This window comes from Syngnathus scovelli, chromosome 4, assembly GCF_024217435.2.
Source record: "Syngnathus scovelli strain Florida chromosome 4, RoL_Ssco_1.2, whole genome shotgun sequence".
Classification (NCBI taxonomy): domain Eukaryota; kingdom Metazoa; phylum Chordata; class Actinopteri; order Syngnathiformes; family Syngnathidae; genus Syngnathus; species Syngnathus scovelli.
Window position 1 is genome coordinate 6,812,148 of NC_090850.1, and position 119,884 is coordinate 6,932,031.

General features: G+C 43.1%; 5 protein-coding genes and 3 long non-coding RNA genes across 16 annotated transcripts in view; 3 read left to right on the plus strand and 5 right to left on the minus strand.

Moving 5' to 3' along the window:
- The window catches only part of LOC137840257 (uncharacterized), a 4,295-nt gene extending 3,298 nt beyond the window's left edge, over nt 1-997 (minus strand). The window contains exon 1 of the long non-coding RNA XR_011086784.1: nt 654-997. This is a non-coding gene — a long non-coding RNA (uncharacterized lncRNA). The remainder of the gene's footprint in view (nt 1-653) is intronic.
- A 14,783-nt stretch (nt 998-15,780) lies between these two features.
- On the minus strand, nt 15,781-65,760 carry LOC125967222 (uncharacterized). Of its 3 annotated transcripts, none has more exons than XM_068650485.1 (14): nt 65,664-65,760; nt 57,524-57,720; nt 55,659-55,796; nt 55,470-55,584; nt 55,117-55,303; nt 45,007-45,148; nt 37,474-37,629; nt 37,345-37,400; nt 36,838-36,888; nt 35,085-35,260; nt 34,560-34,960; nt 34,345-34,441; nt 19,904-20,198; nt 15,781-19,820 (listed from the first exon to the last, which is right to left on the minus strand). In XM_068650485.1, exons 1-14 carry the CDS (start codon nt 65,694-65,696, stop codon nt 19,651-19,653), a joined length of 2,214 nt encoding a protein of 737 aa, XP_068506586.1. In that variant the 5' UTR covers nt 65,697-65,760; the 3' UTR covers nt 15,781-19,650. The 3 variants fall into 3 exon arrangements, with proteins under 3 accessions (XP_068506586.1, XP_068506585.1, XP_068506587.1); XM_068650484.1 differs by having other exon boundaries at nt 65,574-65,740; XM_068650486.1 differs by lacking the exon at nt 57,524-57,720 and having other exon boundaries at nt 65,574-65,736.
- On the plus strand, nt 46,660-47,780 carry LOC137840236 (uncharacterized). Its single transcript, XR_011086746.1, has 3 exons — nt 46,660-46,786; nt 46,861-47,112; nt 47,192-47,780. It is a non-coding gene; the product is annotated as an uncharacterized lncRNA (long non-coding RNA).
- Nucleotides 51,227-55,110, minus strand: LOC125967219 (uncharacterized). 2 transcript variants are annotated; one of them, XR_011086745.1, is made up of 4 exons: nt 53,263-55,110; nt 53,089-53,166; nt 52,770-53,014; nt 51,227-52,691 (listed from the first exon to the last, which is right to left on the minus strand). It is a non-coding gene; the product is annotated as an uncharacterized lncRNA (long non-coding RNA). The 2 variants fall into 2 exon arrangements; XR_011086744.1 differs by having other exon boundaries at nt 51,227-53,014.
- An 828-nt stretch (nt 65,761-66,588) lies between the features above and the next one.
- arfgap2 (ADP-ribosylation factor GTPase activating protein 2) lies at nt 66,589-77,898 on the plus strand. Of its 3 annotated transcripts, XM_049718057.1 has the most exons (17): nt 66,589-66,738; nt 67,614-67,732; nt 67,964-68,036; nt 68,165-68,296; nt 69,049-69,129; nt 72,053-72,155; nt 72,414-72,470; nt 73,346-73,384; nt 73,890-73,942; nt 74,068-74,204; nt 74,316-74,447; nt 75,080-75,208; nt 75,294-75,446; nt 75,523-75,649; nt 75,730-75,817; nt 75,916-76,040; nt 76,114-77,898. In XM_049718057.1, the coding sequence occupies exons 1-17, from the start codon at nt 66,619-66,621 to the stop codon at nt 76,132-76,134; spliced, it is 1,689 nt and encodes a 562-aa protein (XP_049574014.1). In that variant the 5' UTR covers nt 66,589-66,618; the 3' UTR covers nt 76,135-77,898. The 3 variants fall into 3 exon arrangements, with proteins under 3 accessions (XP_049574014.1, XP_049574016.1, XP_068506588.1); XM_049718059.1 differs by lacking the exon at nt 73,346-73,384; XM_068650487.1 differs by lacking the exons at nt 67,614-67,732; nt 67,964-68,036; nt 68,165-68,296 and having other exon boundaries at nt 66,637-66,738.
- A 411-nt stretch (nt 77,899-78,309) lies between these two features.
- pex16 (peroxisomal biogenesis factor 16) lies at nt 78,310-100,067 on the minus strand. 2 transcript variants are annotated; one of them, XM_049718091.2, is made up of 11 exons: nt 99,996-100,067; nt 87,741-87,776; nt 85,762-85,838; nt 85,103-85,236; nt 84,883-84,983; nt 81,419-81,499; nt 80,489-80,644; nt 79,770-79,842; nt 79,444-79,563; nt 78,843-78,907; nt 78,310-78,480 (listed from the first exon to the last, which is right to left on the minus strand). In XM_049718091.2, the coding sequence occupies exons 1-11, from the start codon at nt 100,009-100,011 to the stop codon at nt 78,422-78,424; spliced, it is 918 nt and encodes a 305-aa protein (XP_049574048.1). In that variant the 5' UTR covers nt 100,012-100,067; the 3' UTR covers nt 78,310-78,421. The 2 variants fall into 2 exon arrangements, with proteins under 2 accessions (XP_049574048.1, XP_049574027.1); XM_049718070.2 differs by lacking the exon at nt 99,996-100,067 and adding an exon at nt 87,896-88,042.
- On the plus strand, nt 88,209-99,902 carry LOC137839528 (cysteine--tRNA ligase, cytoplasmic-like). 3 transcript variants are annotated; one of them, XM_049718045.1, is made up of 23 exons: nt 88,297-88,333; nt 89,948-90,175; nt 90,965-91,056; nt 91,545-91,633; nt 91,718-91,814; nt 92,472-92,570; nt 92,718-92,867; nt 93,065-93,205; nt 93,994-94,082; nt 94,152-94,273; nt 94,455-94,567; nt 94,675-94,803; nt 94,908-95,037; nt 96,107-96,210; nt 96,315-96,412; nt 97,328-97,517; nt 97,653-97,721; nt 97,909-97,990; nt 98,125-98,205; nt 98,872-98,939; nt 99,185-99,244; nt 99,336-99,419; nt 99,732-99,902. In XM_049718045.1, exons 1-23 carry the CDS (start codon nt 88,312-88,314, stop codon nt 99,876-99,878), a joined length of 2,484 nt encoding a protein of 827 aa, XP_049574002.1. In that variant the 5' UTR covers nt 88,297-88,311; the 3' UTR covers nt 99,879-99,902. The 3 variants fall into 3 exon arrangements, with proteins under 3 accessions (XP_049574010.1, XP_049574002.1, XP_068506584.1); XM_049718053.2 differs by lacking the exon at nt 89,948-90,175 and having other exon boundaries at nt 88,209-88,333; XM_068650483.1 differs by lacking the exons at nt 98,872-98,939; nt 99,185-99,244; nt 99,336-99,419; nt 99,732-99,902 and adding an exon at nt 98,555-98,631.
- Nucleotides 98,893-104,938, minus strand: LOC125967225 (peroxisomal membrane protein PEX16). The gene is made up of 7 exons (XM_068650490.1): nt 104,805-104,938; nt 104,650-104,685; nt 102,822-102,898; nt 102,149-102,282; nt 101,929-102,029; nt 101,686-101,765; nt 98,893-100,072 (listed from the first exon to the last, which is right to left on the minus strand). Exons 1-7 carry the CDS (start codon nt 104,935-104,937, stop codon nt 100,013-100,015), a joined length of 621 nt encoding a protein of 206 aa, XP_068506591.1. The 5' UTR covers nt 104,938; the 3' UTR covers nt 98,893-100,012.
- Nucleotides 104,939-119,884: the final 14,946 nt, after the last annotated feature.

Genomic DNA, 119,884 nt, shown 5'->3' on the forward strand with positions numbered 1-119,884 from the left:
GGAATTGACCCCAAATGAACCGGAAGTGACCTCAGGTAAACCGGAAGTGACCCCAAATCAAACCGGAAGTGACCCCAAATCAAACCGGAAGTGACCTTTTTAAACCGGAAGTGACCCCAAATAAACCGGAAGTGACCTCAGCTAGACCGGAAGTGCCTCTAATCAAACCGGAAGTGACCTAAATAGACCGGAAGTGCCTCTAATCAAACCGGAAGTGACCTTAATAGACCGGAAGTGACCCAAATCAAACCGGAAGTGACCCCAAATGAACCGGAAGTGACCTCAGGTAAACCGGAAGTGACCCCAAATCAAACCGGAAGTGACCTTTTTAAACCGGAAGTGACCTTTTTCAACCGGGAGTGACCCCAAATAAACCGGAAGTGACCTCAGCTGGACCGGAAGTGCCTCTAATCAAACCGGAAGTGACCCAAATCAAACCGGAAATGACCATATTTCAACATTAAGTGCCCTAAATACCTACATTTGCGCTAACTTTTGCAAATTTTGCCCGATTAAACCCATTTCAACATTTTAACCCCAAAAGTGAACCTCCTGAAGCCGTTTTTTTCCTTTTGTTCCAAATTTCAGAAACTTTTGATGCATTTTTTTTCCTTTAATTCCCATTCATTCTCTATTAGGATTCAAGATTTGACCTAACTTCTACATTTTTTAACCGATTCAACTCGTTCCAACTTTCAACTGTTCCTCTTTTGCCTTCCTATTCCACAACTTCCCACTTACCAAAAATTCTCTACAATTTTGTTTTTCTACTCTAATTTCTACATTTTCAACTTATTCAACCCATTCCACCTTTCAAATGTTCATCATTTTCCTACCTATTCCACAACTTCCCACTTACCCAAAATTCCAAATTTTCAATTTTGAAATTCACACCCAATTTTCCCAAATTTCCTTTTTCCCTTGTAATTTCTACATTTTTCAACCGATTCAACTCTTTTCAACATCATTCTGCAACATTCCCCAAGTATTTATTCAACCTCTTCACCTTCACACGTAATTTCTTCAGGAATTGCAAATTCTAGTTAGTGTGAAGGTGAAGACCTTCACACTATTGTTATTGCTGTCCTTTATTATTATTATTATTATTATTATTCTACTTATTCCGCTCACTTTTTTGACGCTTAACTCCTTCCACATACTTCAACCGATTCACTCCGTTCCACTTTTCACTTATTCCAAATATTCATGACACGGCTGCTTACATTTTTTTTGTTCGAAAAATTTTCCGTTTTCACAAAATTCACGATTTTGTGGCATTTTTTTCCCCATTCATTCTTAATGGCAGATTCAACATTTCACATTTTTGTTGTTCCAGTTTGAAATTCACTTATTTCAACACATTCAAATCACATTGGGGACATTCCCAAACTTGCCAAATTCAAAAATTTCACGTTTTCACTTTTAAAATTTGCACAAAATTTCACAAAATTTCACAAAATTTAGTTTTTCACTTCTAGTTTCTACATTTTTCCACCGATTCAACTCGTTCCAACTTTCAACTGTTCATCTTTTGCCTACCTATTCCACACCTTCCCACTTAGCAAAATTTCCAAATTTTCAATTTTGAAATTCACACCAAATTTTCCCAAAATTTAGTTTTTCCCTTCTAATTTCTACATTTTTCAACCGATTCAACCCATTCCAACTTTATTCACTTTGTTCACCTTATGCTTACCATATTCACCCCCTTCACCCCCACTTCCACAATTCAACCCTTGACCCCCACTTCCAGAGTGGCGGCCATCTTGGATTGACCCTGAAGTGCCCCAATGAACCCGGAATGAACTGGAAGTGCCCCAAATCAAACCGGAATTGACCCCAAATGAACCGGAAGTGACCTCAGGTAAACCGGAAGTGACCCCAAATCAAAACGGAAGTGACCCCAAATCAAACCGGAAGTGACCTTTTTAAACCGGAAGTGACCCCAAATAAACCGGAAGTGACCTCAGCTAGACCGGAAGTGCCTCTAATCAAACCGGAAGTGACCCAAATAGACCGGAAGTGACCAAATCAAACCGGAAGTGACCATATTTCAACATTAAGTGCCCTAAATACCTACATTTGCGCTAACTTTTGCAAATTTTGCCCGATTAAACCCATTTCAACATTTTAACCCCAAAAGTGAACTTCCTGAAGCCGTTTTTTTTTCCTTTTGTTCCAAATTTCAAAAAATTTTGGCGCAATTTTTTTTCTTTTAATTCCCATTCATTCTCTATTAGGATTCAAGATTTGCTCTAACTTCTACATTTTTTAACCGATCCAACTCGTTCCAACTTTCAACTGTTCCTCTTTTGCCTTCCTATTCCACAACTTCACACTTACCAAAAATTCTCTACAATTTTGTTTTTCTACTCTAATTTCTACATTTTCAACTTATTCAACCCATTCCACCTTTCAACTGTTCATCATTTTCCTACCTATTCCACAACTTCCCACTTACCCAAAATTCCAAATTTTCAATTTTGAAATTCACACCCAATTTTCCCAAATTTCCTTTTTCCCTTGTAATTTCTACATTTTTCAACCGATTCAACTCTTTTCAACATCATTCTGCAGCATTCCCCAAGTATTTATTCAACCTCTTCACCTTCACACGCAATTTCTTCAGGAATTGCAAATTCTAGTTATTATTATTCTACTTATTCCGCTCACTTTTTTGTCCGTTAACTACTTCCACATACTTCAACCGATTCACTCCATTCCACTTTTCACTGATTCCAAATATTCATGACACGGGTGCTTACATTTTTTTCGTTCAAAAAATTTTCCGTTTTCGCAAAATTCACAAAATTCCGGCAAATTCTTCCCCATTCATTCTTAATGGCAGATTCAACATTTCACATTTGTGTTGTTCCAGTTTGAAATTCACTTATTTCAACACATTCAAATCACATTGGGGACATTCCCAAACTTGCCAAATTCAAAAATTTCACGTTTTCACTTTTAAAATTTGCACAAAATTTTGCAAAATTTCACTAAATTTGGTTTTTCACTTCTAATTTCTACATTTTTCCACCGATTCTGCTCGTTCCAACTTTCAACTGTTCATCTTTTGCCTACCTATTCCACACCTTCCCACTTAGCAAAATTTCCAAATTTTCAATTTTGAAATTCACACCAAATTTTCCAAAAATTTAGTTTTTCCCTTCTAATTTCTATATTTTTCAACCGATTCAACCCATTCCAACTTTATTCACTTTGTTCACCTTATGCTTACCATATTCACCCCCTTCACCCCCACTTCCACAATTCAACCCTTGACCCCCACTTCCAGAGTGGCGGCCATCTTGGATTGACCCTGAAGTGCCCCAATGTACGCGGAATGAACTGGAAGTGCCCCAAATCAAACCGGAATTGACCCCAAATGAACCGGAAGTGACCTCAGGTAAACCGGAAGTGACCCCAAATCAAACCGGAAGTGACCCCAAATCAAACCGGAAGTGACCCTTTTCAACCGGAAGTGACCTTTTTAAACCGGAAGTGACCCCAAATAAACCGGAAGTGACCTCAGCTAGACCGTAAGTGCCTCTAATCAAACCGGAAGTGACCCAAATCAAACCGGAAGTGACCATATTTCAACATTAAGTGCCCTAAATACCTACATTTGCGCTAACTTTTGCAAATTTTGCCCGATTAAACCCATTTCAACATTTTAACCCCAAAAGTGAACCTCCTGAAGCCGTTTTTTTTCCTTTTGTTCCAAATTTCAAAAAATTTTGGTGCATTTTTTTTTTCTTTTAATTCCCATTCATTCTCTATTAGGATTCAAGATTTGCTCTAACTTCTACATTTTTTAACCGATTCAACTCGTTCCAACTTTCAACTGTTCCTCTTTTGCCTTCCTATTCCACAACTTCCCACTTACCAAAAATTCTCTACAATTTTGTTTTTCTACTCTAATTTCTACATTTTTCAACTTATTCAACCCATTCCACCTTTTTAACTGTTCATCATTTTCCTACCTATTCCACAACTTCCCACTTACCCAAAATTCCAAATTTTCAATTTTGAAATTCACACCCAATTTTCCCAAATTTCCTTTTTCCCTTGTAATTTCTACATTTTTCAACCGATTCAACTCTTTTCAACATCATTCTGCAACATTCCCCAAGTATTTATTCAACCTCTTCACCTTCACACGCAATTTCTTCAGGAATTGCAAATTCTAGTTATTATTATTCTACTTATTCCGCTCACTTTTTTGTCCGTTAACTACTTCCACATACTTCAACCGATTCACTCCGTTCCACTTTTCACTTATTGCAAATATTCACGACACGGGTGATTACATTTTTTTTCGTTCAAAAAATTTTCCGTTTTCACAAAATTCACGATTTTATGGCAAATTTTTCCTCATTCATTCTTAATGGCAGATTCAACATTTCACATTTTTGTTGTTCCAGTTTGAAATTCACTTATTTAAACACATTCAAATCACATTGGGGACATTCCCAAACTTGCCAAATTCTAAAATTTCACGTTTTCACTTTTAAAATTTGCACAAAATTTTGCAAAATTTCACTAAATTTAGTTTTTCACTTCTAATTTCTACATTTTTCCACCGATTCAACTCGTTCCTACTTTCATTTGTTCATCTTTTGCCTACCTATTCCACACCTTCCCACTTACCAAAATTTCCAAATTTTCAGTTTTGAAATTCACACCAAATTTTCCTAAAATTGAGTTTTTCCCTTCTAATTTCTACATTTTTCAACCGATTCAATCCATTCCAACTTTATTCACTTTGTTCACCTTATGCTTACCATATTCAGCCCCTTCACCCTCACTTTCATTATGCTTTCACAATTCAACCCTTGACCCCCACTTCCAGAGTGGCGGCCATCTTGGATTGACCCTGAAGTGGCCCAATGAACCCGGAATGAACTGGAAGTGCCCCAAATCAAACCGGAAGTGACCTTAGGTAAATAGGAAGTGACCTTAGTTAAACCGGAAGTGACCCCAAATCAAACCGGAAGCGACCCCAAATCAAACCGGAAGTGACCTTTTTAAACCGGAAGTGACCCCAGATAAACCGGAAGTGACCCCAAATAAACCGGAATTGACCTCAGCTAGACCGGAAGTGCCTCTATTCAAACCGGAAGTGACCCAAATGGACCGGAAGTGGGGGTTGTTCGGCAGTGGAGCGAACGCTGCCATCCGATGTGCCTGAAGGCGGCCACCAGCCTACTCGGCGGAGCCCCGCCTAGGTACAGTCCCGACATCTCCAATGTCCCAGCAATTTATCACAAACTCGAGGTTTTTAATAAAGCCAGGGCCACTTCTCTTCCTCCACACCGGTCCTACGATTGCGCCATCGATCTGTTGCCCGGCACCTTCCCTAACAAGGGACGCGTCTACTCCCTGTCCGCTCCTGAGCGCCGGGCTATGGAGGAATATATCCGGGAGTCCCTGGCAGCCGGTATCATATGGCCGTCCTCTTCACCTGCGGGAGCGGGGTTTTTCTTCGTGAAGAAGAAGGAGGGCACGCTCCGCCCGTGTATCAACTACCGGGAATAAACGAGATCACTGTAAAGAACCAATACCCTCTGCCTCTTCTTTCTTCCGCCTTCGAGAGCCTTCAGGGTGACACCATCTTCACAAAGCTGGATCTTCCCAACGCCTACCACCTGGTCCGCATCCGGGAGGGAGACGAGGGAAGACGGCTTTCAACACCCTGAGCGGACACTACGAGTACTTGGTGGTTCCGTTTGGGCTCACCAACGTCCCAGCGGTTTTCCAGTCCCTGATAAACAACGTGTTACGAGACATGCTGGACAAATACGTGTTCGTTTATTTGGACGACATCCTCATCTTCTCCCGCTCGCTCCCTGAGCACATCAAGCATGTTCGGGCGGTGCTGCGCCGCCTCCTGGAGAATTCGCTCTACGTGAAGGCAGAGAAGTGCGAGTTCCACGCCTCCTCTGTCAAATTCCTCGGCTACGTGGTGCGTGAGAGATCCATCGAAATGGACCCTGGGAAGGTGCAAGCGGTCACGTCATGGCCTGTTCCCGAAACACGCAAGCGGCTGCAACAGTTCTTAGGATTCGCGAACTTTTATCGCCATTTTATCCGTGGATACAGCACGGTTGCCGCGCCCCTCACCGCCCTTACCAGCCCCACCTCCCCGTACAAATGGACAGAACGGGCAGAACAGGCATTTCAGGAGCTTAAGAGGAGGTTCACATCCGCTCCCATCCTCAGGGTTCCCGATCCTGACAGACAGTTCATGGTCGAGGTGGACGCCTCGAACGTGGGTGTCAGGGCGGTGTTGTCTCAACATAGCCGCCAAGACGATCGTCTCCACCCGTGCGGCCCATCCATGAGAGCGCGTTGGCGCCGGCACCCGTTCCGCCGCCTCCGCCCCAGCTCGTCGATGGGGGTCTGGTTTACGCTGTCTGCTCCTTGGTCCGATCGCGGCGGCACGGTCGTGGCCTCCAATACCTCGTGGATTGGGAGGGTTATGACGACGCGCACCGCTCCTGGGTTCCGAGCCGCTGGATACTCAACCGTTCGCTCATCACGGAGTTCCATCGCTGTCATCTGGACCAACCGGGTCCTCGGCGTGGGCGCTCGAGGAGGGACGAGGGGACCAGGGGTGAGTGTCCGGGGAGGTCTTGTCCGCCGGTACCGGGGTCTTCCGCTCCCGCGTCCGTCGATCCTGCGTCTGGCGAGGTGTCGGACGTTTTGGCGGTGTGCTGACCCCCCCACCTGGTTGCCCGGGGTATTGCCTTCCCTTTCTTTTTTTTAGTTTTGTTTTTTGGTTCCTGTGGACGTCGGGAGCCGTCCCTTGCAGGGGGGGGGGTGTTCTGTCACGTGCTGGACCACGCCCCCCTCAGTTGAATCGCCGTCACCTGCCACAGGCTCATGGACAGCGCTATATCAGCGCCACCAGCGCAGACCCGAGTGTCAGTCTGTCCCGTGATGCTTCGCTCATCTGTCCCTGAGAAACTGACTTTACAATTCGAATCCACAGAACTGCTTGTCCACCCCAGCCAGATCGCCGCTCCAGCGCCAGCTATTCCCATCATCCCCTTCCACAATAAAGTCTGTCGCTACGCACTTGGCTGTACTGTCCGATCCCTTACAGTACAGACTGACCAACGCTATGCAGCAAGCGAACGACGAGACGGCATTGAGCCGACTGGAGCAAACCGAGACCGCCATCAGCAGCCTGTCCGCCAACATCCGGAATCTGATCGAGGTTGGTCAACAACAACAGCTACAGCAGCAGGAGATGGCCCAAGCCCTCCAGAGACTGTCGGTGGCTGCGTCCCCGGCTGTCACGGTACCTCCGCACCGCCCGTCTGCCGAGGCCAGGAGGCTCGTGGACGTCCCGGAGCCCCGCCTTGGCAACATTGAGAAGTTTAACGGAGATCCCAAGCACGTGAGGGCATTCGTGACTAACCGCCGTATAATGTTCAGCCTCCAGCCCGTCAAGTTTGCGTCAGAATCTGCCAAGGTCGGGTTCGTCCTAACCCACCTCATGGGCGAGGCGCGGCTGTGGGGTCTGGCCAAATACGAAAGGATGGCCCCAGCTTGCGATTCATTCAACGCCTTTGCGGAGGAATTTCTCTGCCTGTTCGACCTGGGCTCCGCCGCCGAAGATGCCGCCGAGGAACTGGCGACGCTGCGTCAAGGTAGCCAATCGGTCGCGGAGTACGCACTTAAGTTCCAGACGATGGCCGGCAGCAGTGGATGGAACACGCCGGCGCTCGTTAGCACATTCCTCAACGGCCTCGCCGAGTACATGAAAGACGAACTAGTTTCTTACGATTGCCCGCGAACCCTGAAGGGCGCGATGGACTTGGCGGCTCGAGTAGACCGGCGGATCAGGACGCGGCGGCGCGATCGGGAGAGGAGGTCCCCGCGTAACCCGCGTGGTCACCTTCCTCCGTCTGCTGGGGACCCGCCAACCACACCACCCGCCGAGCCCATGGATCGGGGAGGGGCTCGGGTTCCCTCGGAGGATCACCGTCGACGCCTCTCACTGGGCTTGTGTTTTTACTGTGGGGAGGGGGGTCATCGGGTGGCGGTGTTCCTGTTAAAACGCCGGAGCTCACACGGCGTCGGGGGAGCCGCGTGAGCTCGACCAGCACCGGCTCTCCCAGTCCCAGTACGCTCACGCTACAGGCACGTGTCCAGCTTGCGGCGGGCGACCAGAACGTGGCGGCCTTGGTAAGTGTTAAATCCTTGTTTATCAGTTTTCAGTGGGGTGTCGGCTTCCTCCCTCTGAGCCCGTCCATTCCTGCACGTGCCATTGATGGCCGTCTGATCGGCGAGGTGGCTTTCGTGACAGAACCAGTTAAGTTACTGCTCTCCGGCAATCACCACGATTTTTTCTTCTTTCCCTCCCAGGACAGCAGCTCATACTGGGGCACCCTTGGTTGCGGCAGCACAACCCGGTGCTGGACTGGGAAGTGGGGGTTGTTCGGCAGTGGAGCGAACGCTGCCATCGGGTGTGCCTGAAGGCGGCCACCAGCCCACTCGGCAGAGCCCCGCCCAGGTACGTCCCGACATCTCCAATGTCCCAGCATTTGAAGAAGAAGGAGGGCACGCCCCGCCCGTGTATCGACTACCGGGGAATAAACGAGATCACCGTAAAGAAACGATACCCTCTGCCTCTTCTTTCTTCCGCCTTCGAGAGCCTTCAGGGTGCCACCATCTTCACAAAGCTGGATCTTCGCAACGCCTACCTTTAGGTGATCCTAAACAGTGAAATACGGCCAGTATTTGCACCATCAAGCCGCTGCTCATGTAGAACTCCGTGACCCTTACTCAGTTTTGCAGTTCCTTCGTTTTTGTAACATTCTGAGTCAATCCTTTATTTAGTGTGAAGGGAGAAGTCATTTATAGAGAAAAAAGACTTGAGGTCTGGTCTTTGTGCTTTAGTGGCTTTTGAGAACTCTTAAGGAATATTTTCCAGCAATATATACTGAGTGCTTGTGCAGTTTTGAATGCGCTTTATTTAAACCAAGTGTCATGCGGTCACGTTTATTTTTCCGGATTCTGTCTTGTCGGTGTCGTAACTTCACTTCCTGTTTTATTTTGTCATCCCTTCCGTTTCAGTTCGTGGTTCCTTCCTCTGTTTTCGGTTGTCTTGTATTCCCTGATCCCGATTGTGTGCACCTGCGTGGTTGGCGCTAATTGTCAGCACCTGCGTCCCAGCCCTTTTGTGTGTATTTAGTCCGTGTCTTCCCCTTGTCTTGTGCCAGTGTGTCTTGCCTCGTCCCGACCACCAGCGATTCCTTGACGTCCGAACTCCCAGTAAGATTCCTCCTTTTTGTCTCGCCACAGAGCGACGCCTTTTGTTAGTGCCTTGTTCCCCATAGCCCTTTTTGTCTCGCCCGAGTGCGACGCTTTTTGTTTGGACTTTTTGCCGAGTGTTTCCCTCGCAAGAGGCGCCTTGAGTTGTATTTTTTGATCATCGTGTGTTGGAATAAATCAGAGAAAAGAAAGACTCTGCATCCGAGTCCTCCGCCTTGTTCCCTGCCTGACACCAAGAGCTATCAGAGCAACATTATAACTGATCAGATTTACTTTTCTGTTCACCCCACAATTTCTGCTTCCTTTTCCCATTTATAGCTCACTAATCTCTTCCATGCCCTGACCTCACAATGTCCGTAGAGAAAAGGAAATGAATGATTCGGTATTTTGCTCTTGGGGCAAAACAAACTTCCATAGAAATATGGCAGGCTGATGGTTTATTTGCTCTGCTAATGCCAGGCCTCTGTGGAATGCAGAGGGGAGGGAGTGCTGCCCCCATTCAAGGCAGACAATGGAAAGAGTTGACTTCTCAGGCATGTACATCTGTAAGAAGCCTTTGGCCATGTGTAATATCATGTATAGCAGCCTTCTAGCCATCCATTTCTTAAATGTATTTTATCTTATTAGTTTTTAAGTATGTGAAAGTTTAATCCACCAAATATTGTTTGTCTGATAGGCATTTGAGCTTGGCTGCACCTATCTAATTGGTTTGACTCTCTGCAACTCCCAGCTTGGTTGTTTGCTGGGTTGCTATTCTTTACTCACTTGTGTTGTGTGCTTGACCGCTCCAAGAACTTGTGACTTTACAATTTATAATATCAGTCATTGACTGTCCACTTTACATGTGTTTGACTTTGTCAACAAAAGAAGTTACTGCTACCAATATGTTCCTCTTGGTTTGTTTGTGCATGGCTCGATTCCACTGGCGTTCGGTCTTGCTTCTCACTAACTGCTCTCCTGTCTCTCTCTCTCTTTTTTTTACCATGCTTCAGCCTAGTGACCTGCGCAAGCACCGCAGGAAGGTAAACTAGAGGCCTGCTTCACTGAATGTGTCAGCTTTCAGTACCTTCACTCACCTCTTGTCCCAAATGCGTTTAGCTTTTGTTTCTCCCATTCTTCTGCAGTGATGTACAGTGGACCCCACATATTTGTTTTTTTGGGCATTTTCTTTTCAAGCGAATCTAAAGCAATCATCGTAATTTTTACTTACTTTCCAACATATTACGAACCAAAACAGTAACTTTACTGAATCGTAATTATTTCTAATTGTTAGTGCAGAAAGTATAACTTACCGTATTCTCCGGACTATAAGTCGCTCCTGAGTACAAGTCGCACCAGCCATAAAATCCATAATAAAGAAGAAAAAAACACAAGTCGCACCGGAGTACAAGTCGTATTTTGGGGGGTCTTTATTTGACAAAATCCAACACCAATAACAGACATGAAAAGGCAATAACAGGCTAAACGATACGGTATGCTAACGATACATAAACAAACGAGGAACTGAGAACGTGCCTGTGAATTTGCGATTGGGCTTTCATCACTTGTAGATGAGTTATTTAGATAGATACTAGATCTAGGGGTTCGGTGAGTCGGTCTCAGGGGTTCGACAGAGCCCCCACTTAGGAGGTCCGAACAAACCTGTTTTATCGTGTAGCTTCTGATTTGCCAGTATGTAATTTGTTGCGAGTTCATGCATTGTGTTGGCTTTGTTCTTTGAACAGGGTGATGTTCATGCACAGCTCATTTTGTGCATTAGTAAAGAACGTCTATGTCTTGAATTAAAAAAAAAAGTTTCACTAACGAGGGGTTCAGTGAATGCGCATATGAAACTAGTGGGGTTCGGTATCTCCAACAAGGTTAGGAACCACTGATCTAGGGCATGGGTGTCAAACTCATTTTCTTCGCGGGCCGCATTGTAGTCATAACTTCTTTCGGAGTGCCATTATGACTGTCAACCCAAATAAATGTATGAGCACCTCATATTATATACAGTAAAAGCTACAAAACAAACTGACAAATAACTCGTTTTCAAATCAGACAAGTAAAAACTGGTCAAATATTAAAAAAAAAGATATGATTAAAAGTGAAGACAACTTGCAATTCTAGTAATGACACACGAATGAGTGAGGATGTATGGCTCTCTACCGTGGCACCATTGAGAGCGTCCTCACCAGTTGCATCGCTGTCTGGGGTGGTAGCTGCACTGAACAGAACTTGAAGGCCCTGCAGCGCATAGTGAATACGGCTGGTAAGATTATTGGTGCTTCGCTCCCCTCCCTGAAGGACATTTACACCTCCCATCTCGCCCGCAAGGCAACCACGATTGCGAGTGATGTGAGTCACCCAGCTCACTCTTTGTTTGACCTTCTGCCCTCTGGGAAGAGGTACAGGAGCCTGCGCTCCCACACCACCAGACTCGCCAACAGCTTCTTTCTCCAGGCTGTTAGGACCCTGAACTCGCTACCCCCTTCTGCGTAGCGTGCGGCGCTGTTGCGCTATTTTCTGGAATGTCTGCTGTACGCTCACTTGCTCCTTTTTTGCTCCTCTTATTGATTTATTTGTTGTGTTATTTATTCATTATTTATTCAGCACGCTGTTGTTTACTTGTTTGTCTATTATGGGCCATGTCTTGTCACCGTGGGATAGTGGGGAACGAAATTTCGGTTTCTTTGTGTGTCTTTGGCATGTGGAGAAATTGACAATAAAGCTGACTTTGACTTTTTTTTACTTTGAATTTGATGCACAATTTGTCTTCGCGGGCCACATAGAATGATGTGGCGGGCCGTATCTGGCCCCCGGGCCTTGAGTTTGACACCTGTGCTCTAAACCCTTTCTCTTACTCTGCCATATCACTCAGAGATTACACAAAGCAGTGGCGCTGTTTGGACCATCTGCATTGTATTAAAACCCAATCAATCAGCATTTAAATTCAATTCTTCTGACATTTTGCTCACCAAAAACAAGTTGTAATGAATGTGAACTTTTAATGCATTTTATTCAGAAGGTTACTTTGAATCTTAAACGGCGGCGCGGCGTGCTTATGAATTTTTACGGCCTCCGGCCTCCAGGGGGCGCTCTAGCAGGAAGCAAGAGCGAGACAGGCGAAGAAGAGATAATGCGCCAAAGAAGACGCGCTAGTTTGTGTTTACATTTCGCGCAACACGCAGAACGCGATCAAGTCGGACATTACTGAAAGGAAGCCTTTATACACAAACCGTCATCATGGGGGTCAAAAGAAATGCATATGATGCCGCTTTTAAAGGGACATCCCTTTTTTTTCAATTAGAACGGAATTTGATAGAATGTATAAAGTGAACACATTTGCCGCATTGGAAATTAAAAATAGACACCGATTACTAAGAATAAAGCTGAAATGAAATGCCAGTTTATCGATCGGGTCCCGCATGAAGCCAAACTGGGGGCGCCATTACTGTGACGTCACAAGTTGTACATCTGGATGTCAACAAACCCAAACAACATGGCAGATGATAGCGACAGCTCCGTTTCTAGCGGCAATATTAGCATCATTTTATCCGATTCAGAAACCTCTTTTGACGCAGAATATGATGAATCTAGCAGTTCACTTGGGCTGAGCTGAGCACATTTTCTGAATTGTGCCCCTCCCGTCACTCTGGTTAGGTTGGCATAGTAAAAAGTGCTCTTGGGGGCTTTAGAGTGCCGAGTTGATCTCGGCACATGAAGACATGACCACCTGCAACGTTTGGTTTAGGTTTTATAAGCATTTTTAATTTTATTGCTTAAATCGCATTTTTTTTGTCGAGCTGAGCACGTTTTCTGAATTGTGCCCCTTCCGTCACGCTTCGACATACTTTTCAAAGTCAAAGTCTCAAAGTCTCCTTTATTGTCAATTCCTCCGCATGTCAAGACACACAAAGAGATCGAAACTACATTTCTCACTATCCCACGGTGACAAGACAGCGTTCACAACGCACATACAAGTAAACAACACAGGAAAAATAAAACAAGAAGATGAACAATAAGAGTGATAGCACGCTAGCCGCTCCCGATGCACAGCAGAGTCCGGAAAGATAAGATAGAGTTCACAACGCACATACAAGTAAACAACACAGGAAAAATAAAACAATTAGATGAACAATAAGAGTGATAGCACGCTAGCCGCTCCCGATGCACAGCAGAGTCCGGAAAGATAAGACAGAGTTCACAACGCACATACAAGTAAACAACACAGGAAAATTAAAACAAGAAGATGAACAATAAGAGTGATAGCACGCTAGCCGCTCCCGATGCACAGCAGAGTCCGGAAAGATGACAGTCAACCAGGCCACTGTGAACACGAGCACACAGCAGGCACGCACTGTCCGGTTCGTGGATCCTATCAGGCGAACTCAACCCATCTTGTCGTCCCGCGAACGAACGTACGCCAGGATAATGGAAGGCACGGCTAGGCGAGCTGGGTTGGCCGCAAACCTGGCCCGACGTCTCCGCGCTGGCCCCTCTTCTCTTTTTGTTTACATTCACTGAAGCTAAACGCGTACAACTTGAGACGTCATGAGACGTCACTTCCGGCTGGCGGCTCGGTGCAGTCAAACTCGTCTGTGCTGCAAATTTAAATTATATTTTTCAGAGCAACACCCTTTTCGTTGTTTCGAGCGTCAATTTATATTTATAAGCCCATAAGCTAACTAAAACCGATTTATACATATACCGGTGTCTCTAGCCCTTTAAGCCAAAGGCAGTCGATGTTGATGACATTATCTTGTGTCTACTCTGGAGCGTACTTATGGATTTTTACGGCCTCCGGTCTCCAGGGGCCGCTCTAGCAGGAAGCAAGAGCAAGACAGACGAAGAAGAGAAATGCGCCGAAGAAGAGTGATCGTCACGCACACACCCGTATTCACACAAAGACAGGAAGCTTTTATACACAAACCGTCTGCCGCTTTTAAGCTATACGTGTCGCTCGCTAGTTTAATGTAATTTAGCGCTACGTGCATGAATAAGATTAGCATGAACAGACCCTCTTCACACTCGAAGAACTGCATAAAACCGACGACGAAAGAGAGACTGAGAAAGTGTGAGGCGAAGGATATCTAATGCTATTCCAATCGGACACTAAGGAGGAAGACTTCGATGGTTTCAGTGCACAGGAGGAAGATGAAGACGGCTCTTTTTTTACTTTTACTGGTATGTTTTTTTTAACCAGCCCTGTTAGTGCTGTGCTACCGTGTTGCTGCTGTGTTGCTGCTGTGTTACGCCGTGTCTCAGTGACTTTGCTGTGTTACTTCCGTGTTGCTGCGGTATTACTGCCGCGTCACAGGCGGTGTTTGGAAAGAAATGTTAAGGTATGTTATTAAAGCTTTAGAAAAACTTTCTGTGTCCAGTCTTTCTTTGCTAATAACTCGCGTGCACACTTCCGCGTTGCTGCGGTACTACTGCTGCGTCACAGGCAATGTTTAGAAAGGCATGTTCAAGTATGTTATTAAAACGTTAAAAAGGCTTTCTATGTACTCTCTTTCTTTGTAAAAAACTCGTGTGCACGTACGGCCTATAGTCCGGTGCGGTTTATGTAAGAAAAAAACTGAAATATCCCTGAATTTTAGCTGGTGCGGTTTATAATCCGGTGTGATTTATAGTCCGGCAATCGCGGTACTCATTTTTGTTCTCTTCACTATCATAGCTTAAGCTGTAGGTTTTTTTCTCCTATAGGTCTTGTCTGCTTTCACAACAATGGTTTCACATTAATCTCCATGACAAATTGAAAGAAACCAGCTTTCTTTAACACTTAGTGTAGTCTCTCAATTCCAAATTCTGTTTTCATTTTTGTAATTTCTCTCATGCCCTGTGGAAATCATGTTGCTATTATTAGTCCTGTTATTTGAATTGTCTGATGATGTAACAATGTACAGTCTGAGTGCCGTAATTTTCGGTCTATAAATCGCACCGGAGTATAAGTCGCACCAGCCATAAAATGCACAATACAGTGAAAAAAAACATAAATCGCACCGGAGTAATTTGGGGCAAATTTATCTGTCAAAATCCAACACCAAGAACAGACATGAACCAGCAACAACAGGCTAAACGATACGGTATGCTAACGTGACATATACACAAAACGAGGAGCTGAGAACGGGCCTGAGTGACATTCAGAGTTATTCAAATAAGTATTACATAAATAACACGTTTATCAAACCATCTGTGTCACTCCAATTCATTAAATCCATCGATCGTCCTTTATGTAAACAATGCCGCGTATGCGCCACATATGCACCGCTGACGTCGGACTCGTAAGTTGCATTTCTAATTATTCCACAGACCCATATAACGATATATAAAGTATATTTCAAATAACTATCATATAACAACAATATTATCAAACCATCTGTGTTACTCCTAATCATTAAATCCATCGATCAAATTCCCCGTCCTCTTATGTCAACAACGCTGAGTGCGCGCCGCACAGATCTTGTATACAACTATATTGTAGCGTTAACAAAGTACCAGGGAACACGTGGGTTTGGTAAACGGCTCTTTATTTAACAAAACAAGAGTTCAACGAGCCAACAACTACTGAACTGTAACGATAAAAACATATACAAGTTGCTACACGAAATAAAATATATCAAATAACTATAACATAAATACGTTTTTCAAACCTTGTGTCACTCCAAATCATTAAATCCTTCAAACGTGGGGCCCTTCGACATCTTCGTCATCCCGTGATAGAATCCTTTGTCCTTATGTAAACAACCGCCGCGCTGCTGACATCACTTGCAGGTCAAATGACATTAATCCCTTGCTACATCGCGGTTAGTTTATCGCGGTTTCACTACATCACAGATTTTTGAATTTTGAAAATGTGCGAAAAAATTCACATATAAGTCGCTCCTGAGTATAAGTCGCCCCCCCACCCAAACTATGAATAAAACCGTGACTTAAAGTCCGAAAATTACGGTACTTATAAACTATTTTTATCACAGTATTATTTATTGCTTACTTTCAATAAAATACTGAAACAGATTTTCTTTTTCAGATAGACAAAAACCTTAATTTGAAACTTGTATTTCATCTTGGCATTGACATGAGCAAAAACTTAAGGGTTTATCTGTAAGACCTTAGCCCCAATCCCCTCTCTTGTTCTCAAGAAAACAGTGGGGGTTACATTTTGTTTATCGAGTAGAACACCATAGTATTTTATGTCTCACAACCAAGTTTCATTCTTCATTGGTCCATGCAATGCTTTGTGACAAATGAACGAACTGCAATCAACACAAACCTTTTCATACTATATACTGTCACGTCTTGTCCCCAACTGCTCCACTATGTGTCTGTTGTCTTGGTTTCTGTCTGTGTACTCGCCCCTCCCCTCCTGTGTGCCCATGATCAGTATGATTATTCCCACCTGCCTCTCGTTACCTGTCGCGTATATAAGTCCTGTCTGCCCCTCACTCCCGGTCGGATCATTGGTTGTGGTTGTTCGGTGTTGGATTTATGTTGTGTGTTCATGTCTTGATGTCTTTTTGGTTCCTGTTCCTGTCATTGGTAATGTCACCCTGTCTTTTTCTTGAGACGAGTTGCAAGCCGCACCCTCTCTGCCTGGGTGTGTCTCAGCCACACCCAAGGAGGCAGGCTGTTGAGAGCACCAGGTGGGGTTAATTAAGAGGGAGAGTGTTGGAGCTCACGGTAACCTGCCATGATTTAGACAAGGCAGCATTTCCAAAGGGCAGGACTGCAGCGGAAAGCTTGGAAAACGAAACAAAAGAAGGAGCCGGTGAGCCTTTGGACATTTGAATATGGGGCTACAGCTCACATCTGGGTGGCTTAGGAAATTAATATGTAAAATTGATGGGTTATGGTTATGCTCAACATTATAGTGAAATTGTGGTAAATTATGTGGTGTATTCTAAAAAGTAAAAGCTAAAAAAAAAATCGGGAAAAATGTTTGTATGTACTTACCAGGGTTGAAAGCTGTTTGGCTAAGTCGTCCTGACTTAGTATTTAAAACCTAAGTATTTGATTTTGGATTGTATTGCTTAATTATGGTTTAGAGTTTGACCATCTGTGTTTATTTTAAGGTTTTTCACCTGTGTTGGCTGTGTTCGGCTGTGTTTGGCTGAAGATGAAAATAAACCAAAGACAAGGAAAAAAAAACAGTCATGATCACTGAGTGAAGTCCAGTTCAAATCCTTTTGTCCAAGCGCCTTTCAAGTGGGGAGCTGCAATTTAACCCCACAAAAGTGTGGGCCACTTGACAGTGAAAAACCGGTGTGAAGACCGGAGTATCATGAACAGCAACTGACCAGGCCTGGAAATCCAGAGGCCTGGTAACACGCTGAGTATCAGCTCACGGCAATTGAATCCTGGTGGGAAGGAAAGATGGCCGACTCACAGTCATTGGAGCAGCTCAAAGCCAAGAGGACGTCTGCAAAGCGGCAATTCTCCAGGCTGGCCAACAACATTGTCCGGATGCATGCCATAACGTCTGAAGAGGAGCTCAGAGACAGTTTCAAGATCCTTATAATTGAGTCCAGCAAAGTCATGGAAGCAAATGAGGATGTGGAGACCCAGTACCTAATTATCAATCGGCAACCGAAATGAGTTTTTTTTCCCGAGCACATAAAAGACAGCAAATACCTGACTGCATATATTTTTGCTAAGTTAAAAAAAAAAGACAATATCTAAACTTAGTTTAAATGACCCCACAGATAGATTAAAGATAGATTAGCTTGTTAGCGCGGCTCGGTGGCGCACTGGGTAGCACGTCCGCCTCACAGTTAGGAGGGTGCGGATTCGATTCCACCTCCGGCCCTCCCTGTGTGGAGTTTGCATGTTCTCCCCGGGCCCGCGTGGGTTTTCTCCGGGCACTCCGGTTTCCTCCCACATTCCAAAAACATGCTTGGTAGGCCGATTGAAGACTCCAAATTGTCCCTAGGTGTGAGTGTGAGTGAGATTGGTTGTCTGTCTCTGTGTGCCCTGCGATTGGCTGGCAACCAGTTCAGGGTGTCCCCCGCCTACTGCCCGATGACGGCTGGGATAGGCTCCAGCATGCCCGCGACCCCCGTGGGGACTAAGCGGTTCAGAAAATGGATGGATGGATAGCTTGTTAGCTGCTACAATCCAATTTTTGAAAATTAGAAGCAATATATGCATTACATCTGCCATTGCCAAGATATGTTTCAGCTCCAATCAGAACCACTTTGTTTTCCTTCTGCACCATACAATCAGGGCTGGCACTTAATATAGGCAAATCTGGCGTCACCTGGGGCATCAACTGCTGGAGAGGGCGCCAAATTGTTTAAAAAAACCCGCTTGTTATTGACACACATTTTTTTATTAGATGCATCACGATTCAAACATGGATGAATCAGAATCAATCCATAAATGTCCAGTTTTATGATTTAAATAATATGCAATATTTGTGTACGCTTGATTGCGTGAACATGACCTCACAAAGCAAGCAAACGCTTCATGTTAGCAACTGAGAACTCCTCACATGGTTGACGTGAATAGTGGTATTAAAAAAAAAAAAAGGAAAAGCACACTGAAATAAAATTTTGTTTTTGTGTATCATTGTCAGTTTTAATCTGTATGCAGTCAAGATGATTTAGTTTATGTTCACATGCAGCTTTGATTAGTGCTTCATCTTTTACAGACAAAAATAATCAATTTTCTAAACCTAATCATTAATACTCATATCGCAGGTCTACTGGAGCCTATCCCAGCGGCCTTTGGACGGTAGGCAGGGTACACCCTGAACTAGTCGCCAGCCAATCACAGGGAACACAGACAAAACAATCATCCTCACTCACACCTACGGGCAATTTGGAGTGGTCAGTCAGCCTATGCATGTTTTTGGAATGTGGGAGGTAACCAGAGCACCCGGAGAAAACCCACGTAGGCATGGGGAGAACATGCAAACTCCACAATGGAAAGCCGGAATCAAACCCGCACCTCTGAACTGTGAGACGGACGTGCTAACCAGTGCCCCACCATCTGTTCGGCATTAGTACTGCATTAGGCTCCACTTTTTGCCATGCCTAATTCTTACATGGTGTCCACGATTTACATCTGCTTTTTTTTTTTTTAATGCATACACCTGACGTTTGACTTCTACAACATATTTGGCAGCAGTAAGCAAGCAGAATTAAGTTGCTGATGTATGACGTTTGACATCTTTCTTTTCCACACAGAAATAATCAAATGAACTCTTTAAATCCTTTCACTGTGTTCTATATTTACATTTTTTTCATTTGGCTTTTTTTAATATTTTTAAATACAAAGCAGGCATAAAGTTAAGCAACAGCATCTATTAAAAATAGAGGTATTTGATTTGAGTTATAGCCCACTTATAAAGATTTGTATAAATTTAAAAAGTTGGTTAGTACATTAAGAAACCAGAAGAAGCTTCTGGTCCTCTCTATTGCGCTTTTCTATGTAATAGGCAACCACCACAGCCGACACTACCACAGACAAGTACGCACTACCAAGTACCAGAGTGCTGATGTTGGTGCTGATGATTTCCATCCATACTCTGCATAATTTGGTCCTGCCAGAAACTGGTAGAAGACATGAATGCAAATGTTAGATCGTTCTGTAATAAGCTAGGAAGAAAAGTGGGTTGTACAATATATGTTGGCACCTGGCATAGGAACATCACTCTTTTTCATATTATCTACAAAGTCCATGTCGTCATTCTTTCTCACATCCACTTGAATAATCTCAGCTTTCTTCATCTCACTGTTATTGTGATGTACAGTTCCACTGGGAACCGCCTTACTGACAAACTGAAAAGGACCCTGAGTCAGGGACTGGGTGGAGGTCTGCATGCCCACTGCTCGCCTGCGCCTGCGAAACTGCTCGTTTAGACAACCCATGGTACATCTGGAGAGGGGATCGTTCACATCGCACATGAGGACCTTGCAGGTGATGTAGACCTGTAAGAAGGTGGGTGGGTGGGGGGGGGGGTTATTTGAGGATATTTGGGCATAAGAGGTTTCCGCTGGACAGTGACAATATCATTGACTCATGTAATGAATTAAGGTAACCTAAATATTAGACACAGAACTCTTTAATGCAGTACACTTTGACTCATGTAATGAATTAAGGCAACCTAAATATTAGACACAGAACTCTTTAATGCAGTACACTTAAGTTCTCTGCTAGGGTTGACAAAGTATGTCCCACAGATCGCATACAGTCTGCTCAAATTTTCAATCCAACACACTGTGCTTTTACATTGTCAAAAGTCCTGGAATGTGTGTTGCATTAATTCAGTTGTTTTCCCTGAAACTGGTTGGTTACTATGTGTTTTTATCCAGTTCTCAGTTATATTAGTTGATTGATATCATAAATATTGTTATAAAAACAATCAGTGAAACATACACATTTATCATTTTAAATGTATTTTTTTAACAACTACCATATTGGCCCGAATATAAGACGAGCCTGATTATAAGCCGACACCCTCTTTTTCAAGACTCAAGTTTGAAAAAATACTTTTTGAACACCAAATTAAATTTTTATACAGAAAATAATTACAGTACATCTTAAACAAATGATTATAACAATATATTTGAGTGAAAAAGCATGTTATTTTGCCTCATTCAAATCATGCAAAAACTGTCCATCACATCTTAATATCTGAACATTTAAATATGTAAACTAAAGTGCAATCACATTTGTAAATGAATGGCTTCTGGTTTTTGAAATGTAAATAAACCAAATGTAAACGAATGGCTTCTGGTTTTTGAAATGTAAATAAACCAATCTACTGTGATAAAACAACAAAATTGCAATAAATGCATTAACCATGAACGTGAAGTCTAACAAATAAAGGGAAATGTGCTTTTGGGAGTTTGCAAACATATTTTTTAAGGTTGTGTTAAACTTATAATCATATTAATATCTAGTATTAGAGTGCACGTGTGGATTGGTGGGGGGCGAAGAATGTGCAGGCAAACTGCATGAACTTGTTTTCTTGGAAGTGTTGTGTATAGGCCCAGACAGGGAGTACCGGTACGAGAGAACACCTCAAGGTCGGGAATGAGAACAACAGCACGTCTATGTGTCTTGGACTTCGCGGGAAATTCCAACCACCTGACCTCCGCGATAGCACCGACACGGGGAGGAGATGGCCATCCACCAATCATCTCACAATATTTTGCATGCTTTAATATTCATATTGTGTTTCTTTAAAACTGGGCAACCCGGAAGAATGTGTCGTCTTTTGGTGGTCACAAAAACGCACGAGTTTTAGTGTGAGGGACCCGGGACCCAGGCCTGTATTAGTGCGCTTTGTCAGGAATAAAGAATTGGTAAATTTGGTCTGATTGATCCACTGGTCTTCTCTTTGACAGAACGAACTCGCAAAATTGTTAGGTGCGCCAGTGTGTGGATTAGGACATAGCAATTTATGTGTTAAGTGTTGATCGCAATTTGGAGTCAGATCAATAACTAAAATCCGTAACCTAACAATTTCTTGGTGACCGCGGACGTGATGTCAAGAGAAGGGTAATTGACAACTCGTGGTCTTTAGCCAAGACACCGGACAGTGTCAGGGACACTGTCTCCCGGTCGGCGAACCGTTTGGAATAAGCGCACAACGTTGAGCTGTTACGACGTCTCCTAAACCCTGAGCTCATCACCGATAAGGTAAGCAGAATACCTGTTACTATAAGTCGAAATGCTGCAAATTGAAAGAGGAAATTTAAGAGGAGACTGTCGTTCAGATCAAATAAGGTGTGCATGAAGTTAAGATACATACGGTGAATAAGTTTGGAACTTACGTGTGTAACGTGTACGGTAAAGTCAGGGACTTACGCGTACTACTGATAGGTCAGGGACCTAGTGCTTCGTCGTGGCGGACAAGGGTGCGGTGACGATCGTATTCAAATAGCTGGGGTTAATAAAGAGATCCCCGAGGGGAAGTGAGGCCTCCTCAAAAAATATCCGGTGGTAACAGTTCCTCCTGTGAGAGATCAGACCGCTAAAACATCCAAAATGAACCAAATTGGGGGGAGAGAGTGTGTGCGCGCAGAGGATCCTCATGAGTGGGTGTGTACATGAGTGTGTGTGAGTGATGTGTGTTCTATGGAAGAATGGTGTGTTTAAGTTAAGTTGGTTAGAGAAACTAAGATGAGCAAGGTGTGGCAGTAGAGAAAATAAGGTGTGTGACAGAAAGTTACTAGAACGGTGGCTTGATAGGATGAGAATAAGAGACAACAAATGTTGTGTAGAAGACATTGAAAGATGTCGAATGTGAACATGATGAAGGGCACAACAGCAAAGTTGGCCTGCCCTTTGAGAGGTTGAGACTGATGGGCGAGCCTGCACTCGCGCGTAGTCGCGGGTCTGGGCTGTACGCGTGGGCCTGTGCTATGCTCGTGCGGGCGGTGGGCCAGCATCATGATTGTTGCAGGAAATGGCCAGCCTGTAACCAGTCAACATTGATGCCGCGACCCTCTCGCACGGGGGGTGCTATAGCCCGGGCGGGGCAGGGACAGTGTGAGGTTCTCAGTGAATGTTTGAAGCAGTGAGATTGAAGGAATGTATATGCTGATGTGGAAGCGCAAATTGTGAGTGGTATTGACCGATAGAAAGTGGCAAAGAAGCTACATGAGAGATGGATTGTGCGTGCGTGCGTGCGTGCGTGCGTGCGTGCGTGCGTGCGTGCGTGCGTGCGTATGCGTGTGTGTGTGTGTGTGTGTGTGTACGTGCGGTTGTGTGCGCGCTCGGTGTGTGCGTTTATGTGCACACCCTGTGTGCTGCATCCACACAGTGTGAGGAGGAAGACGGCATGGATCAGAGAATGTTCAAGAAAGGGGGGCTAACTCGTAAATAATAAGGAGCTATTGGGAGTAATCTGTTTGTCCTTTCTTTAAGGTTAGGTTAGGTTAGCAACACGAGCGATTTAGAGGTTCAAAAGAAAGAGAGTTAAAAGAAAAAAACATTTTTGATTTGGACAATGGCAGGCTAACAAGAGCATGAGAAAGAAGGGTAGAGAAAGCGGTGAAAATAGACAAGGAAAGAAATGAATACAAGGGCATTTATCCATCTTTGCATGATGTGACACACCCGAGTGCCCCGAAACTCGGAGTGAGCTATGTTGGACCGCCGCCGTACGGCGACCCCGGAGTAATGGATCCGGTGGTGACGTTGGGTGGTAGGATGGTAGTGGATGTCGAGGGCGAAGGCGAAAGGGCGGATCAGAGTATTGTACAGTTGATTGAACAAGCAGTAAATAAAGAGAGGCGACGGGCCCGGGAGGGGGACACATCCCGCGTGGACACATCCCGCGTGGACACCTCCACCCCCGGTCCGAGCCCTCAACCGTCCAATGTGACAAAAGGAGAAAGCTGGCATAGACTTACTGCCGAGAATGAGGAGCTAAAAAAGAAAATTGATCAAGCCGATGAGCAGCGTAGACAGGAAGCGCAGATGTTAAAATGGGCAACAGAGAGAGAGAGAGAGAGAGAGAGAGAGAGAGAGAGACACGGAGAAAATATAATTTGCGGAGTGGTCAGGTACAGATGACACAGACCGAGGTGCAGAAAAATGAATTGATGTGTCCGCTGGTGACCACATCGAGCGGTCAGCACTACGAGCCCATGGTGCTCCGTGATGTGACCACGATAATGGAAAATATGCCCCCACTTCACAGAGGAGGCAAGGTGTGGCTGAACAAATTTTTGGCTCTGATGAGTGGGCAGAGCTGTACACTCGGTGACATGCGCCATATGTTGGCAGGAGCATGCTCCCTGGTGCAACTGCAGGCAATTGAGGAAGCAGCAGGCACAGCGAGACTGGGGAGGGAGGTGCCCTTGCCACAAGTAGCAGCGCCCCTGTTTGAAAACATTAAATTGACTTTCCCACAACCCACCGATCTGGCCCCACTATGTTTTCTTATGATGTGAAAATGTCACCTGCACAGCATTATGTAACATGTGTGGAGAGTTGGATTGAAACCACAGGTCGCTATCTGGCTCTCACGCACGAGGCAGAGGTGCTCTTCCGAACGGCGCTGCTGGATGGACTGCCGCCAGATGTGAAGAAGCAGCTAATGTCAGATCCTGACATTCTGGTTTGTGCCGAAGAACGATTTAAACGTCATCTTTTGCATCACTGCAGAATGTTCACTGAGTCACAAGCTAAAGTTGAAAACGAGACAGACGCATTATCTAAACAGTTGTTGAAATTGCAGTTGGCAAAAATGCATGGTGAAGCTAAACAGTCTAAATCACAGAAAAAGGAAATGCAAATGTCACAGGCTCTTCAGGTGGTGGGGCGCGGAAGGGGCCAGTTCCGGGGCGGATACAGAGGCCGGGGAGGGAGTGCACCTGCTTACCCGGGGAGGGCAGCATACAAACCCCATTCGCCCAACGCATGTTTCATCTGCGGCGAAACCGACCACTGGGCAAAAGAATGCCCACAGTATCGACCGCGCGGAGCCACCCGCCCACAAACGCACGGAGGTCAGTACTACCAACATGATGATCTCTGCTGTGGACAATTTGAATAGGGCTGCCCGGGGAGCCAGGAAAGCAGTGGCCCGGCGGAGCCAATGCTTCATGTGACAGTGGAAGGAAAACCTGTGAAGATGCTGGTGGACACAGGAGCAACTTATTCATCAATAAACACTGCCCTTCCTGTATCCTCACTGTCAAAGAAAACAACAACTTTAGTCGGCTTCTCGGGACAACCACGTACTCTGCCTTTTACCAAACCACTTGAAACTGTGATCACCCGGACAGGGTGTAGACTGTGGTACAAATACATCCATTCCACAGACACTCCAATCAATTTGATGGGAAGGGACTTGCTGTCAGCCGTTCAAGCCAGAATTCTGTGTGGGCCAGAGGGAGTGATTATTCAATTTCCAGATGGCGTCAGCATCCAGTGCTCACAGCAGCTACAACATGGTCGGTGGCTGATGGCGCCCCTACCGGCAGAAGCAGAAACTGCAACCATCTACTGGGCCAGGCTGGAGCCAGAGACCCCTGCTGGTGGCGGTGTGTTCTCGACCTACCTACTGTGGAAGCCTGGATCTGCTCACTGGCGCCATACCACCCACCTGTTGATCCTTTGCATTGCACTCTATATTATGACCGAGAAAGTGATGATGTATATCGGGATTTGTTTGAAGAAATTGAAGGGCACATGTGGGATTTAACTTCATCGTGCATTTTGATTGGTAAAGAGGGAGTTGCAGCGGCAACTGAATTGACATATGAACAAATGCAGTGGTTCAAAATGACAGAGAAAGGGGTGCCACACATTTCGCTGGCTCTTGCCCCAGGACACGAGGCCAGACAATTGGGCTCAATGGTCAAGCAGTTGTTGCAACAGACTGATTGGCGGAAAACTCACATTCCTAATTTGTACTGGTCTGAGTCTCAGAATGCATACCAAATGTGTTTTGTTGAGACGTGGCTTAGCGAACGAACCCCCCACCACGCCATGGAGTTAGCTGGGTTTCGGCTAACGCGTGCAGATCGCAGCGCGGAGCTCTCCGGAAAATCAAAGGGAGGTGGTCTCTGTTTCTACATTAATGAACGTTGGTGTACCGATGTCATGGTGTTGAAAGAGTTTTGCAGCCCTCTCCTAGAAACACTTTTCATAAACTGCCGGCCGTTCTATTCACCACGGGAGTTCTCCTCGATCGTCATGGTGGCTGTTTACATCCCACCACACGCACGTGCGAGTGAAGCCACGCAGATGCTGGCTGACCAGGTGACAGATATGGAGAAACCTACCAAATTCACTAATCATTGTTCTGGGTGATCTTAACAGGGCGAACCTCACACACGAACTCCCCAGATACAGACAGCACATAACGTGTCCCACCAGAGGGGCACAGACACTGGACCACTGCTACACCGTAATTAAGGATGCATACCACTCTGTGGCTCGTGCAGCTTTAGGACTCTCGGACCACTGTCTAGTTCATCTGGTCCCTGCCTACAGACAGAAACTAAAAACTTCTAAGCCTGTGGTGAGGACTGTCAGGAAGTGGACAGTGGAGTCAAGGCAGGACCTCCAAGCCTGCTTTGACTGCACCGATTGGAGTGTTTTTGATGCTGCAAATTCAGACTTGCATGAACTCACTGACACTGTCACATCATACATCAGTTTTTGTGAGGATCTGTGTGTGCAGACTAAGACCTTCTGCACGTACAACAACGACAAACCTTGGTTTACACCGAACCTTAGGAGGCTGCGCAAAGTCAAGGAGGAGGCCTACAGGAGCGGCGACCGGGACCTGTTCAAGCAGACCAGAAACACACTGAACCGAGAGGTCAGGAAAGCCAGGAGGTGTTACGGGGAGAGCCTGGAGAGACACCTCTCTGCCAATCCTGATCCCTCAACAGTGTGGAAAGGCCTGCAGAGCATCACGGGCTTCAAGAAACGAACCCCCCGTCCTGTGGAGAGCCCAAGGCTCGCTGACCAGCTAAACAGGTTCTACTGCAGGTTTGATCGGTCCTCCCACACAACGGGACCTCCTGCAGCACAATCCACACAATCCACATACTCACCTCCCCCCACAACTGCTCTGTCCGCACCTCCATCACCGTGGTCACCGACTCTCTCTCTTGCAGAGGCCGCGCCCGCACTCCAGATTCGCGAGGAGGAAGTGCGCCAGATGTTCCGGAGACAAAAGATCAGGAAGGCACCGGGCCCAGACGGCGTGTCACCTTCCTGCTTGAAAGTCTGCGCTGAGCAGCTGGCGCCCACCTTTGCACGGATTTTCAACCGTTCCCTGGAGCTGTGTGAGGTGCCCTCGTGCTTCAAGAGCTCCACCATCGTTCCAGTGGCCAAGAAGCCCGCCATCACAGGTATGAATGACTATAGACCTGTTGCACTGACATCTGTGGTCATGAAATCTTTCGAGAGGTTAGTACTGAACCACCTGAAGGATGTCACGGGCCCCCTGCTGGACCCCCTCCAGTTTGCCTACCGGGCAAACAGGTCGGTAGATGATGCGGTCAACATGGGACTGCACTACATCCTGCAACACCTGGACACCCCAGGAAAGTACGCCAGGATCCTGTTTGTGGACTTCAGCTCGGCGTTCAACACCATCGCTCCTGACATCCTCCAACAGAAGCTCATCCAGCTTGCGGTGCCTGCCTCCACCTGTCAGTGGATCACCAGCTTCCTGACCAACAGGAGACAGCGTGTGAGGCTGGGGAGCATCACATCTGACACCCTGACCACCAACACTGGAGCCCCTCAGGGATGCGTCCTCTCCCCACTGCTCTTCTCCCTCTACACCAACGATTTCTCCGCAAGTGACTCTTCCGTGAAGCTCCTGAAGTATGCAGACGACACCACACTCATCGGACTGATCCAGAACGGTGATGAGACTGCGTACAGACAGGAGGTGGAGCGGCTGGTCCACTGGTGCAGCCAAAACCACCTGGACCTGAACCCGCTCAAGACCGTGGAGATGACAGTGGACTTCAGGCGAGGCCCTTCACCACTTTCACCCCTCACTATCCGCAGTAATACTATTCTCTCCACAGACACCTTCAAGTTCCTGGGAACCACAATCTCTCGGGACCTGAAATGGACCGGCCACATAGACTCTGTCCGGAAGAAGGCCCAGCAGAGGCTGTACTTCCTGAGACAGCTCAAGAAGTTCAACCTGCCACGGGAGCTGCTGAAGACCTTCTACACTGCCATCATCCAGTCTGTCCTCTGCACCTCCATCACTGTCTGGTTTGGATCGGCCTCCAAACAAGACAAGCACAGACTGCAACGGACAATAAGGACTGCAGAAAAGATAATTGGAATCAACCTCCCATCTATCCAAGACTTGTACCTGTCCAGGACCAGGAAACGTGCAAGTAACATCTCAACAGACCCTTCGCACCCAGGTTGCAGCCTGTTTGAACTACTCCCCTCCGGACGCCGTTATAGAGCTCTGTACACTAAAACCAGCAGACACAGAGACAGCTTCTTCCCCCAGGCTGTCGCTCTGATGAACTCACACCACTCTTAGAGTCTCAGAGTCATTACTGTGCAATAACATCCCGCTTGCCACACCTTTTTTGTCTACACTGTTTGTACTATGTGTCCTCTCTGCATCCATTGCAGCCTGGTCATCCTAGAAGAGGGACCCTCCCATCTGTGGTCTCTTCTCAAGGTTTCTCATTTCCCCTAGCTGGAGTTTTGAGTTTTTCCTTGCCCTCTTGGGAGTTTAAGATCAGGGGGTGTTTGAGAATATCTTTCGTTCTTCACATGTCCTGAGTGTTGTTGTTAGTCACCTAAATGTTGAACAGAGGCTGTGATTTACCGAAGTCAAATTCCTTGTTTGGCACGCTCAAACATGGCGAATAAAAAACTCTTGAATCTTGAATCTTGAAATTAAACAACCCATGGCAGACACAGGATTGCTGGAGATGATGTTGGTGTCCCGCACACACGGTAGGGAGTTAACTGATCATGAGGACGCTGAAGTAATGCTGGCGGCCTTGCCCGACACACTGTGGTCCCAGGGTCCATTTGATGTCGGGTTTTGTCATTCGGTGGCCCCTATTGATCTCCAAATGGATGAGACGCAGCCTATCAAACGGCCTCAATATCGTTGGCCGAAAGAGGCGGACCAAGGCATGGAAGACACTCTGCGTGGCCTCTGGGACGCAGGGGTGTTGGAAGTGTCCGACGGCCAAATCGCACTCCTTGCTGTGGCGTTACCAAACTGGGTGGAGCTTGGGTCAAGGTGGACAGGAGCTTCATTGTGCACTGAGTTTGACAGAACTGAGGAGATTTGATAAAAATTGAATAATGCGTAGAGCTACAGAGAAAAGCATCATAGTCAGAGATTGAACAGATTTGGATAAAACAAATAGGCTAAAACGGTAAGAAACAAGAGCGAGGTCTGATATTTTGGCTCGTCAGGCTTGAGAAGTAGAAGTCGAGTTAGATACATTTTAGAATAGGACATTTGGACTAAAGTGGATTCGGTCAAGAGGAACAGGGGCATTTTGGCATTTTAACAGGGATTGACAGCAAGGGAGATTGAGGATAGAAGATCTGGACAGCAATGACGTAAATTACATTAAAAACTGCCCATTCTAGGGAGAGGTGCTGGATGGTGTGACAGGCAGGATTTTTAGGAAGAGAAAAAGGGGCGAGTTAGACTCGCCAAGAGGGGCAATAAAGAGAAGCAGACTGAGAAACATATTTGAGCTAGACAACAGGAAAAAGGGGGAGAGCCAAATGATGATGTAAAAATCCAGAGGGAATAGTCGGACCCATCTTTATTGAATTTAATTAGGATAATTAATAGAGATCGAGTTTGTAGGAGCAATCTGAGGTTATGGAGGCTCCCCTGACACGCGGGTCCCACAGTCGTCCCCCCCCCCCAGATAGACATATATGACAATTTGCGATGAATCTGATGGGCGAGTTTATGGAAAATTGAATTGGAGATTTTACAATAGGTCATGTTGACAAGTATGTCCAAATGTGAAGAGTTACTATTAGGAGTCAATGTTTGCCTGCACACTAACATACTAACTTTGCTTAGTGTGGGAGGAGAGCTGAGTGATAGAGACGGATGTGTGTGTCTGCGAGTGTGTGGATGGGTGTGTGCGCATGTGATCATCTATGACTGTGTGTGCGCAGTATGATTGGCCAGAGAGGTCTGAAGTTGGGGTGATGTGTTTGCAATTGAGGATAAAATTCCTCTCACCTGAAGGGGTGGTACAGACTGGAGGGTCTGGAACTGGTAAGTGATGAGTTCTGACCGGAACCATGGCTCAATGATCAAATCAGGGGCACCATCGACAACAAAACGGTGTGATGGAGAAGGCCCATTTCAGTGATATGGTCAGACAAGACAGAACTAGTATCGAACAGCAAGACTTTGGACGATTTGACGTGTGACGACTTTGAGCTCACCCGACGGGGTGACGGACTAGGTGGACAGTGACCAATTGTTTGACGCTTGAACGTGTTTGCGACAATAGCACGCTCTGCTTTGTTTTTCTGTGTGACTTGATTTTTTTGCAGCAGCATCAGCCACCAGCCAAGGAGCGGATTGCGCGTTGCTTGCGTAACTTGTTTTCTGACACGCCCGTGCCACTTCGCTCAGCCACACCCCTTTCGTTACCGTAATGTCTGTCACCTGCTTCCTCTTGTTACCCTGTGTATTTAAGCCCTGCCCGTGTGTTTCTCCCTGTCGGTGTCTACTGTTGTGTCCATTCCTGTTCGTGCCCAGTGTTCCTGTTCGTGTCATCTGGTTTTCCCTCGGTCTGTCTGAAGGCTCACGGTCAGAATTTTAATCTTGTCCAAGGGGACTTCATGTCGGTCAGTCTGTCTGTTTTGCTGGCCGTGAGTCTTCCTCCCGTCTGTATCTGCCTCCCTTCCAACTCCTTTTCCCTGCAATAAATCCTGGTTCAAGCTGCATTTGGTCGCCCTGGCTCAACTCATTCCTGACAGAAGACACCGACCATCACAGCGACCAGCGCTTGGACCAACCCTTTGCCGGCTCCCGCAACTGCTGCATGGTCGCCAAGGAGATGAGTTCAAGCGACGCAAGATGCACGGTTGCCCCCCCCCAAAAACAGATCCGACGGCGCGAATCCAGCGGCCGCCACTTGTTCCGGCGGCGCGGATCCAGCGGCTGTCACCGTCGGCCTTCAACGGTGCATGACGCACGGCCGCCCCCCGATCCAGTCCCGACGGCGCGGATGCTGTGGCCGCCACCAGTTCCGGCGGCGCAGATCCAGCGGCCGTCACCCAGTCGGCTTCAACGGCGCATGACACACGGCCGCCCCCCGATCCAGTACCGACGGCGCGGATGCTGCGGCCGCCACCAGTTCCGGCGGCGTGGATCCAGCGGCCGTCACCCAGTCGGCCTTCGGCGGTGTGTGACGTGCGGCCACCTCCCCATTTCCTCCCGGCCCATGTTGGACAGTCTTGGGTTTTTTTTCTTTTTTGGAACGTCGGGAGCCGTCCCTTGTGGGGGGGGTACTGTCACGCCCGTGCCACTTCGCTCAGCCACACCCCTTTCGTTACCGTAATGTCTGTCACCTGCTTCCTCTTGTTACCCTGTGTATTTAAGCCCTGCCCGTGTGTTTCTCCCTGTCGGTGTCTACTGTTGTGTCCATTCCTGTTCGTGCCCAGTGTTCCTGTTCGTGTCATCTGGTTTTCCCTCGGTCTGTCTGAAGGCTCACGGTCAGAATTTTAATCTTGTCCAAGGGGACTTCATGTCGGTCAGTCTGTCTGTTTTGCTGGCCGTGAGTCTTCCTCCCGTCTGTGTCTGCCTCCCTTCCAACTCCTTTTCCCTGCAATAAATCCTGGTTCAAGCTGCATTTGGTCGCCCTGGCTCAACTCATTCCTGACATTTTCATTCTTGCAGGTTGTCGATTGCATTCGTGGAAAGTTTGTGTTGGATTTACAAGAATATGTTAACCCTTGCCCTTTTGGTTTTTATGATGAACTTGTTGATGACGTGGTTTTCAGGACATGATCCGCGGGCGCCAGGATTCATTTTATGACTGTTTTAATTTTGATACTTGATGTCTGTTTTTGTGTGTACAAATGTCCGCTGTCAGCCGGGCTATAAGCTCACTGACAGGAGTGCGATGATTTTTGTTTGTGTTGCCGAGTGTGTGTGGTGGACATCCTGATCCTTTTGCTGAATCTGAACCTAACATGGACAGTCAAGTTTCAAGGACTTGTGGTGATGGTCCCGGGGCAAAGATGGTAACTAGAGGTTCCGCGGGCCTGGCTACAATGAGTGTGGTGATGAGAGGGGACGCTTTGCAGGTTCCTTTTGATACGTAATGACACATTGGGTGAATGTGTCAAAAGGGGGTAGTGGTAAAATAGAAATGGGTGAGTAGGTTTCAATTTGTAATTGTGATATACAAAGTTTTTTTCCAAATTCACTTGCTTTCAAGCTTTAACAGGACATGCCAGAATTCACCCAGCAATGATGGAAGGAGCAGAGGAAGACCAGTGACATCTGGTTGTGGTGTGCAGATGACAAATTATAGGATCGCTTGCCGAAGAATGCATCAGGTATCTGTGCCCTCGTGTCGTTGATAATGCCTGTGGTGGTTGTCCCCATTGAAATACAGAATCTCAATTGGAACCTGGAGTCCCCACTGGCGGGGCTCCTGAAGCGAGCCAAAAGAGACATTTTGCCCCCGTGGTTGAGCGACGACGATCCAACATATATTGACACTATAGGAGTGCCCCGGGGTGTGCCAGATAAGTATAAACTCGTTAATCAAGTGTCCTCAGGATTCGAAAGTATCTTCCTATGGATCACCCCCAATAAAAATGTAGACCGTATTAATTACGTTCATTACAATGTCCAACGGCTGGGTAATTATACAGCTGAATCATTCGCCGCAGTTCATGAACAATTGGCTGCAACGTCGTTAATGGCGTTCCAAAATAGAATTGCGTTGGACATGCTATTAGCTAAGGAACATGGTGTGTGTGGAATGTTTGGTGATGCATGTTGTACTTTCATCCCAAACAACACGGCACCAGGAGGCCGACTGACCAGGGCGTTGGAAGGACTGAGGACACTGAACAAAAAGATGAAAGATCATTCAGGCGTACACACCGATATTTGGTCTGATTGGATGAAAACGTTCGGAAGCTGGAAAGGCCTCATCATGCCTGTGCTTGTTGCTGTAGCTATTTTTATTACAATTATGATTTTATGCGATTGTTGTTGTATTCCATGTATTAGGTCACTCACTGTCCGGTTGATCGAGAAAACCGTTGGCCCGTTGCCACCGATGGGCCAATATGCCCTGGTGACTCAACATGAGCAGCGGGGGGAAGGAAGGATCGACAGCGCGCTGGTAGCTGTTTGCTAGGGTAACGGGTGATGACCTCATAAATGAGGTCATGAGAGGGAATAAAGGGAAATGTGCTTTTGGGAGTTTGCAAACATATTTTTTAAGGTTGTGTTAAACTTATAATCATATTAATATCTAGTATTAGAGTGCACGTGTGGATTGGTGGGGGGCGAAGAATGTGCAGGCAAACTGCATGAACTTGTTTTCTTGGAAGTGTTGTGTATAGGCCCAGACAGGGAGTACCGGTACGAGAGAACACCTCAAGGTCGGGAATGAGAACAACAGCACGTGTATGTGTCTTGGACTTCGCGGGAAATTCCAACCACCTGACCTCCGCGATAGCACCGACACGGGGAGGAGATGGCCATCCACCAATCATCTCACAATATTTTGCATGCTTTAATATTCATATTGTGTTTCTTTAAAACTGGGCAACCCGGAAGAATGTGTCGTCTTTTGGTGGTCACAAAAACGCACGGGTCTTAGTGTGAGGGACCCGGGACCCAGGCCTGTATTAGTGCGCTTTGTCAGGAATAAATAATTGGTAAATTTGGTCTGATTGATCTACTGGTCTTCTCTTTGACAGAACGAACTCGCAAAATTGTTAGGTGCGCCAGTGTGTGGATTAGGACATAGCAATTTATGTGTTAAGTGTTGATCGCAATTTGGAGTCAGATCAATAACTAAAATCCGTAACCTAACACAAATCTGTCTAACAAAACATTGCAATAAAATAATGCAAACTGGTTTAAACTTGAGAGTAGCTGAGATCTCTTTCCTCTTCGTGACCTGGGGAGTTAAGTTCAGCATTCGCTTTAAAGATATCTGGCGCCAACTAGCGTTGTAAGACGACCCACACCTTTTTCACTTCTTATTTCAATGCAAAAAACACCATCTTATATTCGGGCCAATACGGTATATGAAATAATAAAATCGCAATGTAGAATATAACAGATCTTATAAGGACGTAGCATTTAATAGATACTATAGTACTTTAGCATTCAATCAGACCCACAAACAGAGGAATATGCCACCATTAAAAAACAGACACATGCTAGTATGTCTGAATCAGAATTGCATTATGCAAATATGTGTCCAACTAACCTGTTAACAGATTTATACTGAACCAGCATGATAGCATCAAATAAAAATGCCAATGAATTATTGACATTCTGATTGTGGAAATTGCATTGTATATGTAGCAGGAAAAGCAGTTAAATGAGCGATAGGAAGAAATATATTGTTTGGTCACCTGATCATGATCGCCGTCAAATCTGAAAGCTTGAAAATCCAAGTGGTATGACAAATTATCAACCATTGTGACTCTTAATGACTGATCCTTAACACACCTGTGAGAAAACCAAATATCAAACATGTCTGATGCTGCGTTTAGAAAAATGGTCTACACTAGAATTGATTAACAACATCTGCGATTCTTTGTTTTCAGGAGCTTATGTCAGGACTCACCCGTCCTTGATGAGGTCATAGAGGTCATCATTGTCAGGGCGGTTGTCCGGCGTGGCTGTACATGAGTCCAGGAACAAACTTACATTTGCTAGTTCTGTTTCTGCCTTAAGGCCCAAATAAATGTTTTGAAGAAACTCGACCTGTACTGGATAAGCAGTAGGCTGCACCTGATTTGTGAAGTTGCCATCTGTATAAACATCAAATGAATAGCTGAAACTGTCGAATCTGGAGTCGCTGAAAATATAATCAGACTTTTCAACATTATAATTTGAGGAGATGCTAGCTCTTTTGGGGAACTGGCAAGAGAACCGAATCTTCACCGCCTTTCTTCGGAATACAATTTTCAATGGGTCATGTACGGCTTGGATCTGATTCTGGAAAAAAATATAGTTTTCTTTATCCTGTTTTAAAGAGAAAATGAACAGATGTCAAACTGACAGATGAGAAGAAACAGGCAACAATTCACATGTGCTATCATTGCAAAATAACCAATGGAAAAATATGTCGGGAAAAAAAAGTAATTACCTCAATTGTTGTGCCACAGTTGCTGAACAACACTGAGCCAATGATGTGAGTGGCATTATAAGTGACCAAGCATGACGGGTCGTTCAAAGAGAGAGAGTTCGCATCCACACCAGGCAATGTCGATCTCTCAATAGCAACCATCATTTGGTTGGCTGTGCATGTCACAACTGTTTTACCTGTTATCACATTTAATAACAAAATAAACCAATAAATAAAAGATCACTTCAAACTGTAGAGGAATATTCAAAAGTCTGTGGTACTATGTGTATTGACGGCCGGACAAACAGAAAGACAGACACTATAAATTGTCCATAGGTGTGACTGTGAATGGTTGTTGGCGACCCGTTTAGGGTATATCCCGCCTACAACCCGGAGTCAGATGGATGGACTCCAGCACACCCGCAACCCGTGAGGATTAAGTGGTTCAGAAATGGATGGTTGGATCAATTTTGGCCTAATGCTGAACCTTGGGAACACCGCACACAATGTCCAATGAAAGTGAGTTAAACACAACCAGCTACACTAACTGCTGCCTTTTTGTTAAAAAACTACAGCCAAGTACAAAGTACTTTGTATTTTTCTGTTTATCTTTCTATCAACTAATAGAACCTGTACTTTTGGTCAATCTCCACATAGCGCAATTATTTATTTATTTATTTTCACATTATTTATCCAGCTCAACCTGAGGTTCTCAAAACTCTTTATACTAAAAACCATCTAAAAAAAAAAAAGAGGCTCTGTAAGTACCACCATTATGATTCCTGACCAGCATTGAAATACAGAAGCGTGATAGTCACAAATATTCACCAAAGATGAGGCAGCTGTTTCATTTGATATTATTGTAAGTCACTGGAACAGTTTGGACGTTACCATTTTGCTCAAATATAGGAAAATAAAACATTCACTTAAATAAGGATTCAATCAAATACAAAATATATATTTTTTTACCTAAATATTTAAAAGGAAACAGTTCTACAGACTTAGCTTGCAACCATCACATGTGCTGTGATTGGTTGTTACTCAAGCCCGAGAGCAAATTATGTCATTTCCAGTAGACAGCAAGTGACAAAATATGTTTTACAGGTGTTATATAATGAAGTTATCCAATTAAATATGATCTTTTCACAGCTGAAAATCTCTAAATAAGTAAAGTATCCCATAAAGTATGCACTGTTAATGGATCAACAAATGTGCAATTTTTGGGTCCAATGCCAGTGAATTCAACCTTGCTGATATCAATGTGTTGCTGATATCAATTTGAATCATGGTAAGATGAAGTTAAATTTGTTTGACCTCCATTACAACTCCTAATGTGTCCAGGTATTGTATACTGTAACAGAAAGTAGACTATTCTTCACAACAAATATTTTTTATGAATAGGATATCAAACATCCTACCTTTACCATGTTAAAAATGGAATCCACAATGCTCGTCTTATTCAGGGTCGCATGGACTACAACCTGTTCTGGTCGCCAGTTAATCCTGGGGCCAATATAGAGATCATTCACACTCGCATTTACACCAGCACAGCGATGGACTTAAACCCACACTTTCTGCACCCAAACAAATGGGTTAACTAGTAAACTGTCAGTGATTCTTCAGTTTAAATTTTTATGTTAAAATTGTGGTGCAGCGTGCACATTTGCTTCACAATCTGCCTGCTGTGTGGAGTTTGCATATGGTCCCCATGTTTGCATTCTCGGACAACTTGAGTATTTCAAAAAACAAACGAAGGTTTAAATGAAAACTGTACCCGTGGCCGTGAATGATGCTGTCGATGCCTCATCCTTTCTGTGAGAAAAGTCTGAAAAATACACAGTATTATTAACAAATCCGACGTGCTGTAAAAAATAAGGGTGTGAGACAGACTTTAAATATGCTATTAATTGGATTATGTTGTGGGGCTTCTTTCAATCACATTTTTTGGGGATGGGGGGGCATATTTTTAGCATTATGTATGAGTGGAACAACTGGGATGCAGACTGGACTGGAACTACAACTGAAGAGAGTGAGAGAGTCATAACAAATTAAATACATTTAAAATAATCCCTAAAAGGATATTTTACCTTTAATCGTATTTAGTTTTAGCTAGTTTAACGAAAGTAAACTGTAGTTTGTAATTTTTTTTAAAGCTGTCTTGGTTTTATTTAATTTCATTAATGGTAATGATTTTCAGGTTTAGTTCGTTATTTCCTTAATTTTTGTTAAGTATAATACCACAATAAAATATTTAAAAATGCAATAATTAGGATGAACAAACCATTGAAGAACTTTGTCTTGCTCACCATGACAACAACACACCTCATCTCTGATTGGCTGAAATACGAAACAGATTCTTATGATCAACAACAACAAAATAATCAAACCTCATCAATATCCCAAAACTCACCATTCATTTGTTTCTGCAGTGAAGCAGATTGGCGAAACTCTGTACTCATCACTATACTGTGGTGTCCAGGTTAATGTCAGCTCAGCTTTTCCATATTCATCATCACTGAACTCTTTTTTCATGTCGTGGGGGCCACTGACCTGAAAGCCATTTATGCTTCAAGAAAACAGACAGGAACAAAAAAAAAAAAGAAAACGGGAATTATCTCTGAATGTGTTGGAAGCTTAGGTGTATACCGTAATTTCCGGACTATAAGTCGCGTTTTTTTTTTATAGTTTGGGTGGGGGGGCGACTTATACTCAGGAGCGACTTATATATGTTTTTTTTCACAAATTTTTACTTGATCATTAAGACATCACTTACTTACAAGTATAGTTGACCACTTCCCATGTTATTTTTAGTATAGTTGATCACTTCACATGCTTTTATATCTTTATTTTGAACATATTCAAAACATAAAAAATAGAGAAAACATCAAATAAAGCAATTAACACTTTAAAGCACCATATCCAAGTCCACTGTCTGCTGTATGTACACTTGCTCCATTTTTGCTCCTCTTATATTTATTATTATTATTTATTATTATTTGTTTATTTATCATTTATTCAACACTCTCATTTATTCATTGTTTGTGCCTTCTTGTTTTTTTGGGGGTTGCTTGTATGCATATGTGTACTATCTACGATCTCTTGGACTTCCGGTTTGATTTCCGGTTTACACCTTGAGTTCGCATAGGAGAAAGTCGTTGAAAAACGTGTTTACTTATCTCCTTTTCTTGGACTTTTATTTCCTCTCAAATGAGAAGTTCATTTGAAGTTGCTGCACGGATTTCTCAGAGCCAAGCTGATGTGAAAGTAACTGAAGCTGACGGATCGTAGCGCGACGCCAGATCCGCGGCCGCCACTGGGAATCCTCCCGGCGCAATTGGACTCGCGGTCGCATTAGTGTCCCACTCCAACGTCGCCGGATTCGCTGCCATTGCCGGACCTCGAGCCAACAACGCTGGACCCGCGGTCGGTGCCGCACTTCGTCCCAGCAACGCTGGACCTGTGACCGTTGGCAGACTGCGTGCCAGTAACGCCGGACCTGCGGTCTACACCGGACCTCCAGGAGGCTAACACCATCAGCCCCAGGAGGAGAGCTACCATCTGGCCCAGTGTGCTAGCACAACCAGCCCCTGGAAGAGAGCTAGCATCAGGCTCAGTAAGCTAGTACCACCAACCCCAAAAGGACAGCCACCACCAGGCTCAGCAGACTACCATCACCAGGCTCAGGAGGATAGCCACCACTAGCCCCAGTGAGTTGGCACCACCAGCCGCCCTAGGAGGTCATCTGACACCGGGTTGAGTGGGATAGCATCTCCAGCCCCAGGAGGAAAGCTACCATCAGGTATAGGTTGATAGTCAGGATGGCCGTGAAATTGCTCCAGAAGGACATGGAGGAGCTGAAGCTATCAATGGAAGTGATGTCTTCAACTCTTGAAACCATAATGAAGCAACAGGCCATTATTACAGAGCTGATGGGAGGGGTGAAGCAGCTCAAACAATTAAATACTGAACAAAATAAGAAAATTGTCAGCCTGGAAAATAGATTAGACAACTTGGAGCAGTATTCCAGAATGAGCGATGTCATCATCACAGGTTTAAAGATTAAACCATGAAGCTACCAGCAGGCTGTGAAAGGCCTTGCATCAGAGGACTATCCTGAACATGAGGAGACAACCGAGGAGCAGGTAAAATCTTTCCTCCACAGCAAAGACATCGTTATTGACACTATCAATATTGAGGCATGCCACACTCTGCCAACGAGGAGTCTAGATAGCAAGATACCACCTATAATTGTCCGTTTTACTAATAGGAAAAGTAAGATAAATCTACTCAAACAAGGTAGGAAACTAAAAGGCACGAACGTATACATGAATGAACACCTCACCAAGAAAAATGGTGAAATAGCTAAAAAAGCAAGAGGTCTTAAGAAAAACGGTAAAATACAGTCCACTTGGACTGCAGGTTGTAAGGTATTCATCAAACCTGTTGGAGCAACAGAGAGTTCTCATGGTTTCTGCATTAGTGCCATAGAGCATCTTAAGCGGTATGAAGGAGATCAGTAACCTGTACATCATTACGTAGAACCTCAAGTTGTGATACTTTTAGATCATGGAAGGTAAAAAAACCTGGTGAAATTATCAACCTATCATGAACAGTACTGACAAATGCCTTTCCTTTCCAACTGGTCTGTTTAACAAACAAGCACTGATAGCTGAAAATGAAGAACTTGATTTGAAAACATTTGATTACACTGATCATAAGGGATTTGACATAGAGAACAATATTGATCCTGTGAATAACTTCTTTATCAACTACAATCAAATGAACTGTAAATACTATACTGTTGAGCAATTTAGCGAGAATGTAGCAACAAATAGGGCAATGTCAATTATACATTTTAATAGTAGGAGCTTGAAAGCAAACATCTCTAAGATCAAACAATGTTTAAAAGATATGAATAATCCGTTTACTGTTATTGCAATATCTGAAACCTGGTTAAAGGAAGATCAGTCTGAAAAGATTGACATAGAGGGGTATGAGAGTTATACATTAAATAGGATGGTAAAAAGATGTGGAGGGGTTGCTCTATTCATAGACAAAAACTATAAGTGTAAGATAGTAAGAAATATGTCTCAAGCAATAGATAATCTCATGGAATGTATTACTGTTGAAATAGAAATGGAATCATCAAAAAACATTCTGGTAAGGTGTGTATACAGATGTCCAGGTTCAAGTATTGAGGCATTTAGTGAACTATTATCAAGAATGTATGAAAGAAAAATCAATACGAAAATGGTCTATGTCTGTGGTGATTATAATATAGATCTACTGAACCCACTTCAGCTGACTCCAATAACAGAATTCATTAACTTAATGTACAGTATGAGTCTTTACCCTGCAATAACTCGTCCGACTAGAATCACATCTCACAGTGCCACCATAATTGATAATATATTTATAAATGTGATTGAAAAGAAAGGAAAAACTGGACTGATAATAAATGATTCAAGCGACCACCTGCCAGTGTTTGCGGTGATCCAGAACTGTACAAAGAAAAAAAAGGATGCTATAGCTTTTAAAATGTGTAGAATGAACTCTGGTAATTCAATTAACTCATTCAAAAATGATCTTCTAAAACAAGACTGGAAAAAGGTATATGTGGGTGATGTAAATGAAGCCTACAACACATTCATGGCCATTATATCTGAACTTTATGATTAAAAACTGTCCTCTTGTAAGGAAAGCGGTCAAACACAATTCAGTGGAAAAACCATGGCTGACAAAGGGAATCTTAAACGCTTCCAAGAAAAAAAACATGTACATGTTATACAAAGATTTCCTAAAGATAAGAACAAAAGAAGCTGAATTAAAATATAAGACCTATAAAAACAAATTGATCAAAATAATGAGAAACAGTAAAAGGAACTACTATAGCAAGAAACTGGTGGAAAACAAGAGTAACACAATAATAACATGGAAAGTGTTAAATGAAATTATTAAAAACAGAACTGGAAAGCAAGGATATCCTTCTTACTTTGTAAACAGTAACAATATAACTATAAATGAACTTGCAATGATTGCAGAGGAGTTTAATGATTACTATGTTGGTATAGGGCCTACTTTGGCGGAAGAAGTACCAAAAAAAGGGAGTACAAGTGACCTAATTAAGGATGTACCCATAGCCAAAAGTATGGTTCTAAGGGGAACGGATGAGACGGAAATAATAGAAATTGTTAGAGGATTTAAAGGTAAAAAGTCAACTAATTGTAATGGGATAGATATGTCACTTGTTAAAAATATTACTGAAAGTGTGGTGAAACCCCTAACACATATTTGCAACCAATCCCTGACAAATGGTGTTTTTCCGAGTGAAATGAAAATAGCTAAAATTATTCCGATATATAAAGCTGGGGACAAACACATATTCTCAAATTACAGGCCAATATCTTTACTCCCACAATTCTCCAAAATACTACAACAAATATTTTATAAAAGGCTTGATGATTTCATCACAAAACAAAATATTCTGTGTGACCAACAGTATGGATTTCGGAAAAATAGAACCACCACAATGGCTTTGTTAGATTTCGTAGCTGAAATAACAACAGCTATTGAAAATAAACGATATGCTGTAGGTGTCTTCTTGGATCTTAAGAAAGCTTTTGATACTGTAAATTATGAAACACTGTTAACAAAACTTGAGAGATATGGCATACAAGGTATGCCACGCACTTGGTTAAACAGTTATTTATCAAACAGGAATCAATATGTGCAATTAATGGACTTCAAATCAAAATTAAAGCAGGTAAAGTGTGGGGTTCCTCAGGGCTCAATATTAGGCCCCTTGTTATTTATTTTGTAAATGATATGTGCAAGGTCTCCAGGTTACTCAAGGCCGTAGTTTTTGCAGATGACACGAATCTGTTCTGTAGTGGGGATGACCTGGACCAACTACTGGATACTGTGGGTATTGAAATGGAAAAATTACAGAGTTGGTTTGACACAAAAAAACTTACATTGAATTTAAGTAAAACAAGGTATATTATATTTGGAAACCGTCCGACAAACACAGACAAAATTCTTACAATAAATAATATAGAAATAGAAAGAGCGAATGAAGTAAAATTTCTTGGAGTGCTAATAGATAAAAAAATTAAGTTGGAAACCACATATAATGTATATCAAATCAAAGATCTCAAAATCACTGGCAGTATTGTATAAAGTAAAAGATCTTATAAACCAAACATCATTATATTCCTTGTACTGCTCCTTCATACGCCCATACATTATGTACTGTGTGGAGGTGTGGGGCAACACATACAAAACAAACACAGATCCAATCTACATTCTACAAAAAAAAGCAATACGACTTGTAAATAATGTTGATTACAGAGAACCATCTAGCCCTCTTTTTGTAAAACTGAATGCACTGAAATACAATGATCTAGTCGATTTTAAAACCATCCAACTCATCTACAAAATAAAAAATAATCAATTACCAAACAGTATCCAGAGGTTGTTTGAGTGAAGGGAAAGTACCTATTATTTAAGAGGAACACTTATGTTTAAAAGAGATTTGGTGAGAACAACTTTAAAGTTGCATTGTATAACAGCTAAAGGTGTGGAATTATGGAACACTAGCAGTGACGAACTAAAGAATTGTAGTACTTTACCTCAGTTTAAAAAAATTTATAAAGGCAAAATACTGATGGGATACCGTAACATGCTGTGAGGTGTTTAAACTGCTTTTGTATTTATCTAAAGGAGGTGCATGTATGTATAAGTGTGTGTATGTATAATATATATATATATATATATATATATGTATGTGTGTGTATATGTGGGTGTATATGTATATATGTGTAGTATGTATGTGTATATGTACGTGTGTATGTATGTATGTGTACATGCATGTATGTATGTATGTATGTATATATATATATATATATATATATATATATATATATATATATGTACGTGTATATGTGTATGTATGTATATGTATATCTTTAACATATCTGAAAATGGATAAATCTTGACGGAATCAAGCAAACATGTGGTTACAAGGGGTAGAGCTAGATAAGCCTAGGCTTCCTTCTACTCCCTTTTGAACAAATAAGATTTTATGATAAAGTGAAAATATATAACGCAATGTCTTTTTTTCTTTTCTTTCTTTTCTATTGTACTATGGAGTTATTATTTTCAGTATTTTTTACTTTCTTTTCTTGTATTTCTTTAAATGTTCAAAATAAACAAAAACAAACAAACAAACAAACAAATCTCACCGAGGGATAGTGGGAACGTAATTTCAATCTGTTTGTGTGTCTTAGTATATGAAAAAAAATCGACGATAAAGTAGACTTTGACTTTGATAAAACAACCAAATAAACAAAACAAAAAACTACATCTGAAAAAAATTATATTTTCAGACGAAACTGGACGAGGGCGCTCTAAATTTCACCGTTGGCCATGACTCATCAACTGGGTGGGCTTAAGAAAAATGGCACCAAAAAGAAACTCATATTTTGCAGGTTACAAACTTCAAGTTGTAAAATATGCAGCTGAAAACAGTAATCGAGCAGCAGAAAGAAAGTTTGGAGAACCGTGATGTACCAATGGATTACTATTTCAAGTGACGTCAGTGGCGCGGCGCGGCGGTTGTTTACATAAAGGACAAACGTACCCACGTAAGGACTACCGGCATCATTAGCGGTGATCATTTCTAAGTGACACGGAGGACAAAGTGTTTGAAGGAATTAAGGATTTGGAGTGACATAGAAGGTTTGAACAACTATTATGGCTTGTACGCACGCCCGGTCCTACTCTACTGAGTCGGGGGCCGGCGCTCGGCCGAGTGGCTGTCCGCGAACGGTGCACGGGGCTCGGACATGGGCATTACGCACGCCCGGTCCTATGCCATGGAGCTCTCGTGTCTGGAAGTCCACGCCGCCAGACGCTGGGAAGTTTGTTTTGTTTAATAAAGAGTCGTTTACCACACCACGTCTATCCTTGTACTTTGTTAACGCTACAATATAGTTATATACTAGATCTGTGGAATAAAGACAAGGCTGACGTCAGGGCGCACGCGCGGCGATGTTGACAAAGGACGAGGAATTTGATCGATGTATTTAATGGATTTAAAGTGCACGGATGGTTTGATAATATTATTGGCTTATATTATAGTTATTTGAAATATAGTTTATCGTTATGAGCCTGTGGAATATTTTGATGTGCAAGCGCCGTCAGCCGCGCGCACCGATTGTTGACAAAGGACGATCGATGGATTTAATGAATTGGAGTGACACCGATGATTTTATAAACGTGTTATTCATGTAATCGTTTTCTTTAATAACTCTATATGTTACGTCAGGCCCATTCTCAGCTCTTCGTTTGTGTTAGTCACGTTAGCATACCTATCGTTTAGCCTGTTGTTGCTATTTAATGAATTGGAGTGACACCGATGGTTTTAGAAACATGTTATTCATGTAATAGTTGTCCTTAATCACTCTATATGTTACGTCAGGCCCGTTCTCAGCTCTTTGTTTGTGTTTGTCACGTTAGCATACCTATCGTTTAGCCTGTTGTTGCTATTTAATGAATTGGAGTGACACCGATGGTTTTATAAACATGTTATTCATGTAATAGTTGTCCTTAATCACTCTATATGTTACGTCAGGTCCGTTCTCAGCTCTTTGTTTGTGTTTGTCACATTAGCATACCTATCGTTTAGCCTGTTGTTGCTATCGTTTAACCTGTTGTTGCTCGTTCATGACTGTTTTTGGTGTGGGATTTTGTCGAATAAATTGTCCCCAAAATGCGACTTGTATTCCGGAGAGACTTATGTATGGTTTTTTTCACTTTTTGGGGCATTTTATGGCTGGTGCGACTTATACTCCAGAGCGACTTATAGTCCGGAAAATACGGTATCTCAGTTATGTCAGAAATGTTTTGGAGATAATTAGTGATAAATGGAAGAAAGACCTACGTTGCACGATAGGCCTGTACTTTGGCATAAAGAATCACTTTGTCACCAACTGTGGCATGAAGCACATAACCATGTTTGGGTGTTGGGTCCAAGAACTTGGGCTGCACATGACCAAGTTCACAATTTGGCAGTGATGGGAGGACTGAAACAAAGACAGAATTGCTGAGACACAGAAAAACAATAAATTACTGGATGCTAATTTATCAATACATGACACCCGACACTTTCCAAAAATGCAGCCAGTCATTTTGGGAGAGCACCACAAGTGAACATCAAGTTAAAACTGAAAACATTGGATGTTACCAGAGGTGGGCGTTCTATCCCATGGACAGAATTCTCCATCCGTCTGGCAGTGACGGATACCCAAGAATGAGAGTTTTAGAAAAAAAAAAACAATGGACTAAGCTTAAATGCAAGTAGGCTTTTGTTCATCTGCATAATCGTAAAAGAAACATAAACGCGCTGTGTAATCTGGCAATACACATATATTCAGACACTACAATGCAGGGTGGGCTGGCTCCTAGTTACACCCGCTCGGAATCCTGGTTAAACCCATGAACCATTTTAAACTGAAAAACTTTTTTAAGTTTGTTTTAAGTTGCAAATGTGAAACTAAATGTGAATATTTTCATTATTTATTTGACGCATCAACATCAGAACAGCTGTACGTATATGAACACAAGTTGCGGAGACAGCTTTGAGAATCTGGTGTGTGTGGTTCTGCAGGCGCAGTGTGATGTCACAATGTGAGGAACTGGTACACAATAGAAGAAGGTACCAAGCTTTGATGTCTATTCATATGCAAATGAGTTAGGGGTCATAAAATTGTATGATCTATTTATGACTTGTTATGGTATCATAAATCACCCTCTTTTGAATTGTGGCGGGGTTGGGGGCATCAAGATGGCGCCAGTTGTGACGGTGCCATCTTTGACTGTCGCCATTTTGGTTTGCTGGCGCCATTTTTAAGATGTGGATATGTATGGGCATGTATTTTTATGAATCAAAACAGGTGCAGCACGTGAGCTAGCTTTGCTACCAGCCCTCTGAGCTACCTTTGCTTCCGGCCCGTACGTGTGAGATTGAAGGGACCCTTTTTTGTTGAGAACCCGAAGGGGAGGGGGTGTTTGTGTCAGAGTGGGGGGTCACGAGAGGGAGGGGGTGTTTGTGACAGAGGCGGCATTACAGGTGCCAAAAGTTGTCTGGATGAGAGTCGCATATAATTTGAGAAACAATAGCTCAACCAAAGTTATCTGAAAGCGAGAGACGCATGTAATTTGGCAAACATTACTTTAGAGGATCAAGGGGGTTTTTTGTTGAGAAAATCATTGAAGTGTCGTTAGCATGCTGCCACAGGTATCTGAAAGATAAACAAAAGCAAGGTGTTGATGCATAATTTGACAAACAATAGTGGAGTCGGCATTACTGGGGCCAAGGATATGTGGTAGACCCTTTGATACGGCCAGAGTTATCTGATTCCCCGCGACACGTGAGCCCATAGGCGTGGTCTTATCCCCGCCGAATTTAAAGTTTGGTGTGGACGAGCATCATTTTGGAGAAGACAAGACAAGCGAAGCGCGTCAAAAAGCTGTTTCGAGAATGGTTAAGGGTAAGTCATTTTAATACCTTTCTCGCGATAATAATAATAATACACTGCGGTTATTTTATAAAACAAAATGTAATGTTTATATAATATTTGCAGACAACATCGTTTTTGCCGATGTCCACGCATCGTTTGACGACGATTTTAGCGACGTTTACCTAACACAATCAGACTACGGTGAGTCAATCGCGCATCTAAGATAGTTAATAAAGAGGGTATTAGTTGCTGATTTTATTTTATGTATGCAACAGATCTCGTGGCCGCGGCCACTAGGAAAAGCGTTCGGCCGACACAAGCTGCCTTCGACCACCATATTGGAGCAGTCGAAATGTCAGAGCCAGTGCGACCAGCGGTATCAGAGTCACGTCTTACTGTTGAAACCAATCCACTCTCAACCCGCACCGCTCAGCCGGAATCAGCGACGGACTCAGAACTAGTTGAAGCTCTGTCTACTTACGAGGGTTTAAACCATCATCATCAAGAGGCGACAAACAAAGTTGGAGGTATTCCTTATATTTTTTCCCTCTTTGTATGCTATAGTCCGACATGCTATTTTCGGTATTATAAAGGATTAACTTGCAGGTGAGCGTCGTGACACGGGGGCTCAGAGAGAGAGAGAGGAAGAGGAGGAGGAGGAGGGGGCAGCCCTTCTACAACACGCACCACTCAACCAGCAGGGGGCCTGTAAACTGCCGTGGTAACTGTATCTACAAAAGACGGTTACAAGAATGTTTTAAGATTATACATGCTCTTACAGATTTAGCCGAATCAAAATAGGTTTGTGTTGTTTCTGTTGTGTTTTGTAAAAGAAAATATAATGGATCATCCAAACCTTACGTCAACGGAGTCAGATTTCTTAGCAAACATTGGTGAAATAGATTTGCCGTCATTTAGCGGGACAAGCCAAAGAAGTGACACACCAGAGCTAGATTTATCAAACGTTAACAATATGTGTACGAGTCAAATAACAGATTTGCTCAACAATGTGAGCACGGCTTTGTCAGAGGGGGAGAGACCAGACAGTCCTGCTATTCTCACCCATTTACAAGCTGTCATGGATGAATTGAACAATCAAAGTATGAATGAAGGTGGACAGAGTCCGACACAAATCCCATCACAATTGCTAAACATGATAGCAGAATTAAACAACCAAGCTAATGGCAACAACGGGCGTATCAGTCCTGACATTCCTGTCCAGTTGCTAAACATTATCCAAAATCTAAATACGCAGCCTCTGGTTGACCCGTCGACCGCTAACACTGTCGATTCATCACCGGTTGCCACTGACGACGTTCCGCCGATATTTCAGCCTAACAACTGCTCTGTTATAATTGATCACAAAATAGACGTTATTGATGACAACACACCAGCATTTCAACACACGCCCCAGCAATCTAACAACGGTTCTGTATTAGCTGACCAACGCGGCGGTTCTATTGTAATCAATAGGCCGGATTTCAATAATGTAGAGGTAAGGCGACAGTTAAATATACCATCGCAACAGAACATTAATGATTTTGCAACCTTCTACCTCCAGATTGAAGATAAAATAGATGATGTCATGCAAGAGGTAGCTGGCAGGGCGCAAACAGGTGATGTAATTCAGATAGAGCTAGTGGCTGGTAACGATAGAGCTCACATCTACCAGCAAACTAGTGATATAAACTCTATCAGAGATAATGCATCAGACATGCTTGAACGTTTAGCCCAATCAAATACAGAGCTTCTGGCTGATGAGGGCTTAGAGCTCATTGTACAAATAGTCACTCCATTGCGTGGTGGAATGCGTCGCAGGCTGTTGAACACTACCAACAGAGAGATTTTGAGGTTGAAAAAACGACACCTACACATACCTCGTAATAAAGACAATAATTTGTGTTTCGCTCTCTCACTAACCTATCTGCTAAATGACACACTCACAACAAAACAGGCCACAAGACACGCACGGCTCTTACATGAGAGTGTAGGATTGGATTGTCAAACACCTGTGAGTCTGGGCGATGTCCATAAATTTGAGAAAGTCCTCAAACGGAAAATAACTGTAATGTATCGAAAAGAGGACTGCCGCCCCATGACCTTTTTTGACACGCATTATCCCAAAACAGATAACGACACTTTATTTGTCTTACACCTTGAGGGTCATTATTACGGCGTGAAAGCGATTGAGGCATTCGTTGGCCTTGCATTCTTTTGCAGACGTTGTTACAAAGGGCATGAGAATTGGCAACAGCATCAGTGTGAAGGACACTGTAGCGTTTGTCTTGATCCATGTTGTAAACAACGGCGGATTAAACCTGTCATCTGCCCCGACTGTAACAAAACTTGTCGTAATGAAGAATGCTTTACCAAACATAAACAGTTTCGATCAATGAATCGTGTGAGCAACTGCGCTTCATACAAAAAATGCTTACAGTGTGGTCTTCGGTATTATGTGAAAGCTGATGGTACCGGTGCTAAACATCGCTGCCCCGTTAAAAAGTGCACAGTGTGTGATGAGATCATAAATCAAGATGACGCATTGCTGAACCCCCACATGTGCTACATTCAGCCCATCAGGCCTCAACCACCGTGCAAAAATGTAGTCTACTACGATTTCGAAACCTATGTAGACACAGACGGTTTGCACAAACCTTTTCTCATCTGCTGCAAATCGAATAGACCGGCGAAGCATTGGTATGGCACAGATTGTGTTGATGAATTTCTCAGATTTTTCCGAAGGCCACGGTTTAAACAAACTACGTTTGTTGCGCATAATGCGAGAGGTTTTGATTCATACATACTGATAAGGAGAATGCTTGAATTAGGTCTCAAACTTGACATTCTGATGCAAGGGAGTAAAGATCTACCATTTGTCGATTTAGACACAAAATCTCGATTCATAGACTCTCTCTCATTCTTGACGATGCCTCTAAGTGCAATGCCTAAGGCCCTGGGGTTTGAAGACAAATCAAAGGGTTACTTCCCACACAAATTCAGCTCTTTAGAGCATCTAAACTACGTCGGGTCTCACCCTGACCCCACGTACTACGGCACCGAGCGAATGTCACCCTCCCAACGATCAAAGTTTGACGAGTGGTATGCCAAAGAAGCTAACAATGTGTTTGATTTTGCTAAACAGGCAATAGCCTACTGCGAGAATGACGATCTGTTAATGCAAGGGTGTGAAAAATTCAGGAGCGAGTTTTTCGAGGCCACCGGAACAGATCCATTCACTGCGGTAACAATTGCGTCGGCGTGCATGAAAGTTTTTCTAGCTATTTTTCTGACCCCGCAAACACTTGCCATTACACCATCAGACAACTATATGCAGCACAAAGCTTTCTCGCATGACTCTATTCAGTACATGCAATGGGTCATGCACAGCCAAAATATCCAAATTAGACATGCATTGAACGGTGGTGAAGTTAGGATAGGCAACTACACTGTAGATGGTTATTGTGAAATTGCGGGCGTAAAAATAGTGTTTGAGTATTTTGGTTGTTATCACCACGGCTGCGCAGAATGCTTCGACCTCTCTAAAATATGCCCGACAACAAAACGCCCTTTTCAGGAGAGGTTTGATAAAACACAAAAGAAAATTCAGGATCTACGGCTTAGACAGGATGTGCACCTTGTAATTATGTGGGAGCATGAATGGTTGCAAATGAAAAAGATGGACGTGGAGGTGAAGGAATTCCTTAAAAAAAACAAATTTCCTGCACCGCTCAAACCGAGACAGGCTCTTTTTGGGGGCCGAACAAACGCATTCGTTTTAAAATACACGGCAGAGCCAGACGAGCGTGTGTTGTATGTTGATGTGACATCATTATATCTTTTCATCAACAGTACAGGCACCTACCCTATCGGTCATCCAACGATTATCCACGGTGATTTTAAAGACCCTAGGTCGTATTTCGGTTTCATCAGCGCCACAGTCAACCCACCCCGTGGTTTATATTTTCCCGTTCTACCCTTCAAAACAGCTAAAGGTAAACTCGTCTTCACACTATGCCGTACATGCGCCGAGTGGGCGTTTTGTTGTCGGGCATATTTTTTTGTGCAAACCGTCTGTGTCTACATAGGTTTCGAAATCGTAGTAGACTACATTTTTGCACGGTGGTTGAGGCCTGATGGGCTGAATGTAGCACATGTGGGGGTTCAGCAATGCGTCATCTTGATTTATGATCTCATCACACACTGTGCACTTTTTAACGGGGCAGCGATGTTTAGCACCGGTACCATCAGCTTTCACATAATACCGAAGACCACACTGTAAGCATTTTTTGTATGAAGCGCAGTTGCTCACACGATTCATTGATCGAAACTGTTTATGTTTGGTAAAGCATTCTTCATTACGACAAGTTTTGTTACAGTCGGGGCAGATGACAGGTTTAATCCGCCGTTGTTTACAACATGGATCAAGACAAACGCTACAGTGTCCTTCACACTGATGCTGTTGCCAATTCTCATGCCCTTTGTAACAACGTCTGCAAAAGAATGCAAGGCCAACGAATGCCTCAATCGCTTTCACGCCGTAATAATGACCCTCAAGGTGTAAGACAAATAAAGTGTCGTTATCTGTTTTGGGATAATGCGTGTCAAAAAAGGTCATGGGGCGGCAGTCCTCTTTTCGATACATTACAGTTATTTTCCGTTTGAGGACTTTCTCAAATTTATGGACATCGCCCAGACTCACAGGTGTTTGACAATCCAATCCTACACTCTCATGTAAGAGCCGTGCGTGTCTTGTGGCCTGTTTTGTTGTGAGTGTGTCATTTAGCAGATAGGTTAGTGAGAGAGCGAAACACAAATTATTGTCTTTATTACGAGGTATGTGTAGGTGTCGTTTTTTCAACCTCAAAATCTCTCTGTTGGTAGTGTTCAACAGCCTGCGACGCATTCCACCACGCAATGGAGTGACTATTTGTACAATGAGCTCTAAGCCCTCATCAGCCAGAAGCTCTGTATTTGATTGGGCTAAACGTTCAAGCATGTCTGATGCATTATCTCTGATAGAGTTTATATCACTAGTTTGCTGGTAGATGTGAGCTCTATCGTTACCAGCCACTAGCTCTATCTGAATTACATCACCTGTTTGCGCCCTGCCAGCTACCTCTTGCATGACATCATCTATTTTATCTTCAATCTGGAGGTAGAAGGTTGCAAAATCATTAATGTTCTGTTGCGATGGTATATTTAACTGTCGCCTTACCTCTACATTATTGAAATGCGGCCTATTGATTACAATAGAACCGCCGCGTTGGTCAGCTAATACAGAACCGTTGTTAGATTGCTGGGGCGTGTGTTGAAATGCTGGTGTGTTGTCATCAATAACGTCTATTTCGTGATCAATTATAACAGAGCAGTTGTTAGGCTGAAATATCGGCGGAACGTCGTCAGTAGCAACCGGTGATGAATCGACAGTGTTAGCGGTCGACGGGTCAACCAGAGGCTGCGTATTTAGATTTTGGATAATGTTTAGCAACTGGACAGGAATGTCAGGACTGATACGCCCGTTGTTGCCATTGGCTTGGTTGTTTAATTCCGCTATCATGTTTAGCAATTGTGACGGGATTTGTGTCGGACTCTGTCCACCTTCATTCATACTTTGATTGTTCAATTCATCCATGACAGCTTGTAAATGGGTGAGAATAGCAGGACTGTCTGGTCTCTCCCCCTCTGACAAAGCCGTGCTCACATTGTTGAGCAAATCTGTTATTTGACTCGTACACATATTGTTAACGTTTGATAAATCTAGCTCTGGTGTGTCACTTCTTTGGCTTGTCCCGCTAAATGACGGCAAATCTATTTCACCAATGTTTGCTAAGAAATCTGACTCCGTTGACGTAAGGTTTGGATGATCCATTATATTTTCTTTTACAAAACACAACAGAAACAACACGAACCTATTTTGATTCGGCTAAATCTGTAAGAGCATGAATAATCTTAAAACATTCTTGTAACCGTCTTTTGTAGATACAGTTACCACGGCAGTTTACAGGCCCCCTGCTGGTTGAGTGGTGCGTGTTGTAGAAGGGCTGCCCCCTCCTCCTCCTCCTCTTCCTCTCTCTCTCTCTCTGAGCCCCCGTGTCACGACGCTCACCTGCAAGTTAATCCTTTATAATACCGAAAATAGCATGTCGGACTATAGCATACAAAGAGGGAAAAAATATAAAATAACTTTGTTTGTCGCCTCTTGATGATGATGGTTTAAACCCTCGTAAGTAGACAGAGCTTCAACTAGTTCTGAGTCCGTCGCTGATTCCGGCTGAGCGGTGCGGGTTGAGAGTGGATTGGTTTCAACAGTAACACGTGACTCTGATACCGCTGGTCGCGCTGGCTCTGACATTTCGACTGCTCCAATATGGTGGTCGAAGGCAGCTTGTGTCGGCCGAACGCCTTTCCTAGTGGCCGCGGCCACGAGATCTGTTGCATACATAAAATAAAATCAGCAACTAATACCCTCTATATTAACTATCTTAGATGCGCGATTGACTCACCATAGTCTGATTGTGTTAGGTAAACGTCGCTAAAATCGTCGTCAAAAGATGCGTGGACATCGGCAAAAATGATGTTGTCTGCAAATATTATATAAACATTACATTTTGTTTTATAAAATAACCGCAGTGTATTATTATTATTATTATCGCGAGAAAGGTATTAAAATGACTTACCTTTAACCATTCTCGAAACAGCTTTTTGACGCGCTTCGACTCCGTTGCTCAGAGCTATGGCTTGTCTTGTCTTGTCTTCTCCAAAATGATGCTCGTCCACACCAAACTTTAAATTCGGCGGGGATAAGACCACGCCTATGGGCTCACATGTCGCGGGGAATCAGATAACTCTGGCCGTATCAAAGGGTCTACCACATATCCTTGGCCCCAGTAATGCCGACTCCACTATTGTTTGTCAAATTATGCATCAACACCTTGCTTTTTTTTATCTTTCAGATACCTGTGGCAGCATGCTAACGACACTTCAATGATTTTCTCAACAAAAAACCCCCTTGATCCTCTAAAGTAATGTTTGCCAAATTACATGCGTCTCTCGCTTTCAGATAACTTTGGCTGAGCTATTGTTTCTCAAATTATATGCGACTCTCATCCAGACAACTTTTGGCACCTGTAATGCCGCCTCTGTCACAAACACCCCCTCCCTCTCGTGACCCCCCACTCTGACACAAACACCCCCTCCCCTTCGGGTTCTCAACAAAAAAAGGGTCCCTTCAATCTCACACGTACGGGCCGGAAGCAAAGGTAGCTCAGAGGGCTGGTAGCAAAGCTAGCTCACGTGCTGCACCTGTTTTGATTCATAAAAATACATGCCCATACATATCCACATCTTAAAAATGGCGCCAGCAAACCAAAATGGCGACAGTCAAAGATGGCACCGTCACAACTGGCGCCATCTTGATGCCCCCAACCCCGCCACAATTCAAAAGAGGGTGATTTATGATACCATAACAAGTCATAAATAGATCATAAAATTTTATGACCCCTAACTCATTTGCATATGAATAGACATCAAAGCTTGGTACCTTCTTCTATTGTGTGTACTGGTCATTGTAGATATAGTAATCCCTTGTTTATCGCGGATAATTGGTTCCAAAAACCACTCGCGATAAATGAAATCCGCGAAGTACGGTCACCAACAAGAAGTACTGGGCAGGCTAACAAGTTAGCGGAAAGATGATAACACGCGAAAATGGACTTCTAAAGGAATGTAAACGAACACTTGGAGCAATACTACATTGTCCTAAAGGTTATACACGTTTCCTCAATTTAGAGGTTTTATTTTGACTTTTAAATGTTTTTTTTAATTTGAAAAAAAAATCTGCGATGTAGTGAAGCCACGATAAACAAAACACGAAGTAGCGAGGGCTCACTGTATATAGATGGCCTATGCGCGCTGTGAGCCAATCTGAAGCGACGTTGGATGGGCAGCCATTTCGAGACAGGGCTAGTCGATCATTCATAACATTCAATTGTGCACAAGCTTTAAAAATAACTGTAGAATGCTCAACACAACCGATTTCCGTTTTTTTCTTTTTTAATTGGGAGTTAAATATTCCGTCTGATTCATAGCCACGTTACTAAGATTTGTAATAAACCAATTTGTCAAGAATTAAGTTACGAGTCATCCAATTTACTGCCGACTACAGCAAAGCGCACCAGCGCAGTCCTCTTTTCTAAGATGGCCGGTGACCAGTAGCTACACTGACACCGCCGCCTTAAGCCATCAGATCTTTCCTTCATTTTCTTGATTAGGTCAGGGCTGTTAATTGGATAGGAGGAATGAGCAGGAAATACTCCAAGATGGGTAGCAGAAAACGGGTGTTTTGGTGAGCAATTAGAATTTTAACGTGACTAAAAGCTTCAAAAAGTCGATTTAGCATGATTATGGCTCCTTCAAGTCAGAATTTGTGTTTTAAACTGAAGAACTTCATAAAATTAGCTCTCTGTCCAGCTGTCTTTTGTGCATCATATGTTAACACTTAACAATTGTAGAATATAAAAAAAATCACTTACTTTCTAGTAAGAACTGCAGTTTTAGCTTGCAAAGAGGTGATGCGTTTTCATCTGCCTTCTCCCAGTATGTCGATGTTCCATTTGCATAGGACAAACTGATTCTTTGTGTGGGGAAATCCATAAGCATTATTTCAAATACGTAGACACCATCCCTGACATGCCCTGTCTTTTCTAGTGTGCAAGTATTCTGGGTAAAAAAAAAGTGAAACAGTAGAGATCATAACCAGCCATGTTATATAATTTTTTGTATTCTGAATTTAGAGATCTAAAGTCGACCCCCACATACTAGATAGAGGTTTGGCACACGCAGATTCATAAATTCACAGATGAGTAACACAGTATTCAGGAATTACCTCATTTAGAGAAATGTTATGAACTGCCGTATCTGCTGTCAAGTGACACTTCACATGATCTCCATCTGGATCATATGCTAAAAGATGAATATTTGAAAAACAGTTCTGGGGCACCCTGCATAAAGACAAACATAATTCATCCATCCGTCCGTCCCCTGACAACTAATGCCTTAGGAACCATGTCTTTACCTTAGTGATGACACTGTAGTAGTTACGGGACAGTTGTTAAGGGCTTCAGTGTCCGATCGTGTTCTGAGGTCCAAATGTGCATGGGCTGTCCAATTAGTTTTCATGTCATTGTTTGTTGCCCAGCAGCAACCTGTGTTACTGTAAATAAGCATTGTGATTAAACAGCACATTTTCAACATGGTGCTATTGTATTGCGAGACCGATGACGGTCAGAAGTGGCCATTGTCCGTCCGTCCATCCCTCAGTTTTCATCCCTGACCCATGTGGGACGAGCCCGTTCCTCTAACACATCACACGCAGGCGCCGCACATGCAACCACGCAGCCAAATTAAGAAAAATAATAATAAAAACAACACCCACAGTGGTGATCGGTTTTAAAACAATGTCATTGTGGATTATGGGACTAAAGTGTATACGATTTGGCTGTGTGTCCTTGTGTGACAGTAAATACGTTCTCAACTGCGTTTGGCTGACACAGACTGACTGGACGAGACTGATATAGGGAGGGAAATTCAGGAAAGGAGGACGCTGCCCACCTCTGATGACAGTGACTCAAATGAAAGAGAATGACAATCCAAAATGACCAGATATGATTTGAATGTCACCCAGCAATCAAATTAAAAGCCGCCTCAACTTTACTGTTAGCAAACCTGTTACACACAAAGTGAACAAAGTCCAATAAAGGTTGGTCCAAAATTATTTGTGCACAGCAACGCACAGCAGGTTAACATACAAATAGGTAATTGTCATTTTTGTCACGTGCTATGTTGATATAATTATGACAATTGCTTTTACAGCGAATAATTGGACAGGCTATGATATGTACTGTATATACTTTACATTGAATCAGAGGCTTTAAAATTTAATTATTGTACAATTTTCTGTATTAAAGCTGTTATATAGCACGTAATCTTACATAAAATGAATATAAACCTGGTAAGCCCCCATACAAATACAGAAAATATAAAATTGAAGTAGTATATATAGATATAGATATAAAATATAACTGAAATAGGTTTTCATTTAAGACAGGGATTTTCAACCAGTGGTCCGTGGCCCTCCAGTGGTCTGTGACGGCATTGCACGGGGTCCGCGAAATTGGAAATAAAAAATGATTGTAAATTTTTTTCTGATAAAATTGATTTATTTTATTACACTTGATTTATTTTCCAGCTAATTGTGTGACTCATTTTTCCATCCAAATTATGTCAAATGTAGCTGAGATTCCCAAAATTGACATGCAGATGCAAATAAATAGCCTGTATTCCCAAAATTGACACACAGATGCAAATAAATAGCCTGTAATAGATCTATCCGACAGCCATCCATTTTCTGTACCGCTCGTCCACACGGGGATCGCGGGCGTGCTGGAGCCAATCCCAGCAGTCATTGAGCAGTCGGCGGGGGACACCCTGAACCAGTTGCCAGCCAATCACAGGGCACACAAGAGACGAACAACCATCCCCACTCAGACTCACACCTAGGGGCAATTTGGAGTGCTCAATCGGCCTACCAAGCATGTTTTTGGGATGTGGGAGAAAACCCACACAGGAGAATATGCAAACTCCACACAGGGAGGGCCAGAGGTGGAATCGAACCCACAACCTCCAAACTGTGACTGCGGACGTGCTAACTAGTGCGCCACCGAGCCACCCCAGATCTGTTCTTCTTCGGTGCAAAATAATATTACGCCAAAGCAGTGGTCCCCGAGTGGCTTCTTGATTGTAATGGTGGTCCCTTGGACAAAACCAGTTGAAAACCCCTGATTTAAGAAATTACGTGTAATTTATGTCAATGGAAAAAGGGGGAGGGGGCTGACAGGCCATCACAAATGATCACGAATCTGAAAGCCTTGGGTCATGTACCTCAGTGAAATATGGGAAGCATTCAATAAGACGTTTGCCAATACAAGTCTGTCAGACTGACACCACCTGCCCCGGCCTGTGTTGTCCTGGTCTGTTTGCATGACAAGACTGTTGATGACGCTTGCACACTCCTCACATGTAAACGTTGATGGTTGAACACAGTTGTTTTTGCCATTCTGTCTGTGATGGAAGGCCACCTACAGTGACAGCATGAATGTTAGAACTTAAGCCTGTTGCTGTTTGTACACAATTTTTGTCAGGTTCTGTTTGACGAGCCTTAACGAAAACTTGAATATGGACTAGATTTGGTATTGATAAATTGCTCAATTCTTCCATTTATCCATCTTTAGTGCTTATCCTGGTCTGGGTAACATGAACGCTGCACACTATCCTAGCTGACTTGAGGTAAAAAGTACCGTACACACTTGATTTATTATCTCACAGTCACAGGACTGACATATGGAGTCAGCCAACCATTCACGCTCTTGTATGCAGACCTACAGTAGATATAAAATGTCTACACCCCACCACCCCAGCTTAAATGCCCCGTTCTTGTGAAATAAAAAGAGACCAAGATACATTTTTATCTCAAAAACATTTTTATCAACAATGTCGTCAGTTCAATGCAGTTGAAAAAGCATTTCTGCCACATTTTTGGCTGTGTGACGTCAGTTCCAGCGCAACTGCAAAAATCCTGGCTAATTTGGACAGGTTTAATGTGTATTTGAAACCCAATTATGATCGAGTCTCACTGGAAGTGACGCCTTGCAGACAAAAATGCAGTCAGCCTTCAGGGGACACCAACCTGTGAATTTGGACACAGGCCAAAGGATGACGTTGCAACTGTCTCGCTGTCAGGGAGGAGTGCAATTAAGAAACAGACAAAATGTGTATTTTACCTCACAAAGTGTTTTTTGCAGTCCAACAGTATGTTTCAGGCTTGATGCTGATGTCCTAAATAATTGTTTATATAATCTGTGGCTAATGTAGTAATGTATCAGAGTAATTTGTTGAAATATTTTTTTCTCTCAATGATTGTTCTTTATTTTACATTAATGTTGCAGTTGCATAATCAGAGTGATTAATGTAGTAATTAATGAATGTATCAGACTAATTCGTTCAAATAGTTTATTTTTCTCTCAATTATTGTTTTTTATTTATTTTACGAATTACATTAATGTTGTATTTACATTTATTTAAAAAAAAGCAGTGTTAGTGCTAATATTTTTGATTTGGTGTTTTTATAAACAAAAATATACCAGTAAAAATACCGTCAAGGGACTAGATCGATAAGCAGTACATTTAAAAGTAGTAGTTGTGGTAAGATTTTCCCATCTTTGATCCTTAAAGAAATGCCGATTGAAAATAGCGCTGCAGTATTAACGGTTTATTTTCTCCAATGATTGTTTTTAATTTATTTTACATTAATGTTGTAGTTGCATTCTGAGCAGTGTGAGTTCTAATATTTTTGTTTTGGTGTTTTTATAAACAAAAATATACCAGTAAAAATACCGTCAAGGCACTAGATCAATAAGCAGTACATTTAAAAGTAGTACTTGTGATAAAATTTTGACATGAAACATGAAGCTGCATTTAGTTATGTTGTACACAAATGGAATAAGCTGCATGCAAATGGAATAAGTTGCCATCAGAAGTGAAGTGTCATGCGGTCACGTTTATTTTTCCGGATTTCTGTCTTGTCTGTGTCGTAACTTCACTTCCTGTTTTATTTTGGCATCCCTTCCGTTTCAGTTCGTGGTTCCTTCCTCTGTTTTCGGTTGTCTTGTATTCCCTGATCCCGATTGTGTGCACCTGCGTGGTTGGCGCTAATTGTCAGCACCTGCGTCCCAGCCCTTTTGTGTGTATTTAGTCCGTGTCTTCCCCTTGTCTTGTGCCAGTGTGTCTTGCCTCCTCCCGACCACCAGCGATTCCTTGACGTCCGAACTCCCAGTAAGATTCCTCCTTTTTGTCTCGCCACAGAGCGACGCCTTTTGTTAGTGCCTTGTTCCCCATAGCCCTTTTTGTCTCGCCCGAGTGCGACGCCTTTTGTTTGGACTTTTTGCCGAGTGTTTCCCTCGCAAGAGGCGCCTTGAGTTGTATTTTTTGGTCATCGTTTGTTGGAATAAATCAGTGAAAAGAAAGACTCTGCATCCGAGTCCTCCGCCTTGTTCCCTGCCTGACAGTACACACTGGCCAGACATGGACTCGGCAGAGTCGGAGCACCTGTGCGCCGCAGTGCGCTCCCACGCCTCACAGCTCGCCCAGCACCAGAGGGAAGTGGGCAATTTGGGCGAGGAGATCCGAGGGCTCGCAAAGAGCCAAGAAGATTTCAGAGGGGCGGTCGCCGCCCAGGTAGGAAAGCTGGGTCAACAAATGCAGGACGTGCTCTCGCTTTTAAACGCGGGACCAGCAGCGACCTCCAGCACACCCGCTGCTTCCCCGTGACTCCCCTTGCCGTAGCTCCCATGACTGGCGGTGCCAGACTGGCTCCTCCAGAACGCTACTCCGGCGAACCCGGTCTTAGCCGGGCCTTTATTACTGAGTGCGAGATGCATTTTGAGAGGTCCCCGGCGGATTTCCCCACCGAACGCTCCAAGGTGGCCTATATGGTATCGTACCTGACGGGAAGGGCCCGCACGTGGGCCACAGCGGAATGGGCCAGGGATTCCATCTCCTGTCGCTCTCTCCCCGCTTTTGTCGGGGCTCTGCGTACGGTGTTCGACCCAATCTCCGCTGACCGAGAGAAGGCTCGGCAACTCTGTCAGATATCCCAGGGACAAGAGACCGTCGGAGATTACGCCATCCGTTTCCGCACGCTGGCCGCGGAATGCGGTTGGAATGCGACGGCGCTGTATGACATCTTCCTCCGAGGCCTTTCTGGATCCATACAGGATCAGCTAATTCCCCTGGATCTTCCCACCGATCTCGACGCACTCATCGCGCTGGCTATCCGCACCGACAACCGGCTGCAAGAGTGGAGGAAGCACCGCGGAAGCAGAAACGCCCCCGCCTTCGTGCCAGTAGCCGCTCCTTCCGTCCTAGAGGCGACCCGCCCCAGGCCGGACGGGGATCGGCAGAACCAGGAGTCGGAACCGATGCAGTTGGGTAGAGCAAAGTTGACCGAGGAGGAGAAGATACGACGACGCCGGGAAGGTAGATGCTACTACTGCAGTGAGCACGGACACCTCCTCCTCTCCTGCCCGGTAAGGAGGAGCCTGAAGGTAAGCGCCTTCTCTGCTGCTCTGTCCCCGGGGCGAGTTCTCCCCAAGGGCATGATTACACAGCTGGGAAAAGATATAGAACTTGACGTGCTAATAGACTCAGGAGCTGATGAAAGCTTGATAGACTGGGCATTTGCTCGCCGATGGGGAATAAAAACTGACCTGCTGAACACTCCCATGAACGCCAAGGCACTCAATGGACAGTCACTTTTTGAGATAACACACATAACAGAACCTGTCTCGCTGTCTTTTGGGCCCCACCATGAGAAAATACGACTACATGTTGTGACCTCCCCAATGAACCCCCTCATTCTCGGGTATCCATGGCTTCAACGCCACAACCCCGCTATAGACTGGGGATCAGGGGAAATAACGGGATGGGGGTCCTACTGTCACGATTCATGTATCAAATCTAACCCGCACTCTGTGCTTTCTGCTCCAGACTCGCAAACTCCAGACTTGACCGGGGTTCCCACGTGTTACCACCAATGGACCGAGGTATTCAGCAAAGCCAAGGCTACCTCCCTACCCCCCCACCGTCCGTATGATTGCGCCATTGAACTCCTGCCGGGCTCAACCATACCCAAGGGGAGGCTTTATTCCATTTCGGGACCCGAAAAGCAGGCCCTGAACGATTATATAGACTCCTCTCTTCAAGCAGGGCTGATTCGACCGTCATCGTCGCCTGCGGGTGCGGGGTTCTTTTTTGTGGGCAAAAAGGACGGCACCCTACGTCCCTGTATTGACTACAGCCCCCTCAATCAGCTCACAATCAAAAACCGGTATCCTCTTCCCCTGATGTCGACCGTGTTCGACCAATTACAGCAAGCCCGGGTGTTCACGAAGTTAGACCTGCGCAACGCGTACCACCTAGTGCGCATCCGGGAGGGGGACGAATGGAAGACGGGTTTTAACACACATTGAGGACACTTTGAATACTTAGTAATGCCATTTGGCCTCATCAATGCCCCTGCGGTGTTTCAGGCCATGATAAATGATGTTCTGAGGGACTGTTTGGATCGATTTGTGTACGTATACTTGGATGATATTCTGATTTATTCCCCGGATTTGGAGACCCATAGGTCTCACGTCGAGACTGTTCTGCGACGTCTCCTTGACCACCAACTGTACGTTAAGGCCGAGAAAAGCGAATTCCACACAAACACCGTATCCTTTCTCGGTTTCATCATAGCCCCGGGCAAAGTAAAGATGGACCCGGCAAAAGTGAGCGCGGTAACTGATTGGCCTACCCCTGACTCCCGCAAAAAGGTGCAGCAATTCCTGGGCTTTGCCAATTTTTATAGGCGGTTCATCAGGGGCTTCAGTGCTACAGCGGCTCCCTTGCATGCTCTAACGTCCCCTAAGGTTCCATTTTGCTGGTCGGCGGAAGCGGAGGCGGCCTTCCAGGAGCTGAAGAACCGCTTCAGCTCCGCTCCTATCCTCACGCTTCCCGACCCGTCACGACAGTTTGTGGTGGAGGTTGACGCCTCCAATCAAGGGGTAGGGGCCATTCTGTCCCAGAGAGCCAGAAGTGACAACAAGCTCCGTGCGCGTTCTTGTCCAGACGGCTGACGCCAGCCGAACAGAACTACGACGTGGGAGATCGCGAACTGTTGGCAGTAAAACTGGCTTTAGAGGAATGGAGACATTGGTTGGAGGGAGCACAGCAGCCCTTTCTGGTCTGGACAGACCATAAAAACTTGGAATACATTAAGACAGCCAAGAGATTGAATTCTCGCCAAGCCCGCTGGTCGCTCTTTTTCAACCGATTTAACTTTACTCTGTCTTACAGACCGGGATCCAAAAACACCAAGCCTGACGCGCTCTCCCGTGTCTACAGCCCAGGTCCGGAAGTCAAAAAGCCCGAACCCATTCTGCCTCCTCGTTGCGTGGTAAGAGCAGTGACCTGGCCTATCGAAGGCCTGGTGCGGCAGGCCAATGGCAACGAACCACCCACTAGTGGATGCCCTGAGAACCGACTGTTCGTTCCCGATCACTTACGGTCCCAAGTTGTCCATTGGGCTCACACCTCCAGACTCTCCTGTCATCCGGGCATGCGCAGAACCCTGTTTTTCGTCCAGCAGCGATTCTGGTGGCCCTCCATGGGGGCAGACGTCAGGGAATACGTCTCAGCCTGTCCCGTCTGCGCCCGGAATAAGAACTCCCACGGCGCCCGTATGGGTTTGCTACACCCCCTCCCCATTCCATCGCGTCCGTGGGCCGAAATCTCCATGGACTTCGTCACGGGGCTACCAGCCTCAAATGGGCGAACAACCATACTCACTGTTGTAGACAGATTCTCGAAGATGGCTCATTTTATCGCTCTGCCCAAGTTGCCGTCCGCTAAACGAACGGCAACAGTAATGATGGCCCACATATTCAGGATTCATGGTTTCCCAAAGGACATTGTCTCAGATAGGGGTCCCCAATTTATATCCAGTTTTGGAAAGAATTTTGCAGGCTCATAGGGGCAACTGCGAGTCTCACATCGGGCTACCATCCAGAGGCGAACGGGCAAACGGAACGCATCAACCAACAGTTGGAGAAGGGTCTACGCTGCCTTGTGTCCCAAAACCCCTCCTCGTGGAGCAAGAACCTCACCTGGGTGGAGTACGCCCATAATTCCCTGCCCACCACGGCTACAGGTATGTCGCCGTTCAAGTCAAAGTCAAAGTAAAAGTCCCAATGATCATCGTCACACACACATCTGGGTGTGGTGAAATTTGTCCTCTGCATTTAACCCATCCCCATTTGATTTTAATCCATCCCCTGGGGGAGAGGGGAGCAGTGAGCAGCAGCGGTGCCGCGCTCGGGAATCATTTGGTGATCTAACCCCCCAATTCCAACCCTGCGTGTATGGTTACCAGCCCCCGGTCTTCCTTGACAGTGAGCCGGAGGTGACGGTGACTTCGGCCCACGCCTTGGTGCGCCGCTGTCATCGTGTCTGGTCGGCGGCGCGGGCCACGCTGATCCGCCAGGGGGACCGTGTCAAGCGGATGGCTGACCGAAGGAGACGTCCGGCGCCCGTGTACCGGCGGGGTCAACGTGTTTGGCTGTCCGCCAAGGATCTTCCCCACTGGGGGGACTCCAGGAAGCTAGCGCCTCGCTTTGTGGGTCCATTCCCCATCGCCAAGGTCGTGCACCCGGCCGCGGTGCGTCTCCGCTTGCCCAGGTCCCTTGCAGTCCACCCCACCTTTCACGTCGGGAAGGTCAAGCCGGTTGTGGACAGTCCGTTGGTGCCAGATCCTGCGCCGCCCCCGCCTCCGCGGACGGTAGGAGGTGGGACGGCCTACACGGTGAAAGAACTGTTGGACGTGCGCAGAAGGGGCCGGGGCTGGCAGTACCTGGTGGACTGGGAGGGTTATGGGCCTGAGGAGCGGCAATGGGTGCCGCCTAGTTTTATTTTGGACCCGGGGCTGTTTGAGGACTTTTATGCAGCTCACCCTGAGGCTCCTGGGCCGTCTGGGATCCGGCCCTAGGGGGGGTATGTCATGCGGTCACGTTTATTTTTCCGGATTTCTGTCTTGTCTGTGTCGTAACTTCATTTCCTGTTTTATTTTGGCATCCCTTCCGTTTCAGTTCGTGGTTCCTTCCTCTGTTTTCGGTTGTCTTGTATTCCCTGATCCCGATTGTGTGCACCTGCGTGGTTGGCGCTAATTGTCAGCACCTGCGTCCCAGCCCTTTTGTGTGTATTTAGTCCGTGTCTTCCCCTTGTCTTGTGCCAGTGTGTCTTGCCTCGTCCCGACCACCAGCGATTCCTTGACGTCCGAACTCCCAGTAAGATTCCTCCTTTTTGTCTCACCACAGAGCGACGCGTTTTGTTAGTGCCTTGTTCCCCATAGCCCTTTTTGTCTCGCCCGAGTGCGACGCCTTTTGTTTGGACTTTTTGCCGAGTGTTTCCCTCGCAAGAGGCGCCTTGAGTTGTATTTTTTGGTCATCGTTTGTTGGAATAAATCAGTGAAAAGAAAGACTCTGCATCCGAGTCCTCCGCCTTGTTCCCTGCCTGACATGAAGTCAGCTCTGAAAGTAAATGTTTTTCAATCTAGGCTAAAAATTAAAAATTTCCCTCATACATTTGATTGCCTTTTAAACATCTTTTAATATTATTTTTTTATTTTAGAAACCTACTCTTTTTATGTTTTAAAATGTTCTTGTTAATGTATATTAATGTTGTTAATGTATGCCCTTTTAATATTTTTTGTAAGCTGCTACTTATTCTTTACTTCTGAATGTTGTTAACTGTTGTTTGTAAATGCTTGCAGCAGTGGCTGCTTGTGTGAAGCACACTGAATTGCCTTGTGTATGAAATGTGCTTTGTAACTAAAGTTGTCTCGCTTCGCCTCGCCTCGCCTTGCCTAGAATGTTTTTTTTTTTTAAAAAAGCTACCCATTTATGTTAAATGAAATCCATGTAAGATTATTCATTTTTCTAAATTAAAATACAATATAATCATGGCATGTCAAAAAGGTTTAAATAATTCATCCAGGTCTCTTTTTAAACCACATTTGAGCAGGTGTGTCAATGTCTTATTACATATATCCACTGTATGGGATATTAAGGATAGATCAACTTTACATAGGCGTTGTTGAAATCTTAGGGGGGGCAGGAATACTCGGAGAGAACCCAAAAAACACAAGGAGAAATTGCTCACTCAGACTTGCCTGTTTATTGCCCATTGTTGCCTTAAACTCACAAAGCTTAGTTTATTTTAGCAACATAACTGAACTCCTGATTTACCAAAACAGCGCTATTTATCAATTACCACATGTCACACAGCCTGAAATCAGAAGACATGAACCATAACATTAGCATAAAGTGGAGTACATTACCTTAATATTTCCATCAGGGTCCTTGTGTGGCTTAATAAAACTAATGCTATCCCCATGAAAATCTTCAGATAAAGTTAACCCCAGTCCTACCATTAGCATCAGGAGAAGGACACCCACTGCCATGATGCGAAGAATCAGTTCAAAGCTTGCTCAGTCAGTTTAAAAGCTCTGAAGTGGCGTTTCCTTTGGAATCCACCCAACAGGTTGAACCAGATACCAATTGAAATGTTTTTCCATCACACCTAACATGCCATTCTTAATCCCATTTTGGAATTCCAACCTGAACTTTGGTTCAGGTGTGCAGGAAGCAATGGTAGCATGAATTGACCTGGAGTATGAGTCTACTTAGCCAATTTATTGTTTCATTCTCTAGAAAGATGAAGGATGGATGCTGAACCCATGTTAGCACTAGCATGTGAAATACATTTTGAAGTTCAATGTTTCAGACATTTATACAAATCAGGAGCAACTGATTTTCTGTTGGCAATTACATGATAAATTTGTAAGTAATATGCATAACAAAGGTGCTCTGCAATATGACTCCAGCACTGCGATTGTGGCAGGATGATGACTTTGTTAAGCATCAAACAACCTCACGGCAGAGATCTTCACTATTATACAAAATCCCAAACAATCTGATCATATTGATATACGCATCTATTTTTAAATAATAAATGAAGTGAGAATCCTGTTGAATATGTTTGGAATGAACCTTTATATCTGAAGTCATTTGACTATCACTGAATTGTTTACAGCCTTAATTTCCTCACAGATTTAGCTAAATTAGTGTGCAATTGTAATAAGGGCTCTATGCTAATTGTGAAACACAACACATCTAATAATTGTAAACCAAATAATGACTTGACAGGTTTTACTGATATCCAAGTTTGCTCATGTCCAAAGTGTTTAATGCCGCCCCAAAGCCATGGTAGTGCTCCATCGACGTTGGCCCATTGGAAAATTGGCCGAAAATAGCCTTAGGGCTACACGTCATTGCTCTTGAGGCAGTTTTACTGTAACTATCGCTTTGTCCCGTTTGAGGCACATGATTTCCCGTAGTTACGTCATCGTGTGGAAACTGTCGAGTGGCAAGATGGCTACCGAACCAAACAAGACTGAAATTCTCACTATTTTCAAGCGACTGAGGTCTATTCCTACCAACAAGGTAATTCAGTGCGCCACATTTAGTGTATGTGTACCTCCTGGTTGATGCGTCTTTGATTGATAGTCATTGATTCGTTCTGTGTCTTATGAAGAGAGGCCCAGCTGCTCGGTCGAAGCTAGCTGTGGCTAACAGCTGCTAGCCTGCCGGTGAAGCAGCAAACATAAGGGCCACGTATACGTTTTATGTTGGCCGTTGAAAGCGAATCACATGTGGCGTACACGCAACACCGAAAATGTTCCCATGTATTAAAAACCGATCCAGACTCGCAGTAATACATCGCAGTATTATAAATCGCAAGCACAGTTTACAGTGAAGTGGTGCAGTATGAAAGTCATTTAATAGGTGTACTGTAGCGTGGTTGACTTCATATCACGTCCCACCGTAGTATTGATTGTAAGTATGCTGTACTATGACGAAGTATATTCTTTCCACTTACTGTACTCATTCACTCTAAAGTGTAAATTAGATTGAGTCTTTCGATAACGTTAAGATGGACGATTGAGTCTTTTGATTACGTTAAGATGGACACTACTGTTCTCGCTCCTGCCTCGTTACCTTCTGATTCAAAATGACAAGTAATGATAGTGATACACTACACTTATGCACCACTTCGTCCCATAGTAATAAAAACGTTTATATTGACCATCTCAATCAATGTTTAGGACATAACACAATTACAGTTTTTCTAAGGGGTCTCATAGACTGTGTGATCACGATGAACAACATTATCCAGTGTGTATACAATGCTATGGTTAATTGTCAACGGTCAACCAACCACAAGTCGATGTGAGATATGAAGAAAATGTAAAATATTTGTAGCTACTGGAGAGCTGCATATGTTTAAATTAAAATGCTTATGGACTGTTCTTCTACAGGTGTGTTTTGATTGCTCTGCAAAAAACCCTAGTTGGGCGAGCATTCCGTATGGCGTCTTCTTGTGCATTGACTGCTCTGGAATTCACCGTTCCCTCGGAGTGCACCTCAGCTTCATCAGGTGGTTCATCATTGTCAACTGTGCAAGTTCATGACAAGTGCAGTTTGACTTCCTACAGAGGGAACAGTCCTGGGCAAATATCACTCATAAGAATGTTTTTAATGAGAAATTCTGGAAAAATATGGAATTTTAAGTCTGTAGGAATCTTGTTGCTGTCGTTTACTGTTGACTGTAAATAGTTTGGATTTGTTCCTCTCACTGAGAAACCTCTACTCCTTTTGCTTATGGCAGATCCACCGAATTAGATTCCAATTGGAACTGGTTTCAGCTTAGATGTATGCAGGTTGCAGGCAATGCCAATGCAGTAAGTTCACACTGGCTTGACAAATACTATGCAAGTTTGGTGTACGAAAAGTGGAATTTAAAAAAAGAATACGACGTTGACTGGTCTTGACATGCTTAAGACAACTCAATCTCTCTTTCCGTTTTAAGACTGCATTTTTCCGCCAGCATGGCTGCATCACAAATGACACCAATGCCAAGTATAACAGCCGAGCAGCACAAATGTACAGGGAGAAGATTCGACAGCAAGCAAACGCTGCACTCTCCAAGTATGGAACAGAAGTGAGTAGAAGTCAAGCCGAACCAGTTGGGAAGGATGGCCTTTTAGACTATTTAGAAGTTGCCACTACAAAGTAGTTTGTTCTATTATGTATGCTGACAGGCTTCGTTACGAATCTGACTAGAGTACATCAGTCTGTCTAGTATAAGACGTTGGAGAGATAACAGAGTCAAGTAATTATCAGCATGTAAGCCACATCGTTGGCCTTGTTCAGAGTGCACAGGGTGTATGATAATAACCAAATGAATAGCTGCTGTTAGAGATTTGCTCACTCCAACTTATTTTGCAAGAACCACACGAGAGACAAGCAAGTCCTTTTAGACACCTGCAGGTGGAGAGTCCATTCGTCGCTGTGTGTGCAGCGATGATCGAATGGAGGTCTCAAACTCTCCCTCCTGTAAGGGCATATTTATTAGGAGAAGCAGAGTGGGGGTGAGAGTGGACAGGTTTGGTGAACCCCCAGCCTCTGGTCAAATCAGAGCAGGGGGTGTTTTACGATGTTGTGGGAAACAGAACAACTTGGATTGCTTCGTCTGCAGCTGGTCAATCAAGCAGAGGAAGCAACCACTTCATTTTACTGCGTTGTGAGAGCAAGACAAGATTGGTTAATCATTATAGTCTACATTCCAACATAATCCTACGATAAAGATAACCTGGAAAACCCTAACAGCTGCCAATATGCTGTCAATGTATGCTATCAATGTGCTATCCAATGACCATGTGTTTGTGCCCATCCTTGCTATTTGAATTGCAGCTATGGATTGACTCATCTGGGGGAATCACTGCAGCAGCTCCTGAGAAAAAAGAACAAGACTTCTTTGCAGAACACACAGAGGTGGGTTAAGAAAATTGGAAGTCTCACAAAATTTCCACACCAGGTCTGGCAGATTTGCGCAACAATAATTGGTGAAAGCACTTTTCACACTCACTCAACTGAGGTTAGAAATCACTCATTTGAAATGTGGATTTTTCGATTATGGCTGCCGCACATCCTCATAGTAATGTTTCAAATTAAAGGGACACTGTCCAAATTAACATGTATGGCTTGATTGGTAATAATTAGTTTAGATAAGCAGTTCAGATAATGGATGGAAGAAGTGCATAAAAGATGAAAAATACATTTCTTTATTTTATTGCCCTTTACAACAAAAATTTCCATCGAATGGCAGCATCCATATTTGGCCAGTAAGTGACATTATGACTATTTTGTCTTGCTGGTCAGCAATTTTTTTTAATCAGAGATATCGGTGCTGTCAAATTTATACTGGTGTTTGTTGACAATCATGGATGCACGTATCAAAAGACTAAAGCCCCAAATGAATCTGAAGGTAGGCATGGGAAGGCTACAGTCACAGTTCCGCTGCATGCGCTGTATTTATTGATTCATTTAACGTAGCAATTATGTGGCTTAATATTTTCAAGATTAACGCTAGAAGCATTTATAAGTATTCTAACTCCTATCATCCAATATATCCTATCACTGGTTCGATTAAATGTGGCAGTGCACTATTTTTGAAGTCATTACATGTGCATGAAAATCCACAACTCGATTTGAAATTCATCCCCCTAAAAGAAAATTAAAAATCATGGAAAAAGTGCCAATATTGCTTTAAACAAGAGCATTTATACCTCCAAAATCAAAGCACTATAAGATGTAATTTATGCCTTATGGATGTCTTAGCTTCGCTGATCAATTGGTAATTTTCCTACCTGAAGGTTTCGAGTCAGGAAACACGGACATGATACTGACCACAGGAGTTTTGCATTGTTGTCAGAATGAACTTTCTAACCAACCCAGACCTTGCCTATTGCCCAAAGACCAAGTTCATTCTTTTCGAAACCTTGATATGTCCTGGACTTTCTCTTGATATTCGGTGCTTATGTGCTCTCATTGTCCTTCTTTCTAAAGCCTCAAAGAGAACTTGTTCCCTCCCTAGAACCTCTGATGTTGCATCATTTTGCAACAAGTACACGTGATTTAAAAGCTTTGTGACATGGAATACATGTCATTTACAGTCATTCTTTTTTCGTGACATGTTGCTCAGAACAATTTTCATTTGGTTCTCAAAGAAGCACCAGAGGTTGTTGATTGTTGCTCATTTTATTCCTGACCCACGTACCTCACTGGAATGGAAATTCTAGAATTTGACTAATGATACTGCTATAATGTATACGTTATGATAATATTACTAATAATTAGTGTGGTTTTAACTTTGTAGCCTATAGCAATAGCTTTAAGTGTTCTTTAAGTGCGCGGTGTAGACTGTATATTCAATTTACTGTATGAATTTGCCTAAAGGCAGAAATTTGGACCCTACTATCCAATCTCAGTAATTTATTTTGATTATTGCACTGCGCAGCGTGACAGAAATGCCATAAATAAATGGCCGGTCCCAAGAGGAAGTGGGAAAAGACCTCAGTGTAATCAAGTACGATAAAATCCTGTGTATAACGCACACCAATGGAAAGCTCCAGACGTTCCGTTTTGCGCAGCTACATTACAGTGAAGTAGCGCCATTACGCTAATGACTAACAATTGGTCTTAGCCATAAAACTAGGGTTTATCCATCAACATTCTGTCCAATGTGTGAATTCACATCTCACTTTAAGTCAAAGTCAGCTTTATTGTCAATTTCTCCACATGCCAAAGACACACAAAGAAACCGAAATTTCGTTCCCCGCTATCCCACGGTGACAAGACATGGCCCACAATAGACAATCAAGTAAACAACAGCGTGCTGAATAAATAATGAATAAATAACACAACAAATAAATAAGAGGAGCAAAAAGGAGCAAGTGAGCGTACAGCAGACATTCCAGAAAATAGCGCAACAGTGCCGCACGCTACGCAGAAGGGGGTAGCGAGTTCAGGGTCCTAAGAGCCTGGAGAAAGAAGCTGTTGGCGAGTCTGGTGGTGCGGGAGCGCAGGCTCCTGTACCTCTTCCCAGAGGGCAGAAGGTCAAACAAAGAGTGAGCTGGGTGACTCACATCACTTGCAATCGTGGTTGCCTTGCGGGCGAGATGGGAGGTGTAAATGTCCTTCAGGGAGGGGAGCGAAGCACCAATAATCTTACCAGCCGTATTCACTATGCGCTGCAGGGCCTTCACGTTCTGTTCAGTGCAGCTACCACCCCAGACAGCGATGCAACTGGTGAGGACGCTCTCAATGGTGCCACGGTAGAATGTAGACAGGACTGCCTGAGGAGCACATGCACGCCTGAGCTTCCGCAGAAAGTACAGGCGGCGCTGAGCTTTCTTTGCCAGTGACGCAGTGTTTGCGGACCAGGAGAGGTCCTCACTGATGTGCACCCCCAGGAACTTGGTGCAGCTCACCCTCTCCACCACAGCACCGTCGATGATCAGCGGCAGGTGTTTTGTGTGACCCTTCCGGAAGTCAACAACGATTTCCTTGGTCTTGTTTACGTTCAGCAGTTTAATAATGGAAAGTCTCCATCACTCACATCTCCCAGTGATGGGCAAACGGGACGTAGTTTAGACACCACTGATCTAAGCGAGAACATTGTGATAAGATCTTACAAATCACAAACATTTACAATCTGATGAATTTAGACAAAGATACAAGCTTCTGAACAAAATGTAAATTTGTATTCTCAATTATAAGTTGATAGTTTGCACAAATGCACAATCCCAGTAAAACTTAGTTTGACATGATGTCACAGATGGCAAAGTTAGACATATTTACACTGAGTGTTTTAAAAAAAAAATTGTTTTATTTTTAATTGTTTGAACGTTTTCAGTCTTGTAATGACTGGAGCATGAAGCCAGCCTCAGAATCAGAGCAGAATGGAGCCACTGTTGTGCAGCTGAGGGAGACCATGGCCAAAAGCCAAGATGACAACCGTGAGTAGAACTCGCAGTGGCAGAATCATTTGGCAGGTTTTATACGTAACGTAGCCAGTTCAGCGCAGCAATCAACATGTACATGGTACATGTAAAAAAAAAAAAAAAGAATATCAAGAATAAATTCAATGCTTTTTTTTCATTCAAAAATCGTTAGAATAACTCCTAATTTCAATAATCTGCAGCAAGTCATTGATAATACTGTGAAACGTCCAGTGATTTGATGGCTGTTTATTTTTAAAACCTTTCTTTATCCAGAGCCAGAGGAAGGACCAAGCATCGATGGTTTGAGCACATCACCGAAAGTTACTCTGGGTGAGCATATTACACTGTGGAACTGATACAATGTGGCCTCTGTGTGGACTAAAATATTGTGAGTCTGCGTGTCAAATGAGACCTGATGCGGTGTGTTGCAGCATATGCGGACGGTAGTATGCGTAAGGTTTCTAGTTTCTCTGGATGCCACATGCGTATTTTCATGAAGAAATGACACGAGTCAGACAGGAAGTCGGATCGGCATATGAGGTAGATCTGGTATATTTCAAACCAAAACCGTTATGCCAATTTTTATTTTATTTTTTTAATTCATAAATATCAGACCTCCCATTTCAGGTAACTACTTGACATGAGTCAGACATTTAAAAGACCAAAAAAAAAGGGGTTGAAATAAATTAAACAAAATTATACATGGTAAAAGTGTATAATTTTTTCCAAAAAGCCTATCAAAGAGAACGAAAGGCAAGCGTGGCTATCATTTAAAAAGTAACTATACTGTTATCGCAGCCCAAGCATCCTGCAAATTCCCACAGGAACCGAACACCACGTGACATATTCTCGATTATGGCTACAACATTCTCTTAGGTTCCTTAACCATGACATGTGTTTGATTTCTCAGTTCAGACACAGCCACACATGCCCTTTTTTTCCCCCCAGAACTTCTAAAGCCACACAAACAACCTAAATTTAGTTCTCAGTCAGTCCATGTAATAACACAGCATTGATGGCTTTACTGCTGTCTTTACATTTCAGTCCGTCAAGTAAGAACTCATCACCTAATAATTATACAGCTAAAGCCTTTAAACGTAGGTGTCATGTTATGCTACACATTTTATTTGCGTAAAAATGACCTGTAGCTCCTTCTCATGGCATTTTGCAAGCTGATTGTGGGTTTGTCCTATCCCATTCACTAGATTCCATGCTATTGTCACGAGAGCAATGGAAATCCAGAGGTGATTCAATTGTGGCTCTTGATTTTGTCTAACTTCTCTTGGGTGCTTCACTTGTCATCTCACCAGATTGCTGTTTGTAAATATGCGGCAAATGTTAAAGCGCATCAGTTACTTTGACAAGCAACATTGTCAGCCAAGAAGAAAGAAGCTGTGGGCCCGTGTCAATCATTGCCAGCGTTTAATACGCAATAGCACAAATGGAACCACAGACTTACAAGACTGCTCATAACTCAGTTTGGCATGCAAAAAATGAATAGATTCTCTTCCGTCTTTGTCAGTTCTCTTAAAATACACTTTCTCATGCTAAATTTACTTCAGGGGCCAAGCATGGCTGTGAGTTACTTGGCTCATCTTTGCTCATGTTATGCTTGAGCAAATGACTTATTGGGGATGTTGGCAATATGTTAACAACGCTGTGGTTTGTGGTCTAGTGTTCCTAACACCATTTCTTTCATGCTTCAGATAATGTGCATTAGTTAATTACAGGTTGTACTTAACTTTACAGAGGTAAAGCCAACCATAATTGGGAAGAAGAAGCCAATGACTGCCAAAAAAGGAGTAAGCAATTTCGATATTTCAACAGTATGAGCGTTGCTGTCGTTTCTGTTAAATAACTCATTTGGATGGTAATAGATGCATTTAACTAACACGCAAACGGTGTTCACTTCATTCTCACAATGCAGCTGGGGGCAAAGAAGGGCCTCGGTGCCCAGAAGGTGAGCAGCAAGAGTTTTTCAGAGGTGGCGAAACAAGCTCAAGTGGCCGAGAAGATACGGGAGGAGCAGGCAGCCGAGGCAAAAAAACAAGCAGAGGAGTCCATGTGAGTCTCTTCATGAACCTCGTATGAGAAGGATTGAGCTCTTGGACTGAAACTCAAGCATTTCTAGCCTGTCCTTTCCTTTCAATCTGACCCTTATTTTGGCATTTTCAGTGTGGCTTCCATGCGTTTGGCCTACAAAGAGCTGGAGATCGACAGAAAGCTTGAGGAAAAGAAGCTGAACAACCTGGAGGGCAAGAAGCGGGAGCAAGCCGAGAGACTGGGCATGGGCTTCAGGAACAGGAGGTGACGTCATCACGGACACATTCTTTGTTTCATACTTGCCTTTGTGACCTTGCAGAGCTTGACGCAATATTTAGCCAGTGAAAATATGATAATATCTCGTCCATCTGTCACTTTTTGACAACAGACAAATGGACGAGATAAGCAATGCTGTTTGACGGGTTATTTTACAGGGTTCTGGACGAACATTTGTACTCGAAGCACTGTATAGCTCCTAACAAATTTTTAGGAGCACTGGAAGAAAAATTAAAAGCGGACATGGTCAATTGATTCAAGTAAATATTCACATTTCCCTCCATTTTGACTATTACTGATAAATACTTGTAGAAGCTACAATGTACAAAGTTTAGGTTATACACTTTAAATACTACTTAAAATGTACAGTTTGTTTTGATTGGCACTTAAATTGGGTTTTTTCAGATTTCACACTGTGCGCATGTTTGTGGTATTGACAGCATAATTTATAGTTGAATTTAATTTGTACATCTGACTTTGGTGTCCAATCTCTGATTTAGAATCAAACAAATTAGTGTAAGTGTGGTATTGTGTGTATGCATGCGTGTTTGCGCATGCGCGTGTGTAAACTAGTGGGATTAGAGCTTGTGTAATGTTTTTTTTTTTTTTTACCCCCCCAGTGCTGTGTCACATTCAGTGATGTCTGAGATGCAGATGATTGAGCAGGAAACCCCAGTGGGAGCAAAGACTTCAACTCGTTCCAAACTTGATATGTTTGATGAACCCGGTTTCACCTCTGGACCTCCTAAGTACATGTGGCTTCTTTGCTTTTCTCCTTTTGATTTTTAGAAAGTAAAACTTAAACGAGAGGCTCTGTTTTTTTCACCGTTCCAGATATAAGGATAACCCGTTCTTGGTGGGTGACAGTTTTGGATCACGCTGGGATACCGACGGAGGGACCACTTCTTTTAGTACCTCGTGGGCTCTGGAGAAAGAAGAACCTAAAGAGGAAGTCACCATATCAAGTATTCAGCCAATTGGAGAGAGGTATTAAACATTTCTTGCGTATTGTGCTTCTCATCCTAGTATGAACAAGTTAATTATGCTCTCGCATCCATTCAAGACTTCCCAGTCGAAGGAAAGCCGAGGTGTCCACCCCAGTGTCGGAGTCGAGTGAGGCCAGGCAGAAGTTTGCAAATGCAAAGGCAATCTCTTCAGACATGTTCTTCGGTCGTGAAAGCAGTGCTGAGGTGAACTTTGCTTAACAATTACAGACTGCTCGAGTGACCTCTCGAGTTGTGAAGTGTTAACTCTCACCCCCTCATGTCAGTATGAAGCAAAGAGCCGACTGGAGGGCATGTCTGGAAGCACGGCCATCAGTTCAGCGGACCTGTTTGGAGATGACAGTGACCATAAAGGTACCAGGCGTCACCTCTTCAAACTTTCTGTTGTTGCTTCTCAGTCAAGGCAGATACGGACATTCCGTTTCATTCACGTTGTCACAATCCTGCCTCAGGGCGCTCATCGGGCTTTGACAGCGTCCTTCCTGCCGGTCCAGACATCACCCAGTTCAAGCAAGGAGTGAAGACTGTAGCAGGCAAGATGGCCGTCCTTGCCAACGGGGTCATGAATACCATTCAGGTGAGACTTCTTCAGGAACTCCCCACTTGAATGAATGTTCACTCATGTCTGTGCAATTTTTGTGTGAGATCAGGATCGCTATGGTTCCTACTAAGCAGCCTGAAGAGACTGGCAGCTGGGGGCAGCAAGAACTACAAGCCAGACAACTGGCCCCGTTTGACAGGTCCATTTGGCCAGAGATGAAACTAGGGATGGGTACCGTTCATATTTGAACCGGTTTTGTTCAGGTTCTAGGTATGTGGTGAATGACATCAGCACTCGACCCATTTTTGCTACTTTTGTTTGTGGTAGTAAAAAAAAAAAAATACAAACAAATAATTTTAAAAATATCAATATAAAATTTGACACATAAAACATGAATTTAAAACGGATGAGCCAAAGAAGATGAAATAAAAGTAAAGAGATAACATTTAGTGTAAATAATAAAAACAAGTGAGATCATAAAATGCACAAATTGATATCACAAAATATAGTGTGAAGCAAAGTTCTTTACAATAAACAATACAAAGAAGCAATTTAAACAAGGACTGAAACAAATAATTGTATTAGTGTTATCTTTGTTTCTTGTTCAGTTGTTTAACTGAAATAGAGCCGAAAAAATGACAGTTGGAAAAGGATGGAAGATCAAAGAGGAGTAGGGGTCCCGCTCGCTTCCAAACCCGGAAATGTATTATTAGCGTGTGTGAAATCCTCCCAGACTTGTATATGAACGGACTATCAATAGGCCCCAGAGGACAGCCATCTTACATTCCCAGCCCCACTGTTACTGACAATGTCAGTTTTATGCTAGGATCTTTTTATGTGGAAAAAAAGAATCTCAAATGTTTGCATCGGCCATTGGATACCTCAGAATCATGAATTGTGACTGACTGTATGATTACATTTCTCTGCAAATTTTGTCCTGATGGGCTTTACCTTCATTTCAGTGTTGATGATTCTGACAGCATGCCGACAAACCTTTGAGTAGAACGATATACCTTAAGAAAAATTGTACAATTACATTTTTACTGGTGAAATGTACATGTAGCACTTCTCCCATAGATACAACCAATTAACCATACAGACAGAAAATAACCTAAAATAGCGATTGGCAGTGTAAGATGGCTGGTGGCTAAACCGCTCTCGATGGCAAGTAGTCCATTAATATATTAGTCAGTGGAAATCCTGTGTGAGTGGGTGACATCATTACGCTGGTGTTGGTACACTTCTGCGTTCAGTTGTGCCATGGAAAAATCGCCAACTCTTCCACTCCCCTACAATTATAACTAAATTGCTACCGTTGGATTTCATAAGAATCGGTGCTCGATAGTACTGACCCAAAATAATCCATACCCTCCCCCCAAAAAAAAAGTACAATGTGCGGTACCCATCCCTAGAGGAAACGAGAGAGAGAAGTGAAGCTGAAAGCATTGCATGAAGAAAGAAAATCTTCCTTCTCACTCCCTACCTGTTGAGAGACTGTTGTTGGAGTGAGTCACTAATTTGCTCTCTCAACATTTGAGTTAATATTTCCATAAAGAAAAACATGTGTGGTTGTAGTGTATCTGAAGCAAGAGTTGTATCTACAGTTGAACATTTTTGAGTCTTAGATTTTCAAAATTTGTCAGAGTTAATTCTATATTTTCTTTGGTTTCTGATTAATATTATCAAATACATCTATGTTTTGTCTTATGTTGTCATTGTGATACTAAATAAAAGGTGCAACGGTATATTTTTAGCATCACATTGAATTCAACAATGTTCAGTGTTCAGGCAAAGTGTTTGTCATTTTCACAAAGCACTGAATGCCGCCAGTCTCCAGAATCTATGAGCTTGGACTTGTACATTTCTGTCTGATCATTAAAAGTCTGATATCCTCTTTTTTTTTTTGTTATTTGTTGAGCTGCAAAGAATCTTGGATCATAAAACTTTATTCACAAAACGTCTTAGTAGCTGATCCCAAGAAATGTTTCAAATGGGTGTACTTTCAGAGCTAGTGAACAGACTGGTACAATGAGGTCATTAGATTGCTTCAAAAGGTATGAATTAGGAAATAGGCAGTTTTTGACAGTATACCAGCTCCAAATCCACTTTTGAAACTTATATGCACCTTCTGGTTACATCAACCGCCGCCATACAAAACATCTCCCCTGCATCAAATCAGTTTGTGATTGTCAAATTTTAACAAAGGGATAGTTGAGATTTCTTTTGGTTTTTCAAGCGTTTCTCACTCAAGTGTCTTCTATGCTTGACTGCAAATATCACATGACAAGTAGCTAGACGAGAAACGGACATGTTACAAAATATTTATTTTAGATGGACTTCTCCCTACGAGGCTGTGGCGACTACTACTGTACAGACCAGATTTATGGCTCCTTCCAACTACAATTTGTTTTTCTGTTTCATCCCCAATTGTAGAAGTAGATCTTCTGCCAGCTGGGCAAATAATCCATGAGTGGCCCTGAAAAAACAATTTGTGGGACAATGAGACAAAAAAATAAAACAACCAGAACACTAACTTAAAAAACAATCATTGTTAACTAAGTTAGTAGACCTGGTGACCATTCAACCAGGGAATGTGTGTGTGCGTGCATGTGTGGGGGGGGTCTGTGTGTATTTATTTAGAACGTTTATAATTAATGGTTTTTTTTGTTTGTTTGTTTTTTCAAAATAACCATCCGTGAGTTTTCATCCGACTGGGCAAAGCTGAAATAGGGAGGGAAACTCAGGGATGGAGAATGATGCCCACCTCTGCAAATAATGACCGTACAACCAAAATAGGAAATGATTTAAAAGTTTAACACCTTAGTCAGGAGTACTTACGTGCTATGAGGCCTATTACTGGAACATGCTTGGCCAGAAGTCCCAGCAAGAAAATAATCTTTTCTCTGCAAAAATGTAAAATGATTTTACTCCAAACATATAATTCAACTGGGACTTTATCACTGAGGACAGTCATAACCAATTAGTGTATCTGACTTAAGTATACATTCAGGAGCTGATAGATGGAAAAAGCCCAATAGTTGCAAAGTGATATTAGTAACAAATTGCACTTTTTCCAAGCATAAACTCATACCATCAACGTAGTTAAAATCAATATTGGCATGAATTTCGGCAAATTTCTCCAACACTAGTTAAGTTTCCCAATGAAATACAAATGAATCTGTTTTCACACATCAGCTTAATCAGAACGAACACTTACATGTGATTTGGGTGTACAATATGTGGTTTTTACGAATGAAACCAAAAGTACAATATTTTTAAATATTTCATGATGGTACACAATTATTACATCACAGGTCTCTCTCGAGACAGAATGGTCTTAGATTGTTGCATTTATGTTTGTGTGGCAATTTAAATTACCAATATCTGATACGATTCGGAAGAAAAGAACATGTGCTTGGTGGCCTTCGAACATACTCACTCTGAATATCGGTCATAAAATGGGGAACGGACAAGGTAGTAGAGTAAAAGAAAGGTTCTTCTCCTCATCTCTTCCCTCTCCCATCTGTTATCAAAAATTCTCTCACGGAGAACTGCAAAGCTAGACGGGAAAATTGACAAAAAAGAGGCAATACATTTTCTGTGTACTGTTCTAAAGATGTTAAAAGAGAAAAACAAAAACACATGCTGTATGTAAAATCTATTTACTCTATACATGCCTCTCTGTTCCCAAATCAACCTCAGATCATCATACCTGACACCAACTCTAAAAATAACACCATCGTGCATCAGAGTCATTTTACAAACCTGGAAAGCTCCAGACCTGCAGATACAAGCCATGGCTTCCAGGACTGCTTTCCACACAGTCCAAGGCTGAGCACTGCAGTCAAAAAGCGCGTGTTAAGGGGAACCGTCTAATTAGAGCTTCAATAAGACAATCAAATGTGTTCTAAATGATAAGCTTTGGTGTCCTTTTTGTCCAAATGTATCAAATCTTCAGTGAAGGACCCCAAATTACACAAGGATAAAACATTTTTTCTCCAAAATTTAGCAAATCTTCACTGTTAATCTGGATTTAACAGCAATTGTAAAGCTATAAGGCCAGCACACTGACATTTCTGCATTCCACATTTTTACTGTTCTGACAAACAAATCTTTTATTCCTTTAACAAATGGGCTTGCAGTTTGTTGCCACCAAGTGGTCAACACAATTAATGCACAGGTTCAGGAATAAGCAGGTAAACGGAATGGTGGGAAATCATTTTCTATAGCGCTTCTTCTCAATAGCAGCACGAATGAGCTGAAGCCTATCATCAATTTGGACAGATGGTCATTCGTACTCATCTACTAAGGACAATTCAAATTTTGGCTGTCAAACTCAATGCCTAGGTGCCATATGCCCCCAACTCATACTGCACTGTATATTTGTGTTGCACACCAAACAGAGAACCCCCAAGCCGCACCCCCACCCGAAAAAAAAAAAAAAAATTAAAATCAAAACCAAATTACAAAGGTGGGAAGGATACAGTGCACAAGAGGTCGACTGATGTACACAGTTTCAGCGACGGTCTCCTGTAGCCTCAAGGGTGTTGGTTTGCTGTGGAGCTTCTCTTCCTTCAAGTTGCGACTTCTCTTTTTCTCACTGGCTGCTGCTCCCCACTGCAGAGGCTGTGCGGAGGGAGCTACCGCATCACAAAAAAGTATCAAAGTGGAAAATTAGCCTCAGAATGATTTCAACGGACAAGAGGAGTTCCCAATATAGATGTTTGTGTAGGTAAATAAGCACAGGCTGTTCACTTGATAAATTAGGGGTTAGGGGGTGAACGAGGAAAAGCCTACTTTTTGCTGACCGCACGCGCGGATAATCGCTTTGGAATCCACTAATAGAGCATGTGCATGTCGAACATGTATTTATCAAGTTGGCTTTCGATGGCAAAGGAAACGACAATCAGCCTCTTTGGGATTGATGAAGACAGAGGTGACGTGGACGAGCAGGGTAAAGGAGTCCCCGCATTCAGCCTCTGAGGTGACTGAAAATTGCCTTTCCATTGTCCCCTACATATAGTATTGCGTCTTAACGGATGCAGAAAGAATCTGATTTATTCTTCTCATTCAAATGTTCTTTTCATTTCACGCAAATGAAAAGCAATTATAAAGCAAATTGTAAAAATCAAGTAAACAATCATATAATGAAGCATGACACATGTTGCCAGCCCTGTAGCGTTTTAGTGTTTCCCCTTTTTCATCGCACTTCTTAATCGCTACTGCCAGTAAGGTCAACAGGTTGGGAAAATAGTGAGCACCAAGCAACAACCTCTGATGCTACTACACAAAAATTGATATATGCTCCTCTGTCTACAAGAATTTTGACACTAACTAAACTTTTGTCTTCATATCACGAACTACTTGCTGTTTATGACACACAATTTTGTCTTTGAAGTTTCAACACTGCTCACCGCTGCCCAGTGATCTGATGACACGGCCTGTCCTCTGGCCCACAAAGCAGCCGTTGTCTTGCTGTTCCACACTTCCATCATCTGTGCACAAAAGGAACTGTCTTTGACATCTTGCTGGGTCACCTCCTATTGGCTTGTATTTAAGTGTGACGGATGCATGTTACCATATTTTTCAAGGGGGTGTGGGGCTTATGATGAAAAACATAAATGGACTTTGTTTTCCCTCGCCCGGACGCGGGTCACCGGGGCCTCCCTCTGGAGCCAGGCCTGGAGGCGGGGCTCGAAGGCGAGCGTCTGGTGGCCGGGCCTTCGCCCATGGGGCCCGGCCGGGCATAGCCCGAAATGGAAACGTGGGTCCCCCTTCCCATGGGCTCACCACCTGTGGGGGGGGCCGAAGGGGTCGGGTGCAATGTGAGCTGGGCGGCAGCCAAAGGCAGGGACCTTGGCGGTCTGATCCCCGGCTGCAGAAGCTGGCTCTTGGGACATGGAATGTCACCTCTCTGGCTGGAAAGGAGCCCGAGCTGGTGTACGAGGCAGAAAGATTCCGACTAGATATAGTCGGACTAGCCTCCACGCACAGTTTGGGTTCCGGTACAAGCCCTCTCGAGAGGGGCTGGACTCTCTTCCACTCTGGAGTTGCCCACGGTGAGAGGCGTCGAGCAGGTGTGGGTATACTTATTGCCCCCCGGCTGGGCGCCTGTACATTGGGGTTCACCCCGGTGAACGAGAGGGTAGCCTCCCTCCGCCTTCGGGTGGGGGGACGGGTCCTGACTGTTGTTTGTGTCTATGCACCAAACGGCAGCTCAGAGTACCCACCCTTCTTGGGGTCCCTGGAGGAAGTGCTGGAGAGCGCTCCTTCTGGGGACTCCATCGTTCTACTGGGTGACTTCAATGCTCACGTGGGCAATGACAGTGAGACCTGGAAGGGCGTGATTGGGAGGAACGGCCCCCCTGATCTGAACCCGAGCGGTGTTCTATTGTTGGACTTCTGTGCTCGACACGGATTTTCAATAATGAACACCATGTTCAAACATAAGGGTGTCCATGTGTGCACTTGGCACCAGGACACCCTAGGCCGCAGTTCGATGATCGACTTTGTAGTCGTGTCATCGGATTTGCGGCCGCATGTTTTGGACACTCGGGTGAAGAGAGGGGCGGAGCTGTCAACTGATCACCACCTGGTGGTGGGTTGGCTCCGATGGTGGGGGAAGATGCCGGTCCGACCTGGCAGACCCAAACGCTCTGTGAGGGTCTGCTGGGAACGTCTGGCAGAATCTCCTGTCAGGAAGAGCTTCAACTCCCACCTCCGGCAGAGCTTTTCCCACGTCCCGGGGGAGGCGGGGGACATTGAGTCTGAGTGGACCATGTTCCGCGCCTCCATTGTTGAGGCGGCCGACCGGAGCTGTGGCCGTAAGGTCGTTGGTGCCTGTCGTGGCGGCAATCCCCGAACCCGCTGGTGGACACCGGCGGTAAGGGATGCCGTCAAGCTGAAGAAGGAGTCCTATCGGGCCGTTTTGGCCTGCGGGACTCCGGAGGCAGCTGACAGGTACCGGATGGCCAAGCGGAACGCGGCTTCGGCGGTTGCTGAAGCAAAAACCCGGGCGTGGGAGGAGTTCGGTGAGGCCATGGAGAATGACTTTCGGACGGCTTCGAGGAAATTCTGGTCCACCATCCGGCGTCTCAGGAGGGGGAAGCAGTGCAACGTCAACACTGTTTACAGTGGGGATGGCGTGCTGCTGACCTCGACTCGGGACGTCGTGAGTCGGTGGGGAGAATACTTCGAAGACCTCCTCAATTCCACCTACATGCCTTCCATTGAGGAAGCAGGGCCTGGAGACTCTGAGGCGGATTCTCCAATCTCTGGGGTCGAAGTCACTGAGGTAGTTAAAAAACTCCTCGGTGGCAAGGCCCCGGGGGTGGATGAGATCCGCCCGGAGTTCTTAAAGGCTCTGGATGTTGTGGGGCTGTCATGGCTGACACGCCTCTACAACGTTGCGTGGACATCGGGGACAGTGCCTCTGGATTGGCAGACTGGGGTGGTGGTTCCCCTCTTTAAGAAGGGGGACCGGAGGGTGTGTTCCAATTACAGGGGAATCACACTCCTCAGCCTCCCTGGTAAGGTCTATTCAGGGGTGCTGGAGAGGAGGGTCCGTCGGGAGGTCGAACCTCGGATTCAGGAGGAGCAGTGTGGCTTTCGTCCTGGCCGTGGAACAGTGGACCAGCTCTACACCCTCGGCAGGATCCTCGAGGGTGCATGGGAGTTCGCCCAACCAGTCCACATGTGTTTTGTGGACTTGGAGAAGGCGTTCGACCGTGTCCCTCGGGAGGTTCTGTGGAGGGTGCTTCGGGAGTACGGGGTGCCGAGCCAACTGATAAGGGCGGTTCGGTCCCTGTATCACCGATGCCAGAGTCTGGTCCGCATTTCCGGCAGTAAGTCGGATTCGTTCCCAGTGAGGGTTGGACTCCGCCAAGGCTGCCCTTTGTCACCGATTCTATTCATAATTTTTATGGACAGAATTTCTAGGCGCAGCCGAGGCGTTGAGGGGGTCCGGTTTGGGGACCTCAGCATCGCGTCTCTGCTTTTTGCAGATGACGTGGTGCTGTTGGCTTCTTCAGGCCGTGATCTCCAGCTCTCGCTGGAACGGTTCGCAGCCGAGTGTGAAGCGGTCGGGATGAGGGTCAGCACCTCCAAATCCGAGTCCATGGTCCTCGATCGGAAAAGGGTGGAATGCCCTCTCCGGATCGGGGATGAGATCCTGCCCCAAGTGGAGGAGTTCAAGTATCTCGGAGTCTTGTTCACGAGTGAGGGGAGGATGGAGCGTGAGATCGACAGGCGGATCGGTGCAGCGTTGGCCGTAATGCGGACCCTGTACCGGTCCGTTGTGGTGAAGAGAGAGCTGAGCCAAAAGGCAAAGCTCTCAATTTACCGGTCGATTTACGCTCCTACCCTCACCTATGGTCACGAGCTATGGGTCGTGACCGAAAGAACGAGATCTCGGATACAAGCGGCCGAAATGAGTTTTCTCCGCAGGATGTCCGGGCTCTCCCTTAGAGATAGGGTGAGAAGCTCGGTCATCCGGGAGAGACTCGGAGTAGAGTCGCTACTCCTCCACGTTGAGAGGAGCCAGATGAGGTGGCTCGGGCATCTTATCAGGATGCCTCCTGGACGCCTCCCTGGGGAGGTGTTCCGGGCATGTCCCACCGGAAGGAGACCCCGGGGACGACCCAGGACGCGCTGGAGAGACTATGTCTCTCAGCTGGCCTGGGAACGCCTTGGGATCCCCCGGGATGAGCTGGATGAAGTGGCTGGGGAGAGGGAAGTCTGGGAGTCCCTCCTAAAGCTGCTGCCCCCGCGACCCGACCCCGGATAAGCGGAAGAAGATGGATGGATGGATGGATGGTGTGGGGCTTATAAATGTCGTCAAAATGTCAAGCACAAAAGAGCAGAGTTGACATCAACTTACCTTTGTCACCTAGCTCTGCACCTCTGTCAAGGGGGATAATCGGCGGTGAAGTCTGGATGCCCGATTTGTACCGCAAAAGAAGCACAAGGCGAAAAACTGCCCTTTGGGATTAATGGGAGAGGAGAATTCAGTCCGATGAGGAGCAGCAACTCATCACGCAGCCATTAATGTAAAAACTGCCATGTTGACACAACTCAAAATTTGATTAAAAGTAATTTACTTAAAAATTTGAATGAGTCCGATGACAAGCCAGCAGCCAACTTCACCGCACACCTTTTGGGCACCCATCTCCAGGAACACCTCCACATACTCCAACACAGAAAGCCAGGTGAGTATTCTCTGTTGTGAGATGGACTGGACAACAGAAAACAAATTTGAAAATGATGGCTATGACACAAACAGATTTTTTTCTACATGTGCACGTAATCCGCTTGACTTGTGTAAAGATTATAAAGTAGAATAATTGATCCTATTTTCGCTAGTCAAACACTCCTGGGCATTGTCCCAGCGGATGTTTTGGGATCTAAAGACAGTCTCTCCAAACAAAATTCATCTTTGATGGCGCTTGAACAACCATCTGAATTCGGCCTGTCGAAATGTAAACGTTGGATTTGAAAAGATTGGAACCACTGGAGGACGACCGTTCAGCCAAGTGTGTCCGCCTAAAGCACTTTCTTTTCAAATAGGCAGCAGAGGAAGTGCCATAGGTGGACTTCAAGAGAAATGTAAGTCAAATGTACCCTTACTGATTTCCATTAAATACATAACCAACAAACAAACAAACAACTCGCTGTACAACTGTTTTCATTTTCATGATCAAAGAATATCTCAATTGAGTGTACAAGGTGAAAACTGGACCATCCCTTTAAGAGTGCTCACCACAGTTAAGGCACATTTCAGGCCTCTGCGCAGAATGCTGTCATTGAAAAGCACCAGGAGATTGGAAGCAGAATACACTGAAAAACACACAAAGTCACACAATGAATCCCATAAACATTTGCACATTTCAATCCTAACCCTATTGTGGCAAATTGTGAGTTGGGGGAAATAAGGACGTCTTCCTCAGTATATCTACAGTTAAAAAGAAGAACCCATTTTTATGTTTTTTTCCAAGCATATACAACATTTTAGATGACTAACACTATTCTATTCCTACTGTGGCATGATGCTATGACACAACACAGCAGAATATTTTAATTTTAATTTGCTAATTGAAAGAGACTCTATAAATATGTGTTGCCGTAAAAACTTGTAATGAAGTCAAAGAGAATTTGACATTCCTAGCATCCATTGCATCATGTCTTTTCTTTCTGTTTCCTTCTGACTAGGTTTCACTTTCATGTTTAGTCATATTGGTTGAAGACAGGAAACTGTTGGGTTTCCTTCGAAATGATTTATACTTTTATAGTATCTCTGTTGCACAGTAACAACACGGCCCATTTTGCTTATTCTGGACACATACTGAACATGATTTCAATTACAAAAATTAATAGAATTCTATTCTGCAGGTATGCATATATGAAAACCTAAAAGAAATTCTAAGCATGACCTCTTATATAAAATGAAATTCTATTCATGAATTAAACAAAATTCCACTTGCAATATGGGAATGTGTGATTCGGTCTGAATAATATAGCAGCTTTGGTGCAGCACTTTTACATATATTACTTTACTAATTCTTAAATAATTCTCTTGTGTGAAAAGTCCACTATTCAACTTTAAAAGAGACAATAAAAAAATAAAAAAAATAAACACCTTTGATGCTTTTTCGTAGTTTGTGTTCCAATGCAATTTCTATTCATATCGATGATGATTTAAGAAGTTTGGTCACTCAACAAATGAAATTCTTATCACAATGCACAGGAGTTTCCTTCCACATTCCAGAACCATGTTGGGTGAAGTGCAGATTCTAAATTGTGTATTTTGGGCAACCATTAACACTTTCCCGATTCATTGTTTAAGGTGATTTTAAAGAAACTGTTTTTTATAATCCCCTTTCCATATGTTGCATCAGTCTTGATTCTTTCAGTTTCCTTTTGACATGCTTTCAGTTTCATTCTGTCTCATTCAGGATGGTAATTCTATTTAACGGTCATTGATGTAGGTGTGGTTCAAGATCTCTTCATTTATTAATTTACTCGCTTTAAATAATAATTTTAAAAAAGACTTCTGTGACCCCAGTAAAAGTCTAAAACTTCCTTTAGACTTTCAGTTTTCAGTCCAAGACTGTGAGAATTGTTAGATGTAAATCCACAAAAGACAAAAAGAACACTCCAGTTGCAATCGATTCAATAGCCAGGGCATACTAAATATATGCTGAGGGGATTTATGTGTAGTAGAATCATGTTTATCCATCTGTCCACCTTTTTTGTACACTAGTTATCCAGTTCAGGCATCTGGCATCTATCCCAGCTTGGGGCAAAAGACAGAGTACAACCTGGATTGATCTCCATTCCATCGCATGGGACTTATTATAACGACAGAAAAAAAATCACACTCACATTCACACTATAGCTACTGTAAATGGGAGCACTCATTCTGTCTGTACAGAAATCAAAATCGAGTGTTTGTATTAGAACGGTGATTTGTTTATTGTACCATATGTTTTAGTCCTTTCTAGATTTCTTGTTGGGATTTGATCTGAGTTTGTTTGTTTGTTTATTTCGGCAAGTACAACACACTTATTACAGCATTGGGATGTGTAATAAATAAAATGTATTATCTTTCTAGTTCCCTAGTAACTAACTTGGCTAACTAGTAATCAATTTATGGAGCATTACGAAACAGCCAAATGTCACAGAGATGTATCTTTCTGATAAATCAGTAAGCGACTGTGCATAGACTATTTTTTTACTTACCAAGTTCAGATAGTTCATGGGAATCTGCAAATCTTCCTGCAAAAAAGAATCAGTGTTTAATGATGGTTTCTTCATGTGAACCCCCGTATTATTATTACTAATTGTTTTTCTTATGACCGTTTTAAGCGCCTTAAATATTCTGGGAAGTCACTCACCTGCGATTAGGTAAGAAATAGTCCGAACTGTGCTCTCCACCTGTGCCGTTGCAGTTGGGTTCCTTCTAACATACTCTGTATAACGCTCGTAAACCCGAGTCAATTTATCAATGTGCTCCTTGAAGAGAGACATTTTGCAGCGCAAATTGAAAATCTACACTCTACATTTAATTGGTGTTCTAAACGCCATTATTTTTTGAATATTGCATATAGAATATAGCTGAGAATATTGTAAACACAGACGTTTGCAGGACAAACTTCCGGAGTAGTGGTCCTACATTTTTTTTTATTCCCGCTGTTCAAGTGCCTTGGAGTGCATTAGTTCCGACCATGAACATATAAAAGCCCCGTTTCTTCCAGAGTCCTGCCTCGCACACTATTGTTGCATCAGCGCTCAGTAGCTTCGCGCCGTAGAAATGTCGATCACAGGAGAACAAGGTAATTTTTCCTAATTTATCTTCTCGTAGTCTAGTTCTGAAATGTCGTTGAACTGTCACTCATATAACACGTAGCCTAGCTTTCTGATTGTAAAATGTGGGCATGCTTAGCTGCGTGACAGTCGTTGCTGCACTCGCTGGAAAAACCTGGCCATTTTGGTACTTTGGAATAATATGCACAATGATTTTTATTGTTATTATTATCATCATAATTATTATTCTTAAGGTTTCTCATTTTATGTGATGAAATAGACTATTTGCAAGTATTTATTCATAAACTTTGGAAGCGTATCTGTAACTAATCGGGTGTTTAAACAATGTAACACGAAATTAATTAACTTAGAAATGACACTAAGTTGCAATTTTGAACCTTGACATGTTCTGACCACATGGATAAAATTTCAAATACCTAGTGTGTGTGTGTGTGTGTGTGTGTGTGTGTGTGTGTGTGTGTGTGTGTGTGTGTGTGTGTGTGTGTGTGTGTGTGTGTGTGTGTGCGTGTGTGCGTGTGTGCGTGTGTGCGTGTGTGCGTGTGTGCGTGTGTGCGTGTGTGCGTGTGTGCGTGTGTGCGTGTGTGTGTGTGTGTAGTTTGTGTGTGTGTAGTTTGTGTGTAGTGTGTGTGTGTTTGTGTGTGTGTGTGTGTGTATTTTTTTTCAAAACTTTGTGTCTGATGTAATATTGTCATTTATGAAGACATAATATACAGGAAATACTGCACAAAGGCTTTTTCAATTTTTTATTAAGCTGTCACCCGTTTTCCAATATATGTTTCGTAGTTAGACTACTACAGTTAGATTTAAATCTTCAAGTTGAATTTAAAATGAGTTGCGGTTATGGTCGTGCGCACGAATTGATTAAAATGTAACAGTATCTTCTGTACGGGGGTTAAGGAGAGCCCCACCCCCAATCGTCAGTAGAATATTTTCGGTTTCGTTTTGACTTTGCTTCATTTTCATTCTTAGTAATTGGAGGATGCTTAAAGGAAAACGTTCGGTTTCACTTTTAGTTTACAAAATAGACTAGAAATTTCCCGTGCTTTTTCCCCCCCAAAGGATCCAAATAATTGGTCATCTTTCATTTGTTTTTATCTGTTGATGGATTAATACACCCATGGTTTAAGATTGATCATATTCATAACTGTGACCTAATTTTTGTGGATAATGATGTTTCTTTAAATGCATAACCAAGATGTTGGTCTTATTTTGTATATCACAAAAACATTAGAAGTAATTAGCCAAATAAGAATATTGCAATTGCTCTGATACCTCAGAAAGCATTGCTTTTCTTTCTTTCTTTTTCAAGCTTCTCATTTCTGTACCATGAAGGGTGCATCACATTCAGTGGTACATTCTGTCATGTATTGCGAGGAGAAAATGACACTTGGCAACAGTCAGGCATCACCTTATCAAAGACGAAATCAAAATACAATAGATGACAAACTGGAGTGTGAGTTGCTGCAAATGTTTCATGAGCTTTTTGCTAATTCCCTTCTTTGCACTGTCCTTTCACTGGTGAAACTAATCGCGGCTGGTCGGGGGGAAACCTGTTACTGATTGTTTCAGGCTGGTGCAGCCTAGTCTTATCTGCAACTATTTGCTTTCTTTCTATTTTGCAGTCTTTGAGTATGGCTTCTTGCTCCAAATAAAAGAGGATGCTGCACTTGCAGCAGCACTGAATGACTACCTAACAACTCGCAGCTACCTGGCTGGTTTCAGCCCTTCTCAGGCTGACCAGCAGGCACTTAAGCTTCTCCACAGGCCCCCAGACCCACAACATGTCCACGCTCTGCGTTGGTACAGACACATAACATGCCTCCAGCAAGACCTGAGCCCAGACAGCAGCAGTGAGTAGACAGTTGAAGACCTCAGCAGGCTAGACTTGTCTGTAGAACCAGTTAGGACATTGACGTCCTCAGGCAGGGAAAGTGGTTAGTCGCCCCCAATATAAACACTAGCGGTAACACTTGCTGTTAGTCAGACACGTGCCTGCATATGCTACATGTTTTCAAAATGGAAAAATATGGAAAAAAAATAGATGCTCTAATATTAGTTTTGCCATGAAAGTAGTTTTGTTGCTGCGCAGGCCAGTGTGACAGCAGGACCAACTGCTTTGAGTAGTCATTATCAGTCACTAGGAGAGATTATGAGCAGTCATGTGATGGATGTTATGAATCATGTTACAAATATGCATACACGAGAGCGAGCGATCAAAATGTGAAGTCGCATTTGTGGAAAAAAAGTTAGTGACCTACCAAATGTTATCTTGCCTACTCTAATGCATGGACACTGGGATATTGTGGTCCAATAGAGGGGTGAAACTTGTGCTTTCATGGATTGCCTTATAACTAAATGTGGACCCAATTCATCTAGTATCCTTGTTCAAAGTCAAAGTCAGCTTTATTGTCAATTTCTCCACATGCCAAAGACACACAAAGAAACCGAAATTTCGTTCCCCCCTATCCCACGGTGACAAGACATGGCTCACAACAGACAAACAAGTAAACAAGTATAACAAAAGTGTGCTGAATAAATAATGAATAAATAACACAACAATAAATAAATAAGAGGAGCAGGGGGAAAAAAAATGAAGTATGTTTTGGCCCTGTTTAATACATTTGACAATCTGATTTCAGGGAAAGGAAAGAGGGTACAGCCTCAGTGGTCTCCACCAGCTGGAACAGATGTTCCCCAACTCAGACTCTATAATAGTCTCACCAGAGCAAAGGTAGTGAAGATATTTATTAAATCAAATGCATCATTGTTTTTGGTGTTGAAAAAAACTTCCCAAAATTAGAGCTCTATGAACCTCAGTTAAATAAAGACCGTGCACATTAGTGCGGTTCGTAAAACGTCTTCTATAAAAGGCCTGCTTTTTTTATAGTTCTCATTGTGTCAAACATGTAGAAAGAACAAAGAAAATGGATCATTACCATATGAACACAACATATTTGATTTTCAATTTGTTTGTTGTTTGAGTGAAGAAATGGAATTACTACATGTTGCCATCTTGAAAATACTTTACTGTTAATGTTTTGAGTGACATTTTCACATAGGTCACATAGGCTTGTAAATACCAATGCGTTATATATTTCTATTTGACATGTCTATCGACACATGCAGCTCTAATAGCCCTCAAAAATAAGGGTCCAGGAAGTGTTTACAACAAAACATGTAATCTGTAGTTATTAACTTGCTTTCTGTGAACTATTTTAGGAACTCTTTGTTCCTCAGAATGGAAAGAAGGTCACATGGTACAGCTGTGGTCCAACAGTGTACGATGCCTCCCACATGGGACATGCCCGGTAAACGGGACACAGTGAAAAACATTCCACCTGTCACCACCACACTAAAGTACAAATAAGTTCTCATTCCGAATGTCTTTCCAGATCATACATCTCTTTTGATATTCTGCGAAGAGTACTGAAGGACTACTTCAAGTATGATGTTTTTTACTGCATGAACATCACAGACATCGATGACAAAGTATGTACAAGCTATAAAGGAGCAATTTGTTAATGCAATAACTAGAGTTAACGAGTATGCTCAAAGTTGGGTATTCTGCTGCTCAGACTCACAGAATGGCAAACAAGGAGGGACACTAAATTGTGCCCCCTTGTGGAATCTTTTAACTTCCTCAAGCAGAGTACTTGTGCGTTGATAAAAACCTACCTGAGGTCACTCGTGTTCGAAGAACATCTGGCCTCTGACTCATAAGTAGGAAACACGCACCTCGGAATCGTTAAGAAAACTGCACGTGTGACCAAAGGGGTGTCTCACAAATTCATGCTAGAACCTCCACTGACTTGCGTACTGATAGTAGTAGTAACCCCTGGTTTAAAATATATAAGTTGACTCACCGGTCAGATGGTCAAAACGTTCTGTTGCTATTCTTACACAGATGATATTCTTCTTGTTCATGACTCATAGATTCCTCAACTTTGTAACGCTAGCTTAAAGAATATTAACCAACACTTGGTGAACAGACCTTGAGATGACCACAGAGCCCTGATTAGTGTTTTTTACCATTTTAAAAGACATTTTATTTTTCCACTGAGGGAAATTAAGGGGCTGTGATGCTTATTATACTTCATGTTTTAAGCAGTCGATCGAGAAATTGATTTGTAACCATTTGTCTGTCAGATAATTAAAAGGGCACGTCAGAACTACCTAATGGACCAGTACAAGGAGAAGCAACCACAAGCTGTTCAAATACTGAAGGATGTGATGACTGCCCGAGTGGTGAGAAGTTACAAAAATAAACTTTGATGTCATTGTCATCCCTAAGTTTGTATGTCCAAACAAGTACCATCAAATTTTAACTATGGACATTCTACAATAGGTTACCAGTGGCTCTGTGATTTGAACGTGCTTACTTGTTATCCTCAGCCCTTTCAGGCTCGCTTGGCCTCAACTACTGACGCAGATAAAAAACAGATGCTTGAAAGGCTTGATGCTGCCATCACCAGTGCTCTGCAGCCTCTGCAGGCAGCATTGGAGAGTAAAGCTGCAGATGACATCGTGCAACCTCTGGCCCAGGTAAGACTTAACCTTAATTACAACCACAAATGTATTTCCTTCACAAGGCAACAACTTTGTTTTATTTTATATTTAGTATTTGGACAAATAACTGTGTTTACATTTTGGCTTTATCTTTTAATATATAGTTTCAGTATTCTGTCAATTTGTTTAACATTAAAATACAGTACTATTATAAAATGTTGTCTTTCTTCTAGGCACTGCTGGCAAATTCCAAGGACATGCTGTCTGACTGGCTGGACAGTCAGTTTGGAAGTGAAGTCACAGACAACTCAATCTTTGCTATTCTGCCTACATTTTGGGAGGGAGAGTACCATAAAGACATGGACGCCTTGAATGTAAGTGGCACGGTGCAGTTTAATACGAAAGGTAACAGTGTGTCATAAACTACTCTGTCTTGTTGGTTACCAAAGAGAAATGGTGGTAATGAATCAATGTGTTGCTTTAAAAATAAAATAGATATTGGAAAGCTAAAAAATGGCAACTGTTAGAGATTTGCTCACTCCAACTTATTTTGCAAGAACCACACGGTAGACAAGCAAGTTCTTTTAGACACCTGCAGGTGGAGAGATCACTCGCTACAGGAATGAAATCTGGAGCCTCTCCCAACTACAAAGGCATATTTATTAAGAGAAACAGAGTGGGGGTAAGAGTAGGTTGAATAGGAAGGCCTTGTGCTCTAGTCAAAACATATCAGGGGATGTTTTACGACCTTGTGGAGGATGGGACAAGGTAGGTTATTTATTACCGGTTGCATTTCAACATAATCATACGATAAGGATAATCTGAAAAACCCCAACAGCAACATTTGAGTTTTGTACTCTGAATTTGGCTTAATATGATTATCATTGTATTTAGGCTCGTCACAAAAGTTACTATATCTGCTGTGATGAATAGGGCTCCAGATGAACTTTTAGCACAGGTTGCACTTATGCACCTAATGTTTTTTTTCTTGGTTGCACCAGCACTAAACTTGGATGCACCCAAATTTTTGACTGCATCACATTCACAAAGATGATAGGGAGCAAAATAAAACATCTCCAAAATATTTGTAAAAATTTAAAGAAGCTCATTTAAATCTGGAAGTGAAGACTGCACTTGTCCCAAGATTATCTTTGTTTTCTAGGTTCTTCCTCCTGATGTCCTTACCCGTGTCAGTGAATATGTGCCAGAAATTGTGGAGTTTGTGAAGAAGATTGTCTCAAATGGCTATGGGTAAAGTAGAGTGTAACATAATATTTATCATTTCAGTATAAATGCTAATGAGTAAAATGTTGTTTTCAGGTATGAATCAAATAGCTCTGTTTACTTTAACACTGCAAAGTTTGATGCCTGTCCAAAACACTCGTATGCCAAACTTGTGCCAGAGGCAGTTGGAGATCAGAAGGCTTTACAAGAGGGAGAAGGTACATGATACCATGTTTGGAATGATAACAATGATAACCATGAGCTAGCTTGTTTATATATTTTTGGGACACCATGTTCCTAAATCCTAAAATGCCTACTTTCAAAACTTGAAAGTACCACCCATAGACTCTATAATTTTTTGTCGTGTGTATTTAAAAAAAAAAAAAAAACAACATTTAGGTGACCTCAGTATTTCTGCCGACCAGTTAAGTGAGAAAAAATCACCCAATGATTTTGCCTTGTGGAAAGCATCTAAGCCCGGAGAGCCTTCATGGGACTCTCCTTGGGGAAAAGTAAGATGAGTTTCCTTTTTGCTTCCCATTTGAGAGACCTTTATGTACAATTGCTAAAAGTTTGGAAAACATTGGATTTTTTTTTTTTTTTTTTAATGTGTTAATAGGGAAGGCCTGGCTGGCATATTGAGTGCTCGGCCATGGCCGGCTCCATCTTGGGGGAGTCGATGGATATTCACGGTGGTGGGTTTGATCTCAGATTCCCCCATCATGACAACGAGCTGGCTCAGTCTGAGGTACAAAACTGACGAAAAAGTTTTAATATTAATGTTATGTGAAACATTGGCAGCTTCTGATCGTTACCGAGACCAACTATGTTTTGTGTTTTTGTTCTTCGTAGGCTTTCTTTGAGAATGATCATTGGGTCCGTTACTTCTTGCACACTGGTCACCTGACGATTGCAGGATGCAAGATGTCCAAATCTTTGAAGAATTTTATTACCATTAAGGAAGCCTTGGCAAAAAACACAGGTTTTTTAGTTATCTTTTTTTCCCTTGTACTCTTAACTGACTGCCTGAGCATAAAAAAAAAAATGTTGTGCTCAATGAATTTGAGTGAAAGGGGTTGACGACACCAATCACACTTGATTTGTTCCTGGTTTTACACAGTGAAGGAAATGGCCAATTTGTATTTATGGACCAGAGACTTTGTGTAAACACCAATGTCATGCAAGATAAAAATTTTATAGCCTTGGATTTGTTAGAGGCAGACATAATTTGTGAGGACACTTGAAGCCAAGATGTACTGTACAGCTGTCGTCCCCAACTTATTTCCACCACAGACCGATTCATAAAAGTCTAGAACTTTTGGCGGATCGGCAACCCGTCACTAGGATAACATCAACCCTTTAATATGGTCACTGTGGTAACGCTCCTCATGAGTGATAAAAACAACACAAAAACTGGGGTATTTTGTAGATATATAAATGATTCATAAAAGTCTATAACTTTGGCGGATCGGCAACCCATCACCAGGAAAACAACAACCCTTTAATATGGTCACTATGGTAATGCTCCTCGTGAATGATAAAAACACAAAAACTGGGGTATTTTGTAGCTATATAAATGAACGTGAATAAAATAATACATTAAGTCAATTGAAACCAGATTTTAAGATCCTAATTTGACCCTATTAGAATTTTTAAAAGTTACATTAACTCACCCAACCGCTTCATTTAGAATTGAAATTCCTAATTACGTACTGTATGCTCATTGATCAAACATCAAAGCTGCCTTTTTGTGTGCCAGTCAATGGCCAAAAGATTGGCAACACAAACTATACATCAATTCCCAAGAGAAAAAAATGATGCCAGAACAGGTCATTATTAGATCAAAAGGGAATTAAATTTGTGCAGCTCAAAGATGTCAATTTTATAAAATAGTATTTGATAGTAAAGCTCCTGTGAAGTGTTCCTTTTTTAAAAGTGAGCAAATCCACACATCAAATGTCTGTTTTAACACATAATTTGTCTTTTTCTTTTCATATTTGAAATAAAATAGTCTTGAAATAATAAGTCTGTGTTCCTGTTTGTTATTGCAGCCCGCCAGCTCCGTCTTGCTTTCTTGATGCATTCGTGGAAAGATACCTTGGATTACTCCCCCAACACTATGGAGTTAGTTGTCCAGTATGAGAAGTTCCTGAATGTATGTGATACTGGCCAAATAAATCTCTCTCTCAAAAAAATCTGTTTATCCTAAATAATTTCATAATTAATATGTTGTGTTCTTTTCTTTCCTTTTGTGAACAGGAGTTTTTCTTGAATGTGAAGGACATTCTGCGTGCACCTACTGACATCACAGGGCAGTTTGAAAAGTGGGATGTAGCAGAGGTGGCACTTAACGAAAGGTAAGAGAAAAGAAACGCGGCGTCGCATATTGGAGTTGATATCTTCTCTGGTCAGTCGTCATAATAAAAAGTTACAAATAAACGGACAAAAATGTGGTTCTGTTGTTGTCTGCTCCACCCTTCTACAAATTTAGGAGATTATGAAGTAAAAGCAAAATTGTTAAATAACAAAACGAAAGCTCGGCTGTAATGTAATTTTTAATCAATTTTATGTATTTTCTCTGCATAGCGCTACACAAATATTTAAAGGCCAAAAAAACCTAATAATTTCAATAGGCTAAGATTTTTTACATTTTTCAGCTTAACTAATTTTAATTGAATCAACACCAAAACACAACAAAATAGAAATTAAAACATGGAAAACAAAAAAGACCAGGAAAAAAAAAAAACCCCTCCAGATAACTTTTGTATTGTTACGACTAGCAATCAGAAAAACTATGAAAAAAAAGTACCTCTGCTTTGGGTAGTTTATTGAATACTATCTGTCCTGTTTTGGAGAAGCTTTACTCAGGACAGACTTGTCTTCATCCAGCACCAAGGAGCAACAATTGCTTCAATGGCGCCACAAGGGGATGGCCACGGCCACCCTTATAAATTTACTGGCCACCACCTCACTCTCCCCAACAGTGTAAAAGCATCACTTATGTATTTAATCCCAAATGCACAGCCAGCCCGGCCCCTCTTGGTATCCCCTCATGCTCAGCAGAACCCCTCCAGAACCCTCTGTTTTGGTTACAATAAAAGTACATCTTATGCCTTATAATTGTTTTGGGACTAAAAATGATAACTGTACTGTTTTTTATTAGATCATTAGTAACGTGTATTAATAGTAACAAAGTATGTATGTCAGAAGTTATTTCCTCAAGTCTTTCAGTGTACTGCCTAATAGGTAGGTGTATCATCTGTGTCCTCTAGTTTTTACGACAAGAAGGCGGCCATCCACGTGGCTCTGTGTGACAACATTGACACCCGCACAGCCATGGAGGAGATGAGGCAGCTGGTTAATCAGAGCAACAGCTACATCGCCAGCAAGAAAGGTGCTAAGCTGAGACCCAACCGCATGCTGATGGAAAGTATTGCCATGTATCTCACCAAAATGCTCAAGGTGAGAAAAGAAAAACAAAAAAGCCCTCTGGTGCATCCTGATTAACGACTTTTAAATTATAACAATGTGAAAGCTTTATTTGGTCTGTGTTTTCATGTCAGAGCTTCTCATAAAAAAGTTATTGATGTCTTCTAGATATTTGGTGCAATTGAAGGTTCAGAGCCCATTGGTTTCCCAGTTGGAGGACAAGAACAGAGCGTTGACGTAAGACAGAGCCATTTTTCTATCACCAGTCATTTCTAATATTTGCTGGACACCACTTATTTTGCGATAGCATAAGTAGAATTTATATACAAAATTATATGTATAAAATTTGTTAAGACAACAAATGCAGTCTTTCATGTGGCTGGTTTAATATAAATATTAATAGTTTTTATGCTGTCTTTTTTAGCTGGAGAGCACAGTGATGCCTTACCTTTCAGTTCTGTCTACTTTCCGAGAGCAAGTACGAATAATTGCCAGACAGCAGAAGGGTAAGACCTGTAGATTTCTGCTCTGCTTTGATTTGACTTGTAACATTTCAAGTGTTGCACAAAAAACAGTAAGCAAAAGTTTTTTTTTTTTCCACTAGCAGTGTAAGTATTCGTTTTTTGTATTTTTCTACCAGTCATGGAGTTGCTGGTGCTTTGTGACGATGTCCGTGATGTTAAATTACCGGAGCTGGGTGTCCGACTCGAAGATCATGAAGGTAACATAACATCCTGTTTTATATCATTGTAAGTAAGTAATTGTGTGCCATTTAGTTGTGTGGATATGAATTGACAGTACAGTACTGTATGTGGCTGTAGTATATCTATATCGCGCTCTCGCTCTCTTTTTCTTTCTTTCGACATCAAACGCCGATGCTGCATCTTGTGCGCCGGTGTTACGGGCTTAAACGTGAGCAAAACAGAAAAATAAATCGGATACAAGATAGGTGAGTTTGTAAAAAGGAAATGACGGCCTACTGAACCAGGGAGTCAGGATGCACTTATGTTGCGTGTTAAGAGCACAAATGTCACTTTCGTTAGTTTTAAAATGCTGCTCCTGGTCCTCAGGTTTCCCTGTCTTTGCCAATGCCATCGCCGCATTGCAGATCAAACAAACAAGCTTGAAATAAGACTAGACAAAAAATACAAACAACTCAACTACTCCGAGTGCTAGCTGGCTGGTGACCGCAGGTCAAGTACCCTCGACCCGTTCAGCACTCCTGTCTTTAGAGAAGCAAAGTAGGAGGAGCGCTGTGTATATTTGTGCTTGTCAAACTATTACCCACAAAAGTTTTTATTTTTGTAAATACCACAGCTAAGGCCAAATTCAGTATTATTAAGAGGCTTTATTCATGATGTAGTTATGCAGTGTGACTTTGTTGCAGGACTGCCAACTGTGGTGAAACTGGTGGACAAGGAGATTTTATTGAAGGAACGCAATGAAATGGTCAAGGTAAAGAGAGGCAGTGGTACCATGTACATTGCAGTGTGAGTTAGAACAAAGGTTTCTTTGCCAGTGACAGGATTTTCTCAAGTTTGATATGTATGTGTCGCTTCATAATAATGTAAGTAAAGTAGTACAAGTTTAATACAAAAGAAAGAGCAGGGAACTGAGATTAACCAGTCATTTCTTCCATTCCAATTTTGAATATACAGTATGTGAATACAATACTTAACTGTGAACTATTTTGTTCATAGATGGAGGAAGAGAAGCAGAGGAAAAAAGAGGAGGCTGCTAGGAAGAAAGAAGAACAAGAGGTTTGTTTTGACCTCTTCGGCTCGTGAAAATATTGCGATTAATCAAACTGTAATGTTCCTGATTTGTTTGTTCATGGCTTTTGTGTTTCAGATAGCTAAGCTTGCTAAAATGAAGATTCCTCCATTTGAGATGTTCCTTACAGACACAGACAAATATTCCAAATTTGATGAAATGGTAACATGTTACACAGGTTTACAAATTACAGCTGTCACCTGGAAAAAAATGAAATATCAGCAAAATGCAAGCGTTTTCTATAATCCAGTATGCCTGTGAACCCCGCAATGAAAAGCAAGGAATATCTTGGCCATGTCTGACAATTTTACCAATAATATGCGAGGCTGGTGAGTCAGCACATCTAAATAGCCAATCTCCAGTTGTTCGAATGGAAAAGTCGATGTTCCTGATCTTTTCATGAGTCATATGAACCAATTAATTCTCACATACTATGTACAGGTCTCGTCATGTCATTTCTTCATTTGTCCGCAGGGTTTTCCCACAAATGATGCTGAAGGGAAGGAACTCAGCAAAGGACAAGAAAAGAAACTGCGCAAGCTTTATGAAAATCAACAAAAGATCCATAAAGAGTACCTTTTGAGCATTGGCGTGCAGTCAGGGGAGGCAAAAAAAAACTAAATAAAATGATTTTCAGAAAGTTCAGTTCAATGGTCTGTTTAGTGTTTTTTCAAACCGATAATGTCTATAGTTTCATAGTCAAGGTGAAAACTGGACCATCCCTTTAAGAGTGCTCACCACAGTTAAGGCACATTTCAGGCCTCTGCGCAGAATGCTGTCATTGAAAAGCACCAGGAGATTGGAGGCAGAATACACTGAAAAACACACAGTGTCACACAATGAATCCCATAAACATTTGCACATTTCAATCCTAACCCTATTGTGGCAAATTGTGAGTTGGGGGAAATAAGGACGTCTTCCTCAGTATATCTACAGTTAAAAAGAAGAACCCATTTTTATGTTTCTTTCCAAGCATATACAACATTTTAGATGACTAACACTATTCTATTCCTACTGTGGCATGATGCTATGACACAACACAGCAGAATATTTTAATTTTAATTTGCTAATTGAAAGAGACTCTATAAATATGTGTTGCCGTAAAAACTTGTAATGAAGTCAAAGAGAATTTGACATTCCTAGCATCCATTGCATCATGTCTTTTCTTTCTGTTTCCTTCTGACTAGGTTTCACTTTCATGTTTAGTCATATTTTTTGAAGACAGGAAACTGTTGGGTTTCCTTCGAAATGATTTATACTTTTATAGTGTCTCTGTTGCACAGTAACAACACGGCCCATTTTGCTGATTCTGGACACATACTGAACATGATTTCAATTACAAAAATTAATAGAATTCTATTCTGCAGGTATGCATATATGAAAACCTAAAAGAAATTCTAAGCATGACCTCTTATATCAAATGAAATTCTATTAATGAATTAAACAAAATTCCACTTGCAATATGGGAATGTGTGATTCGGTCTGAATAATATAGCAGCTTTGGTGCAGCACTTTTACATATATTACTTTACTAATTCTTAAATAATTCTCTTGTGTGAAAAGTCCACTATTCAACTTTAAAAGAGACAATTAAAAAAAAAAAAAATCAACACCTTTGATGCTTTTTCGTAGTTTGTGTTCCAATGCAATTTCTATTCATATCGATGATTTAAGAAGTTTGGTCACTCAACAAATGAAATTCTTATCACAACGCACAGGAGTTTCCTTCCACATTCCAGAACCATGTTGGGTGAAGTGCAGATTCTAAATTGTGTATTTTGGGCAACCGTTAACACTTTCCCGATTCATTGTTTAAGGTGATTTTAAAGAAACTGTTTTTATAATCCCCTTTCCATATGTTGCATCAGTCTTGATTCTTTCAGTTTCCTTTTGACATGCTTTCAGTTTCATTCTGTCTCAGCCTCTTTGGGATTGATGAAGACAGAGGTGACGTGGACGAGCAGGGTAAAGGAGTCCCCGCATTCAGCCTCTGAGGTGACTGAAAATTGCCTTTCCATTGTCCCCTACATATAGTATTGCGTCTTAACGGATGCAGAAAGAATCTGATTTATTCTTCTCATTCAAATGTTCTTTTCATTTCACGCAAATGAAAAGCAATTATAAAGCAAATTGTAAAAATCAAGTAAACAATCATATAATGAAGCATGACACATGTTGCCAGCCCTATAGCGTTTTAGTGTTTCCCCTTTTTCATCGCACTTCTTAATCGCTACTGCCAGTAAGGTCAACAGGTTGGGAAAATAGTGAGCACCAAGCAACAACCTCTGATGCTACTACACAAAAATTGATATATGCTCCTCTGTCTACAAGAATTTTGACACTAACTAAACTAACTTTGTCTTCATATCGCAAACTACTTGCTGTTTATGACACACAATTTTGTCTTTGAAGTTTCAACACTGCTCACCGCTGCCCAGTGATCTGATGACCGGCCTGTCCTCTGGCCCACAAAGCAGCCGTTGTCTTGCTGCTCCACACTTCCATCATCTGTGCACAAAAGGAACTGTCTTTGACATCTTGCTGGGTCACCTCCTATTGGCTTGTATTTAAGTGTGACGGATGCATGTTACCATATTTTTCAAGGGGGTGTGGGGCTTATAAATGTCGTCAAAATGTCAAGCACAAAAGAGCAGAGTTGACATCAACTTACCTTTGTCACCTAGCTCTGCACCTCTGTCAAGGGGGATAATCGGCGGTGAAGTCTGGATGCCCGATTTGTACCGCAAAAGAAGCACAAGGCGAAAAACTGCCCTTTGGGATTAATGGGAGAGGAGAATTCAGTCCCATGAGGAGCAGCAACTCATCACGCAGCCATTAATGTAAAAACTGCCATGTTGACACAACTCAAAATTTGATTAAAAGTAATTTACTTAAAAATTTGAATGAGTCCGATGACAAGCCAGCAGCCAACTTCACCGCACACCTTTTGGGCACCCATCTCCAGGAACACCTCCACATACTCCAACACAGAAAGCCAGGTGAGTATTCTCTGTTGTGAGATGGACTGGACAACAGAAAACAAATTTGAAAATGATGGCTATGACACAAACAGATTTTTTTCTACATGTGCACGTAATCCACTTGACTTGTGTAAGGATTATAAAGTAAAATAATAAAAGTAAAATAATTGATCCTATTTTCGCTAGTCAAACACTCCTGGGCATTGTCCCAGCGGATGTTTTGGGATCTAAAGACAGTCTCTCCAAACAAAATTCATCTTTGATGGCGCTTGAACAACCATCAGAATTCGGCCTGTCGAAATGTAAACGTTGGATTTGAAAAGATTGGAACCACTGGAGGACGACCGGTCAGCCAAGTGTGTCCGCCTAAAGCACTTTCTTTTCAAATAGGCAGCAGAGGAAGTGCCATAGGTGGACTTCAAGAGAAATGTAAGTCAAATGTACCCTTACTGATTTCCATTAAATACATAACCAACAAACAAACAAACAACTCGCTGTACAACTGTTTTCATTTTCATGATCAAAGAATATCTCAATTGAGTGTACAAGGTGAAAACTGGACCATCCCTTTAAGAGTGCTCACCACAGTTAAGGCACATTTCAGGCCTCTGCGCAGAATGCTGTCATTGAAAAGCACCAGGAGATTGGAAGCAGAATACACTGAAAAACACACAAAGTCACACAATTAATCCCATAAACATTTGCACATTTCAATCCTAACCCTATTGTGGCAAATTGTGAGTTGGGGGAAATAAGGACGTCTTCCTCAATATATCTACAGTTAAAAATAAGAACCCATTTTTATGTTTCTTTCCAAGCATATACAACATTTTAGATGACTAACACTATTCTATTCCTACTGTGGCATGATGCTATGACACAACACAGCAGAATATTTTAATTTGCTAATTGAAAGAGACTCTATAAATATGTGTTGCCGTAAAAACTTGTAATGAAGTCAAAGAGAATTTGACATTCCTAGCATCCATTGCATCATGTCTTTTCTTTCTGTTTCCTTCTGACTAGGTTTCACTTTCATGTTTAGTCATATTGGTTGAAGACAGGAAACTGTTGGGTTTCCTTCGAAATGATTTATACTTTTATAGTATCTCTGTTGCACAGTAACAACACGGCCCATTTTGCTGATTCTGGACACATACTGAACATGATTTCAATTACAAAAATTAATAGAATTCTATTCTGCAGGTATGCATATATGAAAACCTAAAAGAAATTCTAAGCATGACCTCTTATATAAAATGAAATTCTATTCATGAATTAAACAAAATTCCACTTGCAATATGGGAATGTGTGATTCGGTCTGAATAATATAGCAGCTTTGGTGCAGCACTTTTACATATATTACTTTACTAATTCTTAAATAATTCTCTTGTGTGAAAAGTCCACTATTCAACTTTAAAAGAGACAATAAAAAAAAAAAAAATCAACACCCTTGATGCTTTTTCGTAGTTTGTGTTCCAATGCAATTTCTATTCATATCGATGATGATTTAAGAAGTTTGGTCACTCAATGAAATTCTTATCACAACGCACAGGAGTTTCCTTCCACATTCCAGAACCATGTTGGGTGAAGTGCAGATTCTAAATTGTGTATTTTGAGCAACCATTAACACTTTCCCGATTCATTGTTTAAGGTGATTTTAAAGAAACTGTTTTTTATAATCCCCTTTCCATATGTTGCATCAGTCTTGATTCTTTCAGTTTCCTTTTGACATCATTTCATTTATTAATTTACTCGCTTTAAATAATAATTTTAAAAAAGCCTTCTGTGACCCCAGTAAAAGTCTAAAACTTCCTTTAGACTTTCAGTTTTCAGTCCAAGACTGTGAGAATTGTTAGATGTAAATCCACAAAAGACAAAACTCCAGTTGCAATCGATTCAATAGCCAGGGCATACTAAATACATGGGGATTTTTGTGTAGTAGAATCCTGTTTATCCATCCGTCCACCTTTTTTGTACACTAGTTATCCAGTTCAGGCATCTGGCATCTATGGGGCAAAAGACAGAGTACAACCTGGATTGATCTCCATTCCATCGCATGGGACTTATTATACCGACAGAAAAAAAATCACACTCACATTCACACCATAGCTACTATAAATGGGAGCACTCATTCTGTCTATACAGAAATCAAATTCGAGTGTTCGTATTAGAACGGTGATCTGAGTTTGTTTGTTTGTTTGTTTGTTTATTTTGGCAAGTACAACACACTTATTACAGCATTGGGATGTGTAATAAATAAAATGTATTATCTTTCTAGTTCCCTAGTAACTAACTTGGCTAACTAGTAATCAATTTATGGAGCATTACGAAACATAGCCAAATGTCACAGAGATGTATCTTTCTGTTAAATCAGTAAGCGACTGTGCATAGACTATTTCTTTTCTTACCAAGTTCAGATAGTTCATGGGAATCTGCAAATCTTCCTGCAAAAAAGAATCAGTGTTTAATGATGGTTTCTTCATGTGAACCGCCGTATTATTATTACTAATTGTTTTTCTTATGACCGTTTTAAGCGCCTTAAATATTCTGGGAAGTCACTCACCTGCGATTAGGTAAGAAATAGTCCGAACTGTGCTCTCCACCTGTGCTGTTGCAGTTGGGTTCCTTCTAACATACTCTGTATAACGCTCGTAAACCCGAGTCAATTTATCAATGTGCTCCTTGAAGAGAGACATTTTGTAGCGCAAACTGAAAATCTACACTCTACATTTACCGTAATTGCCGGACTATAAACCGCACCGGATTATAAGCCGTACCAGCTAAAATTTAGGGATATTTCATTTTTTTTCTTGCATAAGCTGCACCAGACTATAAGCCGCACGTGCACACGAGTTTTTTACAAAGAAAGACAGTACATAGAAAGCCTTTTTAACATTTTAATAACATACTTGTACATGTCTTTCTTAACATTGCCTGTGATGCAGCAGTAGTACCGCAGCAACGCGGAAGTGTGCACGCGAGTTATTAGCGAAGAACTGGACACAGAAAGTTTTTTTTTAAGCTTTAATAAAATACCTTAACATTTCTTTCCAAACACTGCCTGTGACGCGGCAGTAATACCGCAGCAACACGGAAGTAACACAGCAGCAACACGGTAGCACAGCACGAATAGGGCTGGTTAAAAAAAACATACCAGTAAAAGTAAAAAAAGAGCCGTCTTCATCTTCCTCCTGTGCACTGAAACTATCAAAGTCTTCCTCCTTAGTGTCCGATTGGAATAGCGTTAGATATCCTTCGCCTCGCACTTTCTCAGTCTCTCTTTTGTCGTCGGTTTTATGCATTTCTTCGAGTGTGAAGAGGTTCTGTTCATGGTAATCTTATTCATGCACGAAGCGCTAAATTATATTAAACTAGCGAGCGACACGTATTGCTTAAAAGCGGCATCATATGCATTTCTTTTGTCCCCCATAATGACGGTTTGTGTATAAAGGCTTCCTTTCAGTAATGTCCGTCTTGATCGCGTGATGCGCGAAATGTAAACACAAACAAGCGCGTCTTCTTCGGCGCATTATCTCTTCTTCGCCTGTCCCGCTCCTGCTTCCTGCTAGAGTGCCCCCTGGAGGCCGGAGGCCGTAAAAATCCATAAGTACGCCACGCCGCCGTTTAAGGTTCAAAGTAACCTTCTGAATAAAATGCATTAAAAGTTCACATTCATTACAACTTGTTTTTGGTGAGCAAAATGTCAGAAGAATTGAATTTAAATGCTGATTGATTGGGTTTTAATACAATGCAGATTACTTCACTGGTTTCTTTTATATCAAACAAGTTGTTATCAAACAACTTGTTTGATTTAAAAGAAACCAGTGAAGTGATTAAAAAAAGGAAAAACAAGATGAACAGTACAATTACAATGCAGATTGTCCAAACAGCGCCACTGCTTTGTGTAATCTCTGAGTGATATGGCAGAGTAAGAGAAAGGGTTTAGACCACAGGTGTCAAACTCAAGGCCCGGGGGCCAGATACGGCCCGCCACATCATTCTATGTGGCCCGCGAAGACAAATTGTGCATCAAATTCGTGTGTCATTACTAGAATTGCAAATTGTCTTCACTTTTAATAATAGCTTTTTTTTTTTAATATTTGACCAGTTTTTACTCGTCTGATTTGAAAACGAGTTATTTGTCAGTTTGTTTTGTAGCTTTTACTGTATATAATAGTGTATAATAGAGTAAAAGTGATCAAGTCATCACAAAAATCTCGAAAAAAACTTATGTAAGCCGCACCTGACTATAAGCCGCAGGGTCCAAAATTTTGGGAAAAAGTCGCGGCTTATAGTCCGGAAATTACGGTAATTGGTGTTCTAAACGCCATTATTTTTAGAATATTCCATATAGAATATAGCTGAGAATATTGTAAACACAGGCGTTTGCAGGACAAACTTCCGGAGTAGTGGTCCTACATTTTTTTTATTCCCGCTGTTCAAGTGCCTTGGAGTGCATTAGTTCCGACCATGAACATATAAAAGCTTCATAATAATGTAAGTAAGTAAAGTAGTACAAGTGTTAGAAAAATTGTATATATATATGTCATCATGCGTTCTCTAATGAGTACTTATTCATAATGTTACTGCTCAGTATGCTTGCTGCTTTGCCTTGCTTATTCTTATCTTGTGCAACAGAACAGAAGGATTACGGCTGGGTCAGGGGCGAGAGGACGGTTGTGTCAAACAAGATACTGCTGACATCTCAGCGTCCACCAGAACAGATCGTAAAAACACGTCAAACGATGCGTCCTGAACCTTCTGATCTTCTTTAAAGAACGTCACTTTCTCTTTTTATCTCTCGAACATTGTTTAAACTGTTTTGCTGATATAGCCATATCTGCACGCAACACTTTGTGCACTACTTTTTGTTTCTTTATTTACGAGACGAGGCCCGCAATCTTTTTTCCCCCTTACCCTCAGGGGCTAATCGTCTCACACTGTGGGTAGGGCATTCCAAATAAAAAGAGCGAGGAGTGTAAACACATTTTTAGTGTAGTCAGATTGTAGAAAGCAATCTGTATCTCACTCCTCGCGAGAAAACTCAATATTCTGCCTCACTTGTTTTTTGTCTGCTGATCCTTTTCTTTTATTCAGATATTCAGTTAGCACGTTGAACCTGACAGAAATTTGGGGGCTCGTCCGGGATCTCAATAGACCTATCTCGGGGGTCCGGCTGACTTTTCGACGCAGGACAAGTCCTTGGCCAAGGCACATAAAGAAACCCTTTTCACGGGGCTGACTTGATCAGTCGGTTGGACGCCGGAGTGGTTGACGAGATCATCCGAGGAAAAGAACCAGCAGACTGTGAGTACGAATATTGATTCTGTTAAAAAGAATGAAAGTGCGGTGACAAGAGGTCACTTAAAACCTTGACAATTCTAGACCCTATCAAGTGCAATTAGAAACAGTTAAATTCCGCTGGGATGATGGAGTCCCCTGACTCATAAGTCACTTAAATTCCATGGGAGGGCGGACTCTGTTTTCTAAAGAAGTACAGGTAATTTGGAGCAGTTAAATTCCGCTGAGGTGTCGTGGGGCCTCCTAACTTAACCTTCCTAATGTGTTAGCTTTCTGCTGCCATCTGTGGTGTTTTTCTTAACTCTTGTTTAGCTGGTTTGGCTCCCTTATCCATGAAAAGACTACTTCAAGAAAAAGGCAAAAATAAGTTTTTTACACAATAGGAAGGTTAAAGAGTTTGTTAAAATCCACGGGAGGACGGACTCCCCTGCTTGCTTGTGAGACGATAAGAGTGCGCATTGTGTGTGTGTGTGTATGGTTTGACTGAGAGTGATCTCATTTGAGCTCTCCTTTATATAAAACACACAGGATTGTAAACAGTGACTTTGTGTGGAAGCAGAGGAAAGGAGACTTACCACTCATTGAATATTTTACCACTGTCCTGTGAATTAAATTGGCTTTAGGACACTGTAGGTGCCATTCGGATTGCCAACTCCAAAATTTAGAAAAATAAACCTTGGGAAAATCAAATAGCAAACAAAAGTCGCTACCCCGACATGAATTAAAATGCAAAGATTGGAAATTAATGGAAGGGGTCGACACCGAAAATATAAAATATCTTGACAAATGCATATTTTGGACAGAGGTGGGGGGTTGCATTATGCAACATGGCGGTGGCGAGGCTCTCCGCACTTCAGTTGCTCCCCCCACCCTTGTTATCAGCTGGGAAGATTGTCATGTCTGTGTTGTGGGCCCGTGTGTTTGTTTCTGTGTATGTTTGTCTTTGTATATCGGTCCGTTATAAAGGTTGGAATTGCGTTAAATTGGTGCACGAAAACGGTGTGCTAGACAATGGTTTATCAGATTTGCATTGTTAAATGTAAAAATTAGAAATTATAGAATAATATGAGGGTTGTGGGCAGAAACTTGTCCGACGAGGAGAGTGCCCAACCCTCATAAAAATGTGAGAGTAAGAGAAAACATACATTGTAGAACTGGATAAAATTAGATTAATGATTAGAAATCAATGGTGTTATTATTCTCTTATCCCCTGCATTGCAAATGTCTTCTTGATGCAGATAGGTTAACAGGCTAGGACTTTAGTGAGGAGATAATTTATCAATTGATGGGGGTTAGTAATTGTCCAAATTCTAGTCACATGTTTTGAGGGACCACAGCAACAACATTATATTTAATTTGCAGGCCATTATTTAGTATGATATGACAGTGTCTAGCTAAGTAGACTGTTCTATCAAAAAATGTGAGAGTGAAGGAGGAGGTTTGATTTGTAATCTGACATTTGGGTCCCATTTTGAAGAGCATAGATTGTTTTTGTTTGTTTATTTTTAAAGATATATTTAACAGTTTATCTCGGTGCAGTAAGGATATAGCAATTTTGCAAGACTTAAAATTAAAAATTAAAAAAGCAAAATTACATTCTCATTTTCCCAGATGAGAGGAAAATTTAAAGATAAGGAAGACGAAGAAAAGATAAAAAAGAACTTGCTGTTGCACAGACAGGAAGATGATAACACAGTGTCAGCGCAAGCTCGCTTAAGAACCGCAGCTGAGAATGTGATGAATGAAGATGAGAAAAATGATCAAATTACAAAGACAGATGTTGTGGCACGGCAAAGCGAACCATCCTTTCCGTCTTTGTACCCCAAATTAAACAACTCATTGCTTCCTATAATTTGAGAGGTGATGAAGTACAACAGGTTTTCATGGCATCCTTAAGCAAACATTGGGCAAGCGTTAAAGGCACCTGGAGTCCTTTTGATCTCCAGGGCCGTCCATTGGAATATAACGGGGTGCCATTACAAATACAAATTGACCAACTATTGGGCAGGATAAAAATAAAATTCCAACGTAGAGCAAATTACACAGAAATTGGCCAAACTAAACAAAATGAAGATGAGTTGTTTGAGGACTTTAGACACAGACCAGAAAGAGTGTTCAACTGATGTCTATGATCAACAACTCAAAAATGCTCTACATGCAAATTTGTGACCAGTATTATGTCGAAAACGAATAAATTCAACACATTTTTTCCCTATAAAATGGTGCCGTTTGGGTTTGAAGTACATAGTCGCTTCAAAGGAGGAAAAGCATGATTTGAGATACGCGATTGATCAATGAGAAGGCTACCCCTTGTGCCAGGGGTCTCATTCCCCTTCCTGACGACGGCGAATTCCATGATTGTGTCGATGCTGCTCAACAGATTGCAAAGGCTCTGCCTGATTTGGGAGATACACCTCTGCCAGATGGTCATGTGGGTTTTGTTGATGGGTCTTCTAAGAAAAATGAATTTGGTGTGACCCTTACTGGGTATGCCATTGTTACTGCTGACGAAGTCTTGGAGGCTGCTAAACTGCCATCCTATATGTCAGCACAGGCCGCTGAGCTCATTGCTTTGACTGGGGCCTGCAAATTGTTTGCAAACAAGTCCGTCACTATCTGGACTGATAGTCAGTATGCTTTTGCTACAGTGCACGTTTTTGCTCAGCAGTGGAGCAACCGTGGCATGATAACTTCTACGGGGAAGCCCGTCACCCATTCCACATTACTAACTCAACTTTTGGACGCTGTCCAGCTACCTTTAAAGGTGGCGGTTTCCAAATGTGCTGCTCACACTGCAAGCTCTGATCCTGTTTCTCTCGGTAATGCTTTTGCTGACAAATCCGCTAGGGCCGCTGCAGAAGGCCTGCTTCATGTCCTCTCGTCTCTCACTGATCATGATTCGATGTCACGCATCTCTCCTGATGTGTTGCTTGACATGCAGTCTCAGAGCCCCTCCCAGGAACGACTCTCTTGGGAAAAGCGGGGTGCAACTAAAAACACTGATGGTCTTTTTGTGTGACCTTTGGGCAAACCTGTCTTGCCTCGTAACTTGTTCAAATGGGCTGCTATTTCGAGTCATGGGGTCACCCATGTCTCAACGGGGGGGGGGGGTATGGTGAAACAAGTTGAAGCTATTTATACGACATACGGTTTTGCAGCTTTTTCACAAGGCAATTTAAGACCTCAGAGAGGAAAGTTCCCGACTCCATTGTATCTGTTTCAGACAATACATATGGTTTATATCCAATTACATAAATGTGAAGGGAAAGAATATTGTTTTTTTCTGCATTTATTTGTTTTCTGCATTTATCTCATTGTAAAAAGGTGATCTCCGCAGACCCAACCTAAGTAAGGAAGGTGAGCAAAGTCTGGTAATAGTGCCTGATCCTGGTGCCAAGATCCAGGGTTGACACGAAAGCTAGCAGAAGCCAATTTCCAAGACACCAACCCGAAGCTCAGGGTGTTGACTCTGAGGAGATCCAAAACGTGAGCATTAGAGAGTCATTTGTAAAGTGCTTTAATCGGGCTGTAGCCTGCGCAAAGTCTACCATGTGCTTTTGGTTGCTTTTGCTGGGTTGTGTTATTGTTATATATTTTTTTCGGGGGTTATTTTATTTGTATGGATAGAGTACCATGAGCCTCGAACATTCTTCTCTCAGGCAACTACCAACGCTGATTCTAATCAATATGGCTCATGGGGAAAAATTGCTAGACATAAGCGCAACACAAAATCCCCTTTTGATCATGTTGTTTGTACACCAGAAACCGTCCGCGTTCCAACTTGCGTGCCATGGCTTTTGTCTTGGACTTACAATAACTCATTAATGTTTACTGTGGCTCCTAATACATCTTCTTCTATTATTTTACCTATGAAAAGTTTGAAAGGTTTCGAAATGGTCACCCCACTACTGGGGATAAATAGCTCGGATATTGGTGGTATTTAACTAGTCACCCGGTTAGCACCGACTGGGGCACCCTTGTCACCACACAAATGCAAGATTTTTGGCTCTCTGGTTCCAGTGAAAAGGCTGTGTTCTTTGCTAAACGAGTAACTTTGAAGAATCAGGGCACAAGCCTCCTTTTGACTCTTACACTCCCTGATGGTCAAATTTGTCCTCCAAATGCCACCTTGTTTAACACTTCCTGTTGGGGTTTTCAACTGTGGGCTTGGTCCTCTGGAATTGATCCTCACTTTCCTATTGCTATTTGCATTAACAAAACAATGTCGATCGCAGACCGTCCCGTTACAAATAATTACACCCTGTCAGCAGGAGCAAAAATCACAAGTATGCTCCTCACTGATGTAGACAGCTATTTTGTAGCCTCCACAGGACTAAGCGGTCAAACCAACAACTGGCTTCTTATGGCTGAGCAAGCGCAAAGATGGCTAACACTAGTTGCATTGCATGTATGGGTCCAAGACCTCTTTTGAAAATCATACCTGCAAATATAGTTCCTAAGTGTGCTGTTGTTTTAATGTTAAACTCATCCATTTCACCCACTCATGATTGTTTTAAATGGGATAAGGTTTACCCTGTTGCCTCTATGGCAAAATATAAACCCCTTTTTTAGTCTGATGTAGCTAAGGGAAATTTTACATGCATTAGATTACCTGGTACCGGTGAGAAGCTCGGCGCCCTACTACTACTCCATGGTGTGGGTCCATGACCAATGTCACTGCCCCTTTTTAGCCCATTGCTCGTAGTGATATTTGGTTTTGGTGTAATAGTAACAAACTTTATGATAGGTTGCCTTTAAACAACTCTGGAATTTGCGCTTTGGTAACCCTATTGTTTCCTGTTCATTTGATACCAATGTCCTCTTATGATCTAACATCTTTTGCTAAGTCCGTTGTGCCCGAATACTGGCCGAGAACGAAGCGAAACGCCGAATGGCAGGGCGCAGCTAATCCAACTTACATAGACGCCATTGGTGTTCCTAGAGGAGTACCGGATGAGTATAAGCTGGTGAATCAGATAGCAGCTGGTTTTGAATCCGCCCTGTGTTGGTGGTGTACTCTTAACAAAAATGTTGACAGGATTAACTACATCCATTACAACGTGCAGAGGCTTGGAAACTGGACTGAGGCGGGTTTCAAGGCGGTCCACTCCCAACTGGCCGCTACTTCCCTCATGGCTTTCCAGAATCGAATGGCCCTTGACATGCTACTCTCAAAAGAGGGCGGTGTCTGCGCCATGTTTGGTGAGCAATGTTGCACATTTATTCCAAATAATACTGCAGCCGACGGAAGCCTGTCCCGGGCCCTTGAGGGTCTGCGGACCTTGAATGGGAGGATGAAGGAACACAGTGGGGTGAACACGGAGGTTTGGACCGACTGGTTGAACGTGTTCGGAAAGTACCGCACCCTGGTTTCCTCGGTCCTGGTCTCCATTGCCGCTTTCTCTGCCATTTTGACCCTGTGTGGATGTTGTTGCATTCCTTGTCTCCGATCCTTAATTAACAGGCTAGTTACAACTGCTATCTCTCCACCAGCTGAGATTTTTCCGTTACTCCAAAGGGATGACCTTTCGATCGACGGGAGTTCTTTCTCTAGTGACGACTCTGTCAGCGAATCTATTGTGGTAAACCTGTCCGATTTGTTTCCTGACTCTGGCTTTGACAATTAAGACTCAATTTCCTCCCAAGTGTAAGTTAGTTCTTGCGAAATGTGATCCCTTGGCTGAAAATCTTTTGAAGTGGCCATATGGATGATAAGTTAGTCCCCGAGAACATATGATAAACAGGGTGGAATTGTTAGAAAAATTTTATATATATATGTTATCATGCGTTCTCTAATGAGTACTTATTATTCATAATGTTACTGCTCAGTATGCTTGCTGCTTTGCCTTGCTTATTCTTATATTGTGCAACAGAACAGAAGGATTACGGCTGGGTCAGGGGCGAGATGACGGTTGTGTCAAACAAGATACTGCTGACATCTCAGCGTCCACCAGAACAGATCGTGAAAACAACACGTCAAACGATGCGTCATGAACCTTCTGATCTTCCTTAAAGAACGTCAATTTCTCTTTTTATCTCTCGAATATTGTTTAAACTGTTTTGCTGATATAGCCATATCTGCACGCAACACTTTGTGCATTACTTTTTGTTTCTTTTCTTACGAGACGAGGCCCGCAATCTTTTTTCCCCCTTACCCTCAGGGGCTAATCGTCTCACACTGTGGGTAGGGCATTCCAAATAAAAAGAGCGAGGAGTGTAAACAGATTTTTAGTGTAGTCAGATTGTAGAAAGCAATCTGTATCTCACTCCTCGCGAGAAAACTCAATATTCTGCCTCACTTGTTTTTTGTCTGCGGATCCTTTTCTTTTATTCAGATATTCAGTTAGCACGTTGAACCTGACAACAAGTTTAATACAAAAGAAAGAGCAGGGAACTGAGATTAACCAGTCATTTCTTCCATTACAATTTTGAATATACAGTATGTGAATACAATACCGTAATTTCCGGACTATAAGCCGCGATTTTTTTCCAAAATTTTCAACCCTGCGGCTTATAGTTAGGTGCGGCTTATATACGATTTTTGTCGTGATTTTTGTGATCACTTTTATACACTCGTAAAAAGGCTGTGGACCACTGTTGTGCGGTATCTTGAAGAAAAAAACAACAAAAATACTATTTTGAAACACTACTATGGCTGCTGCTTATTCTGGCTGTGTTGCTTGTGACTATTATGAGCTTTGGTAGGAATGCACGCTAGGTGACCTGCGTCAAAGGGTCTAAACCCTACTCATGTGCACGTGCGGCTTATAGTCCGGTGCGGCTTATGTAAGAAAAAAACTAAAATATCCCTGAATTTTAGCTGGTGCGGTTTATAGTTCGGTGCGGTTTATAGTCCGGAAATTACGGTACTTAACTGTGAACTATTTTGTTCATAGATGGAAGAAGAGAAGCAGAGGAAAAAAGAGGAGGCTGCTAGGAAGAAAGAAGAACAAGAGGTTTGTTTTGACCTCTTCGGCTCGTGAAAATATTGCGATTAATCAAACTGTAATGTTCCTGATTTGTTTGTTCATGGCTTTTGTGTTTCAGATAGCTAAGCTTGCTAAAATGAAGATTCCTCCATTTGAGATGTTCCTTACAGACACAGACAAATATTCCAAATTTGATGAAATGGTAACATGTTACACAGGTTTACAAATTACAGCTGTCACCTGGAAAAAAATGAAATATCAGCAAAATGCAAGCGTTTTCTATAATCCAGTATGCCTGTGAACCCCGCAATGAAAAGCAAGGAATATCTTGGCCATGTCTGACAATTTTACCAATAATATGCGAGGCTGGTGAGTCAGCACATCCAAATAGCCAATCTCCAGTTGTTCGAATGGAAAAGTCGATGTTCCTGATCTTTTCATGAGTCATATGAACCAATTAATTCTCACATACTATGTACAGGTCTCGTCATGTCATTTCTTCATTTGTCCGCAGGGTTTTCCCACACATGATGCTGAAGGGAAGGAACTCAGCAAAGGACAAGAAAAGAAACTGCGCAAGCTTTATGAAAATCAACAAAAGATACATAAAGAGTACCTTTTGAGCATTGGCGTGCAGTCAGGGGAGGCAAAAAAAAACTAAATAAAATTATTTTCAGAAAGTTCAGTTCAATGGTCTGTTTAGTGTTTGTCACGTCTCGTCCCCAACTGCTCCACTATGTGTCTGTTGTCTTCGTTTCTGTCTGTGTGCTCGCCCCTCCCCTCCTGTGTGCCCATGTTCAGTGTGATTGTTCCCACCTGCCTCTCGTTACCTGTCGTGTATAAAAGTCCTGTCTGCCCCTCACTCCCTGTCGGATCACTGGTTGCTGTCGTGTTGGTTGCTGTCGTTCGGGGTTGTCGTACTGTCTTGATGCCGTCATGTCCTGCTGTCTTATTGTTTCACGTCCCGGTCAGTCAGTCAAGTTATTGTTTGTTAAGTCATGTCAGTTTGCCTTTTGAGTTGCTTCAATAAACCCTGGTCCAAGCTGCACTTGGTCGTCCTGCTCCATGCTCCACCCGACCGTGACAGAACGATCCGACCACTACAACGACCAGCGCTTGGACCCCCCTCCACCACCAGCTTCCACTGCGACGCCCGATCCACGTCTGAGCAGGTTCCATCGCCGTGGGCTCCACAGCTGCCGTCGAACTTGCCCCCGCGACTCCGAACCCGCGGCCGCCATCGGAGTGCTTCTGGCGCCAGAGGCTTTGCGGCCGCCATCGGACTCTGGTGCCGCGACACCGGACCCACGGCCGCCGTTGGAGTGCCTCCCGGCGTCATCAGACTCACGGCCGCCATCGAGCTCCACCCCAGCGTCGCAGGACCCGCGAACGTCAGCAGACATCCAAGCCAGCTGCGTCGGACCCGCGATCGTCCCTGGCTCCACTCCCACTGCTGCGGCGCATGATGGCTCTTGCCGCCGCGCACAGCCCCGCCTTCCGAATGCCACCGATCGCGGTACGGACTGTCAGAGTTGCCGCCGATCGAGGTACAGACTTCCAGAATCGCCGCCAATTACTGTACGGACTTCCAGAGTCGCCATCCGAATGCGTTCTATGTTTGGGTTGCCGCCCGAGTGCGGTTCATGTTTGTGTTTCCGCCGATTGCGGTTCTGTCCCCAAGTGGCCGCCCGAGCGCGGTTCAGTTCCCCAAGTTGCCGCCCGAGCGCGGTTCTGTTCCCCAAGTCGCCGCCTGAGTGCGGTTCTGTTCCCCAAGTCGCCGCCCGAGCGCGGTTCAGTTCCCCAAGTCGCCGCCCGAGTGCGGTTCAGTTCCCCAAGTCGCCGCCCGAGCGCGGTTCTGTTCCCCAAGTCGCCGCCCGAGCGCGATTCTGTCCCCGAAGTCGCCGCCCGAGCGCGGTTCTGTTCCCCGAAGTCGCCGCCCGAGTGCGGTTCTGTCCCCGAAGTCGCCGCCCGAGTGCGGTTCAGTTCCCCAAGTCGCCGCCCGAGCGCGGTTCTGTTCCCCAAGTCGTCGCCCGAGCGCGGTTCTGTCCCCGAAGTCGCCGCCCGAGCGCGGTTCTGTTCCCCGAAGTCGCCGCCCGAGTGGGGTTCTGTCCCCGAAGTCGCCGCCCGAGTGCGGTTCTGTCCCCGAAGTCGCCGCCCGAGTGCGGTTCTGTCCCCGCAGTCGCCGCCCGAGTGCGGTTTTGTCCCCGAAGTCGCCGCCCGAGTGCGGTTCTGTCCTCCAAGTCGCTGCCAGAGTGCGGGTCTGTTCCCCAAGTCGCCGCCCGAGTGCGGTTCGGTTCCCCAAGTCGCCACCCGAGTGCGGTTCGGTTCCCTAAGTCGCCGCCCGAGTGCGGTTCGGTTCCCCAAGTCGCCGCCGAGTGCGGTTCGGTTCCCCAAGTCGCCGCCCGAGTGCGGTTCGGTTCCCCAAGTCGCCGCCCGAGTGCGGTGCGGTTCGGTTCCCCAAGTCGCCGCCCGTGTACGGTTCGGTTCCCCAAGTCGCCGCCCGAGTGCGGTTTGGTTCCCCTAGTTTTTTTTTTTTGGGACGTCGGGAGCCGTCCCTTGTGGGGGGGGTTCTGTCACGTCTCGTCCCCAACTGCTCCACTATGTGTCTGTTGTCTTGGTTTCTGTCTGTGTGCTCGCCCCTCCCCTCCTGTGTGCCCATGATCAGTGTGATTGTTCCCACCTGCCTCTCGTTACCTGTCGTGTATAAAAGTCCTGTCTGCCCCTCACTCCCTGTCGGATCGCTGGTTGCTGTCGTGTTGGTTGCTGTCGTTCGGGGTTGTCGTACTGTCTTGATGCCGTCATGTCCTGCTGTCTTATTGTTTCACGTCCCGGTCAGTCAGTCAAGTTATTGTTTGTTAAGTCATGTCAGTTTGCCTTTTGAGTTGCTTCAATAAACCTTGGACCAAGCTGCACTTGGTCGTCCTGCTCCATGCTCCACCCGACCGTGACAGTGTTTTTTCAAACCGATAATGTCTATAGTTTCATAGTCAAGGTGAAAACTGGACCATCCCTTTAAGAGTGCTCACCACAGTTAAGGCACATTTCAGGCCTCTGCGCAGAATGCTGTCATTGAAAAGCACCGGGAGATTGGAAGCAGAATACACTGAAAAACACACAAAGTCACACAATGAATTCCATAAACATTTGCACATTTCAATCCTAACCCTATTGTGGCAAATTGTGAGTTGGGGGAAATAAGGACGTCTTCCTCAGTATATCTACAGTTAAAAAGAAGAACCCATTTTTATGTTTCTTTCCAAGCATATACAACATTTTAGATGACTAACACTATTCTATTCCTACTGTGGCATGATGCTATGACACAACACAGCAGAATATTTTAATTTGAATTTGCTAATTGAAAGAGACTATAAATATGTGTTGCCGTAAAAACTTGTAATGAAGTCAAAGAGAATTTGACATTCCTAGCATCCATTGCATCATGTCTTTTCTTTCTGTTTCCTTCTGACTAGGTTTCACTTTCATGTTTAGTCATATTGGTTGAAGACAGGAAACTGTTGGGTTTCCTTCGAAATGATTTATACTTTTATAGTATCTCTGTTGCACAGTAACAACATTTTGAAAGATGGCGGCGCGTGCACACGCAGCGGCCACTCTCTGTCCCGTTCGGTGTTTTGTGAGTGTTTACTGAGTGTTTGTCTGGCAGTTTTGTGTGTATTCGTCTCGTGTGATACGTCGTGCTACTAGTGCGGCGGGCATGTTCTGCTCAACATCGGCGGAAGTGGGTTTTATGGCGTTCTGGACTTTGGTGTGGAGAGATTTGCTGCTGGTGTTAGCGCTCGGACTGCTTCGTCATGGAGCGACGCCGGACTGGCCTGCTCTTCCTCCCCCGGTTGGACTGCGTCCTGAGCTCGGACTGCTCCGTCCTGGAGCATTGTTGGGATGCGTCGGCAGCGGGTCTGCGAGGCAGCGGAAGAGGGGCCATCGCGGAGACGTCGGGCCAGGCTTGCGGCCAACCCAGCTCGCCCATCCGTGCCTTCCATTCTCCTGGCGTACGTTCGTTCGCGGGACGACAAGATGGGTTGCGTTCGCCTGATAGGATCCACGAACCGGACAGTGCGTGCCTGCTGTGTGCTCGTGTTCACAGTGGCCTGGTTGACTGTCATCTTACCGGACTCTGCTGTGCATCGGGAGCGGCTAGCGTGCTATCACGCTTATTGTTCATTGATGTTGACTTCTTATGTTATTTTTCCTGTGTTGTTTACTTGTATGTGCGTTGTGAACTCTGTCTTGTCACCCTGGGATAGTGAGAAACGTAATTTCGATCTCTTTGTGTGTCTTGACATGCGGAGGAATTGACAATAAAGGAGACTTTGACTTTGAAAAAAAAAAAAAAAAAACACGGCCCATTTTGCTGATTCTGGACACATACTGAACATGATTTCATTTACAAAAATTAATAGAATTCTATTCTGCAGGTATGCATATATGAAATCCTAAAAGAAATTCTAAGCATGACCTCTTATATAAAATGAAATTCTATTCATGAATTAAACAAAATTCCACTTGCAATATGGGAATGTGTGATTCGGTCTGAATAATATAGCAGCTTTGGTGCAGCACTTTTACATATATTACTTTACTAATTCTTAAATAATTCTCTTGTGTGAAAAGTCCACTATTCAACTTTAAAAGAGACAATAAAAAAATAAAAAAAATAAACACCTTTGATGCTTTTTCGTAGTTTGTGTTCCAATGCAATTTCTATTCATATCGATGATGATTTAAGAAGTTTGGTCACTCAACAAATGAAATTCTTATCACAACGCACAGGAGTTTCCTTCCACATTCCAGAACCATGTTGGGTGAAGTGCAGATTCTAAATTGTGTATTTTGGGCAACCATTAACACTTTCCCGATTCATTGTTTAAGGTGATTTTAAAGAAACTGTTTTTTATAATCCCCTTTCCATATGTTGCATCAGTCTTGATTCTTTCAGTTTCCTTTTGACATGCTTTCAGTTTCATTCTGTCTCATTCAGGATGGTAATTCTATTTAAAGGTCATTGATGTAGGTGTGGTTCAAGATCTCTTCATTTATTAATTTACTCGCTTTAAATAATAATTTTAAAAAAGACTTCTGTGACCCCAGTAAAAGTCTAAAACTTCCTTTAGACTTTCAGTTTTCAGTCCAAGACTGTGAGAATTGTTAGATGTAAATCGACAAAAGACAAAAAGAACACTCCAGTTGCAATCGATTCAATAGCCAGGGCATACTAAATACATGCTGAGGGGATTTATGTGTAGTAGAATCATGTTTATCCATCTGTCCACCTTTTTTGTACACTAGTTATCCAGTTCAGGCATCTGGCATCTATCCCAGCTTGGGGCAAAAGACAGAGTACAACCTGGATTGATCTCCATTCCATCGCATGGGACTTATTATAACGACA

What these genes read in the sequence shown, in the direction of transcription:
- arfgap2 (XM_049718057.1), top strand. Translation starts at nt 66,619, where the DNA reads ATGATTTCCCGTAGTTACGTCATCGTGTGGAAACTGTCGAGTGGCAAG. An exon ending in TCTTTGCAGAACACACAGAG is followed by an intron (nt 69,130 to 72,052) that starts GTGGGTTAAGAA and finishes GAACGTTTTCAG; the next exon opens with TCTTGTAATGACTGGAGCAT. An exon ending in GTCGTGAAAGCAGTGCTGAG is followed by an intron (nt 75,650 to 75,729) that starts GTGAACTTTGCT and finishes CCCTCATGTCAG; the next exon opens with TATGAAGCAAAGAGCCGACT.
- LOC137839528 (XM_049718045.1), top strand. Translation starts at nt 88,312, where the DNA reads ATGTCGATCACAGGAGAACAAG. An exon ending in TCGTGCAACCTCTGGCCCAG is followed by an intron (nt 92,868 to 93,064) that starts GTAAGACTTAAC and finishes TCTTTCTTCTAG; the next exon opens with GCACTGCTGGCAAATTCCAA. An exon ending in GGGACTCTCCTTGGGGAAAA is followed by an intron (nt 94,568 to 94,674) that starts GTAAGATGAGTT and finishes ATGTGTTAATAG; the next exon opens with GGAAGGCCTGGCTGGCATAT.
- LOC125967222 (XM_068650484.1), bottom strand. Translation starts at nt 65,696, where the DNA reads ATGGCAGTGGGTGTCCTTCTCCTGATGCTAATGGTAGGACTGGGGTTA. An exon ending in ACTACAGTGTCATCACTAAG is followed by an intron (nt 55,585 to 55,658) that starts GTAAAGACATGG and finishes GTCTTTATGCAG; the next exon opens with GGTGCCCCAGAACTGTTTTT. An exon ending in GAGTGATGTTCCTATGCCAG is followed by an intron (nt 19,821 to 19,903) that starts GTGCCAACATAT and finishes GTCTTCTACCAG; the next exon opens with TTTCTGGCAGGACCAAATTA.
- pex16 (XM_049718070.2), bottom strand. Translation starts at nt 88,028, where the DNA reads ATGTCTCTCTTCAAGGAGCACATTGATAAATTGACTCGGGTTTACGAG. An exon ending in CATCAGATCACTGGGCAGCG is followed by an intron (nt 80,645 to 81,418) that starts GTGAGCAGTGTT and finishes GTGATGCGGTAG; the next exon opens with CTCCCTCCGCACAGCCTCTG. An exon ending in GCAGGTCTGGAGCTTTCCAG is followed by an intron (nt 79,564 to 79,769) that starts GTTTGTAAAATG and finishes TTTCCCGTCTAG; the next exon opens with CTTTGCAGTTCTCCGTGAGA.
- LOC125967225 (XM_068650490.1), bottom strand. Translation starts at nt 104,937, where the DNA reads ATGTCTCTCTTCAAGGAGCACATTGATAAATTGACTCGGGTTTACGAG. An exon ending in CCATGAACTATCTGAACTTG is followed by an intron (nt 102,899 to 104,649) that starts GTAAGAAAAGAA and finishes TGTGTTTTTCAG; the next exon opens with TGTATTCTGCTTCCAATCTC. An exon ending in TGCAGAGCTAGGTGACAAAG is followed by an intron (nt 101,766 to 101,928) that starts GTAAGTTGATGT and finishes TTTTGTGCACAG; the next exon opens with ATGATGGAAGTGTGGAGCAG.